Here is a 144,179-nt window from a genome sequence, read left to right as displayed (position 1 = left end):
AAGGACTGTAAAGGACTCAGCTTGATGTTGAAGACTTTGAAGGTGGAAGAAAGGCCATGAACCAAGAAATGTGGGTGGCCTCCAGCTGGCAAAGAAACAGACTACCCTCTAGAGCCTCCAGAAAGGAACACAGCCCTGATGACACCTTATATTAGCCCGGTTAGAAACGTGTCAGCCTTCTGACCTCCAAACTGTACATAATACATTTGTACTGTTTAAGGTACTACATTTGTGGTGATACGTGACAACAGCAATAGGAAACGAGCACAGGGAGACAGGGCTTCCTCACTGAACCTGAATGATGACTGGTGGTGTTGTTACTTAAGGCAGAGGAAAGAAAAAGAAGTTTACTTATTTGTTATTGAAGGTGAGTATTTGAGAAAAAATAATGAGTTTAAATCTGAAATTCTCAAGTGTGAGACACCAATAAGGACATCTAGAAGGAACTATTTAGGATATAGTTGGAAGAAATGTCAGGAAAAAAAGGACACTAGATTGGGAAGTTTTGCACTATTTTTAACCAATTTGCATGTGGTGGTGGAAGCCGTGAGTAAGGATGAGACTGCCAGGGAGTGTGTGCAGTAGCATGAGAAGTAAGAATTCCTGGGACTGAGACCTTGCCAATATTCATGGTAAAGAGAAGTTGGGGCAACGGTGACCTGCAGAGGAAACTCACCTATATCTGTCAAGATACCTCTAACTCCACATCAGATCTCACTCTTGAATCCAGACCCCCATTTACAACAGCTGAGGGACAACTTCCCCACATATGGATGTCACATATGCAATTTCTTATGGACTGAATGTCTGTCTTCCCCTCAAATGTATATGTTGAAACCTTAACTTCCAATGTCGTGGTATTTGGAGATGGGATCTTTGGGAGGTACTTAGGGTTAAATGAGGGTGATGCCCTCGTGATGAGATTAATGCCCTTGTAAAAAGGAGACACCAGAGAGCTTGGTGTCTCTCTTTTTCTCCACATGTACTCAATGAGGGAAGGCCACGTGAGGATACACAGTGAAGGCAGCCATCAAAAAGCAAAGAAAAAAGCCCTCATCAGACACTGATCAGGACTTCTGGCCTTCAGAACTGTAAGAAAATAAATCTCTGTTGTTAAGCCGCAAACTCTATGGTATTTTGTTATAACAGCCTAAGCTGACTAACACACCCATCAAATGTACTGTGTCCAATTAGAGCAAATATCAGCCAGGCATACCTAAGTATGTCACCTTAGCTCCTGTCCCTGCTATGCTCCACATGTCACAGGCATTTGGCTTTATTTGTTAATTAGGACATGAGTTTCCCCATTTGTAAAGGGGACAGAGATCTCAAAGACAGACCTTGGTTGAGAAGCCGACCATGGAGTATGCCTATCCTACAGCAGAGCAGTCACGGATAGGCCTCCTCTCAGCTGAATCTGCAGGAAAGATCACTTGAAAGCAGCTCTAATGAGAGGCACACTTCTCCATGCAGACTCATAGTCTGAAATCTAAAAGTCATGATGCAGAACATCTGTTTTCTTCTACTAGGATACTGGGTGTCTGGATAGCACACAGAACTTCTTCAGCGCTCTCATTCTTCTGCAACCAAATCCATTAACTTTCATTTTTAAATCTCATCTATCGATGGATACTAACAGAAACAGAACTGAGACAGTTAAACATCCCATTGACAGAAAGAGGTGCTTTGTTTTTTTAAGGGGCAGCACCTAAGAGTGGAGAAACTATTAGAGAAAGAAAATGTTTGTATCCTGGTTTTTCTGCTAACTGGCAATGTTACCTTGAGCAAAATACTTAACTTTCTTCAAGTTCCTAACTTCTCTAATATGTATAGTGATGAGAATGCCATCAGATAGTTTACATAAAAGTAACTTGGAAAAGAAAAAGCATAAGCTAGTATTACCAAAAGCAGAATAGATAAATGCTTTGACAAATTCACTGTTTCACTCCAAAAATGTAATCACCACCTGATAATAATGCTGCTTTCAGATTCAGAAACTAGACAAGAGCTGCCTGTGTTCCCACTCTAGTATGATGCAGTTATTTTCCAGTTGTGCCAAATAAGTGCTTTGCCCTAGCATTGCAGACTTTTCAGTCAGTGAAAGTTTTGGTTATTATTTTCTCTAAAAATAAGAAAATAAAAACTTTGAAAAGTTTACTGAATTAGGTAACAACTTCTGCCAGATTTTATTTCTATTATTGTTTAGCTATCAAAACACAAGCTTTAAGAAATCTGGACACTTTATGAGCCAAGCCACTAAGTATAAACATTGACTGTTCGTGTGTATAGGTACCAACATACACATGAATCTGAAAGTTTACTTTGAATTGATTCTGAAGCACTTTTTGAAGTTCAATAAATGCCTTAGAAATCATTTGGAAGTTCACAAATGGTAATAGTATTTAGCTCATTTCAATAGAAATTGTCTCATTAACATGCCAGCTGCTAAAAATGTATGAGCCCAGCCACGTCCTTTGCCTGCCTCAAGGAAAGAAACCCTACTTGCACAGTTTTGCTTCAAAAAACAATCCTTGTTTAAATTGTTAACAGTTGCTCCAGTGGTGGCCCATGGCAAGAAATTTATCCTTCTCTCCCTCCCTCCTATATGAGCATCTCCATACCCTTCAGCTAGCTTTTATATATTGTCAATGCAAAACACATTTTCTGACTGCATGTTAAACGATTCAACCAGCTTTAGCAATAGATACCCTCCTCGGTGTAGTGCTATAGTTTTAAACCTAAACCTCAGAACACAGAAGACCTAAGTCTTCTGTGAAATGATCTCAAAAGCCTTAAAAGTGATGATCAATATGAGTGATAAGGTCAGAATATTCAGTAAAAGGATCACCCAGCATTAACTAAGCAACTCTTTTAGATTATATACTCTATAAATATTTAATTAAGTTAAATGGAAATTTTTCAAATAATTTTCTTTTCACAGTTAAAAGGTTTCCTTTAAGGTAGATGCCTTAAGGGACAGGCTTTATTTCTGTATTTGATGACTTAGAACACTGGGATGTTTTGAAAAATATCATATAGAAGCTGCCTTGAATTAAAGCAATTTCAACAATGTAGTTTATACCAGAATTATAATTAATAATAAATATTTCCAAAAATTGTGATCAAATGGAATATTGAGATCTGCATTATTATAACCTAAGTGTATTAAATTTTAAGTTTTTAGAACTGCTCATTCAGTGCCAACATTGTTTATTCTGAGTCATTCTCTAAACTCATATTATAAAAATATAAAATCTCAATTACAGAGAACACAACATGAAAGAAAGAATATTTTAATTACACTTAAAAATTAAAGTGCCAAGAAAGTTCTTCCCATTTCCTAGTTTTCTAAATAATAAATGCCACTGGTTAACATTTCAAAATACTGCATAAAACTGCTTTTGCTTTTTCTTGGAAAAACCGACTGTGAGTACATCTGAAACCTTCTTGACAAGTTCTCTGAAAGCAATTAGTGGCTTTCTTTTCTTAGTTATAATGTGAGGTTTCACAGAAAGTTTTCAAGTCTCCTGCTCCTGTCTTTTTTCTAATGCTTCAAATCCAAATGGCAAGTAGCCAGATTGCACAGAGCTATTGAATGCAGAGAACAGGAATCTCTTTACATCTACAAACCAGCCCTGCCACTTCTGCTCCAGGCACCAAGGAATAAAAAGAGAGAGAAACAGGAAATGTAGAAGAACGTGACCTTAGGTTAAGCTAAGACTCCTTGAGTACTGCACCAAAAGCAAGATCTATCCAAAAAAAAAAAAAAAAAAAAAGGATAAATTGGACTTCATCAAAATAAAAAACCCCTCTTTTTTTAAAAAAAAGTGCCATTAAGAGAGTGAAATGCCACAGATTAGGAAGACAAGATTTGCAAATCATATATTTGATAAAGAATGAACTTAAAGGATACATAAAGAAATCTTAAAACTCAATAAGAAAGAAATTTTAATTGGCAAAATATTTGAACAGACACCTCCCCCAAAGAATTCATGCTGACTGCAAATAAACAGATGAAAAGATGTTCAACATCATTAGTCATTAAGGAAATGAAAATTAAAACTGCACTGAGGTACCATGACACACCTATTAAGATGAATAAAATTTTAAAATTTACCATATCCAATGTCTATAAGAATGTGGAAGAACTAAAACCTCATACACTGCTGATGGAAATGTAAAACACTGCAACCGCTTTGGAAAACAGGTGGACAGTTTCTTAAATAAATAAGATTCAGCCATTTTACTCCTAGATATTTACCCAAGAGAAATAAAAGAAACTCTCCACGCAAAGTATTATACTTGAATGCTCATAGCAGCTTTATTTGTAATAGTCAAAAAAATTGAAAAAATCTAAAACTGTCAACATGTGAATGAATAAACAAATGGTACTTTATCCATGTAACAGGCTACTGCTCTACAATACAAAAGAATGAACTATTGGCACAATAATATAGATGAATCTCAAAATAAGTGTAATAAGTGAAAGAAACTAGACAAAAAAGAAGACATATTATATGATCCTATTTATATAAAATTCTAGAAAATGCAAAGTAATCTATAGTAACAAAAACCAGACGAGTGGTTGCCTGGAAAAGGGGAAAGAGTGAGGAAGATGGGGTGTAACGGGAAGAAAGGATTACAACAAGGCATAAGAAAACTCTTGGGAGTAATGAATATGTTAATTATCTTGTGATATTTCATGGATATATACATAACCTTTAAATATATGCAGTATAATGTATGTCACTTACATTTCAATAAAGTTGTACTTTAAAAAAGAAAGAAAAGGAAAGAAAGAAAGGGAAAGGAACACTCTCTCCAAAGACACTGTTAGGGTACCATGTAAGAAGAAATAAACCAAGCTGCCTACTCTTGGCACACACTGAATTTCCTTTTCCTTCTCATATTATCTGTAAATTTATGAACTATCAATGAAACTATGTAGTCTTCATTAATAATATACATGCAAAAGGCAGCAAAACAATTAGCCACTCTTCTCCCTACTTGCCCAGAGAATAACAAGGTCTAATGAGAAGCAAAGCATACAGATTTGATTTCCAATGTTTCCCTTCTCTGGGAGCATGGGCAGGTAAAACATGCTTAGACCTTGGAAAACGCTTGCTTAGTAGGCTTGACTAGGGAACAGATGCATGATTTTTTTTTTTTTTTTTTTTGCCACCAACTTCTACACCAGTTATCTGTTGCCTTGAAGCCTGGATGGCCATGTCCGTGAAGCAGATGGATCAGTTCTATCCTATTTCCAGTTAGATTTGATACTCACTGATAAAATAAACATTTCCTCCTTGCCGAGCATTCTTGTTCACATGTGTTCATTTGGCATTTTACCTGCTTACAAGATGTTCTAACAACATTGGTGCCAAGTCATAACAGTTCCACTCCAGGAGCCTAGGAGTCTTCAAGATATTATTTGTCTACCCCTGATCCCTCCCCAATGATGAAGATGATGATAAAGCTTTAGACTCCCTATAATAAATTTTTGATATTTTTCAGATAAGTTCAGTTTATTTTAATGAAGATATCAGTTTTGACACCTTCAGTGTACAGTGAAGACCAGCTCATTCCCATTTTTGTTTCTCCCCTACCGAAGGTGCCAATGGCTTTAATTAAAAGGAAGGGGCTGCTTGCCAACTGGAGCTGCCTCATGTGCTCTGTGAAGCTGCCCACCATAGCTGGTGGGCCAAAGACCCAGGCTCTATCCTGGAGTGTGACTTTTGGCTCCTGCCAGAATTCACACCACCTGAAAAGCAGCAGAAGAGAGCCAAGATGTCTGTAGCATGTGGAGCTATGTTCTTGGCACAAGTGCAGTTCAGTTTATATCAGTTAATGTTGTCTATATAGAGTATTTCTGCACATACAAATAGGCAGTTCATACAACCTTGTTAGACAAAATAATAGTTTGTACTGAAAATTGACCCAGAGCTGAATTCTGCCAGTTATCCCATGATTAATTCACTGTACTGGCATAGAAAACACAGCCTTAGCTGTACCATTGGCTTCAGGTTGAGAATCAGCCTACCAGGAGCTCTACCAGCATGGTCCATCTATTTAATAGAAAGTGAATCTGGAGGTTCTGAATATCTGTCAGACATTCCTAACATACATTAAATGGGAATAAAGTACAGTACAAGCAATGATTCTTCCTATCCCCTGCAGAGCTGTGGGTGCTTTTTTGTCATCCTTAAAAGGTTTAGGATATGTAACCAACCCACGCTCCCTGAATCCTTGGGGTTTCCAGTGTACAAACACACTCCAAGGACCACAGTGCCAACAATGGCCAAATTCCCTGGGATTCCTACCAGCCAAAGGATTTGAAAACAACCAGTTTGTCTTTAGAAATATCATGAGTATAGTGCTACTCAAAAAATGAGCTTTGGTTTCCTATATTTCTTCCCTTTCTAATACTGGTAGTATGAGCTTGCTAAATGTTTCTCCTCAGCCTGAAGGTAAAAGGATTCTTAGAATCTTCCCAGACCAATTTAATATGTCTCCAACCGAAATTTTAGAAACAAAGTCGTATTTTAATATTTAAAAAAACTACCCAGTTCATATTTACTTGAATTACTGCTGATTTTAAACTAAATTGAAATATTGGATATTTGGTTACTCTTTGTCTCCTATGATTCTTCTTAATTACATATTTGCCAAGATGAAAGTTCTCAAGTTTTTTTTTTTTTAATATTTGGTGCACTTACTGAGAAAATACCAATTACTATGCTATTACTATGAGGTGCAAGATTAAAACTCTGATTTTCTTCCACTTGTTAAGGAATTGGAAATTTTCTTTGTTGACAAAAGCAATTTTTGAAAGTGAAAACCAAGCAAGAGTTGATGCATTTTACAGAGTATGTGTCGTCTCCAAGCAGCTGGCATAAGAGTAGTAAAGTCGTATAGTTACAGTTGTGTTCCTTCTTATTCAGGCATTTCCTAATATATCAAAACAGCTGTTTACATAGTGAAAAGGTTCACACTGGCAGAATCTAAGAGTTCATTCTGACTGTACTTGGAAAGAAGTGGGTGCTGATATAGGCTAGTAGTTGGAGTGTGCAACACAGGTGCCCCTGCTATTCAGTTATCAAGTATTTTTAACCTCATCCCAGATTATAAACTGTAATTGGTAATAAATTAGTAGTACTTTTTTCTTCCCCCATCGTACCATGTTATACACGGCCACCTTAGAGGATACTTGTCATGGGCTAGATTGTGAAGGGGAGAAAAAGACAAAATCCTCCCCTGAAAACAGGAAACAGGAACATGACAAGGACATAAGTTGATTCACTGTGGCATTATTACTTCGCCCCGTTTCTTAATTTTTTGTCTCTTTTACCTTTGAGACCTTGAGGCTTTCGTTGCATTTCTTCATCACAATATAAGAAAGTCGGCCGGGCGCGGTGGCTCACGCCTGTAATCCCAGCACTTTGGGAGGCCGAGGCGGGCGGATCACAAGGTCAGGAGATCGAGACCACGGTGAAACCCCGTCTCTACTAAAAATACAAAAAATTAGCCGGGCGCGGTTGTGGGCGCCTGTAGTCCCAGCCACTCGGGAGGCTGAGGCAGGAGAATGGCGTGAACCCAGGAGGCGGAGCTTGCAGTGAGCCGAGATCGCGCCACTGCACTCCAGCCTGGGCAACAGAGCGAGACTCCGTCTCAAAAAAAAAAAAAAAAAAAAGTCACAATTGAGGCTGGTAATAATAACAGTTACCATGAGCTGAACACCAGCTGTGTCAGGTCCTGCATTAGCATTTTGCCCATAAATCCATACAATCCATCATCTTCACAACAATCCTCCAAGATAAGTATTATTACCCCTATTTTATGCACAAGGAACCTGATGTTCAGAGAGGACAAATTATTTACCAACAGACATACATAACTAAGTGGCAGAGTGGAGCTTCAAACACAGGACACTCTTCCTCCAAAGCCAGTGTTGGTTCTATTGCACATTATGGTGTTCCTTCTAGAAAAGTTATAAGGGCTATTGAACTTTCCTTGAGAGTCAGCATGTTCACTCTATTTCTGCCACAGCTTGCTTTATGAAGCAACCAGCCATTCCCCACCGTTGAGGGTGAATCCTAATTATTTTCACATGGTTATGTTTGCCAGTATAGCAATAATACCCCCAAGCATGGCTAATCAAGATGTGGCTTGTTTCTTACCAGGAAAAAATGGCTCTGGAATTCAGGATCTAGTGAATTCTTATAAGTTGGACTTTCTTATACAGAAACAAGGCATAGTCACTCTTGACAGTTTCCAGTTCTCTGCCTCCTACCAGTTCCTCAATGGGATTGATCCAGATGTTTGCCTTATGCAATAACAACTTCCTGGTGACCCCTTCCTCATGGGACAGCTAGGTACAACCTACTTGACTGTCCCCACAGATCTCCCACTCTGTTCAGATATGTCACAGTGACCACTTCTCAGTCATAGCAGGACGTACTGGAACTCATGCCTGCTTGCTTTAAACCCACCAATTAGAACTTCCCCTGGGAAACTTGTATGGGTAACACCCTGAATCCCAATAAAGGCTTTGGCCCTTTGGTCCCTCCTCTCTCTCTTGCTCTCCACCTGCTAGTTGAGCATGTGTGTCCCAGACCCCACTGGTCCTACAAGACGTATTGCCCTCTTCTCTCTAAAATCGGTAAGTAGAAAAATCTCTTCTGTTATTTTATATGTTTGTTGTGCCACCACCTCTGTCTCACTTGACTAACACATCTGAACCTAACTCTCCTTCTGATCATTGCTGTTCTGGAAGGTGGCTGTCTTGGTAGGGATAAACTGGGCACATATCAGACAAGAACCACAGTGCATCCGATGGCATAAACAAGTTTTCTAGGAGAGGGACGCCTGGTCACAGGTCAGATACTTAGGTGTTAGGCCATCTGCCAGGATAAAGAAGAATCCTGTGAAAGCCACATTGTAAAAAATCAACTATGATCACCCCTGGAACCCCATCAGGGCAAGGATAGAGCTTATAGCCACTCTCTAGAGAAGACCTCAAGACTGAATTAAAAGTAAATACAAGAGAGAATATAGTCTGGAACAGGCCAGACACAGTTGGAAGAGAAAGACGGATGAAGATAAACGGGCCAATTTTTAAAGTTACTATTACAATGATGGAGACATTTCTCAGGCAATCCTAGAGTTTGTTTTGCTTAAATAAAGTGATGATATAAATTTTTTAGTAAGTCAGGAAAAAAACCCTCTGGATTTAGGGCAGGGAGATAGATTCAGGACAGGGATACTTCAGCAAAAACTGTTGTAGCTGAATTCTCTGTTCTCTATCAATTCTATCTATTGTCTTCAGACTAATTTATAGCTAATATAGTAATACAATTTTTGTCATACTCAAAAGTGTTATTACTAGAAGAAAACAATGTATTTCTGACTGTTGTGATAAAAGGGTTTTATTTTCACACCAGTGAACTCAGTCATGTGGCTTCTGAGGAGGAAACACCAGAGTTCACTTCCTCCCCTCCTCAAAAGAAAAAAATAATGGGTTCAAAAATTTGGAATCAAAGGCAAGAAATCTCAGAGAAAATAAAACATGTGCAATAAAACATTGTGCATGAAGAACCCTAATACAGTTTTGTGTATTTTAAGACAGGACCTATAAACTTGCTTTAAATCTTGTTCTTCATGTGCTTAAACTATTTCCCACGAAGTTCAGAAGCAAGCTTCAACTCCTTTTCCTCTTTTTCATGTGCTTGCCAAACCCTCAAACACACCACATCAGACACGCAGACAGGTGGACGTGATTCCCTGAACACAGTAATTGATAGAGTTTAACAAGGAAGTCTTCCTTTCCTCTTAAAGTGTACAAGTATGTGTTACTAAAAGGAACCATGGCTCTCAGGCAAGATAAGACACAGATGGTAAATATTGGAAGATGAAGAAATGGAAGAAATAGGTCCAATGCAACATAATACAATAGCTATGAGTACCAAGCCCTTGTGCTGTCTGAGGTTGTACAAGGGAATCTCTGTGACCTCCCTAACTTAGGATCCCAACAGCCTTTCAATCTTGGCATATGTGGAGACATCTGAGACCACATTATGTCCTGGTATGGTTCCCACAATTATCCACACTCCCTTTACAGGCTCCTTCTTGTATCCTTCTTGTTTCCATTAGCTCCTTCTAAAGCAGTATTACCCCCACTAGAGGGCAGGAAATGGCATGAAGAACCAGTAGAACTCTATTAATGGAGGTCAAAGTTTTGATAGTGAAGAATGAGAATTAGAAAACAATCTCTTGTGTCCACAGGTTCTGTGGCCCTAATTAATACATATAATGGAGAAATGGATCCCACTTGAGTCCCAGAGCTATTAAAAATCATTCTAAATTATAACTTTTTGACCCAAACTTTTCCAAGCAGTTATTTTATTTGGTAAATCTATTCTTTCTCCAGAACTCTAAGCAATACCTTTGAGTAGGCTGTCTTATGCACATATGCAAGACCACTCATGTTTGTGATAAAATGTTGCTTTTATTTATTATAACATCCATCCATTCCAGGAAAAGAAAAAAAGCAAGGTAGAAGTTGGAATTTACAAATGATGTTGTGCTTTTCTTTTCATGGGACAAGTTCTAAGATTTTAAAAGAGTGAACAAGGTTTTGCTGCAAGTAATGCATTTATCCAATCTCACCACAAAATGAGAGAACATGGTGTTCAGGTATGATAGGATTGAAAAAAAAGAAAGAAGCTATAATTGCACGTTTTAGAATTGACTCCAGCCTAAAGTATTTGTGAAGCCTTGATCATTTAAAAACAAATGGTGTCCTTGATTCAGGGCTTGATTTTTTAAAAATCTATACTACGTGAGCCCTTGGAGTATATAGATTAGTTGCCCTTTCCTTATAATATGAAACTACTGTTTCTATTCTATTCTATTCTATTCTATTCTATTCTATTCTATTCTATTCTATTCTATTCTAATTTCTCAGAGGTTAACAACCACACTGTCAAGTGTGGTTGCCTCCCCACCTACTCCTGTACAGGGTTAAGTACCTACTGATTTCTGACTGGGGTTTGGGTTTTTTTAAAGATCAAATGTATTTTATCTGAGAGGTCAGAGTGTGGCAATACAGCTACAGCCTGGGCATTCCCAGCAGGTGGAAGGTAACATCAACACATTTTGTCTACAGAGCCAAGCATGAAGAAAAACTACAATTAGCTTTTGCTGCTTTTCTGCAGAATCTGCATTTGCATTTTAAATTACATTTTGGTGTATTCATTTTCATCTTTCTTTTGGCTTTTAAAGCTTGAACAGAGACTCCTGACAAAAACACTGCCTAAGATTGGCATTTATTAGGGGGAAAAAAACACATCCACATGATTTTTTTTCTAAAATCTTCCTTTGAGATTAGTTATTTCAGAAAGTCACGTTGACAGGCAGATGGAGAGAGAGATGCAAGATGGTTTCAGAGATTCTAGGAATCTCAACGCCTGGATTTTCATTTTAACATTTCAATTTCTTACTAGTCAGTAAGTTTCTCTGGCTGACTATATTAAAATGTGTACTACTGTAATATATATTAAACTTGCTCTCCTGGTACATGCTGACAATTACACAGTTTATCACACCAATAAGTTTTTTGAAACAGAATCAAAATTTTTTGTCTCTTAAATCCTTGTAGAGATGCTCTTTCTACAAATATGTTAGGCTCTCTCTGTTATCTCTCCTCTTGAGTAGCCTAAATATTATCGATTGGTGATAGCCTTCTCCCTAAGTGGTCACTGGGTGTTAAAATATAAAGTGAAATAAAAATTCACATAAATCAGATTGTGAGTTTATTCTTCCTTCTTTGAAAGGGGCCAGTGACTCCGATATTAAATGATTAACACACTTGACATTCTCTTGGAATCTTAATCCCATGACTTTATGGATGGCTAAACCCCAAAACACCGTACTTTTAATTTTGTTATTAAAGGACAGATGTTAAAAGAAAAAAACTAAAGATTGAGTCATGTAACAAAGGAGAATAGAAAAATAGTACAACCAAACTGTCAGTCTTCTAAAGGAGATATTAACATTAAAATGTACTGTTATGATTGACTCAAGTGGACTTAAAGTTTGATACTGTTGGATATTTCTAATTCTCTACATCTTATTGGTATACCTTATTAGTACATGTCTGAGCAGATACTAGTCAATATTTCTCCAGCTCTCAATGGTTTTTTGCAATAGTTTCTTGTGGTGCAATAATAATAAAACTTGTTTAGGATTGAAGCACTTTTACATGCATGCATTTAAAAATATTGAATATAAATAGCACTGAATATAATTAGCATTTGTAAAAAACACAGATAAGACCCTTGTCTCAAAAAGTTTACTTTCCATTTGCCAAAAGGTTGGTAGGAAATAAATGAACAAAATCATTTCAGGGAATTATAAGTGCTATGAAAAATAAAGTACAATGAGGAAGTAGAACGACTTGGGGATGGTGAAGCTAATTCAGACTGAGTGATCAGAAAGGTCCATTGATATTGTAACACTTCAGCTCTATGACAAGGACACAAGTATGAAAAGGTCTGGGGTCAGAATTTGGGTAGAGACTGTGACATGTGTCAAGGTGTTGGCACAGGAACAAGCTTGGCATGTTCAGAGAAGCCACAGCAGCTCAGGGGCAGCAAGCAAAAGGGAAAATAGAAGGGGATGAACTCCAAGATAGGGGAAAGAATTACACTTTTATGGCATGAGAGGCTATGGGGCTATCCATTTCCATGACATATATCCAAACTTAGTGGCTTAAAACAAACATCTTCTTTTGCTCACAATTTAGAGTTCAGCGATATGGGAAAGTTCGTCTGGACATTTATCTCTGATGCAGGTAGTATGACTGGGGCAGCTGAAGCTGCAAAACTAGGTGATTTCATTCAATGTCTGTTCCCTTGGTGCTCTTTCTTCACATGGCATCTCCTATTCTAGGCATTTTCTACATGGCGTGCTCTTCTCACAAGCTGGTATCATGGCCGTCTTGTGGCTGTCTCTAACTACCGTTAGACTTATGTGACAACTGGTTTCCCCTAGAGCAGGCTTTGACCCAAGCTCCAAGCATTCTTATGACCTCTCCTAGAAGTCTCAGAACATCACTCCTGCCACTTTGTCCTTTTTGGTTAATCATACAAGGCATTAAGGCCAGCCCAGATTCAAAGGGAAGAAAGTCAGACATTTCTCTTTTCTATGTGAATGTCAAAGAATGTATGGCCATCTTGAAGCTGCCTCAGACGCCATGGTAGGTAATCTGCATTTTATTCTAAGTGTTATGGGAAGTGGCTGGAGACTTTTCAACATGGAAATTACATGATTTTATTTTTGTTTTTAAAAGTCCATTTTGGCTGCTAGATAGAGAATAAATTGAATGAGGACAAGAGAAGAAGCAGGGTAACCAGTTAGAGGTGATTATAGTTTTGTGGATGGCCTACAATGGAATCATAGCAGTGGAGAAGGAGAAAGTAAATATGGGCTACATCTTAATGGACCTGTAGTTGGTTAGGTTTGGGGGAGAAGAAAAAAACCAGGATGACTCCAAAGGTTTTAATGAGGACTTGGAAGGATTGTGGTACTATTTACTGAGACAGGAAAAAAGGGGTAAAGTTATTTACATGTCTCATATAATTGTCCCAGCTGCTCTCTAACGAGGAGGTTCAGTTAGTTATGTGGTAGGCCTTATTATCCTCAATCTTTCCTCAGGTGAGAACAGTGGGGTTCTTAAAGAACAGAAGGAAAAGAGGGAAGGGAGAGGAAAGGAGAGGGGCAGGAGCGGGAGAGGGAATAAAGAAAGTCTTTCCTAAAACACTTAACTAGATAATGGGAGTACTGGTCTATAATAAGTTCTGTTATCTAGCCAACACATCTTTCCATTATACAACATAGTTAACTGCCAATCATTAGTATAACAAGCTGAGTTTTAAATCATCTATTCTTATTATAAACCTACTCAAAGAATGTTTCCCTCTGGGTAAAATAGGAACAATGAAGATGAACACAAGGTAAAGATATGTTCTTAGTCATTACAGAACTTAAACAGTAGAATGACTAAACCTTTTCAAGGTTCCCAACATTTAGATCTAATTGATTTGGGTTTTATGTCTGATAAACATCACCTTCTAAAGATGAAATTTTAAATTGAGAAAAGTGAACAGAGGGGGTTGGAAGTTCTAGTTCTTATTTTTTCTGCCTTTGGCTTAATTAAGTTTATCAAATTTTCTTAAACTCTGTGCTTTAATTTTTCTCATCAAAACATTACTTTTATTAACCATATTCTCAATTCCTTCAATTGTCTGTGAGTCAGCCCTCATAAGGACAGTTGCACTTGTCTCCCACCCATTCTCATGCCTGTTGTCACTCCTTTCACACCCATTAACTCATCTTACATATATAATAAGGAAAATGCTGGGGAGAAAGTTTTTATAGACCTCAAGAAAACAACTTATCATTGTTATGACAAATTCTTCAAAAACATTAATTTTAAATTTTAATTTTATTCCAATATTAGCTTATTACTAAATCTTTTTAAATCCAAGATAACCCAGTATAACTCTTTGACCGTAGGTAGAGTCCTTTTACCACCACTGTTGTGAACCACATTATTCAGTATGCAGCACTTTGAATTTTGCCAAAGTAATCATGATGTATGAAAACTCGCAACATGGTAAAAACAACAAATATTCTATGAAAATCTTAGTCACCAAGACTGTCCGGGACCTTTATTGCAATAACATAAGTAGTAGTCAAATTTTCATAACCACTGATAATTATTTTTATCTCTCATATACTTGCTTGATATTGAATTGTTTGCCACTGGGGGTGCTTTCCATCTGGTGAGGGCCTGAGATGTTGTGCTAATCACACACACACACACACACACACACACACACCCACCCCTACATCTAAACACCTTTCTTCCACTTTTAGCAATGCCCCTGTACCCATGTGTTAATATTGATTGGGCCTGTTTCCATTCCGGGGGAGTATGGAAGTCAAGGAGTGTTACTGAATAATCATTTGGTAATGTATTTCAAATTGTATTTTCCTCAGCAGAAATAAGTCAGAACTGATGGTTACCTTTTTACCAGTAGTCTTCTATTGGATCTCAAATTTGTGCTATATGTAGATAAGGATGAAGGTAGCTCTAAACAGAGAAAACCAAACCATTTCTCTCCTACTTGTTTTGGGAACTAATTTAACTAACTTGGAAATGCTTAAAGGCAGGTCTGCTGAATGTCTAAATACACTTTCTAAAACTACAAGGTTTAATTACAGTTTCTGAGAAATTATAGCAAAAGATCTTTGGATTTCAGTGTAACCAAAATTTCATCAGACATTCCACCATTGTCATTATTCTCAAAATTCAAATGAAATAACCAATGTTGTAAAATGTAAAATTCCAAATGTATTTTCTTTCCCCTCAAAACCCATGTTTCTCTTTCAGACATCACAAATTCTTTTAAAGACATGACCATTCTCATTTCCTGCCAGGTTTGGACCCTCAATTCCTTCACTTGAATGTGAGTCAGCCTCACGAGGACAGTTACATTTGCCCCCCGCCCATTCTCATGCCTATGACCACTCCTTTCTCACCCGTTAACTCATCTCACACAGCCTCTCTGCATAGTACAATTCTGAAATAAAATTTGATTGTGTTACAGTATCTAAATATTCTTTCAGTTTTTACTTATTAATTATCAAACAGTTAAAAGTCCCTAATCTGCCTTTCCAGACCAGGGCCACCTCTGGGGTATATGCAGTCCTGGGTGGCAAATCTTTTTATGCAGAGTCCCTGTCTATACAATTATTTTGATCAAAAATGTATTCAGAATCCGTAGTCCCATGTGAGGTAGAGTAATGCATTGATGGAGATTTAAAACAATGGGCAGAGGAGAGGGACTTACATATTTGTTTATCACTGATTTGGGGCAGGTGAAGATTCTTCATAGGGTCCTGGCACTATCTCTTCCTGTTCAGGTCTGAAAAACATCTTGTCATGTTCGTTTAATGGTGACAGCTCCTCATTTTGTGCTAGCAGAGTTAATTCTCCACTTCTTATTTTTACTTTTGACATTCCAGAAATTGCTGCCAGTTTCTGACCTAATTAGAGTTCAAAAATACTCAGTTTTTCTTATTTTTTCCACTGACAGAAGAAAGTAGCAACGCTGTTATGACTCACAATACCAAGGCTCTTTGGAGTCTGTATTGATACAATTTAATTCTTCCTGCCTCTGCAGTTTCCTAAATTTATTATTTATAAAATGATGATTACAACATCACTTACAATGCTTCCTCAACCATCAAGCCACCTATGAACACTTGTTCCCAATGAGTCTTCCCAAGGTTGTTAATGTGCCTCATGATGATGACCACAATGCAAGTCTTACCCAGAATTTGCAGGAAAATGTTAATAACAATTTCTTTTCTGGCCATGTTAAATTTACTGTTCAGGCTTTTATTGCATAAATGTGCATAATACATCTTTTATCCATAGCTCTTCTTAAATTATTGATATCAGTCCATTCCTGGCATGTGCTGTTTTTCAGTGTTGACCCTATCCCTGTCTCCCATACACCACTACTATGGGGAAAACAGGAGAGGGGCCTATAGAAAAAAATAAAAAATAAAACAAAACTGTGCTATTTATGTAAGAAATATCCATCCCTCATTCAGCATGGTGTATGACCAGCTGAAAGAACATTACGTTACTGCATCAATTGGAGGCAAGAGAGGCCATGATTCAGAAGGGCTCAACAGCCTTTACTAAGGCATACATTCTGATAAATGCAACTTTAGATCTCAGTCCTGCATTTAGGATGAATTCATCCCTGAATAAAACACCTTGGTGAATGCACGTGGAGTATTTAAACAAACATAAAAGAGGGGGATGGAATTCAATCCTTCATTCTTAATTGTATAAGTTCCTCAAAAGCCATCTAGTGTTGTCTTTTCAAAGACACATCTACTAATACGTTGTAGTAATGAATTGTAGTAAAACCATTTTTTAATCTATCTGGATTGCTTATAATCTGACTCCTGTACCCTTGTTTTTCCCATGACTACACTGATCTTCACTTGAATGAAAACCAAACAGTGATCTGGTTTCACCTTCTGGATTAACTGACTCATTAATGATTATGACAGCAGCTGCTGATGTTCTGGGTCAGGCTGACCTGTTTAACTATGTGTAAATCTATTACGATGTTGTTATCTTTCAGGATAGCATGGAACATGGTTACAAAAGGTGTCTGGAAAAATGTCAGATGGAGTCTGAGTTTTCAAGGAAGCTGGTTGTTTTCCCTCAGTTTCTAACACCCATTCTGAACTATGAGAGCAGGAATACTGTATATTTAAATGCATCTGTTGTACAACTGCTGAGTTCAGAGTACTCTAGCAAGGGGTGGGTAATCACACAGATGGTGTGCTTCACGACCAAAACCGCTTGCTGTAGATGCCACATTCAGAGAGAACATGTAAATACTTGGCACAGTTGTGAGAGTTTTCAGAGGTGTTATATTCATTTAGAGAGTTACAGCTTTGATGGTGACAGCTTCTCATTTTGGGCTAGCAGGATTAATTCTTCCTTTCTTATTTTTACTCTTGACATTCCAGAAATTGCCACAATTTCCTGATCTAACTTGAGTTCAAAGAGTTGTGTTTTTCTTATTTCCCCCTTATTTAAAGAGGATTACTGTATCAACAAGAATGGTGACGCAGAAGGACTGGGTGACCAGGAGTATACTGGCCACATGCCACAGTGGAGTTTTCAGGCCTACATTGTGTGCCTTCCCACATTCCAATAAATACCACCAACAGCCAATGGTATTGTTTTTTATTGCCTTTTACCCCAAACTTACTATAAAAAAGGAGCATTAAGTTTTTAAATGTCTGTTTCCTCTGAGCATTCACTTGCCCACCCACCTATTTATTGAATAGAGTAACAATTGAAAGCTTGCTCAGTATAAAATATAATTGGTCTCCAGATCTTTCTCCAGGATCTGAACTTTCAAGCAAAAGCTGTGTCAAAGCAAAAAAGCTGGGGAAGGGGCATGATTGAGAAAGTCTAGAAGAGACAAGGGATGACGTATACCTGAAGGAGGGGAGAAGATAAAGGACAGCACAAAGTGCCACTGGAGTCCAAGAGAAGTGACTGACAATTGAGATATGGTGTGGCAAAATATAGGTCAGGTTCAGGACACTATTCTCAGAAAGTTCATTTCTGAGCATGCAATTTATGTGGCTTATGGTCTTTCCTACAGATATGGGTGTGGCTGCCTAAAGGAGCAACACAGGGTTGGACACCAGACAAAGATTAAAATGATGCAGTAGCCCTCCTAGATAAACCCAGAGTCTAGGAAAGAATATATACCAATAAACACATATCATCAAATACTACCAAATAAGAAAATAAAGAGAATTAGAAACAATAGTGTAGTCGAAATGTAGAGGAGTGAGTTAATAATTCATTGAGTTGATAACTTCAGGTTTTATGAAGGAAATCACATTTATATTGGGTCTTATGGGATGAGATGTATGTCAGTCCAAGGAAAGAGGAGGAAGAGAAAAGAGCACAAAGTTTCCAATGTTCATTCCTCTTAATTCTACAGCACATAGAATAGTGGCTGGCACCAACAACATTTATTGAATGAATGAAGATGATGGTTTGATGAAACTTAGCAACAGAAGGCTCAAACTTCAAGAACAAACTTGAAGTTTGCAACATCATACCACAGACTGCATTCAAATGAAAAAAAAATTGTAGACAGACAGTACATAGGCCAAGTGTGGTGGCTCACACCTATAATCACAGCACTTTGGAAGGCCAAGGCAGGAGGATCACTTGAGCCCAGGAGTTTAAGACTAGCTTGAGCAACATGGCGAGACCCTGTCTCTACTAAAAATACAAAAATTAGCCAGGTGTGGTGGTGGGTGCATGTAGTCTTAGCTACTTGGGAGACTTAGGTGGAATAATGGCTTGAGTTCAGGAGGTCAAGGCTTTGGTGAGCTGTGTTCACAGCACTGTGCTCCAGACTGAGTGACAAAGCAAGAACTTGTTGAAAGAAAGAAAAAAGGAGGGAAGGAGAGAAGAGGAAGGGAGGGAGGGAGGATCAGTCCATTTTCATGCTGCTGGTGAAGACATGTCCAAGATTGGGCAATTTACAAAAAAAGAGGTTTAGTTGGACTTACAGTTCCATGTAGCTGGGGAAGCCTCACAATCATGGCAGAAGGCAAGGAGGAGCAAAGGCATGTCTTAAATGGATGGCAGCAGGCAAAAAGAGAGATAACTTGTGCAGGGGAACTCTTTAAAATAATCAGATCTCATGAAACTCATTCACTATCACAAGAACAGTGCAGGAAAGACCCACCCCCATAATGCAATCACCTCCCACTGGGTTCCTCCCATGACTGTGAGGATTATAGGAGTTACAATTCAAGATGAGATTTGGGTGGGGACACAGCCAAAGCATATCAGAAGGGAAGGAGGGAGGAAGGGAGGAAAAAGAAAGGAAGGCAGGCAAGCAGGCACAGTACACAATTAATGAACAAAAAACAACATGGGAAAAAAACTAAAAAGAAATGAGCTTAGCCAAAGGAAAAACTAGGTTAGGGAAATAGTATAAGTCAGAAAAGAAACTTGCATTAAAAATAAAATTAGTTTGATTTTTTTAGTATGATTTTAAATTTTTTCATTTATATATTTTCTATAGAAAAGTTAGAAAAACAAAGCAGAACAAAAAAACACACTAATTCCAACAGCTAGTGTCAATTACCCAGACACAACCACTACTACTTTTGTTCTTAAGACATTTATGATATTTAAAAGAAAAATAGGCTAATATTTGTCTGTAATGTACTTTTCTCTCCTTAGTAGTATATTGTGAAGAAAGATTACTAAGAAAGTGAAAGGAATTAGAAACAATTCTCATTTGATTTAGTACAATTTTCTGAATTATCTAAGATGATGGGAAATTTCTAGAAGTAAGTAATTTCTAGTTAACTTTTCCTGAAATATTTTTAAAGACACATTCATTATTCAACTAACAGTGACTTAAATCAATAATAATAATTATTATAAAAGTAGTAAACTCTTAAAATGAGAAGGCTAGAGGGTGGCAGCAGCACCCATGTAGTAGCTCCCTGGAGTCATCAGAGGCCCAGGCTCTTTTTCTTTGTCCTCATTCTCCATCTATAACATGTTGGCTTGTTCCCTCAAGGCCCCAGGATGTCTGTCCCAATTCATCTTCATGTTTAAACTTGTGGCAACAAAATATAAGGGAAGTGTGACATTAACTTTTCTGTTCCTTTGATCAGACAAGCGAAAGGCTTCCCAAGAGTCCCTCCTGACTCTACCCAGCAGGTAAACCTACTTCTAATTGTTCAGAACTAGGTCACATGACCACTTTCAACTGCAAAAGAGGCAGGGAAATTGAGAACACAATTATCAAGACTTACTGTTATCAACTATGAGCCATTGCTGAACCTGTAGTGTCACCAAACAAAAATTGGGTTCTGTTAACAAGGAAGGAGAGGAAAATGGACATTAGATAACCCACTTGCCTGACAGACATAGTAATAAGAACTATGGCAGTTACTGAAACCCACCTAACAACCTCACAAGTATATGTCAAATACCTCCTATTCTGGAGGGAAGGCTCCTGCTCCACCTCCTCTAGAAATAATTTGCCTAATTACCAAAATGCACACAGCTCTTCTTGCTCCCTGACACCTTATTTCACTGACCTCACAGACGTGGACAGGCAGTAATGCACAAGCTTCACTCTCAGTTGTACCATCAATATTTATGGTCCCGTATTTTTCTTCAGGCTTCTTCTATCCTTCACAGCAGGCAGCCTGTGGGCCAAATATGGTCTGGTACTAATTTTTTGTGAAGTTTTATCATAATAGACATACTAATTCATTTAGATAATCTTTGCAGCTGCTTCATACTTGTTGGGACAGAGACCATGTGACCTCCAAAGTCAAAAGTATTTTGGGTCTGGCCCTTTAGAGAGAAAAGTTTGTCAACTATCTACATGTACTTCAATTTTCTGATGGTAAGGTCCCACCCTGCATTTCTCTCGTATCTACATGAGCATATCCCTGGGGAGATAGGAAGCACTCAACAAATAGCTTCTCACCGATGGAAATGGAAGGATTGATAGGCTAAGAAACTCTGGCATAGTAAGTTATACATAGCTGGTGCTTCATGAAAGTTTGTTGAATGAATTCAGGAATTAACTAAGTAATTGGCTAAGTAAGGCAAAATGCTCCAGTACTTAGAGTGTGGGTTGTGGATCCAAACTTCCAATATTCAAATGCTGTGTGTCCTAGGCAATAAACCTAACCTCTCTGCGCCTCAGATTTCTCCTGAATAAAACAATAAAACACACACACACACACACACACACACACAAGATTTAACAGACTCTGGACTATTTAGAACAATGTCTGGCACAGAATAAACACTCAAAAAATACTAGCTATGAAGAATATTATGGAGAACAGTTATTTTTATATAGGGTATTATTTTTATTTTTCCTTTCTTTGTGGCACAGTTTGAAACCATTCTGTAAAAAGGTATGGACGGGATCAAGAGCAATTTCTACCTTTTCCTGGTGACACTAAATCAAGTTTGAACCAAAAGAAGGTTTAAGGTAGATGTCGCAGGACATCCAAGGACATAATTGCTAGTAACAGGGTCAGAGAATAAACTAGCACACACTGAGGAGGGGAACCAAAAAGTCACAAGCATGTCAACACAACACGACTGAACTCTGCTTCTGCTGATGAGAAGTGTCAGTGCCACAGACGTGAGGTGAATGGCAGGGGAGCTCTTTCATTGAACTGTCAACTAATGAAGTGGTGAGAAATTAGCAGGCCCTGTAATTTACACACTAATTCTCCCTAATGCCACCTGGGGGCTTCCTGCAGGCAGAGGAGCAGAGGAGTGGAAAATGGTGTCGTCCAGCCAGCAGCAAGCCTGCGCTGCTATTCTATCTTTGCCAAGTAACACAGCAGACCAGCTTGTTTCCATTCACCATTCAGGGAACAGTTGGCAGACTTCCCCCAGAATGTGGGCAAGCCTCAGCTATAAGAGCAAAATGAAGACAAAGAAGAGAATTTTAAGTCTTATACCTTTTTGCATTTTTTGTATGCTCTCTAGAAGTTGACTCAGCGGGCAACCCTCTACCTTTTCATCAACCTGACAAGCGTAAGTCATATACAACTGGTTGCTGTAACCAATGCTCCCCTTGAAACAAAACTCAGAAATAAAATGGGTGATACATTACTATCACTGTACTTTCATCATTATTTAAAGGAGTTTTAAAAAGAAAAAAAGCTTTAACAAATGTGGCTGTGACCACCAACCTCCTCCCTGGACTCTCGTTACAAACATAGCAACAGTTCTCACCCCAAAATCACACACTAAGGGAAAACAGGAAAGGACCCTCATGTGCTGGCATCTTTCAGGCAAGAGGCCAAGTCCACACTGAGGAAACAGTATATGAGTGGATATAGAACTGCTTCCCATATTATAAACATTTCCTTGGACATCCTCTGGACTGCCAAATGAATAATGCTGCATTTTAGTTATCCCTGGCAAGCTAGGACTGATTTTAAGACCATTAGGAAAGGGGAGACTGTTATAGTCTTCTTGGTTTCTCTAGGGTCACAGTGTAATTGTGTGGTGGGAGAAAGGGGGCCCTAGGGATGGTGTGACAGTCACTTCTCATTACCTCCCACTTGGTTCATTACGTCTGTAGACAGCGATTGCCCATGTGTGGGTCCTTCCATTACACAGAAGGATGTAATGTGCTGTAGAACTCGCACGGCTTTCAGAAAAGGAAAAATATGTTTATTCCAGGCACACACCTATCTTGTTTCCACAGGCCATGCCACAGCAATGGAAAGTGACATAAGGAATAGATTAATGGTAATCAGTACAGAAAAACCAGGCCCCACGTGTGCTTATACCTGGTGGGATATTTATATGTGTATATCACTAACATATAGCACTTTACACAAAAGGCAGAACCCTTACTTACAAATCTACCAAATTTTACTTTAGCAAGCAGATTCACTCACTTAAGTGCACCATATACAGGCTTCTTTGTGTCATCTCTCTGGACTGGCATTTACTTTATTCTCATTCACAATCTCTGTGTGTGTGTGTGTGTGTGCACGTGTGTGTGTCTCTCACACACAAATACCTTTCTCGTTTGCAAGGATAAGTCCTAGACACCATGAAACATAGAAATACTATTTCATATTTTTTCTTAGGTGTAAAAAGCTGCAACTAGATTATAAACTAAGGGTAGTTGACAAGAGAGAAAACAAATATAGACAATTATAGAATGTTAGAATCAGGAATAAATATTGGAGATTATGTATAACAGAAGTGCTCAGACTTTTTCTTTAAAGAAAAAAAAAAAAAAAAACCTCAAAAAAACCCCAAAAGCTAATGAGTTACCTAAAAAGAGATGTTCATGATGGAATAAATCTGTGACACTACATACTTTAGCCTGCTCTTGGGAACACATGATGATGTCAGCGTATTAAAGGTTCTGTGAACTCCTGTTACTTAAAAACCCATTTAATTCAGTATTACCTTATTTCATTATTTTAACGAACACTATTTTTCTAACTGCAATCTTATCAACATCATGTGGAACAATTATACTACAGCAGGGGAATCTTGTTCTGTTATAGTCTCATCACTTTTGGCAGATTTTTATGTACTGATAATTCTCTAATTTTAGCATGCATTTGAGTCACTTGGAGATCTAATCCTTAACAATCACTCAGTAAACTGGATAGGGGTGGGGAATTGGAATACAGTACTTAGCAAGTGTTCCTAATTCAGGGGCCTCATAAGTCTACTTTGAGAAACACCAATCCACACGTGTGCTCACTGTCTGAATTCATCAAGAATTGAACCACACATTCTTACCAAGAGAACTTCACAGTTAACAGGTTGAAAGTCCGTAGCTTTGAGTCTGGAGGTTGACAAAGTTTGTCTGGAATTACAAGGGCTTTTGAATATGAAAATGAGTGTACACCTCTATAGATTTACCAAAACTAATGGTCCCTTTAACCTTTACACCCATCTTTAAGAGTGTGCATCTCTTTCACCATGAGACACGTCCACTCACTTGCTTCACTAATCCAGCTTTGTTCATTTATTCATACAATTATTTGCAAAGCATCCTCTATGTGTCAGACACTGGCTGAAACACTGGGAATAACTGAACAGAAGTGACAAATCCTTGCCCTTGTTAGAAGGAGAGAGACAACAAAATATAAACATAATAATAGTAAATGGTATGGTAATTTAGAGTTAGAAAGTGGTGTTATGAAAAGATGGAGCAGGTTAAGCAGGATCACCATGTGAATGGGCGGGGGGTGTAACAGAGCTGCAATTTTTGTAAAGGACAGTGGAACTATTACTCAATGAAAGGTGACATATGAACAAAATTTAAAGAAAATAAGGGAGGAAGCCTGTTAGGTATGTAGAGTAAGAGTCCAGGCTTAAAGAACAGCCAGTGCAAAGGGAGCTGCCTCCTGTGGATAAGGAACCACCGGAGGGTGAGTGGGGGTGAGAATTGGGAAGCGAGAGGAGGCAGCCAGGACCAGATCTGTCAGGGCTTTGACTTTTACCTCGAGAGAAATGAGAAGCTACTGCAGCATTCTGAGTAGAGAAATGAGGTGATCCGACAACTTTTTTTTTTCTTTTTTCTTTTTTTTTGAGACAAAGTCTCTCTCTGTTGCCCAGGCTGGAGTGCAGCGGCCTGATTTCGGCTCACTGCGACCTCCGCCTCCCGAGTTCACGCCATTCTCCTGCCTCAGCCTCTGGAGTAGCTGGGACTACAGGCGCCCGCCACCAACCTCGGCTAATTTTTCGTATTTTTAGTAGAGATGGGGTTTCACCGTGTTAGCCAGGATGGTCTCGATCTCCTGACCTCATGATCCGCCCACCTCAGTCACCCAAAGTGCTGGGATTACAGGTGTGAGCCACCAAGCCCTGCCGACAACATTTTTAAAGGATCTGAATTTATTCAGAATTTCTTAAACGTTGATTGGGTTTCTAGTCTTATGCCAGCCACTGGGCTTGGGGCCAGGTATACAAAGATGAACTCTACAGCGTCCTTGCCCTCAGAGCGCTCAGAGTCCCTAGGCCTCTGCTACAGGTCATTGCAGGTCAAAATGTGAACATTTAAAAATCCACTGTCAGGCCTGGCGCGGTCGCTCAAGCCTGTAATCCCAGCACTTTGGGAGGCCGAGACGGGCGGATCACGAGGTCAAGAGATCGAGACCATCCTGGCTAACACGGTGAAACCCCGTCTCTACTAAAAAATACAAAAACTAGCCGGGTGAGGTGGCGGGCGCCTGTAGTCCCAGCTACTCGGGAGGCTGAGGCAGGAGAATGGCGTAAACCCGGGAGGCGGAGCTTGCAGTGAGCCGAGATCCGGCCACTGCACTCCAGCCTGGGCGACAGAGCGAGACTCCGTCGCAAAAAAAAAAAAAAAATCCATTGTCCTTGCCACTTACATAACCAGACCTCAGATAACTGCCCAGTGTTTACTTCAGATACTCAGCATCTACACATCTCCCTGTCCTGGGACTCCAGCAGGAAGTCCTCAGGTCAGATCAGTAAGGATGTTCAGGTGCTCAGCTCTGCCCTAAACATACCATGTGGCCCTTGATGAGACATTAGTTCCTTATTTTTCTTGGCTTTTCTGTCTGTTTACACAATTTTCCGCCAAAGTATGTTTTTTAGGTCTGATGAGATAACCAGCACTGAGAACTTGAGGGTGTAATGGAAAACTGACAATTTTAATTTTCCCTCAAATTATCATACTCTAAAATAAATAGAGTTGAGTAACTTCTCCAGTTATTCTTTCTGGCAGCACTGCTTCAGCTGAAGACAGTCTACAAGTTGGCAGGCCAGAAGTGATGAGAAAATGATCTTAGTTCTTAGAGATAAAACCTGCTAGTTATCAACAACTGAAATGCTGAGAGAGGGTCTTCTGGGGAAAAGCCATTTGCAGCAATAATCTCCTTTTAGAATTTTAACACGCTTGCCTCCTGCTAAATCCTTTGTGTTGAGGAAGGATGTGAAAAGTCACATTTACTTTCAGCCCCAAATGCAATTCTAAATGATCACATTTGGCTTGCTCACCTCACCTGTCAGTCATCAATATTTAAGAGATGAAACCTCTGTTCTGAAGAAATGGAAAATAAAATGACAGAGCCTATGGAATGTTGTTCAGTAATCCAGAATTACTATCAGGGCTGTGTTTGCCTTCAGTGTGCATATGTAGCCTTTATGAAGAGCAACACTATTTTTTATCAAATGTTTATGATGTAACCTCACAGAAATCAGGGAAATTGGGGAATTTGGCAGGCAACTGGGAACAGAGAAATGCAATACAATGCTATTTCAGCCTGAGGTCTACTTCGGAGCTAAGCTACTCCAGATGTTTTTCTTTTGTCTTCATTTAATGGGTCTTCTAAATACGATGACTTAGTATCAGCCAAGGCAGCAAAATTTACAACGTACTAATTAATAGCAAGATGCTTAGCTAAGCGATTCTGTCTCTGAGTATGTAATTATATTTTTAGGGCTTTAATTTTTTTTCTCTTACCTTCCTTCTGCCAGATTTTACCAGAGGAATAAGGGAGTATTAGGAACATAAAAAAAATCTCATGTGGCTGAAGCATGATTAATTTTACTTAAGCAATAAGAAATAAGCTACACTACTTATCCTTAGCCATAGTTATAGTAGTTACATCAGTTGTGAACTCCAGGGAGCAAGAATAGCAACTCACAAAGGATAACTACAGGTGATAGCTCTCTCTATATAGCTTATTCTCACCATTATCGCCATTATTTACCAACTTATCTTTTAAAATTAGAGGCAAAATTAGTTCTTTTTGCCTGTTCAGACTCCTGAACTTCAAATTATAAGTAAAACATGTTGCTGCACCTGCCCTGCCAATCCCCAGCCCTGCATCGATCCAACTGTTAACTTTCTCAACTCCTGCTTCCAGGCAGCTGAGCATGGGCAGAGAAAAATCACATAACTCCATTTACTGGCACTCTGACAAATCTATGTTCTCCAGCATCAGCTGGGCCCTCTGTGCTACTGGCGGTCCTTTTATTTCTCCCCAGTCAGCTCAGTTTCAGATTTCCCTTACAGCTGTTCCAAACTATTAACATGCTCTACAATCCCCTCATTCTAAGCAGATGACCTTGCTCATATATCACAGACAAAATAGAGCTCCTCTTCTTCCCCTCCGTCAGCAAACTGACCCATGAGGACACCTAGCTTCTCCCTCCCTTTCTCCTAAGTCAAAGAAGAGTAATCTCTTCAAATCCCTGAAGTTAGAGAATATTGGACACCATCTCCTCAGGCATCTTCAGGGACCTCATTACATCAGGCATGTCCCCTCACACTTTGGTGTCTTTAATCTATCACTCTCTGAACTCTGCCTTCTACATTTCAGTCTACACATTGGCTCAGCTTTTTCCTTGTCACCATGTGTGAGCATGCATGTGTGCAAACGCACACACACAAACACACAGAGAAGCACAATTCTTTAATCATTTCAGCCTCTCACTCATGCTGCAAATTGTCTTGTATAGCAATTATCTGTTTACATGGCAGTTTTCAACTGGTCCAGTGGTTTTTAATCGTTGTCGTGTCACAGATCCCTTGAAAATCTGATTAAAGAAATGGATCTTCTCCCCAGAGACAAGCGCTACCGACACAGACACACACATACACACATACACACACACACACACACAAATGTACACACAATTCCAGGTTGCTCACGGACCCCCTCTAGGAGATGCTACTGTCACTCATTCATATTTCCAGTTCTACTCCTCTTCCGGGCACACTGGAGAATTACACTTCCTTGCTGACTGGAGATAAGTCACCGCTTTGGCCAATGAAGTGTGAGTGGAAGTTTTCAGAACCTTTAAGAGCCTGTACGCAATTTGCCACGCTTTCTCTTTTTGCTTTGTCACCAAAACTGCTGTGTTCCAGATAGTGACTACTCTGTCTGCGTGGGTCCTGGAGAGAGGAGGATGCAGAGCACAGCACTTAGCCACCCTGCAATGGACACATAGAGTGAGTGAGAAATGAACCTAGTGGTTTAGAGCATCTGGGATTGGGGGATGGTCGATTACTGTTGCTGGACCTAGGCTGTCCTGCTGCATAGCAGAGCACTCTCCACCTGATAGAAAATAATCTATGTCGGAAAGATCCTATTCAGGGGAGTTTAAGCTTTCCCCCGACCTTTTCTTAATGAAGATCCTTTCACCTCATATTGCTATATTTCGTTCTCTTTACCTAGAAGAATCTTTCCCTGGTTCTTCCCAGGACTCATCCTTCAAATCTCAGCTCATGTGTTACCTTCTCACACTGGTCCTTCTTGACCTCTTTCCTACCCTTATCCCAGCCCCAGTCACTATGATTCACTCCAACCATTTTGTTTTTTCACAAACTGCATCACAGTCTGTAACAACTTATTTATTTTCTCTTACTCTTCAGTTCTGAATTCACAATACGGAATTTTTGCTATCAAAAATGACTCATAAATAATGTCATGCTACTTTCATTTATGAACTTAAGAAAAGGAAATGCATTCAAAACATGGAACTTTTTCATTTAATATGATAAAAATAGACCATGAATGTTCTATAGCAAGTCACATATTTTACATTTTTAAAAACTACGTTAGTAAAAATCTCTAGCTAAAAATATTGGACAGATGTCCAAATGTTTGGATGTGCATCAAGAGCAAACCACTGAACCTTGGTATTTACCCAGTTACCATTAAGAGGTCAACTTGACATTTTGGTTTCTTTTCAGATAGTTGTGGCCAACAGCTCTTACAACCTTTGATCCCAACCCAGTTAAATTGTAGTTTTTGTTACTCATTGATATACAGTTTTTGTTTTCTGTGTTTTTTAAAATTTTACTCAGTATATGCACCAAATGGTTTTCCTTTACCATGACAGCCAGGATTAATCGTGATGTTTCCGAAACTATTAAGAGGCTAACCCTTTGTTCTGCATCCAGGGATATAGGTAATAATATCTTGTCACAGAGTAAATAATCAATTCATACTTGTTAAATTAATGAATGAAATCAGTATTATAAAATTACCAAATAGCTCTTTCATTTGACTTTAATATATATAACTAATGACAATAAAAGATAGTAACTGTTCTAATTTTAAAAACCAAAGTTTTAGCCTTATTAGTTTTACCTGTCTACAAACATGTTTATTGCCTAAGAATTTCAGATATGTAGAACTTAAAATCAGCATGTAAGTTTTCTATTTTCATTGCCTTTGTGTTAAACCATACTGACATTTGAGAAGAAATTCAGAAGCTATGATACTGTTCTTCCAGAGTATAACAGATTTGGAAAATATTCTCTAGAAATCTATCTCTTCAAATGTTACATTACAAAAGCAGAAAGCTTTAGGGCTCTCTTAATTAGTTATTAGAATAGGATAGAAAGTCTTGATGAGAACAACCAAACAAAATGTTTTAAAACTTCTATAGAAATAAGCTTGATTTGGAAACAAAATTAAGTTTATTTATTTATTTTTTTTCTTAAGCTTTATTGTTTTCTTTAAATTTTCTGTGTGGTAGTGTGTATTGCCAAATAGTGTCTCTTAAAACGTTACCTTATCTCTTACATTAAATGTGTAAGTGGCAGGTAATAGGTACATTTTTCAACCTATCTTTTACAAAAATTCTCATATGCAATTCAAAAATAACATGAAATTTCAGGATGGAGTTAGGTGTTTTTTCTCTCTTTTTAGATTGTCTTCTTTCAATTAACTAATTTTTAAAAAGTGATTATCTATGATCTGCTACCCTGTTTTAAGAGAATATGAGTAATTAGATGGTACTTAATATCTATAACATTGGACATGAAGATGTGTGTGCACACACGTGTGTATGTGTAGGGTAGAGGGCTTTTAAAAATAATTTTGCATACAATGAAGGGCATCTCTCAATTCCTCATCACTGCAAAACAACCTTCAAATAAAAATTACAAATGATTCTTTTCTGCTCCAGAAAATTTCAACCAAACACATAACTTTCACAGAAATAGTTGCTATAGAAATGCAAAGGGGACAAATAACACTGAATTATGCTATCAAAAAATTGCAACTAAAGTCGGGCAGTATCAAGGTTTATGTTTAATAATGCTGACTGTATGTATTCTTGACTTTGTGTATACTCTAAATTGAATGTTCTGAGTCCCAAATTGGAAGGTACTTCACTACCAAAAATAAGATATCTAAATGAAAATATGTTAGCATGCATTCCAGATTAGGAAATCAGTACATGCCAAGAAAGGTTCATTTGTACAAAAAAGGTAAAATTTAATAAGTAATGGATTCGAATAATGCCAATTACTTTTCTTCATTTCATACAAAATTTCATTTTTAATAATATACCAAGGTAATGAATGCTGTTTATGACTTATTAAATGTACATAGTACTGCAGCTTATTAATACCCTGTGAACTGTAAAAAGCCAAATATATTTACAGTAGTATTGGTCACAAAAATAGTGGGGAAACTTTACAATTGTGAGAATGTGCAAATGTTCTCACTAAGGCAGTATTGACCCAGACAACCACTGAGTATGTGTCCCCTCAAATGCCTCAAAATTCTGGAAGGCTCATTGTGAAACATGTCAGTGCACAATATTTCAAAATTTCAGCACATACAAAATGTCACTGTATCAAGTGAAGAAAAGTTACATTTCCTGTACAAAATTTGTAGACACCTTGGCTCACAAGAATAAATGCTGCTTCAGGTTTTGACATGTCTTTCATTTAATTTGCTAATGTACTTATTTTGAAATACTGTTCTATGATAGCATTTAGGGTAACATAAACCTTTATGTTTATTAATGAAAAGAAGATCATAGGATAAATCTCCTAAAAATGTTTGCCTCTGTTTTTAGCTTGTTTGGAGATTATACTTTAAATACTGAATTGCCACCAAATCCTCTGGTAAATGTGAAGGTAGTGCTCAAACTCTTGCAGTCTTTGATCTTGTCAATTAGTTTTATATGAGAGAAAAAGTTGTATCAGTCAACTGCAACCTTACAATTTTAGGAAGAAGTGATTTTAGAAGATTCAGACATCCTATGTTCTAAAACCAAAATAGCCCCATTGTTAAAAATAAGACGCAGATATAGATCAGATAGTTGTGGCCAACAGCTCTTACCACCTTTGTCCCTAAGCCAGTGTAAATAGTCATAAGTAGTTGATTTTTATATTCGTGCTATGAATATAAAATTTATACCCACAATATAACATTTAACCTATTCATGTTAAAAAACTTAACTCCTGGTTACCAATATTATCAATAGAATCTGCTCAAGAGAATAAAAAGAGGGAGGAGAGAGAGAAAAAGAAAGAATCCTCTCAGAAATACGATAGAACATTAGTCACCTCTCTACACCTTCCTCTCTGAAAATATCAATCCTATGATTTCAATAGCCTTCTATTTTACCTGGCTTTAGCAAGATTATAATCAAAATTTTATCTGAATCCACCTATTACCTAAGTGAGGTTTTCAGATTCAGTTTGGAAGAATGGAAGAGCATGGGTTATGGTGTTGAACAGGCAAAAATTCAAAGCAAAGCTCCAACATGTGCTGTCAATCTTGGTCAAGATGTAACCCTTCTGTTTTTTCATTTATAAAATCAAAAGACACTTATCACATAATAATCCGAATTTTGTATCAATGCTCCATTGAAATTATCTTCATGAAGATCACCCATAGTCTTTTAATTCTAAAATTTCATAAATATTTAGCTCTGATTATATTTTACCTCTTTGAAATATGATTCTTTATCATTTCACAATTCTTAAAAGTGTTCTTTTAAAGTGTTTAAAGTGTTTTTAAAGTGTGCTTTAATTCTAATTTGGTTTCTGTGACCTATCCTTTTCTGCCTTTTTTTTTTTTTCCCGTTCTGAGGGTTTATTTTCACTTTTTTGCAGACTCTGCTCTCTCTGCTGTTCATCAAACAACCTCTGTGCTCTTCTCCCTCTGAATTGTCTTCCCAAAATATTTTATCCACTATTCCTCCTGCCTCATGGCTTCAACCATCACCTATAAGCTGATGATTGCCCTATATGTGCCTGCTTTCCACATCTCTGTCCCAAGCTCTTGCCTATTGGACAAATTCACTGGGTTGTTCTGAGTGCCATCCAAAACTCCACCCACTTCAACCCAAGATAGAAAGCTGGAACACATCCCAGACTCCTTACCCTACCTCATTCTGCTCTCATATCCCACTAGTGATAGCTTATTGATTCTACCTCTAAAATATGTATTTCTTCTTATTTCTGCCACTGCCATAGTTCAGTTCCTCTGAGCTTATCAATGGAATAGCTTCCGTATTATTCAGAGTCATCTCAGTGTTGTAATAAAGAATGTTTGTGGCAAATGCTGGAATCAAAATCTCAATGGTTTAGCACAATAAACATACATTCCTTGTTCGTGTCACAATCCAGCACAGGTTGGTTGGACAGGATCTGCTTCATTCAGGTGACCAGGCTTCTTCCATCTCGTGGTTACACCACCTCCTATTAGCTTAGAATTCCCCCCAGACACTTGTATCTGGCAGGCAGCTGAGCAGAGGGAGAGTGGAGTTTGGTTATGGGCTTGCTCTATATACAGTGGTGGCGCAGGGACAGCATAACTGCAATTAAAACTCCATTCAGAAAAAAGGAATCAGGGGATGTACATGTTCACTAGGACACTATAATTCTACAATCCTGTTTGGCAGGCTTCGTGATATCCCCTAGCCTGGGGAGATGATAAATTTGTAGATTAAACTTTAATTCTGCTCTCTGGAAATAAGTCTTTTGTCTTTTTCTTGCTTGACCCTCAAGCTTTTCCCTTTAGAAGTTCTTATTGTTTATTTATTCCTTTTGGACACAGCTGAAATGAGTGTAGCCAAAGCAAAAAGGTGATTTTATAGGTCAAACAGTCAAAGTTGTTTTAATCAGCTATTTTGGATTTCTTGACAATACAAGTTCTTTGAAATCTTAGTAGGCTTCTGTTGTATTTGCTTCCTCGTACAACTCTCAGGTCTTTTCTCTTTTCTCTCCCTCTCTCCAGGTCTCTTTGTCTATTAATCAGATCTGTAGCTAAGTCATATTGTTCAGCTAAAAAGTCTTTCTGGGCCTTGTGGTTCTGTGTGGGATCTAGAAGCAGATGGATTTCCACCATTGTTCACTCAAGTCTGGATATTTTCTATTGTTTTCCATCTGGCTTGGAAACTAGCCATTTCTTTCTGAGTTCATCTCTTTCTTGAAACACCTTACCAAAGGAGGCCAATAAGAGCTATGACACAGTAACACTGTGGTTCTTTTAAAACAAACCCCCGCAAGCAGCAGTTTTCAAAGTGTAATCTGCACAATTCTGGAAATCCCGAAGACACTTTTAGTGGATCCATGAGGTCAAAATTATTTTCATAATAATATTAAGATGTACTTGTTTTTTCCACTGTATTGACATTTGCACCAACGGTGCCAAAGCAATGGTGAGTAAAACTGTTGGTGCTTGTATTAGTCTGTTATCATGTTGCTAATAAAGACATACCCAAGACCAGGTAATTTATAAAGAACTGAAGTTTAATAGACTCACAGTTCCACATGACTGGGGAGGCCTCACAATCATGGCAGAAAGCAAGGAGGAGCAAGTCACATCTTACACGGATGGCAACAGACAAGAAAAAGAGCTTCTCTTTATAAAACCGTCAGACCTCATAAGACTTATTCACTGTCATGAGAAACATTCACCCCCATCATTCAATTACCTCTCACTAGGTCCCTTCCATGACATGTGGGCATTGTGGGAGCTACAATTCAAGATGAGATTTGAGTGGGGACACAGCCAAATGATATCGGTTCTTTAGCATAAATCAAGGCAAAATTACCATATTGTATCATATCATTTTATTATGTCATTGCATCACTTTCATCACCAGGATCTCACAGGTTTAAAAACTCTTGCTTAAGAATACCCTGATGAAACAGGTAAAAATTATGCATTTTATTAAAGCTCAACACTTGAGTTATAAATCTTTTAAGTATTCTGTGGGACCACAAGGATAGAACACAAAGCACTTCTGCTGCATACCCAAGTACAATGGTTGTCTTGAGGAAAAGCAATGTGTGATTGTTTGAGTTGCAAACTGAACTTGTCTCTTTTTTGTGGAATACCATTTTTGCTTGAAAGAACAAGTGATAAACAAAATATGGTTATTCATACTTGGATATTTGGCAGTCATTTTCTTGAAAATAAGTGAAGTGAGCCTGTCACTTGAAGGCAAACAACCTGACAGTATTTGGTGCCAATGATAAAATCTGAGCTTTCAAGTGAAAATTAGAATTTTGGAAAACTTGTATCCACTACTATGAGCTTGACAGCTTCTGAATACTTAAAGAATTTTTATGAGATCCATGGTGATATTAACAAATGTTATTTTTAAAAATATTACATAATGAAATGTGCCTATTACATAACTCAGTGAAATAATATTTTCCAAATAATCAATACAAGATATTATAAAATCATGCATAGGTAAAGGATCCATTTAAAGTGGATTTAATGTACTAGAGTGTGAAAAGTTTATTGATATGGTTTCAGTTCCACACTGCAATATACTTTTATAAAATTATCATTTTTGAGTCATGATATAATACAAAAGAATGTCAACAATTATCTGAAAAGACTATTAAAATATTCCTTCAAAAGAAGGAGTATTGTTCTTCCAACAAGAAATACCTACACATCTATATGGGACTAGATTTTCTTCACTTATTTCAACTAAGACAACATATCACAACAGAATGGATGAAGAAGCAAATAAGAATCTAAATGTCCTCTATTAAGCTAGACAATATAGAGTTTTGCAAAGATGTAAAACAATGCTGTTCTTTTTACTATTTATTTTGCAAATACAATTATCCTAAAAATATGTTATTTGCAGAGAAAATAAAATTTTTATACACTTTTGGTGGGAATGTAAACTAGTACAACCACTATGAAGAAGAGTATGGAGGTTCCTCCAAAAACTAAAATAGAACTACCATATGATCCAGCAATCCCACTACTGGGCATTTATCCAAAGGAAAGGAAGTCAGTGTATCAAAAAGACATCTGTACCTCCATGTTTGTTACAACACTATTTACAAGAGCCAAGATACAGAATCAGCCTAGGTGTCCAACAACAGATGAATGGATAAAGAAAATGTGGTATATATATGTATGTGTATATACATGTATATACACAAACAATGGAATACTATTCAGCCATGAAAGAGAATGAAATCCTGTCACTCTCAGCAACATCGGTGGAACTGGAAGTCATGTTAAGCAAAATAAACCACTTTCTGGTGCTGACCAGAAAGTTGAACACTACATGTTCTCACTTATATGTTGAAAGTAAAAAATAAGTTGATCTCATAGAAGTAAAATGGAAAACAGAGTATACTATTAGCTGGAAGAGGAGGGGGAGAGGGGATAAAGACAGATTCATTAAAAGATATAAAATTATAGCTAGATAGGATAAGTCGGTTCTTTGTGTTCTATACCACTGTAGAATGACTATAGTTAACAATAATACATAGTTTCAAATAACTAAGAGGAGGATATTGAATGTTTCCAACACAAATAAATGATAAACGTTTGAGATGATGGATACGCTAATTACCCTGATCTGATCACTTTACATGTAGCAAAACCTCACTATGTATACCACAAATATATCCATTATATGACAATTTTAATTTTCTTTAATGTTATTTATGTTAACATGATACTTACTATTTTCAATTCATTATTTTTTAAATGTTTATTTCAATTTTAAATGGTAATTTTTGCTAGATATAACCTATAAACAACAGATTTTTATGGTCCTCAAGAGTTTGTAAAAGGGTAAAACAGCCCTGAGAATAAAAAGTTTGAGAATTACTGTCCTAGAGATGGATCAGCAAAATATGGCCTGCATATAAAAAACAGCCCATTGCCTGTTTTATAAATAAAGTTTTTTTAGAACACAGCCACAACCATTTGCTTACCTGTTGTCATGGTTGCTCTCATGTTGTAATAGCAGAGTTGAATAATTGCAAGAGAGATAGAATTACTCCCAAGGCCAACTCCTAAAATACTTACTATCTGGCCTTTTACAGAAAGAGTTTGTTGATCCTTGCCCTAGAGCTTTGGTTCTCAATCCTAGCTGTGAAATAATACTAATGTCCCCTTCCCCTCAGCACATACACAGAAACCATTTAGTTAAATCAGAATCTCTGGGAGTGGTCTTTGAGTAGGAATAAGTTTTTTAAATTCCTCAGGTGATTTTCAAATGCAGCCAAGGTTAAGAATCATTGTGTTAAACTGTAGAGATCCTTAGGCATAATGCCTGCCTTCCAAGTTATTCCAGACAGCAACTTACCAAAAAATGTTCCCCTTTATAACACACTTTATTTCCAGCCCCTAATAGAAGGATCCTGCCCATGGGCCAAACACTAAGCCAATGCCACCTGCACTGATTTGTATTTTTGTTACATCATCAACACCCTATCACTACATTCAAATTCCAAGGTCAGGTTAGAGTGTTTGCTCTGGCAAAGACTTTGCAAATTTCAGTGGCTTAACACAAGAAAAGCTTTATTTCTCATGCAAATCAGGTGCAATGTGCTTGGTAGGGATCTCTGCTCCTCTTAGGGTTCTTGCTGCTTCTGGCTAGAGACCCTGCCATCCCTCAGTGCCTCCAAGTACTGTGCCAAATCCCTCTACATTCAACCAGCAGAAGACAGAAAATAAAAAGCATGGAGGATTGCATGAGAAGTGTTTCAGGAGCCTGGATAAGGCACACATTAAATCCTATTGCAGAGCTTTGTCATATTAGTCACAACAATACAAAAAAAGGGACCTGGATTATTCAGGTAGCCTCAATCTAATCACATGAGTCTTTAAAATCAAATAACATTTCTGGTCTGTGGTTAGAGACATGTGAAGATGGAAGACTGGTCAGAGAGATGCAATGTGGCTGGAGAAAGATGGAGGAAGAGAGCCATGAGCCAAGAAAAATGGGCAGCCTCTAGAGGCTGGGAAAGGCAAAGAAAGGGATTTTGTCGCCTCCAGCCTCCAGAAAGGAATACAGTACTGCCCATACCTTGACTTCAGTACAGTGAGACCTGTGCTGGATGTCAGACCTAAAGAACTATAAGATAAATTGGTGTTTTAAGTCACTAACTTTGTGGCAATTTGTTAAAGTAGTCATTGAAACCATACACGTCTCTCTTCCATGTTTGTCCTGCTGTCAGTGACAGTCCTAAAAGTCAAATGTTAATGGGTTATTCCTTTCCTCAAATTCCTTCAACTGCTCCTAACTCATTCACTTAATAAAAACACCCTAAGCAACTACAGTGTGCCAGACACTCTCCCAGCCCTCTGGATTGCCACTTGAGTGAGGCAGGCATGGTTGCTGCTGTACTAGAGCTTAGCAGATAGCAACTACAAGACACAACTTAAAACTCTTTCACATGCCTTCAGTGCCTGCATGAGCTAACTCCAAACCACCTGCATAACATCATCTCTTGGCTCTTCTGTCAGAAAAAAAAAAAAGAAAAGAAAAGAAAAGAAAAAGCCATAAGACTTCTAACATAACGAACTCATTAAACTTCTAAGATTCCACAGTATTCCATGGCACTTTTTAGGACATTCCTGGCCACAGTATGAAACTTTGTTCTGCCCTCTCAACTCCTTGTCTACGTGGAAAACAGTGACTTCTCTCTTAAGAGTTATCTCAAACATCACTCCAGAGAAATAAGTCCACTACTAGATTCCCGCCTGTATTTCTCATTGCAGAGTTTATACATCCAATTTTGTATTTATTTCACTGAATTACAATTGTCCCTTTCCCCACCTTCATTATGGCTTTTAACAGATTTAGAGAGAAGTTCCTAGTAAATTTACTTTTAAATAAAGGTTGAGAGTTCTCATTCATTCATTCATTCATTCATTCTCTCAAAATAAGTTCATTAAAACACATAATTTGCCAAAACTTAATCTGCAGGAAGATAGATCGTATCATTTTAAAAAATCCCAAAATAGGAAAGCATGAATAACACCCCTTTCATCCAATAGAGTTTCCAACATGTATTTACCCATCCATTTCAAAGATCATGCTTTCTAGATAAACAAAATGGTGAGGAACTCTGAGAAGGCTACGTAATAATCATCACACTCAATATGGCTATAAAACTAGGATTCTGCATGTTCCTCATTTACCAAACCCCTGAAATTTACAAAAACCATGTGAAGGTGTATAGTAACTGTAATTTCAACATAGACCTACAACAAATACTCCACCAGTGGATTAAGTTTATATGGATTACATCATTTAGATAGGCAAATTCCATATGCCTATAAGAACTGGCAGAAAAAGCAGCCTTTTTGTGAGCATTTGAAGTGTAAGACATGAAAATTATATTGTGAAACTATTTTGTTGTCATTTACTATTAACTTTTTCTTGAAAAATAAGATCCTGGTCTGTCTCAAACAGTGACACATTTTCACGGAACAATCACTCTATGCAAAATTCACATCCTAGTTAGTTAAGTGGACAAGAATCATCCCCATAAATTATTAAATTCCCTCACATCTGGATACTTTATGTTAACCACAGTGAACATTAATATATTTTATTCAGTAATATATCTGTTATATATGAATGGTGATATGCTAAATAATTTACTGTTTATAGAGAACACTTTGATAAATTATTACTGTCACTATTGCAGAAATTAAACCATTCTTTAGAGCCCAATTTTAATACATTTTCAAGCATTTCTTGAACAGTAATTATTTTGTATCTATTGTGTTTAAGGTGCAGAAAGAGATTATTTTGGAAAAAAAAAGTATCACTTGTAAAATAATTACCAGTTGGTAGGTAGAGAAAAAATAATTTTGACCAGAATAAAATTTATTCTGACCACAGGCACAAATTTTTTAACATACAAATCCCAGCTGTCAATACATGAAGTTTCCCTGAACCTTTTCACTTCTCTTTTGGTAAGAACTCTCATCCAGCATCTAGCGGGATTCCTACCGGCCCTGTGGTTTAGTTTTCCTACACAGTGAATATTAATAGTAATTAGTTATTGTCCTCATCATCCCTTCCCAACATGCTATTAGTTTTCCAGTGGGCATTGATTCTGTAATATGGAGTCTAACCTTCTAACGACTATGGCACAGAATAACCAGGGAATTATCCCCTAGGAAAACATTGACCTCTAAGTCAATGATCATTAAAAACAACCAATACATTGTGAAGCTTGACAAATCACAATGGGAATAGGGACCCAACAAATTGCAATCATGAAGTCACAATTATCCAGCAATTAGGTTTACAGCTGTATCCACCCTTTAAATAATCAAGTCTACAAATGTGCCCACACTTCTTTCTGCAGAACTTAATCTGGAAGGTTTCTAAAGCTTTCTTTTTTATGCAGGTTCCTGTAAGCAACTGCATCTGAGTGAAGTAATAATGACAAACCTTATGAAGCAGAAAGAACAGTAATTCATTTACTTAACATAAGCCTAATTTTTAAAAGGGGAGAATCATTGCCACGCTCTATTTCCAAATGGAATACGCTCTGAGTCATCATAAAAATTTGGCTGCCAGAAGAGTATCTAGTTTAGTAAATAATGAAGGTGAATGCCCAATGTTTTTGGAATGATTTCAGCAACAGGTAACAAACAGGAAGCCTGACTACAGTGGCTTAAAAAAAAATGAGAAGTATTTTTCTCCCATAATGAGAAATCCAGAGTTTAGCAGTTCTGGGCTGGTTCAGCAGATCAATGATGCCAAAGACTCTGAGATCACTTTACTTTGTCCTCATAATTACAAAAAAGCTGTTGTGGCTTCTACAATTATATCGCCTTTCCAACAAGAAGAAAGAGGATGTAGCAAGGAGAATGGGTGGTACCAATATTTGAAAGTAAAAGTTTTATTAGGAAGCTCCCAGAAAACTTCTGTGTATGTTTCTTTGGCTATAATTTTGCCCCAGAGCCAGTCCTTGCAGAAAGGTGGCTGGAGAGAAAAGAGGTGTAGAGAGAAAACAAAAAGCAGCTTTTGACATTCAGAAACTGCAGCTATATAGCTAGGCCTTGATGTGAAAAGCTAGCTGTGTTCATAAATAGGCCTTGATGATATCCTGTTGAACATAAACAAGCTTCAAAATCACCAACATCAGTGACCATGATGAACTGAACAAAAAAGGACCACTCTATAACCTTGTCTAAGCACATAAACGAGGTCACTGTGCAAACCAGAAAAATACCAAGCACCTTCATAGCCTGGCTAATATGAGTAGCTGCTGCTTCTTTCCCAGTTTAATCTTTAGCCTCACTTTATTTTTCCCATCTTATGGATAAGATTTTTAAAATAAGCAATCATATATATACCTCCAATTCCTGATAGCATCCAATTCAGAGCAAAGCCACTTTCTTAAGCCCTCCCCGAAAATCACCTGAGACCAGATCCTGTAATAAGCCTTCCAAACACCCTCTTACTGAAATGTCCCACGTTTCCCATGGTGTGTGGTCTCCTTTCTTTCATCTATTAATAAGTAAGACTTGCTTGATTACAGGTCTGTCCCTGGAGGGCTTTAGCTGGATAACATTAACAACAGATGGGATCAACCAAACAACAGTATTTGTCACACCTTGGTTTCATTCTAGTCTATTTATAATTAAAATGATGTGCCTTAATATGGCATGCTTCAAAATCCTTAGCTAGAAAAGCAGCCATGGTATACTGAACAGAGCATATGATGAACAATCGGGATGAAGACTCTAGTCCACTCTGCCCAATTAACTAGTTAAGTGACCCTGGGTGAGTCATTTAAAAGGAGAGGAACCGACCTCACAATGATCCAACGAACCAACTAACACTCATATGTCTGAGAAATGGCGTAAAACTAAAAGCTCCAAGAAATTAAGTACATTTTCCTTCTATTTACATTTTTAAGTGACAGAACCAGGATTTGAACCTGGGTGGAGTATAAAAGCTTTCCATTGTACCACATTGCCTCACCGGGCCCCAGCTTCCTCTATGAACTGACTAGGTTGGTGAACCAGAACTGTAATGGCCCTTTTCATTCACCAAAGATTCTGCATGACAATTAATAATATTTATATTTATTCTTTTTTAGTCCCACCAAGTCTGTAGATGAAAGGTGCAAGACTAATTCGAGGTAATATGCACTTATGGAGTTCTGATTTTTAGCAAGCCCTTTTCTACACAGCATAAATCATAGATTTAACCTATCATTTGAACCTCCAAGTCAAATCGATTTTCAGTTCCTTGTAATTTAAAATATGACTAATTTACTTAAGGAATTGTGTGAGATGCTATACCAAGGACTGAAGAAGTAAAGCCTTAACTTAAGTAGGGAAAGCAAGTGACATATTCTTTATCTATATTCAATGCTAAATTTTAATACTTTTGCACACATTTGGGATCCTTTTCAAATAATAGACAAATACATACAAGAAATGAATTTATCCAATCACACAAATAATAAGGACAAATATAAAATTGTATCCATTCTACTAACAATTTAGTAAATATTTTTTAAAGAAATAAGCAGTGTAGAGGATTTGTGGAAATACGCACTGAAGGATCAGAGAAAGAAATGTTATCCTTTAACTTTCTTTTGGAAGGCAGTATAGAACATGTATGAAACGCTAGGATTTTTGCATATCATATTCGACCCACAAATTCATCCTATACAAAATCATAGCTGTGTAGAGAGTGAGCCACAAAATTGTTTGTAGAAATATTCATAGTGGATGAAAATTAGTAAAAAGCTAAATGGTTAGACATTTATTTTTACCAGAGTAAAATTTATTTACTACTAATAATTATTTATTATTCTAAGAAGAATGGTTTAATAAACTATGGTTTATTTATACAACGAAAATCTCTACAAGTATTAAAAAAAATGAAATGAAAAGGCATTAAACAACATAGTCAAATGTTCAAAATACATTACTAGGTTAAAAAATGTAAATTAAAAATATGTGATTGTTTTGTTGTTTTATACATGTGTGTATATGGGAGTAAATGAATTTTTAAGAAGAGAAATATACTGAGTAGTTATCTTTGACTGGTGGGACCATAAGTGGTTTCATTTTCTTCTTTTTATTTATCTACATTTTCCAAATTCTCTACATTTATAATAATAAAAAATATACTAAGCGAAATTTTAAAACAAATGCTAATATATGTCAGTCAATAAAAAATACACTGTTCAGTATTTCAATACTAAATTCACTTGTCCTTTAAAATAAACAAACGACCCTGGATAAAAGACAAACATTCTCTATGAAGTAAACCTAGCTCACAGATGCTATACCAAGGGCCATCTTTGTTCTGTCAACCATGAATGTCCTTTTCTTTAGGGGTTTGTTTTTCAAATAATTGTTTTAATTATCTTCTCTACTTTATAATTTGGAAATCTAGCTTAAAAGGAATAGTGTATGTATAAACAAATTCTAAGAAACAAAATGATCAAAATAAGTATAGTTTATGTTATAAAAATTTTTCTTGTGGTATTACCCACATGAACTCTGAGTGTTGTAAAGGCGGTTTGTTTACTTAACATGTTGTATATGGGAGTATACAACATGTTAAGTATATGGGAGTATACAACATGTTAAGTATATGGGAGTATACAACATGTTAAGTATATGGGAGTATACAACATGTTAAGTATATGGGAGTATACAACATGTTAAGTAGTGTAGTGTTATTTTTTGTAAGCAAATGCAATGTTGCCAATCAACAATTGTGCAAATGATCTTTGGAAAAAGATGGTGTCACAGGAGGAGGTTGTTTTCGGGTCTTTTGTTTTCTTTAGGCATTTTTCTCTTAAACATAGGAAGGATTTTCAAAAATCACCATCAGAAAAAACCTGTGCCTTATGTAACTGCCACATTAATGATAGAAATTTAAACGCCACTGAAAAGAGAAGTCGAATAATTTACCAGCACAGAAAACATTACAATAGCTACCTTGTATTGGTTGCCTACTGTTACTTATGTTCCTTAATGTTTATTACTTTATTTAAACCCCACAGGCATCCTGCAAAGCAAATATGATTACCACCATTTTGTAGATGAAGAAAACGAAGCTCAGGAAGTTTAAATAATTTGAAAACTTTGAAAGTTTAAATAACTTGAATAAAATAGCCATAAAAATAAGCAGGATTTGAACACAGGTCTCAGACTCCAGTCCTATGTTCTGTTCATTTTGTATACTATGGGACTGAATTCTAGATGTGTCTGTTTTTCTCATTTGTTCCATATTGAGCACCTTAGAAAATGTGTCTTCTCACATCTATAATATGAACTAATGTGAAGTTATTCAAATGCATGATTCTGAAAACCTTGAATGATTTAGGAAACAATGCACAATATAGTTTTGTATGTGACCAATGAGTATCACCATGTCACTGGTATCTTCTTCTTCCACAACTTGAGAGGTAGTGTTACTCTGCAGAAAAATTTCAAGTACAATTTCAAGTTTTCCAGTATTTTTTTTAATTCTTTGCCCCAGTATATCCAATTACTCCATAGTGTTTCTTCTGTACAAAGGATCAACACTGTTTGATTTCATATTGCTAATAGATCCAAAACTAAATGTCCCCTCTTAGCCTGGAGGTCTACATGACTGCTCTCAATTCTGGTTGTTCCAGATCCTCCTTCTGTGTTGCTGTTTTGTGTTCAATGCTGAAGACTTGGTGTCCATGCCTGACATAACCTGAAGGTGCCTCTCGAATGCATCACATTTGGCTTTTCCTTATGTCCTTACTCACTATCATGGCTACCACTAGAGCCAGGGCAACCCACAGAGATGGACTTGAAGTGAGAAATCCACTCTGACCTTTGCCAGAACATCCAGCTCAGATTTTGGCCTAAGTAAGGAGTTCTTAACTGTGTCAAATCTGGCTTGAACTCCCAAAGTTGCATCTCTTTGCATTCACAGATACGTCCACTTCTATTAGGCAAACACGTTACCAAAAGAATACAGTTTAGTCAGACTCCAAGTAAAGCTGTTTGTAGAACCAGAAGGAAATTTTCCTTGATGCATTTATCCATTCACTGGATGCACTTAGTCACATCCTCTTAATGTATTCTTTATCATATCAGCATTTTTTTGCACTTTATTGACATCTTGACTAGGTCAACATTACCCAATCTATCCTGTAGGTTTTAACAACTTTTAAGCTAAAAAGAAAAAAATCTTAAAGTCGGGGTTTCTTTCTTAAAAGTCTTTCTTGTATGGTATCTCCAATGCAACATCCATGTAAACAGGCTGCCCACTTTCCTCTGCCAAAAATCTAAGCTCCATGTACCAAAGATATGCTAGGAGGTGTCATTTGGTTGCCTCTGTCTTGGATCCCTGAGCCCAGGCAACTTGCATAATAATATCCTGTTCCAAAGTTATATTGTCTTAGTCAGTTTGATCTGCTTTTTAAACAAAAATACATTACACTGGGTGGGAACCCACAAAACCCAGTTCCATGCCCATAAACATAAGTTACTCTATAGCTTTCCTTGAGGGAAAAGATAACAATCTTAATAAGTACTGCTATAATAAATTATATTATGTAGATATTAACTTATATATAATCTATTTTAAGAATAAAATAGAATAAACTATTGGTTTAAAGGTGAGTATCCAATCTTTTGGCTTCCCTGAACTGTATTGTAAGAATAAGAATTATCGTGAGCCACACACAAAATACACTAGCATTAGCGATAACTGATGAGCTAAAAAAAAAAAAAAAAAAAAATCTCATAATGTTTTAAGAAAATTTACGAATTTATGTTGGGGAACATTCAAAGCTGTCCTGGGTCACGCATGTGGTCTGTGGGCTGAAGGTTGGATAAGCTTAGTTTAAAAAAGGAAGTACATTAAAACTTTCAGGCTAAAAATATATCATACAGAAAATTTTATTTGTGCTAGAAGAGATCAGAAGTTACAAGAGCATATGGAAAAAACGATAGGCAGGAACTGCTCAAAACAAAGACTGCATGAGGACCTACTGACCCTGATACTGTTACACATTTTCTCATCTTCTACAGGAAAGATTTAGGCAGAAAGACTGTAAATATTATATTTCCGTTTGATTAAAAAACTGGTCCTGCTTAAAGTATTTCTGAAGATTTCCTCCTGAAAAAAATCAATAATAACAACAACAATAATAACAACAACCTCTCTCTTCTTTTCTTTGGTCAATCTGGAGATACATTTCATTTATATTTGTGCCAAAGAAAGGTTCTTTTTCCTTTGTCTTTTGTTTTAATTAGGGGAAAAACGTTCTTATGAACTTTACATTATATCATCTTATCTCGGTTGGCCAGAATCCCAGTGAAACTTGTATAGGTTTTAAATTTCTTTACTTTTACTCCCTGTAGAGAAGCCATATTTTGCTACATTCAAAAAAATGTATTGCCAAAGACTGATGACTCCTTACATGGGAAATTTAAATGCACACAGTGTCTGCACTTTTAGACTGTTTCAAATAGTATATTTAATTTTACATTGACTTCTCTAAAATCATCTAATGATTTATTTTAACCTCTTTATGCAGAAGACATTCTGATAACAAAATGTGTAAATTATTCAAGAGAAGGAAAACATGTTACTATCATTAAAAATATCTTATTTCTAAACAAAGCATGATTAAAATTTAGTCCTTACTTCTTTACTTATATTTTAATTGTTTTTTAAAAAAACCTTTTGTTTATAAACTAACACACTGTAGGAAAGTAGGGAAAAATAGCCTAACCCTTATTATTACAACGAATATTTTTTAAGACCTGTAAACTGCTAGTCATTCCTGAATCCCAGTGGCGGGGAGTGGGGGTGGTGGTAGAGAAACTTAAAAACAACAAAACAAACACATCAGCCACACTAAAATAAGAATTGCTTGAAGGACCTTCATTTCTTTTTTAAATTTAAGCTTTTCTACTCCACCTATTCCCATTGTGGTGATAGAAATAATAAAGCTTTAAAGTCAAAAATTAATATATTACAACAGATTTGAGAGCAAAACACTGGAACTAGTCAGACAACTTTCTGTAATCGAAACCCACAACAAAGAGAAATTAAACTTCCTATAATTTTATAAATTACAGAAGGAATACCTGTAATTACCCTCATAAATGATGACCAAAATATTTGCCCGTAAGGAATTGGAATACATTTGAAGGGAGGCTGCCTTGTTTGCCATGCTGAAAAAAGAAGGCATGTTGACACACAGGAAAATAGTAGTGCATTTTGGATAGCACGGAGAAAAAGCATTTTAAAGAAACCTGATAAACAGGACACGGATGTTTTCTATGAGGAGATTCAACAAGCCCAACTAAACAAGAAGCTACCTGTGACAAGCAAAACTACCCCTCCACACACACACACACACACACACACACACACACACCCTCCACCTTTTCAACCAGCTCCTCAAGCGCACTAGCTAGCAGATAATCACCTAGAGCAAACCAGGTGTGACGTGTATTTTCGTGTAGATCAAAATCGAACCATCCCACCCGCCTCCTACCCCCAGTAGAAGACAGTTCTACAGGCTCTAGAAACCACAGAATGCCAGCATCTAGACAACTGGCAGAGTTTCCAAATGTTAATCCCATCATAAAAGATGAACATCATTTCAGTCCAGCTAAATTAGACATATAAGATGATGGAAATGGCATGCATTACTCCTGTAACCAGTCATCCAAAATAAATGGGCTCGTTTATATAGAGCTTTGCTATTTAAGAGATATTTGAAGGCAGGCAAGCTTAAAGTATAAGTGAGAACATGTCATGTCAAGCAACTTAGAGAATCTCATAACTAATGTTATTTTTACCCTGAGTGTACAGTTCGCATTCATTATTCCAGGTAGAAGCTTCATCAGCATCCCCTAGCACATTATGAATTACTAATCCAAGACTCTCCCATCTATAAGCAATGTGTTTCTCCTTTTGCTGTAGATGATATATGGACTCCAGAGAGCAAAGTTTCTCTGTAACACATCATTCCTAAAATGTTCTTCCCACCTCCATCCCCAGTAGTAAGTAGATTCTTTGCAGAGTTTTCATTTACCTACTTGAATACAAAGGTGATTTAAAAATCTTTATGTTTATTATACAATCGTAATGGATCAACCCCCTTCATAAAGAATCCAGTGCTCTTCAAAACAGAAGTAACTTACTTGGTGCAGCTACAAATATCTTAGTATCTTTTTAAGGGAAAGTATAATCAAATAGAACTATTCTCAGAGTAGGCCCATTAAACCAGTCACAAGATAAAGAACACAGGTAAATACTGTTCTTAATTGCCCGGACTACATTCTGTAACTCAACTGATTACTTTCTAAAACTATATAGGTCCTTAAAATAGCGTATCGTTTTATTTTATCACCTAGTACTTAAAAGCAGTGTTAGAAAGTGCATTGAGTAAGAAGTGAGCAATTCAAATTCTACAGCTATGAGCCTCTCCATCTTTATTTTTTTCTTTTGTCAAATATTGTATGATTCTAGAAGCTAAAACAGTTCCTACAAATGCCTACCCAGAAAGGAGAAGCAAGCAAAGGAAAGAAGGGAGGGAGGAAGGAAGCATGGAGGGAGGGAGAAAGACACCATCTACTGGATCCTGCTATGTAATACTTGAAGGTTCTCACTGTGGTTTTAGTCTGTCTTTGAATCTCTAACAACGCAACAGCCACCATTAGTCACAAAAACACATCTGTGTTTAAAAAACTATCCACAAAAAAATTGAAATGAGTGATCTATATATCACAGAAACAAAAGGAGATATATAATCCTTTTTCTATACTATTATATATAATAGAGAAAAGCCCCAACATAAGAAATTAGATGTGTGTATATATATACATATACATACATATATATATATATATCCTTTTTCTATACTATTATATATAATAGAGAAAAGCCTCAACATAAGAAATTAGTTTATTATACACAAAACTTAGATATCCAGGCCAGGCATGGTAGCTCATGTCTAAAATCCCAGTACTTTAGGAGGCCAAGGCTGGATGATCACTTGAGGCCAGGAGTTCAAGACCATCCTGGGTAACATAGTAAGATCTTATCTCTACAAAAAAAAAAAAAAATTACCTGGGCATGCTGGCACGCACCTGTCGTCCTAGTTACTCAGGAAGCTTAGGCAGGAAAACCACTTGAGCATAGGAGTTTGAGGCTGCAGCAAGCTATGTTCATGCCACTGTACTTCTGCCTAGGTGACAGAGTGAGACTCTGTGGAAAGAAAAGAAAGGAAAGAGAAAGAGAAAGAGAGAAAGAGAAAGAAAGAAAGAGAAAGGAAAGAGAAAGGGAAGGAAGAGAGAGAGAGAAAGAAAAGCAAAAAATAAAGTTAGATATGCAGAGATTTTGAGATGGCCGACAGAATTCATCTGGATCCACAAACCTTATAGCTAGATCCTTATATGATTGCTCTAAAAATGTACATTCTGGACCTAGCACATTAACTGGCACCCCCGCCCAACAATTCTTAATTTCTAGTAGATGTGGCAGAACAATGCTACACGCAATGGTGGTATCACCCATATGAGAATAACAACATAGGAATTCTAATAAAATACTTGTAGATAGTCTTTGAGGTCAGTTAAAAATCACCAGATATTTTTGATAGCAATATCTCTAGTACTTGTACCTCTGTTGTACCTCTGTTTATCTGTCACTACCTCAAGTCTTAGTTCCTATTGATTAAATCTATTTTAGCAACAGTTACAAAACTTTGCTTCTAGATGTGAAATGGCCAGAGGGACTCTACTTCCTGGTTAACATGTCTTAATGAATCACCACATTTTCATGTTTTCCCACAAGAAAGGAACATGGTATAATAGAAATAGGTTAAGATGTAATAATCTCCCCCTTTCCTGAAGATGCCTCTGATCTCTCTGTATATACCTCAGGATTCTTTCATTTGCATATAAGGAAACTACTATGACCTATAGCTTTTACAAACTGATGCCAATAGTGGTCACATTTCTTACAAAGATCTAGAATTTATTACAAAGTAATTAAAATCAACAACAAGAAAACAAACTTCCAAAAGGTCAAAAACTTTAACCAATCTACATAATCACTAAAATTTAGCAAAAAGTGTTAGAAGCAAAGACATAAAAGCAATCCTGTGATGAATTTCCATACACACAAAATATTCACTAAGTAGGAAAATACCTGGTTAAATTGTTAAATAAATTGTCTTTGTAGCACTTTCCTTAAAGGGATTTTTCTTTTCCAAAATAGTATAAATCATTATATTTTAGACCTCCTACTGTCTACTTTATTGGTCTAAATATTATTGATACTTTAATGATAAGTTAAATACATTTTAACAGAAAGATGATTAAATGAACACTTGAAGTATTAACATAATTACACCGAATCAGGCAAATTCTGTGTATGAGATCAGATGTCATTCCAAAAGCATCTCATTGCTATTTTTGTGTCACATTTAGACATGAGACACTGAGTATATACTTGTCAGCTGAGTATTCACAAATCCTATTAAGTACACGGATTGGGGGACTTGGCACTGCCAGGTTGCAGAGGGTAGTTCCATCTCCTTGCATCAAATTTGGATGAAATTCTGAAACCATATAGGCTGCTCCAGGATGCTTCTGGCTTCTGGTGGATAAATAGGTCCATCATTTCTGGTTATTTTGCTAAATAAGTTGTAAAAAGTCTCCCTATGTAAGGTCTATTTGACAAATATTTTTTCTAGTACATAAAACTAGAATATGATTGAAAATTTTTATAAACATAACTCAACCTAAAACTCTTGAAATATCTTATGGTTTATGACAACACACACATTCAATTACTGGAGACACATACTAAATACTACATATTTATTGATAAAGCTGAAACTCCTAAACCTACCAAAAAGGCCTTCAACACAGCCACCAGTTCCATTTTCTTCCTCCACAGTGGAAGACTAAAAACTGCCGACCAATGACTAATCTCCCCTGTTTCTGCAGTCAGAACTTGTCAGTATACAATAGCAATGTGCTCATCTCTAGGAGGTAATGAACAACCACTCTAAGGTGATAACCACAATGTTCTTTCCCTTTGCCATACAATCATTTTTTTCACTCCCCTTTGCAACTAGGAGGGATATTTTCTAATAAATGAGACCTGTGGAGCTGGAATATCCCCTTCCCTCTTCCTTCTTCCTGCATGGATATGATGCCTGGTGTTGTGGTAGCCATATTAAAAACCATGAGGCCTTCAGCCAAAGGGGAAAAAGTCAGCAAATGAAGGAAGGAGAATGCAAGATAGAAAGAGCCTATATCCTTGACAGCATCATGAACAATGGGAGCAATACCAGCAATTTTCTATATTCTTACTTCTTGTTCTGTGGGAAAAAATAATTACCTATTTATTAAAGCCACTGTTGGATTGTGGCTGGCAAGCTGGCTGAATAGGAACCGCTCCAGTCTGCAGCTCCCAGCGAGATCAACGCAGAAGGCGGGTGATTTCTGCATTTCCAACTGAGGTGCACGACTCATCTCACTGGAACTGGTTAGACAGTGGGTGCAGCCCATGGAGGGTGAACTGAAGCAGGGTGGGACGTCACCTCACACGGGAAGCACAAGGGGTCAGGGAACTCCCTCCCCTACCCAAGGGAAGCCCTGAGGGACGGTGCCGTGAGGAACAGTGCACCCTGGCCAAGATAACATGCTTTTCCCATGGTCGTCACAACCTGCAGACCGGCAGATTCTCTCCTGTACCTACATCACCCAGGGCCCTGGGTTTCAAGCACAAAACTGGGCACTTATTTGGGCAGACACCGAGCTGGCTGCAGGAGATTTTTTCATACTCCAGTGACGCCTGGAATGCCAGCATGACAGAAAAATGTACACCCCTGGAAAGGGGGCTGAAGCCAGGGAGTCAAGTGGTAGCTTGGAGGATCCCACCCCAAGGGAGCCTGACAAGCTAAGATCCACTGTCTTGAAATTCTCACTGCCAGCACAGCAGTCTGAAGTCAATCTGCGATGCTCGAGCTTGGTGGGAGAAGGGGCGTCTGCCATTACTGAGGTTTGAGTAGGTTGTTTTTCCCCTCACAGTGTAAACAAAGCGGCCAGGAAATTTGAACTGGGTGGAGTCCACCACAGCTTGGATAAGCCACTGTAGCCGACTGCCTCTCTAGATTCCTCTTCTCTGGGCAGGGCATCTCTGAAAGAAAGGCAGCAGCCCTAGTCAGGGTTATAGATCAAACTCCCATCTCCCTGGGAAAGAGCACCTGGGGGAAGGGGTGGCTTTGGGTGCAGGTTCAGTAGACTTAAACGTTCCTGCCTGATGGCTCTGAAAAGAGCAGCAGATCTCCCAGCGTAGCCCTCAAGATCTGCAAAGGGACAGACTGCCTCCTCAAGTGGGTCCCTGAACCCTGTGCCTCCTGACTGGGAGAAGCCACCCAGCAGGGGTCAGCAGATACCTCATATAGAAAACCTCTAGCTAGTATCTGGCAGACACCCCTCTAAGATGAAGCTTCCAGAGGAAGAAACAGCAGCAATCTTTGCTGTTCTGCAGCCTCTGCTGGTGATACCTATGCAAACAGGGTCTGGAGTGGACCTCTAGCAAACTGCAGCAGACCTGCAGCAGAGTGGTCTGTTAGAAGGAAAACTAACAGAAAGGAATAGGGTCAACATCAACAAAAAGGACGTCCACACAGGAACCCCATCTGAAGGTCACCAACATCAAAGACCAAAGGTAGATAAATTCAGGAAAATGAGAAAAAAACAGCACAAAAAAAGGCTGAAAATTCCAAAAACCAAAAATGCCTCTTCTCCTCCAAAGGATCATAACTCCTTGCCAGAGAGGGAACAAAACTGGATGGGGAATGAATTTGACCAATTGATGGAAGTAGGCTTTGGAAGGTGGGTAATAACAAACTCCACCAAGCTAAAGGAGCATGTTCTAACCCAATTCAAGGAAGCTAAGAACCTTGAAAAAAGGTTAGAGGAATTGCTAACTAGAATAACTGGTTTAAAGAAGAACATAAATGACCTGATGGAGCTGAAGAACAGAGCATGAGAACTTTGTGAAGCATACACAAATATCAATAGCCAAATTGATCAAGCAGAAGATAGGATATCAGAAATTGAAGATCAACTTAATAAAATAAAGCATGAAGACAAGATTAGAGAAAAAAGAATGAAAAGGAACGAACAAAGCCTCCAAGAAAATATGGGACTATGTGAAAAGACCAAACCTGTGTTTGCCTGGTGTACCTGAAAGTGACAAGGAGAATAAAACCAAGCTGGAAAATACACTTCAGGATATTATCTAGGAGAACTTCCCTAAACTAGCAAGGCAGGCCAACATTCAAATTCAGGAAATACAGAGACCACCACAAAGATTCTCCTCAAGAAGAGCAACCCCAAGACACATAATCATCAGATTCACCAAGATTGAAATGAAGGGAAAAATGTTAAGGGCAGCCAGGGAGAAAGGTCTGGCTACCCACAAAGGGAAGCCCATCAGACTAACAGCGAATCTCTCTGCAGAAACCCTACAAGCCAGAAGTAAGTAGGGGCCAATATTCAACATTCTTAAAGAAAAGAATTTTCAACCCAGAATTTCATATCCAACCAAACTAAGCTTCATAAGTGAAGGAGAAATAAAATTCTTTACAGTTAAGCAAATGCTGAGAGATTTTGTCACCACCAGGCCTGCCTTACAGGAGCTCCTGAAGAAAGGACTAAACATAGAAAGGAACAACCAGTACCAGCCACTGCAAAAACATAAATTGTGAAGACCACTGACACTGTGAAGAAACTGCATCAACTAATGGACAAAATAGCCAGCTAGCATCATAATGATAGGATCCAATTCACACATAACAATATTTACCTTAAATGTAAACGAGCTAAATGCCCCAAGACACAGACTGGCAAATTGGATAGAGTCAAGAACCATCAGCGTGCTGTATTCAGGAGACCCATCGCACATGCAAAGACATGTAGGCTCAAAATAAAGGAATGGAGGATTATTTAACAAATAAATGGAAAGAAAAAAAAAGCAGGGGTTGCAATCCTAGTCTCTGATAAAACAGACTTTAAACCAACAAAGATCACAAATGACAAAGAAAGGAGCACCCAGACTCATATAATAAGATCTTAGAGACCTACAGAGAGACTTGGACTCCAACACAATAATAATAAGAAACTTTAACACCCCACTGTCAATATTAGACAGATTAACGAGACAGAAAAGTAAAAAGGATATTGAGGACTTGAACTCAGCTCTAGACCAAGTGGACCTAATAGACATCCACAGAACTCTCCACCCCAAATCAAAAGAATATACATTCTTCTCAGGACCACATCACACTTATTCTAAAATTGACCACATAACTGGAAGTAAAACACTCCTCAGCAAATGCAAAAGAATGGAAATCATAACAAACTGTCTCTCAGACCACAGTGAAATCAAATTAGAACTCAGGATTAAGAAACTCACTCAAAACCACATGACTACATGGAAGCTGAACAACCTGTTCCTGAATGACTACTGAGTAAATAACAAAATTAAGTCCGAAATAATTAAGCTCTTTGAAATCAATGAGAACAAAGACAACATACCAGAATCTCTGGGACACAGTTAAAGCAGTGTTTAGCAGGAAATGAATAGCACTAAATGCTCATAGGAGAAAACAAGAAAGACCTAAAATTGACACCCTAACATCACAATAAAAAGAACTAGAGAAGCAAGAGCAAGCAAATTAAAAAGCTAGCAGAAGACAAGAAATAACTAAGATTAGAGCACAACTGGATGAAATAGACACACAAAAAGCCCTTCAAAAAAATCAACGAATACAGGAGCTGGTTTTTTCAAAAGATCAACAAAATAGATAGATCACTAGCCAGACTAGTAAAGAAGAAAGGAGAGAAGAATCAAATAGACACAATAAAAAATGATAAAGGGGATATCACCACTGATCCCACAAAAATGCAAACTACCATCAGAGAATACTATAAACACCTCCACGCCAATAAATAAGAAATGGATAAATTCCTGGACACGTGCACCTTCCCAAGACTTAACCAGGAAGAAGTCCAATGCCTGAATAGGCCAATAACAAGTTCTGAAATGGAGGCAGTAATTAATAGCCTACCAGCCAAAAAAAGCCCAGGACCCGATGGATTCACACCCAAATTCTACCAGAGGTACAAAGAAGAGCTGGTACCATTATTTCTGAAACTATTCCAATCAACAGAAAAAAAAAGGAACTCCTCCTTAACTCATTTTATGATGCCAGCATCATCCTGATACCAAAATGTGGCAGAGACACAACAAAAAAAGAAAATTTCAGGCCAATATTCCTGATGAACATCAATGTAAAAATCCTCAATAAAACACTGGCAAACTGAATCCAGCAGCACATCACAAAGCTTATCCATCACAATCAAGTCAGCTTCATCCCTGGGATGCAAGGCTGGTTCAACATAGGCAAATCAATAAACATAATCCATCGCATAAACAACCAATGACAAAAACCATATGATTATCTCGATAGATGCAGAAAAGGCCTTCGATAAAATTCAACACTGCTTCATGCTAAAAACTCTCAATAAACTAGGTATTGACAGAACATACATCAAAATAATAAGAGCTATTTATTACTAACCCACAGCCAATATCATACTGAATGGGCGAAAACTGGAAGCATTCCCTTTGAAAACTGGCACAAGACAAGGATGACCTCTCTCACCACTCCTATTCAACATAGTATTGGAAGTTCTGACCAGGCAATCAGGACAGAGAAAGAAATAAAGTGTATTCAAATAGGAAGAAAGGAAGTCAAATTGTCTCTGTTCACAGATGACATGATTGTACCTTTAGAAAACCCCATCATCTCAGCCCAAAATCTCCTTAAGCTGATAAGCAACTTCAGCAAAGTTTCAGGACACAAAATCAATGTGAAAAAATTATAAGCATTCCTTTACACCAATAATAACAAAAACAGAGCCAAATTATGAGTGAATTCCCATTCACAATTGCTACAAAGAGAATAAAACACCTAGGAATACAACTTACAAGGGATGTGAAGGACATCTTCAAGGAGAACTACAAACCACTCCTCAAGAAAATAAGAGAGGACACAAACAAATAGAAAAACATTCCATGCTCATGGATAAGAAAAATCAACATTGTGTAAATGGCCATACTCCCCAAAGTAATTCATAGATTCTATGCTATCCCTATCAACCTACAATTGACTTTCTTCACAGAATTAGAAATCACTACTTTAAATTTCATATGGAATAAAAAAGATCCTGTATAGCCAAGACAATGCTAAGCAAAAAGAAGAAAGCTGGAGGCATCATGCTACCTGACTTCAAACTATATTACAAAGCTACAGTAACCCAAACGGCATGGTACTGGTACCAAAACAGATATATAGACCAATAGGACAGAATAGAGGCCTCAGAAATAATGCCACACATCTACAACCATCTGATCTTCAACATTCCTGACAAAAACAAGCAATGGGGAAAGGATTTCCTATTTAATAAATGGTGTTGGGAAAACTGGCTAGCCATATGCAGAAAACTGAAAAATGGATTAAAGACTTAAACATAAGACCTAAAACCATAAAAACCCTAGAAGAATACCTAGGCAATACCATTCAGGACATACGCATGGGCAAAAACTTCATGACTAAAACACCAAAAGCAATGGCAACAAAAGTCAAAAGTGACAAATGGAATCTAATTAAACTAAAGAGCTTCTGCACAGCAAAAGAAACTACCATCAGAGTGAACAGGCAACCTACAGAATGGGAGAAAATTTTTGCAATCTATCCATCTGACAAAGGGCTAACATCCAGAATCTACAAAGAATTTAAACAAATTCACAAGAAATAAACAACCCCATCAAAAAGTGGGTGAAGGATATGAACAGACACTTCTCAAAAGAAGACATTTATGTGGCCAACAAACATACGAAGAAAAGCTCATCATCACTGGTCATTAGAGAAATACAAATTAAAACCACAATGAGACACCATCTTACACCAGTGACAATGGCAAAAAGTAAGGAAACAACAGATGCTATAGAGGCTGTAGAGAAACAGGAATGCTTTTACACTATTGGTGGGAGTGTAAATTAGTTCAACCATTATGGAAGACAGTGTGGCGACTCCTCAAGGATCTAGAACCAGAAATACCATTTGACCCAGCAATCCCATTACTGGGTATATACCCAAAGGATTATAAATCATTCTACTATAAAGACACATGCACATGTATGTTTATTGCAGCACTAAGATTTGGAACCAATCCAAATGCCCATCAATGATAGACTGGATAAAGAAAATGTGGCACATATACACCATGGAATACTATGAGGCTACAAAAAATGATGAGTTCATGTCCTTTGCAGGGACATGGATGAAACTGGAAGTCATCACTCTCAGGAAATTAATACAAGAACAGAAAACCAAACATGGCAGGTTCTCACTCATAAGTGGCAGTTGAACAATGAGCACACATGGACCCAGGGAGGGTAATATCACAAACCGGGGCCTGTTAGGCGGTAGGGGGTTAGGGGGAGGGATAGCATTAGGAGAAATACCTAAAGTAAATGATGGGTTGATGGATGCGCAAACCACCAAGGCACATGTATACCTATGTAACAAACCTGCACATTCTACACATGTATCCCAGAACTTAAAATAAAATTTTTAAAAAGTTGATTGCATTAGATAAATAATTTTAAATGAAAATGCCACTGTTAGTCATGTTCTTTATTACCTGCAGCCAATACAGCCTATTTAATAACTTCTGTTTCATGCCTGCAATGCATTCCCATTGGACGTTCATCATTGCCCCAAACATCATACACTTTCCTATCTTCATATCTTTTTTCTACCTAGCTTTGCATGTAGTAAGTATTTATTACACTTTTTAAAAGGAAAGATATGAACTGGTTGATAAAATATTAAGTTTAAATAAGTAGTCCATAATCAGATAAATCAGTCAAAAATTAATCACTTTCTACCTATATGTAAGGCACAATGCTACAGTTGATTTAAATGTTGAGTTTTTAGTTAATCATTCTATATGTTCCCAAATGACAATTTCTTGTGCTTTGCTTCTACACATAAAGACTTCAATACTAGTTTGATATACAAGATGATTGTCTAGAGGACAGGAACCAGCTCCCCTGCTGTGTTTTATAAAATGCTTGCTTATTGTTGATGCTCAACCAATATTAAATTATAATAATACTGCTGTGGGTATCATTTAGGTTCCCTGACATTGTTACAACTTTCTATGCTGTTTTTGAAGGGTATGAGATCCTATAATAAAATTGTTTTATGGAAGTGGATGCACATTACATACAGTTTGTCAGTCAGCTTACCCAGGTCTCTTTAGGAATGTGTTCTGCTCAAATAAAGATGTGTTTTAAAATTCTATGTTGGTATGATTCAATTGCAGGAGAGTAAGACTCATAATTTACTACAATAAATTACTTCTCAAAAACACTTATTATCAGACTGCAATGATTCTCAATCCTTAAAAAAAAAAATCATTCTTTCCTACAAGTAAACCAAAGGAGGGCAAAATGATTTTTTAAATATAAAACTAAATTTCAATCATAGCTCTACCTAAAAGTATTCTTGGGAGATTTTGTTTTAATCATTTTTTAAACTATTGCACTTAGAAGAAGCATGTAATAAAAAGAATTTCAAACTCATTCACATAGCTATTACTTTAAAGGGTATCATCAAAAGTTCTGAGATGGTCCAGCTGGCATTTGTCAAACCTCAAAGCTTCCAAGGAAGTCTTTATGCTTCATGGAATTTTGCTTGAAATTGCTTTAGCACATCAATTTAAGGAATTATTAAGGGAATTAAAGCACAGGGATTCTCTATTCAACTGTTTGTTCATCCACACTATTTCAGAAGCTCTACAAATACTTTTTCTTTGGTTGCTTAACTCTATCTTTGTAATCAACCCTTCAGCTGAAGTCAAAGGGGAATTATCTGTATTGAAGAACTCTAAAAAATGTTTGGAGAAATTCTTTGTGATGGAATAACCTTCACTTAAATGCACCTTTATTTTACTTTTTGACATTTATCCCAGAGAAATGAAAATATATTGTTATACATGAGCCTGTATACTAATGATTATAGCAGCTTTATGAGTAATAGCCAACACATGGAAGCAACCCAGATGTCTTGCAGCAGGTAAATAAACAAACTGCAGTATATCTATGCCATAGAATACTACTCAACAATAAAAAGAACAAAATACTGGTACACTCAACAACCTAGATGACTCTCCAAGGAATCATACTGAATTATAAAAGCCATTTCCCAAAGGATACAAACTGTGTGATTCTATTTATATAACAATACTTTTGTAATGACAAAATTATGAAACTGTAGAACAGATAAGTGGCTTCCAGAGGTTTAGAACGGCATAAGGACAGAAGGGAAGTGGATATGGCTTTAAAAGGGCAACATAAAGAATCTTGTGATTAGGAAATTGTTTGTATCTTAACTGTATCAATGTCAATATCCTGGTTGTGATATGGTACTATCATTTTGTAAGATTTTACCATTGGGGAAAAATTAGGTAAAAGGATCGTTCTATATTATTTCTTATAACTGCATACAAGTCTACAATTACCTGAAAATCAAAAACCTACTGCCCAGCATTGATTTCCTCTTTTTATAACAACACCCTAACATTTCTTGCAACCACTTTTCCTTATTTTCAGTCCGTGTGGTTCAGATGTTCAAAGTCAACCTTGGACTTAGTAGGTGGACCTGTAATTCAGACCCGATCAATGAGCATAGTCTATCTTTTGGACCATAGTGATTGGTTCATGAATAGTCATATGATTCAAGTTGGTGTAGTATACTCAGACCTACTGGTTTTACTAAACTATAAGAAAGGAGAAGCTCTTTTGGCTGAAGTTGCTCAGTATTGTTAAGTAAAAGCTCCAACAACAGGCCCACCACATCAAATGTGCCAGTCAGAGAATGTGGTACAAAGGAAAGCAAAACCAAAAGATTCAAAGACTTTAGTCTTAATGACAAAGTTTGTGACCCTGGATTCAACTGTGTCTGAAGGTAGTTCATTCCCTAGACTTTTCAGTTATATGAACTAAAAGTGCCTTCTTTATGAGTTAAAAAAAAAAAAAAAAAAAGTTTAATTTTAAAAGACCTTTAGTGAAGATTAGAATCACATTCAGTATCTAACACAAGTATTTCTGTAAATGATATAGCAAAGTATGAAATGCTTTTCACCATAACAAAACTATATCATTATTCCACTATCAAGAATTCTGATTTATATTTTATCTCTTAAGTGCAATATTAGTTCTCCTCTTCAGATCTTGGTGTCTCATTAATTACCTTGAACAAAGTGCTTTTGGTGTATGCTGTATATTTGCTGTACATTTTTTATTGAGATGTAAACTCATTGATTTGTAAGAGATTTTTGTTTATTAAGAATAATAGGTCTCTTTCTATCACATACATGAAAAATGCTTTTTCCTACTGGCCGTTTGTCTTTCAATCTCACTTGGACTGTTTATCCAATATAGATGTAAATTTTTTAAATTTATTTTACTTTATTTATTTATTTATTTATTTATTTTTGAGACGGAGTCTTACTCTGTCACCAGGCTGGAGGACAGTGGCACAATCTCAGCTCACTACAACCTCCACCTCCCACGTTCAAGCGATTCCCCTGCCTCAGACTCCAGAGTAGCTGGGACTACAGGCATGCACCACCACGCCCAGCTAATTTTTTGTATTTTAGTAGAGACAGGGTTTCACCATGCTGGCCAGGATGGTCTTGAGCTCCTGATCTCATAAATAGATGTAATTTTTATAGTTACATTTGTCAATCTTGCGTTTTATTGTCTCAGTTTTTTTGTGTTATGCTAACAAAGGCCTTCCCACCCTAATATTACATTGAAAATCTAATTATATTTTCTTTTGTTAGTTTTACAGGCTTTTAAAACAAGTATAAATAATGTAAAGAACACTGTAGGAATGATGTGTTTCCCCAAATTATTACATATTGGATAAGGATTTATGCATTAATGCTTTTTTCCTTACTGATTCAAAATGCTAACTTTATTCTATACTAAATATTCCTATACATAGTTGGATATGAGGTTGGATGTTTTGTTTCTCAACCATCTATTTCTTAGCCAATTCTACATTGTTTAACTTCAGTGTTTTTATGGTACATCTTAACACCTGACAAGGCAAGGCTCATTTTTCATATTTTTGTTTTTCAGAATTCTTCTAGCTGTTCTTGCATGTTTATTATTCAAAGTAAAATTTTAAAACATTTTATCAAGTTCCTCACCACCTTCCCCTCACAACTGAGAATTTTGATTGACATTACAATGCAAATAGAATAAATTCAAACAGAATTGACCTCTTTTAAAAAATAAAGACTACTTTTTCTAAATTATGTCTCCCCATTTAATCAAATGTTTTATAATGTTCTCAAATCTTTTATTATCAAATAAAATGTTATAATTTTACATATCTTGTTAACTTTACATTTCTTGTTAAGACTATTTCTAGACATTAAATGTTGCTTAGTTGTAAATATAAATGGGATAATTTCCCTTTGTATTTTCTATTCAAGAACGTGTTAGAAATCTACTGATTTTATTTATTTTACAACCGTCTACCTTAATGAATACCCTCATTTTCTTAAGTCTGCAAGATCTATTTTATAAAATATATATTTTCTTTGTTCTTTTTCTTTTTTTAAAAATTATTATTATACTTTAAGTTCTAGGGTACATGTGCATAACATGCAGGTTTGTTACATATGTATACTTGTGCCATGTTGGTGTGCTACACCCATCAACTCGTCAGCACCCATCAACTCGTCATTTACATCAGGTATAACTCCTAATGCAATCCCTCCCCCCTCCCCCCTCCCCATGATAGGCCCTGGTGTATGATGTTCCCCTTCCCGAGTCCAAGTGATCTCAATGATCAGTTCCCACCTGAGTGAGAACATGCGGTGTTTGGTTTTCTGTTCTTGTGATAGTTTGCTGAGAATGATGGTTTCCAGCTGCATCCATTTCCCTACAAAGAACACAAACTCATCCTTTTTTATGGCTGCATAGTATTCCATGGTGTATATGTGCCACATTTTCTTAATCCAGTCTGTCACTGATGGACATTTGGGTTGATTCCAAGTCTTTGCTATTGTGAATAGTGCCGCAATGAACATACGTGTGCATGTGTCTTTATAGCAGCATGATTTATAATCCTCTGGGTATATACCCAGTAATGGGATGGCTGGGTCATATGGTACTTCTAGTTCTAGATCCTTGAGGAATCGCCATACTGTTTTCCATAATGGTTGAACTAGTTTACAATCTCACCAACAGTGTAAAAGTGTTCCTATTTCTCCACATCCTCTCCAGCACCTGTTGTTTCCTGACTTTTTAATGACTGCCATTCTAACTGGTGTGAGATGGTATCTCATTGTGGTTTTGATTTGCATTTCTCTGATGGCCAGTGATGATGAGCATTTTTTCATGTGTCTGTTGGCTGTATGAATGTCTTCTTTTGAGAAATGTCTGTCCATATCCTTTGCCCACTTTTTGATGGGGTTGTTTGTTTTTTTCCTGTAAATTTGTTTGAGTTCTTTGTAGGTTCTGGATATTAGCCCTTTGTCAGATGAGTAGATTGCAAAAATTTTCTCCAATTCTGTAGCTTGCCTGTTCACTCTGATGGTAGTTTCTTTTGCTGTGCAGAAGCTCTTTAGTTTAATTAGATCCCATTTGTCAATTTTGGCTTTTGTTGCCATTGCTTTTGGTGTTTTAGACATGAAGTCCTTGCCCATGCCTATGTCCTGAATGGTATTACCTAGGTTTTCTTCTAGGGTTTTTATGGTATTAGGTCTAACATTTAAGTCTCTAATCCATCTTGAATTAATTTTCATATAAGGAGTAAGGAAAGGATCCAGTTTCAGCTTTCTACTTATGGCTAGCCAATTTTCCCAGCACCATTTATTAAATAGAGAATCCTTTCCCCATTTCTTGTTTCAGGTTTGTCAAAGATCAGATGGCTATAGATGTGTGGTATTATTTCTGAGGACTCTGTTCTGTTCTATTGGTCTATATCTCTGTTTTGGTACCAGTACCATGCTGTTTTGGTTACTGTAGCCTTGTAGTATAGTTTGAAGTCAGGTAGCATGATGCCTCCAGCTTTGTTCTTTTGACTTAGGATTGTCTTGGCAATGCGGGCTCTTTTTTGGTTCCATATGAAATTTAAAGCAGTTTTTTCCAATTCTGCGAAGAAATTCATTGATAGCTTGATGGGGATGGCATTGAATCTATAAATACCTTGGGCAGTATGGCCATTTTCATGATATTGATTCTTCCTATCCATGAGCATGGTATATTCTTCCATTTGTTTGTGTCCTCTTTTATTTCACTGAGCAGTGGTTTGTAGTTCTCCATGAAGAGGTCCTTTACATCCCTTGTAAGTTGGATTCCTAGGTATTTTATTCTCTTTGAAGCAATTGTGAATGGAAGTTAATTCATGATTTGACTCTCTGTCTGTCTGTTACTGGTGTATAAGAATGCTTGTGATTTTTGCACATTAATTTTGTATCCTGAGACTTTGCTGAAGTTTCTTATCAACTTAAGGAGATTTTGGGCTGAGACAATGGGGTTTTCTAAATATACAATCATGTCACCTGCAAACAGGGACAATTGGACTTCTTCTTTTCCTTACTGAATACCCTTGATTTCTTTCTCTTGCCTGTTTGCCCTAGCCAGAACTTCTAACACTATGTTGAATAGGAGTGGTGAGAGAGGGCATCCCTGTCTTGTGCCATTTTTCAAACGGAATGCTTCCAGTTTTTGCCCATTCAATATGATATCAGCTGTGGGTTTGTCATAAATAGCTCTTATGATTTTGAGATACGTTCCATCAATACCGAATTTATTGAGCGTTTTTAGCATGAAGGGCTGTTGAATTTTGTCAAAGGCCTTTTCTGCATCTATTGAGATAATCATGTGGTTTTTGTCTTTGGTTCTGTTTATATGCTGGATTAAGTTTATTGATTTTCATATGTTGAACCAGCCTTGCATCCCAGGGATGAAGCCCACTTCATCATGGTGGATAAGCTTTTTGATGTGCTGCTGGATCCGGTTTGCCAGTATTTTATTGAGGATTTTTGCATCGATATTCATCAGGGATATTGGTCTAAAATTCTCTTTTCTTCTTGTGTCTCTGCCAGGCTTTGGTATCAGGATGATGTTGGCCTCATAAAATGAGTTAGGGAGGATTCCCTCTTTTTCTATTGATTGGAATAGTTTCAGAAGGAATGGTACCAGCTCCTCCTTGTACCTCTGGTAGAATTCAGCTGTGAATCCATCTGGTCCTGGACTTTTTTTGGTTGGTAGGCTGTTAATTATTGCCTCAATTTCAGAGCCTGCTATTGGTCTATTCAGGGATTCAGCTTCTTCCTGGTTTAGTCTTGGAAGAGTGTAAGTGTCCAGGAAATTATCCATTTCTTCTAGATTTTCTAGTTTATTTGCGTAGAGGTCCTTATAGTATTCTCTGATGGTAGTTTGTATTTCTGTGGGGTCGGTGGTGATATCCCCTTTATCATTTTTTATTGCGTCTATTTGATTCTTCTCTCTTTTCTTCTTTATTAGTCTTGCTAGCAGTCTATCAAGTTTGTTGATTTTTTCAAAAAACCAACTCCTGGATTCAGTGATTTCTTGGAGGGTTTTTTGTGTCTCTATCTCCTTCAGTTCTGCTCTGATCTTAATTATTTCTTGCCTTCTGCTAGCTTTTGAATGTATTTGCTCTTGCTTCTCTAGTTCTTTTAATTATGATGTTAGGGTGTCAATTTTAGATCTTTCCTGCTTTCTCTTGTGGGCATTTAGTGCTATAAATTTCCCTGTACACACTGCTTTAAATGTGTCCCAGAGATTCTGGTATGTTGTATCTTTGTTCTCATTGGTTTCAAAGAACATCTTTATTTCTGCCTTCATTTCGTTATGTACCCAGTAGTCATTCAGGAGCAGGTTATTCAGTTTCCATGTAGTTGAGCGGTTGTGATTGAGTTTCTTAGTCCTGAGTTCTAGTTTGATTGCACTGTGGTCTGAGAGACAGTTTGTTATAATTTCCATTCTTATACATTTGCTGAGGAGTGCTTTACTTCCAATTATGTGGTCAATTTTGGAATAAGTGTGATGTGGTGCTGAGAAGAATGTATATTCTGTTGATTTGGGGTGGAGAGTTCTGTAGATGTCTATTAGGTCTGCTTGCTGCAGAGATGAGTTCAATTCCTGGATATCCTTGTTAACTTTCTGTCTCGTAGATCTGTCTAATGTTGACAGTGGGATGTTGAAGTCTCCCATTATTATTGTATGGGAGTCTAAGTCTCTTTGTAAGTCTCTAAGGACTTGCTTTATGAATCTGGGTGCTCCTGTATTGGGTGCATATATATTTAGGATAGTTAGCTCTTCCTGTTGAATTGATCCTTTTACCATTATATAATGGCCTTCTTTGTCTCTTTTGATCTTTGATGGTTTAAAGTCTGTTTTATCAGAGACTAGTATTGCAACCCTTGCTTTTTTGTTGTTGTTGTTGTTCTCCATTTGCTTGGTAGATCTTCCTCCATCCCTTTATTTTGAGTCTATGTATGTCTCTGCATGTGAGATGGGTCGCCTGAATACAGCAAACTGATGGGTCTTGACTCTTTATCCAGTTTGCCAGTCTGTGTCTTTTAATTGGAGCATTTAGTCCATTTACATTTAAGGTTAAGATTGTTATGTGTGAACTTGATCCTGCCATTATGATATTAACTGGTTATTTTGCTCGTTAGTTGATGCAGTTTCTTCCTAGCCTCGATGGTCTTTACATTTTGGCATGTTTTTGCAATGGCTGATACTGGTTGTTCCTTTCCATGTTTAGTGCTTCCTTCAGGGTCTCTTGTAAGACAGGCCTGGTGGTGACAAAATCTCTAAGCATTTGCTTATCTGTAAAGGATTTTATTTCTCCTTCACTTATGAAACTTAGTTTGGCTGGATATGAAATTCTGGGTTTAAAATTCTTTTCTTTAAGAATGTTGAATATTGGGCCCCACTCTCTTCTGGCTTGTAGAGTTTCTGCCCAGAGATCTGCTGTTAGTCTGATGGGCTTCCCTTTGTGGATAACCCGACCTTTCTCTCTGGCTGCCCTTAAGATTTTTTCCTTCATTTCAACTTTGGTGAATCTGGCAATTATGTGTCTTGGAGTTGCTCTTCTCAAGGAGTATCTTTGTGGTGTTCTCTGTATTTCCTGAATTTGAATGTTGGCCTGCCCTACTAGGTTGGAGAAGTTCTCCTGGATCATATCCTGAAGAGTGTTTTCCAACTTGGTTCCATTTTCCCCCTCATTTTCAGGCACCCCAATCAGACGTAGATTTGGTCTTTTTACATAATCCCATACTTCTTGCAGGCTTTGTTCATTTCTTTTTCTTCTTTTTTCTTTAGATTTCTCTTCTCGCTTCATTTCATTCATTTGATCCTCAATCACTGATACTCTTTCTTCCAGTTGATCGAGTCGGTTACTGAAGCTTGTGCATTTGTCACGTATTTCTCGTGTCATGGTTTTCATCTCTGTCAATTCGTTTATGGCCTTCTCTGCATTAATTATTCTGGTTATCAATTCTTCCACTCTTTTTTCAAGATTTTTAGTTTCTTTGAGCTGGGTACGTAATTCCTCCTTTAGCTCTGAGAAGTTTGATGGACTGAAGCCTTCTTCTCTCATCTCGTCAAAGTCATTCTCTGTCCCACTTTGATCCGTTGCTGGCGATGAGCTGCATTCCTTTGCAGGGGGAGATGAACTCTTATTTTTTGAATTTCCAGCTTTTCTGCCCTGCTTTTTCCCCATCTTTGTGGTTTTATCTTCCTCTGGTCTTTGATGATGGTGACCAAAACTGATGGGGTTTTGGTGTGGGTGTCCTTCCTGTTTGTTAGTTTTCCTTCTAACAGTCAGGACCCTCAGCTGTAGGTCTGTTGGAGATTGCTTGAGGTCCACTCCAGACCCTGTTTGCCTGGGTATCAGCAGCAGAGGCTCAGTTGAAAATGCAGAAATCACCCGTCTTCTGTGTTGCTCGCACTGGGAGCTGGAGACTGGAGGTGTTCCTATTCGGCCATCTTGCTCCACCCCTCGTTAGCCTTCTAAAATATATATTTTCAAAGAAAACTAGTTGATTTAAAATATTTCAGGAAACAACTAAGTGACTGTATAATTTAAAATGGAAAAAGTGACTGCTGGTTTAAAATATAAATTTAAAATTTAGACACACACACACCCCAACACAAATATATCACAAGAATCCTTGGATTGGGACATGTTTTAAAATTTGAATATTAGCAAAAGCAAGGAATTCAGTAGCTCTGTAAACCACTCACTGTTTCCAGAGCTCTTCCACTGGAGCACCATTTTGTTTCCTTACAAAGAGAATGGACTTCCCTTAGAGTGTCTGCTCCAAGCAATCAAGCTTTTTTAATGATTCTCCAAAAAAAAAAAAAGTTCCATTTAAAAATCAGAAAAGAAAAAATATCTCATCTGATGCCTCTATTACATTTTCTTTTACCAGATTCACAGCATATGATTAACAATGCACATAAACTTGGCTCTGTGATTTTGTGTTTAGATAATGATTGAAATCCATTAAACTATCCTTTTATGGTTGATGTTCTGTCAGCTGAACATCCAGCAGATTCTTTTTATAGAAATATGATTTGATCTGCAATGTCCTGGAACATGTTTTTCCAGCTATTTGGCTTCAAGTTTATGGTAATTACCAGGCATTATCTCACAATTTCTATTGCTTCCAGGAACATTAAAATCCCACCACCCCTAGAAGCTTTTCTTGAGGATGAAACATTGGAAATCCTATCCCATTCCCTGCAGGTTCTACTCAAGTGATAGGGTTTGTTTTTGTTTTCTTTTAACTCTTTCTTGTATTAAGCCTTTTTTTTTCATAGTTCTTGTTGCCCCAAACCACTTAAAGTTTCCTCAGGAGGAATAAGGAGGAATTAATATTTTGGGGTTCTAGGTACCAGCCCGGGCTGATTGCTTTGTACACATTTTCTCATGGCAAATATTAGTTATTATTGACATTTTATCTCCTGAGATACCTACTTCAGTGCCCAATAAATAAGAGATACTTGTTAGTTACATAACAGTCATCAGAGTATTTTTTGCTTAAATAATTTCCATCTAAGTGAAACAATAGTTCTTTTATTTTTCCTTTAGTTGCCAATGTAACAATAAAAGTTCATTGTGAATCAAGATATGTAAGGAATTTGGTGGCATTTGTTTTTAGAATTACAAAACTTCAGTCGGTTTTTATTAGTGCTGTATTTTCTCAATGAAACACCCTGAACTATAGTAGAGCCTTGCTGAAGATATAGAAGATTCATTTGTCCCTTCATAGCAGTTCTTTTGACCAATAGTTTCTGTTTAACATTAGTCACTCATTCTACTTATTTTCTCACTGATTCTGCTAATGAGTCATAGATTATTTTGCATCTAAATCTCAGAAGTGTAGATCAAAGTCCTTCATGTGTACATGAAATGAAACTAATAACAGCAACCATTTATTGAGTGATTGTTATGTGTCAGGAACTGAGTGTCCTACTTGTGTAATTGCATTTAATTATCATAACTACCCATTAGGTTGATGCTACTATCATCATCATTTTAAGGATGAGTAAACTCAGTCTTACAGAAGTAAAGTCAGACAATGCAAAGCCTAAACTTTTACCCATTTACATACACAATGAAACAACATAAGAATTGCAAGAGTGATTATCTACCTTCCTAGTGAACTTTATAAGAAATCTGCGATACCTATGAGGCAGCCATTATGATAGAAACAGAACTGGGAGAGTGGAAATGAGCTCTCTCTGGAAATACTTTCATAAACATCTCCTGAAACCCCATCACCAGCTTGGCAAATCATTGTTGTCTCCATCTTACATAGGGAATGGCTCAAAGTCACATAGCTAGGAAGTGGCAAAGACAGATCCACACTCAGGTCTTATAGATTCCAGACCAAAACCCATCCATACCCCGCCCCCACCACCATTTAACCCAGTTTCACAGGCATGGTGGCAGCGATGGCAAAACTTGTCCTTCACAGTGTCACATCCATGACTTCCTAAAGGCTCACATTACCCTCAGTACAGACAGCATGGATGGCTCCAACATGTGTCAACCAAAGTAACTACTGATCTCTATCGTGATGTAAAATAAAACATCTCTTATTAGTGCATTTTCTTTTGTGCCCTGTTTTTCATCCTGGATACCAACAAAAGGCCATCAAACCAGTTAAAATGTTTAAAATTCTATATATAACTTTTAGTACTTTTGATGCTCTATATACTTACAAGCACATTTTATAAAATTAGCTGCTTGAATATCATGTAGATATATAGATATTATTTCAACTTAATTATTCTGTACAATATACCACTCACCAGGGCCAATTGTTTAAAGTGCCCCAAAGGCTTTCCAAACTCTCCTACATGCTCTACAAAGCATAGTTGTTCTGAGCCCCATCTGCACGGCAGAGACAGCTGTGTTCCTCAAATATTCTATGTGCTCCTCTCTATGCCCCAACCTCTCATGGAGTTAGATTCGGGACATGTGACCAGTCTGGATCATTCAACTATGTATGTGTTAAATCATTAAACCTCACAATAAGATAGGTATGCTGTGATTTCTTGGATTCTATATTCATCTATGTGGCATCCATTCAAAACAGGGCCAACTTTATTAAACTATATTTTCTTAATTTCTGTATTTCTTGATGCTGTAGAATCTGGTAGCCTTACAGACTCAGAAAGAGACTATCTTTCCTAGAGCTAGCTAATTCTGAGAGTCGGCAAAGGTCTTAGCGGAGAGCACAGCTCTCACGTACAAACCAACCAATCCTGAATCTACAGCCCCAACCTCCTTATCTAACTCTCACACACCAAACCAATATTTCCCTTGCCCTAAATCATCCCAGTTACCAGGCAACTAGAGATCACCCTTATAACCCAGAGCCCTGTGGAATTATTCAAACTGGCCAATCCTAAACTGTTTACTCTGCTCTGCCTTCCTTTTGGCACAGAACTCTCAAGAAAGGCTCTGGCCTAGACTTTCCCCTGTTCCTGTCTTCTGCCTCTTGACTGACACGGGTGCTTTCCCCCTGTGGTCCTGCACAGTGTGTGGTGACTACCTCATTGGGCCCTGTTAGTAGAATAAATTCCTTTCTAAGCCTTTATCTTATTTTCTCTTGCGGCTGCACTAACTTTACCATACCCCAGTCAAAATATACATACTTAGAAGAGTAGGTACTATTTTTAACCTCATTTTAGAGATTCTAACCCTGGCAAGCCAGCTCGAGATAGTAATAAAAACAGGGCTTTGTCTTCTCCATCCTCCACACACCTGGAAGAGCACTTAGCTTTATGGTTTTTCTTTGCATTTAATTGATGCACTGCAAGATTACTTCTGTAGTTTTTCAGTGTTGTCAAAAAGCAATAGCCATAGATCTTGGTAATTGAATTGGTGACCTGCTCTGCTTTGCTAGCACGAATCCTAATTCTAGATTTTACCTTATTTCTAGCCTTTAGATTTCTAGACACCTTTCTATTTCATTGTTTTCCTGGTCTTCTAGTCACCAACATCCTTTATTATTCTTGCCCAGCTCTGACACAATTCTAATCCTATTGTTTCTGATATGTATAGAAGGAGAAGGAGGGAGATTATTTATAAAGTACATTCACAAAGACAGGTAAAGTGACATTTTGGAAGATGAGAGCTGTCCTTTTTCTCTAGGCTACACCATATTTACACAACCTCTACATCAAGGCATCAGTATTTCTGCCATCATCATCAAAACTCCCAGGATTTCTTCTACATGCAAGAAAGCTAATCTAGCACAATCTGATATAAAACCAAATATGATAGTCCAACACTTTTGTAAAAAAGAAACTAGGGCAACAGTGATTGGCAGTGTATTAGGTTACTTCCCCCAGAGAAACAAATCTCACTATGATCTGAAGATTTCTAAACAGCCCTTCGAGCTTCATGAGCAAACCTTATACTAACTCATTCTTACAAGGACCTTTTAGAAGACCAAAACACTTCTATAGAATCCTTAAACAAGAATTAATATGTTTTCCCTAGATTAAGACCCAAGAGTCAGAAAAAAAATTCTGGCTAACTGATGCATAATTGTTTATGGACACCAGTTTGCCTTGAGTATATTCAGCTTTAATGTTAATAAGAAAAAGTGTATTTCTAATAAATATTTGCTGCCACAAGCAGAAAGATAAGAAAGTCTGTTAGCGAAAAGTGTCAATGTCATAGTATCATGTTTCCAAGAAGGGGCTTCTAGAATAACACTTCCTCTAGTGTCCTCACATATCTTCTGTGTTTTCTAAATGAGGAGGAGAGACACAGATAATTGGGGAGATTAAAACAAGAAACTGCAAGTGTGGTTCAGCTCCTCTATAGTCACTCAAATCTGTAAAGAATAGGGGTCTTTTATGAGGTCAACAGGCTCTGGTGACAAATATTTTGAGGCCCCCAAGAAAGGGTAAACTAACAATATCTTTACAGAGGTCTGTATTCAGATCCATACCTCTTCCAGACCACAAATCCCAATTGTTTGTAGTAAATTACCCTCTTCTCTCATTGACACTGGCCTTCTCTTCTAGATCCTAAACTTCATGTAGTAAATATACGTGGGTCAAGGCTCAAACTTCCTTCTTGGAGCACCTTATCCCTCTGTCTCCTCTACTAGGGTTCAGCAGAGATGAGGCAGCAACGATCTAAGTTGGCCTTCTTTACATTGTTCTGACGGATTATCCCAAAGCATAAGCTTAGGGGAAAACAGAAACAATTCAATTTTCCACTACTTAGGAAGCATCTAAGCTCACACACAAATCCAATGTTTATAGCTGATCATTTAATCCTGACCTATATCTGACTCTGACAATTTCTCAACCAGTTCCAAATTCAGAGAGGATTTATGGGGTCAGAGTAATGATCCTACACCTCTTCAAACTTCAACAGTCATGTCAAAAGTAATCTAGAAAGCTATGTATGTAGTTTTTAACACCTACCTAACAAGGCAGATGCTAAAGAAAAAAACCAAATTCATCAAACCCAAGTTTCCTTACATCTTCCTACATCCAAAGTCTATTTCCTAATAATATTAGGTAGAGTTATATGCCTTAATGCTGAATTTTCATAGTTGAGCCCACAGAATACTAGAACTGAAAATAACTTTATGGAAGACTGAATAGGTCACAAAGCTAGCTATTGACAGAGCTAAAACTGAAACTCTAGTCTTCACATTCCTGACTGTATTCTCTTTCCATTATAGGAGACTCCCTCCTAATGCTTTTTGGTGAGCTAATTCTCTGTGTGTCTTCATTCCTTTTTAACATTCAAAAGGGATGTTTTGTGGTAAAAATAAATAGTTTGATAACTATAAAGAATTAGAATTTGAAGGAAATTTAGAGAAAACCTATCAGCCCTTCTTTCATTTTATTGATGAGGCTGTGGAGGGTCATAGATAACTCAGCTAGACTGTAATACTTCTGGATCTTAGCTCATCGCACTTTCCTTCACAAAAGAAAAAAAATGCCCATTCTAATCATTGCAAGCCAAAATTAATGTTGTATTTCTTTCTGATTGACAAGTTTCAGAGAAAATGGTAGATATTTAACCTCCTAAATAAAAGCATAAGCAATAGATTTCTGTAAGTATCATGCAACTCTCTACAGAGACCATTTTATTGATTGATTTAAATTAGCTTCTTCCTAAAACTTACCATCTACCTTTTTGGTGATATAATTGCCCACTCTCACATAGACAACATTTAAAACACCAACCCAATTTCTTAGGTGGAAAACAATTCAATGACGAATGCTGATGAAAACCATTAGTTGTACAAAACCATACTAAGTTGTTTCAGTAACAAGACAGGGACTATTTAGTGAAGCATGTCTCAACAATAAATAACAACAATAAAGAGAAATTTACTGCTTTGTGCTATATTGGACATTCATCATACACCCCAGAGCATCGGAAATTAAAATGGAAAATACCTGTTAATGTGAAAGTAAAAAGATAGAAAATATTTAAACGAGGTCAAACTACATTTTGGGTATAATTTTTAAAAATAGGCTTATTTCTAATACATATATGTAAACTGAATAAGTGCTACATTTATTATACATTCATTTGGCATTTCTGCTGAATAATAATATGAACACTGAGACTCCTACGTAGTCGTAATGCTTTAGAAAGGATTTACTCCACAGACCATGATTTATTATTTTCACAGAAAATGCTGGGATATATGAAGTACTGACCTCCCTAAGAACTGAAACAATGTGTATGTTCCAGGCTTGAGGGCTCTGAAACTGTCTGAATGTTTGTCTCCCCACAAAATTTGTATGGCGAAATCCTAATCCCTAAGGTGATGACATTAGGAGGTGGGACCTTTGGGAGCTAATTAGATCATGAGGGCAAAGTCCTCATGAATGGGATGAATACCCTTTCTAAATGTCAATTTTATCATATAATATATATTTTAAAAATAGTATGTACCATTATTTTCTCAAAGTTATGATGATGAGTTAATTCATTTGCATCATTTGTGTGGTGCCTGGCACATAACTTTTCAATAAATAATAATAATCTAAGCTAGCTCAGAAAGCTAGCTAGCCCCTTTTCCACCATGGGAGGATACAGTGAGACTGTGCCTTCCGTGAACCTACAAATTGGAACTCACCAGACACCAATTTACCAATACTTTGATCTTGCACTTCCCAGCCTCAGGACATGAGAAATAAGATTCCGTTATTTATAATCTACACAATTTATGACATTTTTGTTACAGCAGCTCTAATAGACTAAGGCTCCATCTTTAGAAGAAAACACTGTAAGAACTCATGATTTACAGTGAGACTGACACAGAGGAACACGGGTCAATTTCTAAGAGATGAATCCCAGATGGGACCAATCATTAATGCTCCTTCTTCCCCTCTAAAGTATAAGCCACTCACCTAGACAGAAAGCTCCTTGTGAGCAAGGATAGCATAGAGCTAGCCATTGTGCACCCAGCACAACCTGGACAAAGCTGTTTCTTTATATCTGCACCCTCTCTCCCTGCCCTCTGATCTCGTTTTTCTCTGATCAGCTTTCTGCTGACTCCCTTTTTCTACTTCTTCTATCTTCCGGCTCTTCCAAATTTTCTCTTAAAATAAACTCTGGAAAGCAAGGGGCTGTGTCTTTTTATTCTTTGTGTTTACCCATAGTGTTCAACACTAAAAAAGTTCTCAAATATTTGCTGAATTACTTATTGAATATATTCTCCTGACCTGCAAAGTAACATGCAATAGGCCCCTTGAACTGTGGTTAATGATATCTAAGACTTTGGTGTTAGGCAGAACTGGGCGTGAATCCTGGCCCTACGGCTTGTTTATTTATTTGTCTTTTTTGTTGACAATTTTATTTCTGATATTTATTGCAGTGCCTGACACATAGTTTTTCAATGTATTTAGTTAAGAAGTGAATAAATGATTTCACTTTGCACAATTAATAAACAATAGGAGTTCATGTCTTCTAGCGCAGCTGTTTCTGGCACATTCCTCACTGCCACCTGAGATGTGTGATACTACACTTTTGGAATCTTTGTAGTATGTCCTAGAAATTCATTTCCAAGCCCCAAACAACCCATTCTCAAGACATTAGGACATCTGATGCTTCCACTCATCCCATGTATACAACCTGACTATGAACTACATTGGCCCTATGGCTTATTAAATGTGTGATCCAGCTAAGTTGCCTAACTTTCTATAGAGATATAGGGTGTCAATTTAGCTAAATTGAAACTATGTTTCCAAGAATTCTTCCCCTGGTATGGTCTAGATTAATGTCAGTTAAGGGGAAACTTTTACAAGATTTGGAATGCAGAATCAAAGTGGTAGTCATTTTTATGCTGTAAACTTTGACTCAGGGCAAATACTGTTGCAGCCCATGAACGCTGTTACTGACCTGCTGGTTCATCTTTTGGTGCAGGACAGCGGCCAGGTCTCTAAGTCATCAGGCTCCTACTTCAGCAAGACAAACCTGAGTTAGGTGCAAGTGCAGCTATGTAGTGAAGGATGCCTGCTTCTACTGCAGATTACCTGCATCAATGAGGTTTGAGGCAGACAGATATTGATTCCAGTCTGTCCCCGTGGTCTCCAGTATGTCCTCAAAGTCAAGTCTGTCCTTGCTAATCCCCACTTTATGTCCATACTTCCTATCTTACTGCCTTCTCTGCTGACAGCAGGCCCAACATCACAAACAAAAGCAAGAGTCTTAAATGGACTGTTTTACTGGCTCCTATAAATGGGTAAGGTCTAACCCCTGTAATAAGTCCATGAGTCCCTATCACTCTGATTCTCCTTCTCTGATCTAATCTAAATGATACCCTTTCCAAATGTCAATTTTATCATATAATATATATTTTTAAAATAGTACATACCATTATTTTCTCAAATTTATGATAATGAGTTATTTCATGTGTATCATTTGTGTGGTGCCTGGCACATAACTTTTCAATAAATAATAATTTATTACATTAAAACTTATTTTATTAAAAAAATAAAAACTGTCTCCTGGGGTCAATCAATTCATCTGATGTATGTATACATAATAGGAACTGCCCATATATTCATCATTCATTAAGAGTTTACCTCATCATTTCTATTTTGTTATCCAAAGTGCATAATGGGAAGATTGTTTATTTGATTTATAACCTGTTCACTATTCAAAGAAAACCTGGATTTAGCTTTCCTATGTATGTTGTATAAGTATTTGCTTTGTTTTGTGTGTGTGTGTGTTTGAGGGGTACAGAGCTAAAATTAAACAATATCTAAAGAACTATATGTTCCAATGAAAATTAGTATAAATTCCATACCCAAAATTCTCTAAGAATAATCTCCTGCAAATGCTACCATATTGAATATTTTCTGCTACTTGCAGCATTCCAGTTGGACTGATACGATAGCTATCAATCCAAACGTTTAATAAAAATAGTATAAGAGGAGTAGAAGCAACAAGGATAATTAATATCTTGATGCTCCCAACAGGATAAAGTTTTTAAATAAGGGATGTACCTTCCTAAAGAAACACAATGCTTTAGACAACTAGATGGGCCTAAAATAAAGAGAGTATATTTTGGCTAAGCTGTATCTTTTGTGAACTCAGTACACAAATACAGCATGATAATAGCTGATGAATACTGTTTGTGGGATATAAAAAGTATAAAAGACTTGTAGTCTCCAGAGACCACAATCATGTCTTCTCTTGTCCTTTGCTGCAAGATGGTAGGCACAATATGAATATTTATTTACAATGTTAATAAGAATTCGAGGAGTAAACATGAACATCCATGCATAAGATTTATAAAGCTGCCTAAATGGCCCTTTTGTTATAATGCTGGAAAATGGTTGGCATATTTAATCCTCCTTTATAAAACTGCTATTTTTAAGACATATTCAAGTGTCTGTCTATTTCCACCTAGGACTTAGATTAGTTGTCTTTAGAATTACCATGGAGTTTTGGTTGTATTATTATTTAAGAGATTATAGTCTTGAAGTCATACTTAATTGAAATATGCACTATACCCTTAGTTTGATAGAACCTTCAAATATTTTCATTTATAAAATTGATCATGTTACAACAGTCAAACGTGAAAATACATCAAAAATGACATAATAGAATTTAATAGAAAAAGGGATTTAATATTTTATTTATTCTTTTTTCCAAGAATTCCACAAACTTATAAATACTGCCTAACTTTCATAAATATTTTATACTTTCAGATGTCACATTTTAAGATAAAACCCCAATGAAACCTATTATTTTGTTACCAATTTAGTAGAATTATTAGCCGTGACCTACATGGTAAAAAATTACATTTGGACACAGAGAAACTCTGGTGCATACCTGTTTCATCTCCTCTGAGGCTATATATTCTCCTTAATATGATGCATTCTGTCTTATCATGATCCATGATATTGATCCCCCATATAAGGTAAAGTCCCAAGTTCTTTACCTTATTGAGTACATGTCTATTTGTCTATTGTTTGATGACCATATTTGTTTACTGGTTACCAGAAGCATGAAAATATCTTCAAGTGCTCAAAATCTCAGTCTCATTGGTAACTAATAGGTTCCAAAACATGAAATCAGAAGGCACAGAATTTAGAAAGGTGAAGAATGTATAATCAAAGATTGTGTCTTTCCCAACAAGACACAAAATTAGCGTTCCCTGCCTAACATCATCTTCCCCTCTCCAACTTTTCTCAATTAGCAGACTTAAGCTTGTCTGTCAGAGTAGAAAAATGAGGCCACAGCCATCCATTTTTTTCTGTTTTCTTTATTTATCTTTCTAGCATCTCCCTGAGCATTCTGTCCTCCAGTATATTTGGGGGGGCAGTTTAACACTTATGCTCCAGTTTTAGGTCAAACTTGGTAACTTCTTTCCATCAAGTCTCCTCAAGATAGCTTCTATTCTGAGAATTGCCTTCCTCATTATATAGACTTCTTTCAAAGCCAATCAGAAATTTCATGTGTAAAAATTAAACTAAGGAAATGCTTCAACACTTCAAAAGAAATACTTGGTTAACACTTGTTCTAAAAATAACAAAAGAAATCCAATTTGGATAGTCACTTCTTTATAAAGTTTGTTGGTTTGCTATCTGTCCAGCAGATATGCATGGCTGTAAATGGTCAGAATTTTATGAGTGTCTTTTGAATCAGCCTGTTCTTTAATCACTCGCAAATGTGCTAAGAGGCTGGTGTCATTCTACAGGTAGCCAGTGACATAAAGTCATGGATTTAAAGAAAGAATACAAAGATCCTGCTTGTACTTCATTACTAGTCTTTCTCTGATTCTAAAAAGAGACTATTAAAAAAGTTTATTCTCACAAATGCCTTGGGACATGAAAACATTTGAAAGAACTTCAAATCTCATAGTATGATGAATATGTACTAAAAACTCACAACAGAAGAAAATAAGTTTGTTATCAACTTCTTTTGTTTTCAACTTCTTACTGAAAGTATGGCCTAGATAGTTTCCTAAATAATGCACAACTGAAAGTCTTCTTTAGCCTGAACTCTTAGATAATTTAGGAGACACAAATGGGACAAGGAATAAGAAAGAGGTTTGATGATTCTGACTGGCTATATGTTTTGTGCAATACCATTGCATATTTACAATAAGTAACCACTAGCTACGTCAGCCTGATAGCCGCTTATCGTACTGCTTCACAAAGGTTCCACTGCTCCACAAAGGTTTGGTACGTATTGGGAAAAAAAAATGGATATTATTTAGAAAGTTACAGATAGCACAGTAAGATTTTATAGGGCATAAATACAGAAACTTTTTTTTTTTTTTTTTTTTGAGATGGAGTCTTGCTCTGTCACCCAGGCTGGAGTTCAGTGGCATGTTCTCAGCTGACTGCAACCTCCACCTCCCGGGTTCAAGTGATTCTCCTGCCTCAGCCTCCCTAGCAGCTGGGACTACAGGTGCATGCCATCATGCCTAGCTATTTTTTGTATTTTTAGTAGAGACAGGTTTCACCATGTTGGCCAGGCTTGTCTCGAACTCCTGACCTTGTGATCCACCTGGCTCAGCCTCCCAAAGTGTTGGGATTACAAGCGTGAGTCACGGTGCCCAGCTCAGAAACCATTTTTTTAAACTATTATTCCTTCAAAACACTCTCTATATCCTTACTTTCATAGAATCTAAGGTCTGTTTATCCAAACCTCTAAATCTAATCTTTTCTGTAACATCATTTGCAATTAGTCTGGTGTCTATTTAAACACTTTTAGAGAAAAAGTTGTCTGCAATGATCCTATCCATTCATCTTATGACAACAATTAATAAATCATTTTTTTAACACAATCACTTTATTTATTTATTTATTCATTAATTCATTCATTTATTTTTGAGACGGAATCTTACTCTGTTCCCCAGGCTGGAATATAGCAGTACAATCTCGGCTCACTGCAACCTCTACCTCCCGAGTTCAAGCGATCCTCCCACCTCAGCCTCCTAAGTAGCTGGGAGTACAGGCACATGCCACCATGCCCGACTAATTTTTGTATTTTTAGTAGAGACAGTGTTTCAACATGTTGGTCAGGCTGATCTCGAACTCCTAACATCAGGTGATCCAACCGCCTCAGCCTCCCAAAGTTCTAGGATTACAGGCATGAGCCACTGTGTCCGGCCTAATAAATCCTTTTTCAGAAAACTTACATGTGGGCATCTTATGGATGGTGTGAAGATGAGGATAGAATTTTGCTTCCTAGAAGTATATTTTCTCTATGTTATTATATGTAAGCAAAAATACACTCACCATTTTTCTTCCCTTTGGAACTATGCAAGCACTATAAGCCCCAACATTTAGTTAACTGAAGATAAGTAACATGTCCTCAACTCAGTATACCTCAGATTAAATATGGCCAGTTCTTCTTACTGCCCTTCATACTAACTTCTACTCACCTATTGTCTTAGTCTGTTTGTGTTTCTATGACAAAATACTTGAGACTGGTCAGTATTTTCTACAGTTCTTGAAGCTGGAAAGTCCAAAATTATGGTGTTGGCATTTGGTGTCTGGTGAGGTCCTTCTTGCCATGTCCTCACCTAAGGCAAAAGAGCAAAAAGGGAGGGTAGCAGTTCCCTGGCACCTCTTTTATAAAGGCACTCATCCCATCCCTAAGGGCTCCACCACGGCAAGGAAGTTTCAACATACAAATCTTGGGAGATGCTCTCAGACCACAGCATCTGCCTCATCACCTTTCCCTTTCCCTTTCTCATCAATATTCACTTCCACCTCTTCAGAAAATCTCTCTTGTTTACTAATGACACTAGGCAGGTTACTTAACCACTCCAATCATCGGTCTTTTCAGTTACAAAATGGGGATAATGCTACTTAACTCAGAATTGAAGATTAAAACTCAGTGACCAGTCTATACCACTCAATAAATGGTGGTTATTACATAAATCCAGCACATAAAATATGCAATGTATTTTAAATCCAATCATATTTTTTAAAATGTCTCTCATAGGCCACTAGCTACCATTTTGGAGTTAAGATTACTATTAGAGGAAGAGCTAGAAAACTGAGAAAGAGTTGACTCATTACTAATTTATCTTAAAGAGAAAATGAGTATCTGTGTGTTTGAAACAATATCTCTAAATGATAAAAATTAGGAAAATATCAATTTTATCCATTTGTAAACGCTTTAAGGGGATGATTCTTAGAAGAAATCAGAATGATTGATACCATGGTCTGTTTCTACCCATATTTCTGACATCAAATGCATAGTTTTTTCTTTTCCCCATACCAACAACTAATTCTCTAACTCTCCAGACACCAACTGGGTATCCAATGATTCCATTTAATTTTAACACTAACTAACCAGAGTTAATACAGACCCTACGCAGTCCTACAAGACTACCCTCACCTCAGATACCAATGCAAGTCCTGAGCCTCCTATAGTTCTGTCCAATTGACTATAAATCAAGAGTTTCCATGACCCCCTCCTCAGGTTCAATAATTTACTAGAACAACTCTAACCCAGAAGCTCTCTAAATGCCATTGTTTAGGAGTTTCATGGAAATACCCCTATGACTGACTAAGTTATTAGCCATTTGTGATTAATTCAATCTCCAGTCTCTCTCTTCTTTCCAGAGGTCAGGGGCTGGGCTCAAAATTCCAACCCTTTAACCATATGATTGTTTCCTCTGGCAACCAGCCCCAATCCTGAAGCTATCTAGGGACTCACCACAGGTTGTCTCATTAGCATAAACTCAGGTATGTGACAGGAGCTTATTATGAATAACCAAAGAAACTACTCTTACTCCCATCACTAGGGAAATTCCAAGACTTTCAGAAGTTCTATGCCAGAAACGAAGGATAAAACCAAAATATATATTTCTTAATATATCAAAATATCACAGTTGAATCAAGTTCCACACACTATTCTAATCTTCTTTGACAAGGTGAAAAATTAGATAAAATTAATGATGAACACACCTTTAATTCTTATCACAGAGCATACTTATCCACAAAAGGTAAAATCTACCTATCAAACAACAATTATGGGGATAGAAACTTCACTAGAAACTACATCCAGAGGGTGGTTGATACTTAACCAGGAGACACGTAACCATGTTCTATACATTCTAGTCATGTAGGAGTTAGAATTGGTTCCAGTGCAATTTTACGATTTTATTCATGTGTCTTGCATGTGCATTTTTGGAATCATATCTGATTGCATATTCCCTTCTGCACACTCGCACCTTATACATTAGAATGAAGAATTTGGTAAAAAGCAAGGATGCATTTTATTTATACCGAGGGGTCTCAAGTTAAAAATATATGATACCTTTCCAAATTGAAAGGAAAAAAAAAAACAACAATGCTTGTTTTTCCAGTCATCAAAACTTCAGGCTACATGTATTTCAAGAGCACCATAAGTGCAATTGAAGGTATGAAATATCAAATTCCTTTATGTGTTTTCCCCACATTGGCATTAATAAGTAAATCAAAAGTCAAAATTTCCATTCCTAAAACTAAAGGAATCTTCTTGTCTGCCAAGGTTTTACTTTGTAATTATCTATTCACAAACAGATCTGCTGTCGCTAAGATGGCAAGTTATTCCTATGGGTCAGAATTATTCTTGCCTTCCAAGATGCTGGTTTTGAGGGCGCAGTGCAAATACAGAACTGCATTAGCAAAGCTCTTGATCTTATAGAAGGGACTTCATACAAAAGAAAATCAAATACTCATTATTGTCAAATCTGCAAGAAATATGTTCACCAAAACAAACAGCAAAAAGATAATACATAATTAACATTAAATTAGAAACATTAACCCAAAAACTCTTCCCCATGTTCCACATTCATATAGAAAAAAATCTTCATTGCTCCTGTGAGTGAAAGTAAATAGGAGGACAGTCATGGACTCAATATAAACAGAAGCATTCATGAATGAAACAAAATGTGTTAAAAAGCTGAGTAATATGCCAACAGCAAAGAATACGTAAATGTGTAGAATTATCAATCATTCAAGCTGTTCAAAAATGGAAAGTTCTACCTAAAGTAGTGCATATCTATCACTACATGAGCTCAAGTAGTTCTCCTAATGGATGTGGGAAAGGGAATCCCTACACTTGAAAATTTGATGAGGGGATTAAAAGGCCCTTCCGATACTGAAGAGGTGATCCTACTAGAACCTAAATTACTACTCCAAACCTAACCACTGCTTTTTCAAATCATGAATGGATATATTTTGTGGCTTATTCTAATCGTGTGCTAAATAAATTCCATAGGTCATTTCTAATAATAGCTTGAAAGCATATTTTTTGTTAAGCCATTTAAAAATCATTTTAAAATGGAAAAATAGTACTTCTTTAAAATCCCGTAGAGTATAAGAAAAGATATATAACCTTTGTAGAGAGGGAGGCCAGCTCTTATTAGCTACATGACCTTGGGAAGGAAGCTTAACCTCTCTGTGTCTCAGTTTCGTCATCTGAAAAACAAGAGTCACAATTCTGTGGATTTGTTGGAAGGCTACACAGATGAATAATGCCAAACTCCCAGTGCTCAGTGGCCGCCCAATAAGTAGCATCCACTCTTTTACTGCTGTCCTCATAAAGAGAAAATAAAACAAAATCCTATGACGTTAATTTGTTTTCATATTGAGCAAGCACTAAATACCTTAAAAAGAATTATAACTCTGAATTTGTGACAAGTCTTTTTCTCCTGAAGTATTCTTTTTTCAGATTTACTTTTTAGTTGAAAAATAAATGTTGTATACATTTATCATGCATGATATGATACCTTGAAATATGTATATTTCATATTTCATTTTGGAAAGGCCAAATTGAGCTAATAAATATATACATCACATCACATACTTATTTGTGGTGAGAACACTTAAAATTTATCCCCTTAGCAATTTTCAAGAATATAACACATTTGTATTAATTATAGTCACCATGTTGTACAATAGATCTCTTGAATTTACTCCTGAAATTTTGTTTCCTTTTGCCAATATCTCCCCAACCCCATTCCCTGCCCCCAGCCTGGTAACTACCATCCTACTCTTTATTGCTATGAATTCAATGTTTTTAGATTTCACATATAACTGAGACCATACAGTATTTGTCTCCCTGTGCCTTGCTTATTTCACTTAACATAGTGTCCTCTAGGTTCATCCACTTGTTGCAAATAAAATTTAAAATTTTGACAAAAATTTTCTAAGGCTATTAGTCATTTATCAGATGAATTTTGACAAAATTTTGACAAAAATTTTCTTAAGGCTGAATACTATTCCATTGTGTAAATATACCACATTATCTTAATTCATTCATCTATTGACGAACACTTAGGGCTGCTTCCATATATTGGCTATTGTGAACAATGCTGCAGTGAACATGGGAGCGCAGGTATCTCTTCTGCATACTGATTTTATTTCCTTTGGATATATACCCAGTAGTAGGATTATTGGATCATATGGTAATTCTATTTTATTTTACTGTTTTTACTTGTGTGAATATATAGGGGTACGTTAGAAGTTTGTTACGTGGATAAAATGCATAGTGATCAAGTCAGGGTATTTAAGGTATGCATCACCCAAGTACAATATATTTTTGTTAAGTATAGTCATCCTACCGTGCCATCAAACACTACATTTATTCCTTCTCTTACTATATGTTTGTACACTTTAACTCATTTCTCCTCATCCTTACACCTGCCCCTTTCCATATCTCCCAGTCTCTGTTATCTGTCTTTCCACTCTCTACATCCATGTGATCAGATATTTTAGGTCCCACAAAAATACGAGAAATGCATTGTTTTTCTTTTTGTGCCTGGCTTATATCACTTAACATAATAATCTCCAGTTCTATCCATGTTGCCTCAAATGACATGATTTTATTTATTCTTTTTATGGCTGAAAAGTATGCCATTTTATATATATATATATATATATACCACATTTTCTGTATCCATTCATCCACTAATGGACATTTAGGTTGGTTTCATCTCTTTGCTATTGTGAATATTGCTGCAAGAAACATTCAGTGCAGATATCTCTTTTATGTACTGATTTGTTTTTCTTTAGGTAGATACTCAATAGTGGAATTGCTGGATTGCCCAGTAGTTCTACTTTTAGTTTTGGGGAAATCTGCACACTGTTTTTCATTGTGACTGTACTAATTTACATTCTTACAGTGTATAAGAGTTACTTTTCTTTGCAACTTTGTGAACATGTGTTATATTTTGACTTTTACATGATAGCCATTCTGATTGGCATAAGATAATATCTCATTGTGGATTTGATTTGCATTTCTCTGATGATTCGTGATGTTCAGCATGTTTTCATAAGCCTATTGACTATTTGTGTGTCTTATTTTAAGAAATCTGTATTCATGACTTCTGCCTTTTTAATGGGAGTATTTGTTTTAAATCCTATTGAGTTGTTTGAGCTCTTTCTACATTCTGGGTATTAGTCATCTATCAGATGAATAGTTTGGAAATATTCTCTCCCATTCAACAGGTTGGCTCTTCACTCTGCTGATTGTTTTCCTTTGCGAGGCAGAGGACTTTAATGTCCATTTGTCTATTTTCAGTGGTGTTATCTGTGCTTTTGAGGACTTAGTCTTAAATTTTTGCCTAGACCAATGTACAGGAGTGTTTTCCCCAGGTTATCTTCTAGTATTTTTATAGTTTGGGGTCTTATGTGTAAGTATTTAATCCATTTTGATTTGTACTTTTGTATACAGTGAGAGACAGGTGTACGGTTTCATCTTTTGGCATGTAAGTATTAAATTTTCCCAACACAATTTATTGAAGAGGGTACTTTTCCCCAACATAAGTTCTTGTTGGCTTTGTCAAAGATCAATTGGCTGTAAATATGTGGGTTTATTTCTGCATTTTCTATTCTGTTCCATTGGTCTATATGTCTTTTTATACCAGTAGCATATTATTTTTGGTTACTATAGTCTTGCAACATATTTTGAAGTCAGGTAATTTGATACCTTCAACTTCATTCTTATTGCTTAGGATTGCTTTGACTATGTGTGCTTTATTGTGGTTTCATAAGAATTTTAGAATTGTTTTTTCAATGTTGTGAAGAATAACATTGCAGTTTGATTGGAATAGCTTTGAATCTATAGATTGCTTTTGGCAATATGGTTATTTTAACAATATTGATTCCTCAGATCCACAAACATAAGATGTTTTCCCATTTGTTGATGTATATTTCAACTTCTTCTAATAGTGATTTTTGTAGTTTTTTTTTTTTTTTTTTTTTTTTTTGTAGAAAGCTTTCACTTCCTTGGTTGAAGTTATACTATTTTATTTTTTGTAGCTATCTTAAATGCAATTGCTTTCTTGATATCTTTCTCAACTAGATCACCACTTGTGCACAGAAATTCTACTGCTTTTTATACATTGATTTTGTATCTTGCAAGCTCTCTAAACTCATTTATTAAATATGAAAGTTTTTTGGTGGAATCTTTAGATTTTTCTAGATATATGATCATATTATCAGCAAAGAAGGACAATTTGACTTTCTCTTTTTGCATTTTGATACCTTTTATTTCCTTTCCTTAACTGATTGCTCAGGCTAGAACTTCCAGTACTATGTCGAATAGGAGTGGTAAAAGTGGGCATCCTTATCTTGTTCCAATTCTAAGAGAAAAGGCTTTCACCATTTTCCCATTCAGTATAATGTTAGTGGAAGATGTGTAGTATGTGGCCTTTTTTATTTTGAGTAATGTTCCTTCCAGTTTGTTGAGAGGTTTTACATGAAATGGTGTTAAATTTTATCAAATGCCCTGCCTCTGTTGAGATGATCATGCAGTACTTGTTTCATTCTGTTGTATCACAATTTTTGATTTGCATCTGTGGAACCATCCTTGCATCTCTGGTATAAATTCCACTTAACCATGGCATATTATCTTTTTTATATGCTGTTGGATTTTGTTTGCTAGCATTTTGATGAAGATTTTTGCATCTAGATTCATTAGGAATATTGGTCGGCAGTGGGCTTTTTTTGTTTTTTGGGATTTTTGTTTTTTTTCTGTGTGTCTTCATCTGGCTTTGGTATCAGATAATGCTGGTCTCATAGAATGAGTTATAAAGAATTCCTTCATCTTCCATATTTTTGGAATAATTTCAGGATTGGTATTAGTTACTCTGTGTAAATTTGCTAGAATTTAGCTGTGACTTCATCTGGTCCTGGGCTTTTCTTTGTTGGGAGACTTTTTATTACTGATTTAATATCACTACTCATTATTGGTCTGTTCAGGTTTTCTATTTCTTTCTAATTCAGTCTTAGTAGATTCTATGTTTCCAGGAATTTATCTATTTCCTCTAGGTTTTCCAGTTTGTTAGCACATAATTGTTCATAATTATGTTTTTTTTAATTTCTATAGTATTGGTTGTAATGTCTCCTTTTTCTTCTCTGATTTAATTTTTTGGGTCTCCTCTCTTCTTGGTTAGTCTAGGTAGTTGTTTATCAATTTTGTTTATCTTTTTAAAGAACCAACTTTTTTTTTTTAAAGCAAAACAAGTTTATTTGGCTTAAAGTTTGCTTTTAAGTTTATTATTATTATTATTATTATACTTTAAGTTCTAAGGTACATGTGCATAACGTGCAGGTTTGTTACATATGTATACTTGTGCCATGTTGGTGTGCTGCACCCATCAACTCGTCAGCACCCATCAACTCATCATTTACATCAGGTATAACTCCCAATGCAATCCCTCCCCCCTTCCCCCTCCCCATGATAGGCCCCGGTGTGTGATGTTCCCCTTCTGGAGTCCAAGTGATCTCATTGAAGAACCAACTTTTTATTTTGTTGATCCTTTGTATTTTTTTAGTGTATTTCATTTAGAACTCCTCTGATTTTTATTATTTCTTCTGCTAATTTGGAGTTTGATTTGTTCTTGATTTTCTAGTATCTTGAAGTGCATTGTTAGATTATTAATTTGTAGTCTTTTTTAATGTAAGCCTTTACTGCTATAAATTTCCCTCTTAGCACTGTTTTTGCTGTATCCCATGGGTTTTGATATGTTGTGTTTCCACTTTCATTTGTTGCAAGAAACTTTATTTCCATCTTAATTTCTTCATTGACCCATGTTCACTTAGAAGCATGTTAGTTAATTTCCATGTATTTGTATAATTTCCAAAGTTCCTCTTGGTATGGATTTCTAGTTTTCTTCCACTGTAGTCTGAAAAAATACTTGATATAATTTACATTTTTGTATGTGTGGAGACTTGTTTTATAGTCTTATATATGATCTATCCTGAAAAATGGTCCATGTGCTGATGTGGAGAATGTATTTCTATAGTTGTTGGATAGAATATTTGTTATACATTAGATCCATTGGCTTTGAAGTTCAATTTAAATCCAGTGTTTCTTAATTTCCTGTTTCAATGATCTGTCTAGCGCTGACAGAGGGGTGTTGAAGTCTCCTACTATTGTATTACAATCTAACTCTCTTTAAATCTAGTAATATTTGCCTTATGAATCTGGTTATTCAGGGTGGGGTGCATATATATTTAGGATTATACCCTCTTGCTGAATTGATCCCTTTATTATATAATGATCTTCTTTATCTTTTATTGTTCTTGACTTAAAGTATGTTTTATCTGGTGTAACTATAGCTGCTCCTGCTCACTTCCATTTACAAGAAATACCTTTTCCCGTCCGTTTACTTGCCAAATACATATGCCTTTACTGGTGAATTTTTTGCAAACAGCATAAAATTGGATTTTTTTTGTCCGTTCAGCCATTCTATATCTTAAGTGGATCATTTATGTTCAAGGTTATAATTGGCATATGAGGCTTTGTTCATGTCTTACTGTTAATGGTTTTCTGGTTGTTTTATATATTCTTTGTTCCTTTCTTTTTCTCTTATTGTTACTGTCATTTGATGGAATTCTGCAGAGGTACCATTTGAGTGCTTTCTCTTCCTCCTCTATGTAATTGCTTTACTACTGAGTTTTACACTTCTGTGGGTTTTCATCTCTTTGGTAAATTTCTCATTCATATCCTGATTTTTTTTCCCTGGTTGTTTTTTGTATTGTTTTTCAGAATTCTTTTGTATCTCACTAGCTTCTTTAAAATCAATCATTTGTATTCTTTGTCTTGATTTCCAAAACTACTTTTTGATTAAGATCTATTGCTAAGTAATTATTTTCCTTTGGGGACATCATATTTTCTTGCTTTTTTATGTTTTCTGTGTCCTTAACATTGATTTCTGCACATCTAGTGTAACTGTTACTTTTTCCTATTTTTCAATATCCTTTTATAGGGGAGGACTTTATTTCTAAAGATGTAGTATGGTGTTGATTGGCTAGGATACTCAGGTTTTGATTTTGGTGCATTCAGTAGTCTCTATATGATTTCTTTAGCTGGAAACAGCATTATTGATATACGTGATTTCCTTGGTAGGTTAGGTATGGTTATTATTGGAGGCTGTGGTGAAGTTGTACTGAGAACTAGGATGCCGGGTAACTCAGTCCTCAGCCCTGACTGGTGGTAGCAATAGGCTGAGCATGCCTATCTTTGTGCCCCAGGGCAGCACAAGCTGGAACCTATGCTGGTGGTTACTGGCAAGCTGATTCTTGGACCCCTAGTGGCTTGCTCAGATACTGGAAATGGCAGCAGTGGATGGGGTGGGTAGGTGGGTTCTTATGCCCGGGAGGCTGGCATGGCATGGGCAATGACAGTTGCAGTGGTGAGACAATTCTCTAGGTCCCAAGTGGTATGTGTTGACACTGGTGGTGGCTGTGATGGACTGGGTGGGCCAGTCTCCAAGCCCACAGGTAGCACTTGCAGGTAAGTGCCAGCTGAGATGTTAGCAGCCAGGAGGTTAGGCCCAAACTCAGGATATCAGCAGGAGTGCTCAGGTGACTGTCATGGTGAATTGATTTGAAGATCTATGTGCTCCGTCTTTGAGGGGGAGCAAAGCTGGGCCAAGCGGTCTTGTGCTTAAGCTCTCCAACTGTGAGAACAGCTACCAGCTGCAGCTGGTGAAGACATGGCAACCCTCAGGTCCCAGGCAGAGAGCTTGCGTGAGGGGCCATAGCAGCCGTGCTGATGTCTTATCTTTGGAGAGTGTGAAGCCATCCTTAATGCCCACAGACTGGGCTGGCAAGTAGGGAATGCACATTCCTTTCACACCCCAGACCTAGCAGGGATTGTCCCCCATGCCTTGGTGGCTGCAGTTGGCACATGTAGATTGCACCCACCCAGCTTGTGACCAAGTTCTAGCAGCAGCTTGCACCTCACTTGCATCTCCATCTCAGATCCCAGCATCACTTGCTTCCTAAAATTGGCCACTGCAGCTCATGCCTCACTTGCTTCTTAGCCCTGGCTGACTGCAGGAGTGCGCTCAGCTTGCTCCACTGTCCTAGCAGTGGCAGCCCAAGTTTCCATAATTCCTCAGTCCTGGTACCACTGAGCTCCAGGACAGCATGCAGTTTGCTAGGTTTGGAAATGGAATCTTAACTGTAGCAGCTTGGGTCTCAGAAAGGGTATGGGACCAGTGTGAGCCCCCTCCCTGAAGCAGTTCTGTCCCATCATCTTCCAGAAGCTCCGTATGTTAGTCTCAGGATTTGGGTGGGTCAAGGGGTTCTCCTATGGCCAGAATTGCCGGATTCCATGGTAGGGATGTAGGCCACTGAAAATCTCTCTCTCACCCATTCACCAGGTTGCAAAGTCACTTCTGGCTCCCAGCCAATTCCAGCCAGGCAGGCTGCCACTTTTCCTTCCTCTTTCCTGCTTTTCATGTTTCCTGTCCTTTCCCTGTTGCATTCCAGCATTCTCTCTTGGATAGTATACTCAAATTATGACTGTCTGTGCATTATTCTGGTTCTTCTAAGTGGAGGAGGCAGGCATGAAATCCTTCTAGTCAGCCATTTTAAACCTCCTCCTCTATTTTTAAACTTTGAGGAACCTCCATACTGTTTTCCATAATGGCTATACTAATTTACATTCCCACCAACAATGTACAAAGTTTCCTATCTCTCCATATCTTCACCAACAACTATCTTTTGTCTTTTTGGTAACAGCCATTCTAGCAGATGTGAGGTGATAGCTTATTGTGGTTTTAATTTGCATTTCCCTGATGATTAGTGATACTGAATATTTTTCATATACCTTTTGGCCATCTGTATGTCTTCTCTTGAGAAGTGTCTAGTCAGGTCCTCTACTTATTAATTAGGTAATTTGTTTTTATGCAATGTTTTTATGCTTTTTGATTTGAGTTCCTTACATATTCTGGATATTAATCCCTTATAAAATGTATTACTTGCAAATATGTTCTCCTATTTCATTTTCTCTTCCCTCTGTTGTTTCCTTAGCTATGCAGAAGCTTTTTAGTTTGGTATAATCCCATTTGTCTATTATTGCTTTCCTTGCCTATGCTTTTGGGTCATATTTAAGAAATCATTACCCAGGCCAATGTCACAGAGTTTTCCCCTATATGTTCTGCTAGTATTATTACATGTTCAAATCTTACATCTAAATCTTTAATCCATTTTGAGTTGATTTTTGTATATAGTGAGATAAGGGACCATTTTTATTCTGCATATAGCTATACAGTTTTATCAACACTATCTACTGAAGAGACTGTCCTTTTCCCACTGCGTTTTCTTGGCATCTTTGTCAAAAATCAAATGGCCATATATATGTGGATTTATTTCTGGGCTCTCTACTCTGTTCCATTGGTTCACGTGTCTGTTTTTATGCCAGTACCATGCTGTTTCAATTACTATACTATTTTGAAGGCAAGTAGTACAATGCCTCCAGCTTTGTTCTTTTTGCTGCCAAAGTGTTTTTCATTAAAAATTTTCCTTGCAAGTGGAAAACATGATATAGGAAGAGAAAACACTTCTACAGCCAGAATGTTAGACAGTGTTACTTATTCTTGAAATTAATTCTTTTGAGCCATGTTCCTCAGAAAATGATATGTGGTCTTAACATGAACACAGGAATAGCCTCATGGTAAAGAAGTCTGCTATGAATGATTGTTTTAGAGCTCTTGAAACTTCCAGGTTCCTGGAGACAAGGGCTTATCATAAAATAGCTCATTTCAAGGCTGAAAATAAGAGAAATATTTAGTAGTAATATATTGTAATCTCATAGTCTGTTTCTTACCTGTCAGATGCACAAGTAGAATGACCATCCAGAGTATCTTTTAGTTGAATGTTAATCTTCCTCTAAAAAAGAAAATAGAGTGACTATCTTTTCCCATCATACACACATGAGTATTGCATATAATCAAATTGCTTTTCCACTCTCTGGAAAACACAGTACCCATGTAAAGAATATCAACACTGGAAACAAAACAGTTGGACTTACAATATTGTGAACTCTCTAAAACCAGAAGCATTCAGCAGGAGCTGGAGTTTCAAGTGCTAAAATGGAAATATAAAATCTTCCTGAGACAGGATACATTGCCAGATTTCTTCAAATCTCAGCTTGAAATTTTTAATTATTATGTTTAGATTTTCTCAAAGCCATTCTGTGAATTATGATTATTTGATAACTGAAGGTTGATGTCCTTGCTTAGGTACACAGCAGCCCCACCTTTATTTTTTTAACAAGTCTCCTCTCTTTCTTCTAGTCCCAACTCCTCAAGACACTGACTACTACTTACTCAAACCAGGGGCTGATAAAACTAGTTAACTTTCCCCTCAATACCCAGCATGCTGTAAGCAATTGGATAAAATCTAATTACCTGCCTTATAAGTGAAACTTTTAAATCTATTTATGTACTTCCTCCCAGTGTATCAGGCAGTGGATCCATAGAAGGTTAAAGAAATACTAGGAAACACTAATAAAACTTAAGAAGAAAGCATTCTTTGCTTTCATTGAGCTGAGAGGAAACTAGACGTCTTCTAGTCCCACCCCTCCATGCTAGTAATAAGGAAACTAAGTTGCACAACACCACACAGCTTGTTCAAGGCAGAGCTGAAACAAGAACCTGACGTCCAACCCCAAGTTCAGTTTTCACTAACACATGCACCTTGACTTCGCTTGAATTTCCTCCTTTTGATTGATAAAGAGTGAAAGTACTGGTGGCCTAATTTTATAAGAAACCACTGGAAATTCTTGAGAAAACTGGTTTACTGGTTCACAATTGACAGATTTAATTTAGGGAGGAGAAGAAAAGATGCTTCAAAGGCACGGCAATTACTGGACTAACACATGGCTGTGCACATTCATGGGGACATAGGAGTGCAGGAGATCAGTGAGGGAGAAAGTACAGGAATAAAATAATAAACAGCCTCTGCTAAACCATGGGAAAAACCCATATTTACAGAGTGGGAGGAGGGTGAATAACATTAATTGCCACTCTGGGCTTCTTCCCCAAAGTACTCTAGGACTGGTTTTTCAAGTGTAAAGAAAGAGACTAGACAAGCTAAAACCGCCTGTGGCATATTTTCTTGTTATATAGATATAAACAAACACGTGATTTGTGCCTTGGCCTCACACCCTGCTCACTGCAGACTAGTTCCTGTTCCCTGGTCTCTATTCAAAGAATACAGAACATGCAGGATGTCAGTAGAAGAGGAAACTCTGTACACTTTTGGTGGGAATGTAAATTAGTATAGCCATTATGGAAAACAGTATGGAGTTCCTCAAAGTTAAAAGTACAAGTTTACCTACATAACAAACCTGCACATGTACCCCTGAACTTAAACTAAATGTTAAAAAAAAAAAATAGGCCATGTGAGGTTGCTCACACCTGTAATCCCAGTATTTTGGAGGCCGAGGCAGGTGGATCACCTGAGGTCATGAGTTTGAGACCAGCCTGGGCAACATGGCAAAACCTCGTCTCTACTAAAAATACAAAAATTAGCTAGGCGTGGTGGTAGGTGCCTATAATCCCAAGTAGTCAGAAGGCTGGGGCAGGAGAATCACTTGAACCCAGGGGGCAGAGTTTGCAGTGAGTCAAGATCCCGCCACTGCACTCCAGCCTGGGCAAAAGAGCGAAACTCCATCTCAAAAAAAAAAATTAAAAATTGAAAATATGTACCCATTTGTGAAGTTTTAAAAATCAAATATATATTTTAAAAGAGTTTAAACATGTTTTCAGGTTTTTTAAAGCTTTATTCTGATTAATTCACACTGAATAGAAAACGAATAAGCTTCCAAGAGAAGAGGCCCCCTTAAATTCATTTTTTTCATCAAGAAGAATAACTGTGCTTTTGTCCAATTGCCCTGAATAATATCTGATATTAATCTGAAATATTTTCTCAGCTGTGAATTTGGATAGGTAGATATAATCCATTAAAATTATCATATGTACAGATAAAGTTATGATATTGGAAAATCAATGAACCTAGTCATTCTCCTGCCTTCCCTAAACAACTTACCTGAGTTAAAATCATTCTTTCCACCCCCTTAAACTCAGTACATGTAAAATATTTAACACTTTTTTTTTGTTCTGCTGGACAATGATTACATTTACATACGGAATAGTATGTAATAAGATGAGGAAACTTAAGTCCAAGAAAAGGTCAATAATATAATATTATGGAACTTGTTCTATAGAATAAATTAGGTCAACTTATTAAATTATAAATTAAATGGAAGAGACAACCCACTAAGAAATTAACATGTAGGAAAGTGTTATAAATCCTAGAATATCAGAAATAAGTTTTCTCAAAAATCAAAAATTTTATATCATGAATTTGGGAGTTCTGCATCCTTATAAACATACCCTGTGTCCCAAGCCTCTCCCTCACTAGTATTTACAGAACAAGTTGTGTGTACCTTTCACATAAGAGCCTCTCAAGTATTTGAAAATGGTGACTGGATGCTCCAGTTAGTTCACTCTTTTGCAGGCCAATGCCTCATTCGTTTAACTATTCCTCACGCAGATCTCCTTACCCTCCTGGTTTCTCCCCACTGAATTCCTGAGATGTCTATGTCTTTTTCTAAACTCATGCTCTGCAGAAGTAAAAATGATACTTTAAATGAAGTTCAACCAAAACTAAGGAAAAAAAAACTATAGCCCGCTTCATTTTTGTATTACATCTTTATTGATGCTAATTTTCTATTGTGTTTTTTCAAATCCAAGTCCTATTCTTAACTGATTGCTGATGTTCTCTATTAATAACCTCAAGACCTTCTCACAGGTGCTACAGCTAAGCCAATGGCCCAGCCCTATGCTTACACATTGATTTTGTTTGTTTTTACATGATGTTAGTTCCCTTCAACTCATTGTCAGAGTGGCTTAGATATGGCGAAAGAAAAGCCCATAGAACCAAATCCTACGCAAAATTCACTGAAGAAAATATAATACAGTTTTCAAGCACTTAAACTTTAATGTTCATCCTTCAAGAAGCTTTCAGAAAGTTTATATGATTATTTAAATATCAAAGGGATATTTACAAAATGACTCTTTTGTCTTCACAGAAAATGTCTAAAATCATCATGGGATATCACTGAAAAGGTTTCAAAACAAAGCCATGATCTCTAGAAATGTGTCCTTGATGGGTGGGTCTTCATTTGATGCGCGGTGAGTAACTGGTGTTTTTATCATGCCAAAAATTCAGGATCCATGGGTACCTTTTTCTACTTTTCATCAGGAGGCAAAATTCATACTGCATTTTACATGTAGAAAGGAGTTTGGCCAGATGAATAGAATGGAAGTTTTTCTAAGCAGGACCAAGCTTTCATGATCTCAGACAGCATCTCAAATGGTTTGAATGACTAGGCAGAACCAGCCTGTGAAATCGTGAGGGAACAGCGTTGCTTAACCAACAATCCAAGTAGACAGACAGGCCAAAAGTAAAGTGTGGTAAGAAAAAGGGGGAGAGCAATTTCAGGTGAGAAAAATAATAGCTGCAAAATGATAAAGTTACAGAGTGAAGAGATTTAGGAAGAGATGGTAGTAGAAAGAATAGATGATGATTTACAAAAGGGGTGGGGTAAATCATAGAAAATTGCTAGAGAAGAATAGAATAATAAAGGTTATAGTACCTAAGAATGTCTGTTTCCTAGGTGAAGAGTATGTACTATTGACTTAATATGAAATTAAGAAATATTTTACTTTCAGAAATTGAGGCTAAGTGAGCCAAGGAAAAGGTCATCCATCAAGAACAAAGCAGGATTTCTCAACCGTGGCAGGACATTAGGATCATCTGTAGAACTTTAAAAGATTGTTTAATTTTTTTCATTTGGTTTCCTTTATAGTTGATTTTGTTTAACTTTGCCAGTGAAACTTTAAAAAAAAAATGCTTTTTTTTTTTTAGTTAAAAGCTTAACTCAGAGTCATTACTAGACCTGTGGAAAATCACTGCTAGTTTTAGCAAATTTTTCTGGAGGGTTTGAACTTCAAGACGTCTTTTTTTTTTTGGCAACCTTCTTATAATTTTCATTTTGAAATTTTTATGTCATTGCACAGCAAAATGTTGCTTCAGTATTTCTATCCTGAATCAACACTAATTACCAATTCAAATGCTCTCCCTCATTGAGAAAGACATACTAATTTCAAGATCTACATGGCTAAACAGTGTTTCAAGTTCAAGTTTCCCACCACTATCAACAGACTGTAGAAAATAGAAAAATACTGAAAGAAAATTAATGGTTTCCAGGAAAAGCATGACATTCAGAAAAAAATAAGATGCTTTGCATGCAAATATTCTTGCTAAAAAATATAATTTTTCAGAAAAATTATACCTTTGCCACCACATATCTGATGATGTAGAATTCATAGTAAGCATTAAAAAGACACTAAAATGTAAATATCAAGGATTTCCATTTGCAATCCTAAGGTACAGGTAAAATTGTTTCTAGAATACTCCCATTCTCAAAAGAAAGGACCCAAACAGCCAGATATTTTCTTATATCAAACATTTTTAAATTTTTTCTTTTTATACTTGTGAAACATACCCTTCATGCATAAAACTGAAGAAATTCCTGATTAGTTGATTCTGAATGTTAACCTATAGATTAAAATAAATACATTTCAGCATTGTAGTACAGTGAGAAGGGGAACAGGTATAGAGTTTGAATATAAAAATAGAACACAAAATTCAGCCTAATGAATAAATGTGAAACAGGTCATTGTTTTCTGAATCACTAAATTTTGTCATCATTTACAAGCTAAACAGGCCATCCTTTACTTGATACTATGTAGATTGTGTATCCCCAGTGACTTTTAAATAAAGAGCAAGTTAGATTCATTTGGTTGAGCATCTTCTTGTCCTCACTGAGCATGAACTCCCTCTGCTCATGGGCACCTCATTATCATACAGCTCAACTTTTGTTCCTGTTTCTCTTTTTGCCCTGATTATTTTCCTACTTCACTAAACCTAACTATCTTTCTTTTAAGTATCACGTCTTCCATGCAGCTCTTCCAAACTGCCAAACTCTCTTTTCCTCTCTCTTGATCTTAGTAGAATCACAAAGCCACACCCAATGGGAAAGGAAAGTGGAAAAGCAGCTCTACTGGTGGGTTAGATATGTTTGTTGTTTTATGTTCATCCTGGCAATCACACCTGATGACAACACGAACATTATCTGGTGCCTGTCTCTTGCAGAGAAAATAAAGAGAACTATTGCCTATGTGCTGACTATCTACAGATACTTCCCACATGTCATAAGTAATGCACACAAGACCTGTTGGCTAGGGGCCATCCCTTAGAGGATGTCTTTATGTTGTATCTTACTAAGTCCCCCATTACAAATCAGAAGGAGCATCAAGATGTCTCAATCTCCTGCAGAAAAGAAAGGGTCAACATACCCTAAAATCATTGTCATTGGCAAACTTTCTCAAAATTCAATTAGTCACCATAAGATCATACCACATCACAAACCGGTTATGTGAGAAGGCATATTATGGCATAGGCATGTCCAGACAGCATGATACTTAGAATCAGACTTTCCCAGGCACCCTACAGAGATTTGTTTTTCTATGTCAAAAATGAATAAAACACATCTGCTTTAAAATTCTTCCAGACTAAAATACTATTAGTGTAGCATCTATCAAATCTGAGAAAAATAACAGATACCAGATAGTTGATAGACATATTAACCATTTATGCTCTAGGAATCTATTTATTCATGTTCCTGACTCTTACATTCTAGAAAGCAGTATACTCAGTCCTTATAGTCTCTAATATTAAATTTACATTTTATTGTTTGGTCCTCAACTTCTCAAAACACACTCCCAAGAAATCACTTTTGAAGTCGACTACCACAATTGCTGTAAATTAGTAAGCTGGTTTACTCACTGCTCCAACAACAACTGTGAGGTAAGTTTGGAGCTGAATAAAAGAAACTATCACAACACTCATTTTTGCAGACCTTTTTTCTTCGATCCTGATTATCTGTTTACATTTAGCTCAGTTGTTTAAAGTTACTTGTAATTATAAGTTTCCTTATTGCCTATGATAGTCATTATATATGTAAATTTAATAAATGCTCAGCACTACTATGTTTATGTAACTGAAGTAATTATTTGTTTATTCTCTGCAACTCCATAAAAGGAAACATTCTAACATGCAAATCTTACTATATCACTCCCTGGCTAAAAATCGTCCCATGACTGCAACTAGATCCAGAATTAAGTACAAGTTTCTAAGTGTACTTGGCCACTGCATTTATAAAAGTACGCAGAGCTCCTGTCTTTCTTTCCTGCTCTCTCAAGAAAGTTCTACCTCTAGACCTATTCTGGATCTTTTAGGATGTAGTTATTAGAAGGTTAGACAAATAAATGACCAGAGAATGAGAAAGACTTGGAGACATTAAGTAAACTTAATAAAGAGATAGATAAGTGAAAAGGAAAGAGAGGGAGAAGGGAAAAGATGAGAGCTGGATGTCAAGAAAATACTGAAGGATTAAGAGTTTACAGAGGTAGTTTTTGGGTGTTAGAAAATAGGAGGAATAGAAAACAGAAATTGGATAGAGGAAAGTGATGATTTTTATATTTTTTGAAAAGTACAGTTAAGATTAGAGTTGCTTGATGATTTTTTGATTACTCAGACTCGGCTTTTTTAGAGGCCCCCCTCCATAAAGAAACTGGGCTACACGGGACTGTGGGATCTATTAGGATTAGAGAAGTAAAATGCCCTGATCTTTTTCTCATTTGGCCACCAGGAATGCACTAATCTTTTTTTCAGTGTTAGCCCACCACACTCACTCTGGCTCCAATACTTGCCGACAGTTTGCAGAGGCCACCATGTTTATTCTCATATGCAGGTCACTGCATTTGTCAAATATTGCTCTGTCTACCTAGAGCACTCACAGTCACTTCCTCTTTTAACACTAAAGTCTACAGTTTCTTCCACAATCAGCTTAGTTATTCTACAGGAAGATTTACTCCTACCTCTCTTACATTCTCAGTTAAGATCTAATAGATACAAATACAGGGAACAGAGAAAGTACATGTCAGCTTTATCAGTCTGCTTACTTCAGACCCTTTCATTACCCTGAGCTTCATGAAAGCAAGATGGTAAAGAGCAATAAAACAAACAAACAACAACAACAACAAACCAACCAACAGAAAATGATTCATAAAGAAGCTAGTTTCTGGTTTATAGTAAAATCACTGGGATTTGTATTACCAACAAGTCTTTGAAAATGGTAGGGTGTCTATAAAATCGTCAAGAAACCAATCTTCTTAAAAGTAAACTCCCAAAACAAAAATGCAAGGAAAACAAAGCTTTGATTACACAAATATCTGAAATTTCGTTACCTGAAATTGATTATAAACAGACCTCCAGAAATGATGGTGGTATGGTAGCAGATATCCAAAATCCTTGCTAGAAACTTCCTAAGATTTCCTAAGCCAAATCCCAGAGGAAAAATAAGAATAGAGAAAATTATGCAAAGTTCACATTGGTTGAAGTCCAGTGGTAAATAATGTATCTATTCTAGTTAAGCAGAAACTTATTTTACAGTCATTAGGAAGCTGAATAAACAAATGCCAAACTGAGTTTTCAGATATAACTGAAAATCACACTAAGCTATGAATAAAATCGCTGCTCTATAATCAAAAAACCTACCTGCAAAACTTGACAGCCACCACCCCATGATCAGGACACAACCACCAAATTGGGTATGCAGGATAGCATTTGCCAGCAGAACCAGAAGAATGGCCTGAACCTCACTTCTTTCTTCCAAACCTTATGTAAGTGCATTTGTATAGTGAACGTGAATCACATTTAGTCCCCTATCTTAGAGATTCAAGGAATTAATGTTCTGTTTTCCAGCTCTTCTACACAGAAAGACACACAAGAAAGACACACAAGAAAGACAGAAAGAAAGAAAGACAGAAAGAAAGACAGAAAGAAAGACAAAAAGACAGAAAGAAAGAAAGAAAGAAAGAAAGAAAGAAAGAAAGAAAGAAAGAAAGAAAGAAAGAAAGAAAGAAAGAAAGAAAGAAAGAAAGAAAGAAAGAAAGAAAGAAAGAAAGAAAGAAAGAAAGAAAGAAAGAAAGGAAGGAAGGAAGGAAGGAAGGAAGGAAGGAAGGAAGGAAGGAAGGAAGGAAGGAAGGAAAGGAAGGAAGGAAAAGAAAAAAGGAAAGAAAGAAAAAAAAGAAAAGAAAAGAAAGAAAGAAAGAAAGAAAGAAAGAAAGAAAGAAAGAAAGAAAGGAAAGGAAAGGAAAGGAAAGGAAAGGAAAGGAAAAGGAAAGGGAAGGAAGGAAGGAAGGAAGGAAGAAGGAAGGAAAGACAAAGGGAAGAAGAAAAAGAAAGAAAAAGAAAGAAAGACAAAAGAAAGAAAGAAAGAAAGAAAGAAAGAAAGAAAGAAAGAAAGAAAGAAAGACAGACAGACAGACAGACAGACATCAGTCCACCAGATAATTCACACCATGTGGATGCCTCCTCGACAAGGCATAGTAAAAGCCTGAGGAGATTTTCACTTAGGAATAACGCAAATGAGATTAGTTTGGAGGAACTAATCAGGAACATACCCATGATACTCCTTCCCCCAAAGTAGTAAAGGAATATGGGAAAGAAAAACAACAAAACACACACATACCTCTAAAGTAGAGGGAACAGGGGTAGAGATGAGGTTTGCACCACTCAACGTGGTATTCTATCACCAGAATATACAAGGGCTATGCTACGTTATTAAGAATCCTGGCCACACCAAATGGAAAATCTACAATAAAATGTTTTCTGATCTGGCTTATAATTTATGTGGCAAACTGGTCCCTACTGGAAGTACACTCTCCTAGAATATAAAAGCATTCGACACTCCTACTAACATTGTAGGACTGGCCCTGGTGACATTATATACCCAGACTATAATAAATATGAGTGCTAATACGTATTAGCGTAGCACATAACACTAAAATTGGAATGATACAGAGATTAGAATGGCTCTTCTGCAAGGATGACACACAAATTTGTGAAGTGTCCTCTGAGGAGGGTAGGAGAGACAGTCTTGAGTCCCTGAGGCCATACATGTCCCATTTCCTGTCACCAGTTGTTTGGTATGGAGAGATAATCCTTGTACTTTGAGGAGGGAGAGTGCAGCAACAGGGTGACTTTATATTTAACTCAATGCTGCGCTATCACAGTGGAGAGTAAAGTGGTGCTGGGCTTAGCCAGTGCCTGCACATGGAGATAGCATGTGCACCAGACCCAGTCAGAGGGGAATTGTCTATACTAACAGTCAAAACTTGAGTTACTTGGCAAGTCTCACCACTGTGGGCCAAAGTGTTCCAGGATTTTAGATAAACTGGCAAGGCAGTCTAAGGCCCAAGGACTGCAATTCCTAGGCAACTCCTGGTGCTAGGTTGGGCTCAGAGCTATTGTATTAGCATGGCACATGACTTGGGGAGACACCAGCCAGGACAGCTAAGGAGTGCTTGCACCACCCTTCCCTCAGCCCCAAACAGTGCAGCTTGTGGGAATGAAAGTAACACCTTCCTTCTGCTTAATGTAAGAGTAAAGAGTAAAAAGGACTTTGTTTTGCATCTTGTACACCAGCTCAGCCACAGTAGGATAGGGCACTGGGCAGAGTGTTGAGACCCTACTCCAGGGCCTAGCTCCAAGACAACATTTCTAGACACACCCTGGGCCAGAAGGAAACCCACTGCCTTGAAGGCAAGGACCCAGTCCTGGAAGGTTTCATCACCTGCAAACTAATGTGCCTTTGGGCCCTGAATAACCAGCAGCAATACCCAGGTAGTATGCCATGGTACTTGGGCTCTTAGATATGCTGAATTCAGGTGTGCCCACGTACATTATCAGGTGTGGTGGCAACAGTGAGACACTCCTTCTGCTTGAGAAAAGCAGAGGAAAACGTAAAGAGAACTTTTTCTTACATCTTAGGTACTAGCTTGACCACAGTGGGGTAGAGCACCAAGCAGACTCTTGGGGTCCCCTATTCCAGGCCTTGGCTCTTGGATAGCATTTCTGGATATCCTCAGAGGGGAGGAAGATAGGAAGAAAAAAAAGAAGGAAGAGAAGATCACAAAACAACAAGAAAACAAATGACAAAATGGCAAGAGTAAGTTCTTAATAACTTGAATGTAAATGAACTAAACCCTCCAATAAAAAGATATAGAGTGACTAAATGGATAAAAAGATGAGACTGAATGATCTGTTGCCTACAAGAATCACACCTTCACTTACACACACATAGACTGAAAATAAAAGGATGGAAAAATAGTATTTCATGTCAGTGGAAACCAAAAAAGAGCAGAAGTCACTATACATAAATCAGACAAAATAGAATTCAAGACAAAATCTGTAAGAAGAGACAAAGAAGGTCACTATATAATGATAAAGGGGTCAGTTGAGCAAGAGGATGTAAGAATTATAAATATATGTGCAGCCAACAGTGGAACACTCAGATATATAAAGCAAATATTATTAGCACTAAAGAGAGAAAGAGATCCTAATATGATAGTAGCTAGAGACTTCAACACCAAACTTTCAGCATTGGTCTGAAATTTCAGAGAGAAAATCAACAAAGAAACATCAGAATTATCTGTATTACAGATCAAATGGACCTAATAGAGATTTACAGAACATTTCATCCAACGACTGCAGAATCCACATTTTTTTTCTCAGCACATGGACCATTCTCAAAGATAGACCATATATTAGGTCATGAAACAAGTCTTAAAAGCATTTAAAAAAAAAAAGAAAAAACCCTGATATAACATCAGCATCTTCTTTGACCACAATGGGAAAAAAAACAGAAGTTAATAACATGAGGAATTTTGGAAACTCTAGAAACACATGGGAATTGAACACTACACTCTTGAATAAGCAGTGGGTCAATGGAGAAATTAAGAAGAAAATTTATAAATTTTTTGAAACAAATAATAATGGAAACACAACATACCAAAACCTATAGGATATTGCAAAAGCAATACTAAGAGGGAAGTTTATAGCTACTACATTAAAAGCAAAGAAAAACTTCAAATAACAACCTAACAATACATCTTAAAGACCTTGAAAAGCAAAAGCAAACTAAACCCAAAATTAGTAAAAGAAAATAACAAGGATCAATGTCCTTTGCAGGGACATGGATGAAGCTGGAAGTCATTATCCTCAGCAAACTAACCATAGGAACAGAAAACCAAACACCGCACATTGTAACTTACAAGCAGGAGCTGAACAATGAAAACACATGGACACAGGGAGGGGAACAATATACACTGGGGCCTGTGACAGAGAGGTGTGGGTCCGGGGAAGGAGAACATCAGGATAAATAGCTAATGCATACGAGGCTTAACACCTACATGATGGGTTGATAGGTGCAGCAAACCATGATGGCACATGTTTACCTATGTAAAAAACCTGCATGTCCTGCACTTGTATCCTGGAACTTAAAATTAAAATTAAATTAAACTAAAAAAGAAGAAGTGTAAATGGTTTTCAGGGTCTGGAGTGGTAGGTAGAAAGGAGGAGTGACTACTAATGGGTATGGAGTTTCTTTTCAGGGTGATGACAATGACTTTGAACTAGATAGTAGTGATGGTTGTACAACATTGTGAATATGCTAAAAATCACTGAATTATACAATTGAAAAGGGTGAATTTTATAATACATTATCGTAATAAAATTGTTATAAAAATGAAAATAATAAAGATCAGAGCAGAAATAAATAAAATTGAAATGAAGAAAATACAAAAGATCAATGAGACACAAGTTTTTTAAAAAATAAAATTGACAAACCTTTAGCCAGACTAAGAAAAAAACAGATAATCAAAGTGAACAAAAATCAGAGATGAAAAAGGAGACATTTCAGTCAATACCATAGAAATTACAAGGATCATTAGTGGCTACCATGAATAACTATATGCCAATAAATTGGAAAATCTAGAAGAAATAGATAAATTCCTTGACACATACAACCTACCAAGATTAAACCATGAAGAAATTTTTTTTAAAAAAACAGAATGAACCAATAACAAGTAATGAGATTGAAGCCATAATAATAAATCTCCTTTTAAAATTTTTAAAATTATTAACATTGGGAGGCCAAGGTGGGCAGATCATGAGGTCAAGAGATTGAGACCATCCTGGCTAACATGGTGAAACCCTGTCTCTACTAAAAATACAAAAAATTAGCCGGGCGTGGTGGCAGGAGCCTGTAGTCCCAGCTACTCAGGAGGCTGAGGCAGGAGAATGGCGTGAACCTGGGAGGTGTAGCTTGCAGTGAGCCAAGATGGCACCACTGCACACCAGCCTGGACAACAAAACCAGACTCCATTTCAAAAAAAAAAAAAATTAAACAAAAAAAAAAGACTTAAAAAAAAAAATCTCTTAGCAAAGAAAAGCCCAGGTCCCAATGCCTTCACTGCTGAATTCTACCAAACATTTAAAGAAAAATTAATACCAATCCTACTCAAACTCTCCCAAAAAGTAGGTGAGAAGGGAATACTTTCAAACTTATTCTACAAGGCCAGTATTACCCTGATGCAAAACCAGACAAATACACATTGGAAAAAAATAAAAAAATAAAACTACAGGCCAATATCCCTGATGAAAATAGATGCAAAAATCCTCAACAAAATATTTGCAACAATACAATGAAAAGATCATTCATTACAACCAAGTGGGATTTATCCCAGAGATGCAAGGATGGTTCCACATACATAAATAAATCATCATGATACATCATATCAACAGAATAAAAAAACAAAAACCATATGAGCATTTTAATTAATGCTGAAAAGGCTTTGATAAAATTCAACATCCCTTCATGCTAAAAAAAAAAAACCTCAAAAAACTGGGTATAGAAGGAAAGTAACTCAACATAATAAAAACCATATATAACAGACCTATAAATAGTATCACACTGAATGGAAAAAAAATAGAAAGCCTTTTCTCTAAGATCTGGAACATGACAAGTATGCTCACTTTCATCACTATTATTCAACATAGCACTGGAAGTCCTAGCTAGAGTAACCAGACAAGAGAAAGAAATAAAGTGCATCCAGGTTGGAAAGAAAGAAGTCAAATCATCATTGTTTGCAGATGATACAATCTTATATTTGGGAAAACATAAAGACCGCACCAAAAAAAAAAAAAAAAAACTATTATAACTATTAAATTCAATAAAGTTGCAAAATATGAAATCAACATACAAATATCAGTAGCAATTCTATATGCCAGCAATGAACAATCTAAAAAAGAAATCATAAAGGTAATCCCATTTACAATAGGCACAAATAAAATTAAATACCTAGAAATTAACCAAATATAATCACAATTATAGAACATGAAAGAAATCAAAGAGAACACAACAAAATGGAAAAGTATTCCGTGTTCATGGATCAGAACAATCAATACTGTCAAAATGTCCTAACAATCCAAAGAATTCTACAGATTCAATGCAATCCCTATCAAAATACCAGCGACATTATTCACAAAAATAGAAAAAAAAAATCCTAAAGTTTATATGGAACCAGAACACCCAGAAAAACCACAGCTATCCTAAGCAAAAAGAACAAAACTGGAGGAATCACATTACCTGGTTTAAATTATACAGCCGGGCGCGGTGGCTCAAGCCTGTAATCCCAGCACTTTGGGAGGCCGAGATGGGTGGATCACGAGGTCAGGAGATCGAGACCATCCTGGCTAACATGGTGAAACCCCATCTCTACTAAAAAAAAATACAAAAAACTAGCCGGGCGAGGTGGCGGGCGCCTGTAGTCCCAGCTACTCGGGAGGCTGAGGCAGGAGAATGGTGTAAACCCGGGAGGCGGAGCTTTCAGTGAGCTGAGATCCGGCCACTGCACTCCAGCCTGAGCAACAGAGCGAGACTCCATCTCAAAAAAAAAAAATTAAAAAATAAATAAATAAATAAATAAATAAATTATACTACAGAGCTCTTGTAACCAAAATGGCATGGTACTGGCATAAAAACAGTCACATAGAACAATGGAACAGAACAGAGAACCCCAAAACAAATCCACACACCTAAAGTGAACTCATTTTGGACAAAGGTGCCAAGAATGTACACCGGGAAAAAGACAGTCTCTTCAATAAATGATGCTGGAAAAACTGGTTATCCATACACATGAGAATGAAACTAGACCCCTGTCTCTTGCCATATGCAAAAATCAAATCAAAATGGATGAGACACTTGAATCTAAGACCTCCAACTATGAAACTACTACAGGAAAACGTTTGGGAAGCTCTCTAGGACATGGCTCTGGGCAAAAATTTAAGTATACACCACAAGCACAGGTAATCAAAGCAAAAATGGACCAATGGGATCACATCAAGTTAAAAATATTCTGCACGGTGAAGGATACAATCAAAGTGAAGAGACAACTCACAGAATGGGAGAAAATATTTACAAACTATGCACCTGACAAGGGATTAATAACAAGGAGCTCAAACAACTCCATAGAAAAAATCTAATTTTCTAACTTGATTAAAAATGGGCAAGTCTAACCTAATTAAAAATCTAACCTGATTAACTTGACTAAAATCTAACATGATTAATCTAGCCTGATCAAAAATGGGCAAAAGATTTGAATAGACATGTCTCAAAAGAAGACATACAAATGGCAAACAGGCATATGAAAAAGTGCTCAACATGGATAATCATTGAGAAATGCAAATCAAAACTACAATGAGCTATCATCTCACCCCAGTTAAAATGGCTTTTATCCAAAAGACAGGCAATAACTCTGGCAAAGATGTGAAGAAAAGGGAACTCTCATATACTGTTGATGAGAATGTAAATTAGTATAACCACTGTGAAATACAATTTGAAGGTTTCTCAAAAAACTAAAAATAGAACTATGATTCAGCAATCCCACTGCTAGGTTTATACCTTAAAGAAAGGAAAGCAGTATATCAAAGAGAAATCTCCATCCCCATGCTTGTTGCAGCACTGTTCATAATAGCTAAGATTTGAAAGCAACTTAACTGTCTATCAACAGATGAATGGATAAAGAAAATGTGGTACTTATATACAATGGAGTACTATTCAGTCATAAAAAAGAATGAGATCATGCCATTTGCAACAACATGGATGGAACTGGAGATCATTATGTTATGTAAAATAAGCCACACACAGAAAGATAAACACTTCATGTTCTCACTCATTTGTGAGATCTGAAAATCAAAGCATTTGAATTCATGGAAATAGAAAGTAAAAGGATGGTTACCAGGAGATGGGAAGAGTAGAGAGGTGGGGGGTAGGAAGGTGGGGACAGTTAATGGGTACAAAAATAAGAGTTAAAAGAATGAACAAGACCAAGTATTTGATCGCTTAACATGGTGACTATAGTCAATAATGAATAAATTGTACAGTTTAAATGATAATAAGAATACAATTGGATGGTTTGTAACACAAAGGATAAATGCTTGAGAGGATAGATACCCTATTTTCTATGATGTGATTATTATGCATTGCATGCCTGCATCAAAATATCTTATGTACCCCATAAATATATACACACAATATGTAACCACAAAAATTAAAAACTGAAAAAAGAAAGAAATATGGTTCTAAGAAAGTAATTTCAAAACCCAAACAAACTGTTGAGACCAAGTTCTCTAGTGGGTATATTTATCTTCCTCCCTACTCCCCCTGAGGCTGGTATATGACTGGCAATTTAACTGAATGACTGGCACTTTAACTGAATTTATTCAGCTAAACATCTTAAGATCTAAAAGAAGAGTCCAACAATAGCCATGCAAGTACTTTCTACTTAGAGGAAATGGAAGGCAAGTACAGATCTATTCTAGTCGGTAATGAACATATAAGGAGAAGCCTACAAACTAGCACAGGGAACTCAACTATCATCTGTATCACCCACAGGGAAATTAAAACAAATTAATGAGACAAGAGATAATGACAATATACAAGATCAGAGATGAAAAGAGCACTAATAACAAAAAAGAAAACAAATAAAGCAATCGTAGCATTTTCAATGGCACCAGAAACAGCAAAGATGAAATTCCATTACAGAAAACCAACTGCAGATCATCTTTCAGAACTAGATAGAACAAGGGTGAATAAAGTAGATAAAACATTTGAGAAACACAAACAGCTAGAAGACAGAATTTTTTAATGTTCCCAACACAAAATAAGAGGTGATGGATACACTAATTACCCTGAATTAATCATTACACATCGTATACATGTATTGAAATATCACTTTATATCCATCCAAGAATGTCATGCCCACCATCATGTAAACATAATAAACTATATATCCATCCAAGAATGTCATGCCCACCATCATGTAAACATAATGTAATTAACTATATATCCATCCAAGAATGTCATGCCCACCATCATGTAAACATAATATAATTAACTATAAAGTTATTTTAAAGTTCTGTAAAACATTTGTATGTTCATTTACTCTCTCTCTCTCTATATATATATACACACACACACATATATATATATATAAAATATATATATACTAGATCCTGAACAAAACTCAGGATATAACAACAAAAATAAAAGAGCTGAGCAACAGTGGGAAGGAAAGTATAGAAGTCATGGTGACTGCTAAATATGTAATATGTGCATAATATGTACAATTATGTATCAATTAAAAATAAATTTAAGGGCCAAGCACAGTGGCTAACGCCTACAATCCCCGCACTTTGGGAGGTTGAGGGGGGCGGATCACAAGGTCAGGAGTTAGAGACCAGCCTGACCAAGAGACCAGCATCTCCAGTATGGTGAAGCCCCATCTCTACTAAACATACAAAAATTAGCCGGTTGTGGTGGTGGGTGCCTGTAATCCCAGCTACTTGGGAGGCTGAGGCAGGAGAATTGCTTGAACCCAGGAGGTGGAGGTTGCAGTGAGCCCAGATTGCGCCATTACACTCCAGCCTGGGTGAGAGAGTGAGACTCTGACTCAAAAAAATAAAAAAACAAAAATAAAAACATTTGAATTATAGATGAATAACTGGCACTTATCTATACTGATTATAGATCAAAAACTGGTATTCATTTAATCAATGTTTTTGAATATATATGGCTTAAAACAAAATATAGAATGTACAAAGATATTAAAAGAAAATTGCCTTAAACTGAGAAAAGATTTAAGCAGATAAAAAAAAAGCTCATGATATACTAAGAAAAATAAGGAAAAGTAGCCAACATTGTTACATCATGGTAAAATATGGGGGTGGGGGGAGACAAAGAAGAAAAATGAAGCTAGTCTTGAGCTTCTCAATGAATATGTTAGATGACAGAAAATAATGAGACAATTTTTATTGAAATCTTAGAGAAAATGTGAACCAAGATGTCCATACTGAAAGAAGTAACTCATATGTAAGGGCTAACCAGTCTCAGATATATGTCCTCAAATTCTTGCATACCACTCTTGCAACCATCCTGAAAAAAGTACTTGAAATATTTCAAACAACCAACAATGCAAAATATAGTGCTGAAAAGAAGGCAAGTCGTGATATAAAAGACTATCAGGTGGTAAGTCACACAATACTTGTCCAAAACTAGCTGTGAAAACAAGAGCTTTAATATAGTTTCACACAAGGACTGGAGTATGTGATTGTCAGTTTGGTTCAGTGGACTAGTACAACAGTTTCTGTAAAGACAAAGCTAATTTCCAGCCATCCTTGTATGTAATTGGTCAGATTTAGGTTACATGGTGATCTCTAACTACAGGGCAAGCTAGGAAAGTATTTGTCACTCTTAAGCTCTATGATGGACAGATGATCCCTGAGAGCAGGAAAGAGGGGAAGTAAATGATTATTAAGTAGTCAATCAAGAATATCATGCCCACCATCGTGTAAATATATAACTAACTATAAAGTTATTGTAAAGTTCTGCAAAATATTTGTGTTAGTTTTTAAAAGAAAAAGATATACTATCTTTAAGAAATATATACTATATGCTGACAAAACTCAGGATACACCAACAAAAATAAAAGAGCTGGGCAGGGTTGGGAAGGAGAGTATAGAGGTCATGGTGACTGCTGAAACTCTTATGAATAAAATAGTCGTCCTCTTGAGTTCTCTTTTCCTTGCTGATAAGGAAAGCTAGATAGACCTAAACACTAATCCTCATATTTGGGAATGGTTCACCTACAGGAACGGCTATCCATCTAGATAACATCCAAGAACCACCCTGAGAGTTCAGAGTGTCCCTGACTCCCACCCTCACTCTTCTTCAGGCTGCACCAAAACCAAATTATCACTTCTTTAAGTAATTCGGACATTGAGCTTACATTGTTTGTCAGTGTTATTCACAAACACTACCAGCAAGGGAGGAAGTGAAGTCTAGGGCTTATCCACCCTTTGCTAACTCCAAGGAGAGAAAGTATCAGGAAGAACAGCAGACCAAGAACAAGGCCAATCCAGCAGAACTCCCATGTGGAGAGAAAGTATTGTTTGATTTAAAGAAAAAAAAAGAAAAAACCTAATAGTAGTACAAAAAAGCCTGATTTGCAGGTTCTGACTGAACCAGAGGAAGAAGGAAGCTACCTGAATTAGAAAGAATGTTGCAGTTCCAATTACAGAGCCTATCCCATGGGAAGACAAAAAGGCAGCTGGTTGAACTGACACAGAACAGCCCCAGGAAAGTAAAGGAGGAAGTATTCCATTCCAGCCAAGCTGGCGCTGGTCTCCTCACCTACTGAAAACTCTTCTCTGGTACTTCCTCCCCACTCCCGCCCTCTGCCTACCTCTGTTTTCAAGTGTGAAAACTTACAGATCCTATTGGAGACTCTTAAACTCATGTTCCTAACTCAACTCTCTGAGTCCTTCATCCTGCCCTTACCGCTCCATTTCCACAAGGGCTCCTTTCTACTGTGGAACATCAGTTCTCTCCTCTAAACCTCCATTAAGATAAGGAGTTGAGAAAAGGAAGGGAATAAGAGTAAGATTTTAGTGGAGTCATGAAGAGAGCCCATGAATTTTATCCATTATTTTTTAGTCTTTGCCCAATATAAGAGATTTTATCTTATTTTTTGAAGGGAAAAAGACTTCATACCACCTTTTAATCTAAACTCCCAACATATTTTCTTCCATGACTCATTCTCCCTTAAAACCAATACACCAATCTGGTAACATCTGGGACACAAGGGCACCTGCCTGAGCTTTAGCAGAGCCCGGAGATAGAAGACGGAACAGAGCATGAAGAATTAGGGTCCCTTTCTAGAGCTTTTGAGAGAGATTGATGGACCAAGACAGACATCAAAAGAGGGCTTCAGTCAAAAGGACTAAGCTGGAAGACAAAATATCCAATGTCTGGAGATGTTTTCCAGGGTAGAAAGTGAGAAGGAGTCTAACAATACTCACTTTGGGGCCCTAGGGCATCAAGATAGGGATGTAAAATCTTTGGGAATTGTTGTGGAAAGAGATCCCAGTAGCTGCTCCCTCCAGAGAGATCCCACTCCAGCTCATTGTGGACACTGAGGAGACATCAAAGGAGCCACAGAGGACTGGGGGCATCTGCATCCCAGAGACCATGTTGTAAGCCCCTCTTTGCTTGTCTCTTAGCCCAGAAGGATAGCAGCTGCAATAAGGTGCTCTCTCTGCTTTACAGTGTGTTTGCCCATAGGCAAAAGGGGTTGGGGCCTCCTGCAACTTCTGCTCTGCCTCCAGGAAGTAGGAACCTTGGAGGTGAGCTGATAGCATCCCTCTAGAACTAAGCTGCCTCTGCACAAAGCAGTCCCCAGTGACTGAAGTCCCTGCCTTACAGCCTGAGCATAGAGAAGCCCCGTCATATCTCTCACCTGCAAGCACTACTGTTGCCAGTCAATGAAGTCCCAACCTTCTGTATCTCCTGCTGCAGCTGGACAAGCTCCTTGTCATGGTCATGGTCCTTGATGCTGATGCTGGTTCTGTTGCCTGGCCTAGGACAGGCCAGTGGGAGTTCATGTGAGGATGTAGAGTTCATGTGAGGAGGGTTTCAATCCTCTAGCTCCCAGGGCTGTGTGTTTCATAAGAAAAGCACTGGTCCCAGCTCTTACCCACACAGGGAACCATCCGAGTCTCTGAGTACTCATATTTCCTTCTTGAGGCAACTCTAGTGCTTCCACAAGGCACCACAGTCCACAGATTTGGCCCCCTGGGTTCTCTGGTTGGTAAAAGAGGAGGGAAAATTGAGCCTGCTCTCAATAAAGAAAAGTCATCAAGCCTGCAGTTTTGGAGGACCGAAGTAGACAACCTTTAGAATGTAGATTGTTACCTAGCTGTCTTGTGCTAAGCAGGGTAAGTTTCTGGAGAAAAGAAAACATCACCAGCTACTCTCATGAACAGTTGAAAAAGACCTGTTTGTGTGGCAGGAGCCTGGCCTGAGGTTTAATCCTGTTTCTACCACATAAAAATTCACAGTAGGTCTGATGAGAGGCAGCTCAAGAGTTCAGCTACATCCCTGTTTAGCTGTTTCGCATAGTCAACAACTTCTTGAGTTCCTCATTTTCCTTGGAAACTGCTGCTATCTGCTTCTCAAAGTTTCTCACCACTATCTAGAACAACTCACTTCTTTTCTACCAAATGGAGCAGACAGGTGAGAGAAGAGAATAGTTACAAAACTAACCCAAGCATGCTAGCTCTGTTTTTCCATGCTTTTACTCTCTGGCCTCCCTCCTACCTACACACAGGCATCCCCATATTACTTGCTTTGAGCTTTGCCAATTTTACCTGTGGGCTGGCTCCTATCTAACACTTCAGGTCATTGAGAATGTCAGCCTGTGGGTGGGAAAAGAGGAGAGGGAGGATGAATAGTGATGAAGACTATTCCGGAAGACAAAATATCCGATGTCTGGAGATGTTTTCCAGGGTAGAAAGTGAGAAGGAGTCTAACAATACTCACTTTGGGGCCCTAGGACATCAAGATAGGGATGTAAAATCTTTGGGAAGAATTGTGGAAAGAGAATCCCAGTAGCTGCTCCCTCCAGAGAGATCCCACTCCAGCTCAGTGTGGACACTGAGGAGACATCAAAAGAGCCACAGAGGAGCTGGGGGCATCTGGAAACGCCTCCCTCAACCCTCCTGATACTCACTTCCCAGGCAACTCCTGCATCATCTGCTATCTCCCGCATTTGCTGCCCCCACTCCTGGAGCTTCTGCAGCTCCCTGTCCTTCCTCTTAAGCTCATAGTCACACTGCACCTTCTGGCTGATTAACTAGTCTTGCAAACACTCACCTGGTAGAGTAGAGGGGGCCATTAAACAGGAAAGGCACATGCAGGACCCACAGAGGCACCAGCAAGGAGAAATAAATCAGACCCTATGCATGAAAAAAAAAGAACAAGATCTTCCACAAACAAGTGAAGCAGTCGCAGCCATGGGAGGCATGACATCCATCCCTGCCCCTTAAAGCCAAGGCCTGCTACTCTAACTCTTGCCAAGCTGGGCCCGGGCCACACCACAGCTGGTTGGTCTGTTCCTGGCCTGTACAGCAGCAATCATTGCTCACATGTTTGCATCTGGGCCTAGAGTAGGGCAGGAAAGGGAAGCCATTCTCCCAAGATAGTGGTTCTTAAACATTATTGGGCATCAGTATCACCTGGAAGGCTTGTTAAATCACACATTGCAGAGCTCACAGAGTTTCTGATTCAGCAGGTCTGAAGAAGGCCCTGGAATCTCCAATGCTACCAAGTACCCAGGTGATGTTGATGTGCTGATGCAGAGACCACAATTTGAGAACTGCTGCTCTAAGCCTTACCGTGGCTACTTTTAGCCTTCCCATCCTCACTCTTCTAGAGTCTGAGCAGCCTTTAATGGCAGGAAATGACTCTGGGCACCTACCTTCTTTACATGCCCATTTTATCTTATCCTAAACCTTCAGGGAGTGATAAGACAGATGCCCATCACCCTCAGAGACCCCTCTGTAGAATGGTTAAGAATGCATTGGATCTGTAACAGAGAGCTGGGTTCAAGTCTTGACTCTTCTACTTACAGGTTAGCACCACAGCAAGTTACTAACTGCGGAACCTCTGCTGCCTCATCCATGAAATGGGTATAAAGTCCTGCCTCCTAGGTAATACATGCCAATTGCTTTATCTCGTGCCAAGCACCAGTGTATGCCTAAACATTGTGAGTTTATTGTTAGAAAAATCTTTTCAGGCAGATTTATTTGCCTCAGTCTTCTCTTTATTTAATCTATCCAACAGTCCCATCATGTGTGACTCAGCCCTCAAGCCCTATCTTTAATACTTGTTGACTCTTTCTGCTTTCAGTGCTCAAATTACAGTCTCTCTCCTAAACTATTGCAAGTCTCCTAAATTCTTTTTTAAATCCCTCTTTGCCAAATTCACTTTCCACTGTAGCATCCCAGGCCTCTTGCTAAATCACAGCTAGCATTATGACACAACTCTGCACTGAAAACCTTCAAGGACTTCCCAATATGGTCAGTCTTTCCTCACTATGAGCAAATGAGTGGGGAAGCACTGGTTAGAGGGAGTGTCTCTCTGCCCTCTCCAGCAAGATCTGCTGATATCCTATTTTCTTTTAGGAGCAGATGTTAAAAGGCCCTTTCCTCCTTCTGATGCCCTAATATGCATTTTCTCCCCTTCCCTAAATTTTCATAGTACTTTGTATTCTATCAGTATTATAATAGTGTTCCTTAAATTATAGAGCTGCATGTCACTCTTTAGCCTGGGAGGTCTCTAAAGCCAGGAACCTCTTTATATCCCCTAGAACTCAAACACCATGTTATTAATTCACTTATTTAATAAACAGTGATTCTAAAACTACTTCAGAAAGTATTTTGACATATTTGAGATTCACAGTGTTTTCTCCTCATCGTAAAAACCATCCTCCAGCTTGTTTTTTAAGCTCCCTTGTTTTCATTTGGTGCTTTTCATGTTCTGCAGTCACCTTCTAGAAGTCTGAACAAAAACACAAAGAATGGGCATTTTGGTTCCTGTGCAACTCTCAAAATAGAGTTCGTTTTACCAGCCCTGGACCAGAGGGGAGCCCACCTCCCTGAAAGATGAGTCTCAGGCCTGGCAACATTCACCACAAACTGACGAAAGAGCCTTTGGGCCTTGAGTGAATATCAGTGGTAGCCTGGCAGTATGTTCCATGAACCTGTGGCCACAGGGTAAGGCCCTTCTGCCTGTGAAAAGGGGAGGAAAGAATGGGAAGGACTGTCTTGTGGTTTGAGGGCCAGCTCAACCACAGTAGAATAGAACACTGGGCAGATTTCTAAGGTTTTTTACTCCAGTCTCTGGCTCCCACATGGCATCTCTGGATCTACCTGGACTCTGGGGGAACTCACCGCCCTGAAGGGAAGGGCACAAGCCTGACTAGCTTTGTGATTATAGTGACTAGACTGACTAGACTTGCTGATTATAGAGCTCTAGGGCCTTGAGTGAACATAGGCAGTAGCCAGGGAGTGGTTACAGTGCGCCTTGGGTGAGTCGAGTCCCTGCACAGTCCCAGTGGTGGTGGCCATAGGGGTACTTGTATCACCCCACCTGCAGCTCCAAATGGCTCAGTGCAGAGAGACTCCATTTGGGATAAAATAAGGGAAAAGAGCAAGAGTCTCTCCCTGGTACTCAGATAATTCTTCCAGATCCCTTATTCAAGACGATCAAGGCAGTACCTCTATGAGTCTGCAGGAACTACAGTGTTACTGGGCTTGAGGTACCCACTAATGCAAATCTGGCTTAGATCACAATACTCAAGACCTTTTAAATACCTGGAAATCCTTCCCAAGGTGGACAAGTGCAACCAAGCCCAGACTGTGAAGACTACAATAAATACCTTACTCTCCAATGCCCAGACACAGAAGAACATTCCCAAGTATCAAGACTACCCAAGAAAACATGACCTCACCAAATGAACCAAATAAAGCACTAGGGAGCAATGCTGGAGAAACAACGATATGTGACCTTCAAACAATGCAAAACAGAGATAGGTGACCTTCAGAGAATTCAAAATAGCTATCTTGAGGAAACTCAAAGAAATCCAAGATAACACAGAGAGGGGATTTAGAATTATATCAGATAAATTTAATGAAGAGATTGAAATAATTTAAAATAATCAAGCAGAAAATCTGGAGCTGAAAAATGCAAGTGGCACACTGGAGAACACATCAGAGTCTTTTAATAGCAGAACTGATAAACCGGAGAAAAGCAGAGAGCTTGAAAACAGGCTATTTGAAAATACACAGTCGGGGAGACAAGCCAAACAAATAAAAAAAAATGATGCATACCTACAGGATACAGAAAATAGCCTCAAAAGGACAAAATTTAAGAGTTATTGGCTTTAGAGAGGAGTTAGAGAAAGAGATAGGTATGGAATATTTATTCAAAAGTATAATAACAGAGAACCTCCCAAACCTAAAGATACCAATATCCAAGTACAAGAAGATCATAGAACACCAAGCAGATTTAACCCAAAGAAGATTCATTCAAGGCATTTAATAATGAAACTCTCAAAGGTCAAGGATAAAGAAATAATCCTAACAGAAGCAAGATAAAATAAACAAATAATATAAAATGTAGCTCCAATACATCAGACATCAGACTTTTCCATGGAAATCTCACAGGCTAGCAGAAAGTGGTGTGACATATTTAAAATTATGAAGAAAAAAATATTTTACCATAGAATAGTATCTATGGTGAAAATATCCTTTAAACATGAAGAATAAATAAAATCTTGGCCAGACAAACAAAAGTTGAGGGATTTCATGACCACCAGGCCTGTCCTACACAAAATGCTAAAGGGAGTTTTTCAATCAGAAATAAAAGGATATTAATGAGCAATAGGAAATCTACTGAAGGTACAACACTCACTGGTAATGGTAAATGCACAGAAAAATACAGAATATTATAACACTGTAACTGTGGTGTGTGAAGTACATTTATCTTAAGTAGAAAGACTAAATGATGAGTCAAATAAAATAACTACAACAACTCTAAAGGACATAGATAGTATACAAAAATTAAACAGAAACAAGAAAAAGTTTAAAAGTGGAAGGATGAAGTTAAAGCATAGAGTTATTAGTTGTCCTTTTGCTTGTTATTTCATTTATGCAAGCAGTTTTGGGTTGTGAGATAGTATTTGCAAGTCTCATGGTGACCTCAAATCAAAAAACATACCACATATATTCACAAAAATTAAAGAGCAAGAAATTAAATCATACCACCAAAGAAAATCACCTTGACTAAAAGGAAGACAGGAGAGAAGAAAAAAAGGAAGAGAAGAACAAAAAACAAACAGGAAACAAATGACAAATTGGCAAAAGTAGGTCAGTCCTTATTTGTCAATTATAACAATGAATGTAAATTAACTAAACTCTCCAATCAAAAGACACCAAATGGTTGAATAGAGAGAAAAATAAGAGCCATTGATCTGTTGCCTACAAGTATCACACCTTCAGCTATAAAGACACACATAAGCTGAAAATAAAGCAATTGAAAAAGCTACTCCATGACAATGGAAACCAAAAAAATCAGGAATTGCTATACTTATATCAGAAAAAAAAATAGATTTCAAGACAAAACTATAAGAAGGGAACAAGCAGTCCTTTGTATAAAGGGTTCAATCCAGCAAGAGAATATTGTAACTATATTGTAATATATAACTGTAAATATATACGCACCCAACACTGTAGCACCCAGATATACAAAGTATATTAAACTAGTAAGAGAGATAGATCCCAATACAATAATAGCTGGAGACTTCAATACCACTCTTTGAGCATTCAACAGATCTTCCACACGAAAATCAACAAAGAAACATTGGACTGAATCTGCACTATAGATCAAATGGACCTAATAGTGATTTACAGAACAGTTCATCCAATGGCTGCAGAATACACATTCTTTTCCTCAGCACATGGACCATTCTCAAGGACAAGTCATATGTTAGGTCACAAAACAACTCTTAAAACATTCAAAAAAATGAAATTATATTAAGCATCTTCTCTGACCACAATGGAATAAAACTAGAAGTCACTAACAAGAAGAATTTGGGAAACTATAAAAACACATGGAAATTAAATAATATGCTCCTGAATAACCCAGGGGGTCAATGAAGGAAATTGAAAAATGTACTTAAACAAATGACAACAGAAACACAACATACCAAAACATATGGGATACAAGAAAAGCAGTACTAAGTAGGAAGTTCATAATTATAATCACCTAGATGAAAAACAAAGAAAAATTTGAAATACAAAACCTAACAGTGTGTCTTAAATAACTAGAAACGCAAGAGCAAACCAACCCAAAATTAGTACCAAAGAAGTAATAAATATCAGAACAGAAATAAAATTGAAATGAAGAAAACAATACAAAGGATCAAGAAAACAAAAAGTTGGTTTTTCAAAAGTTAAACAAAATTGACAAACCTTCAGCCAGACTAAGCAAAAAAAGAGAAAATACCCAAATAAAAATAAGAGATGAAAAAGTCAACATTGCAACTGATACAACAGTAAGTCAAAGGATCATTACTGGCTACTATGAGCAACTGTATGTGAAACTGGAAAATCTAAAAGAAATGGATAAATTCCTAAACACATACAACCTATGAAGATTAAACCATGAGGAAATCCAAAGCTGGAATGAACCAATAATGAGTAATGAGATTGAAGCCATACTAAAAATTCTCCCAGCAAAGAAAAGCCTGGAACCCCAATGGCTTCACTGCCAACCATTTAAAGAATGAATACCAATCCTACTCAAACTATTCTGAAAAATAGAGAAACAAAGAACACTTCCAAACTCATTCTATAAGGCCAGCATTACCCTGATTGATACCAAAATCAAAGAAAGACATATCAAAAAAAGAAAACCACAGGCCAATATCCCCAATGAACACTGATGTAGAAATATTCAACAAAATACTAGTAAACCAAATTCAACAATACATTAAAAAGACCATGCATCATGATGAAGTGATATTTATCCCAGGGATGCAAGGATGGTTTAACATAGGCAAATCAATCAATGTGATAGATCATATCAACAGAACGAAAGACAAAAAATAAATAATGTTTGAATTGATGTTGTAAAAGCATTTGATAAAATTCAACATCCCTTCATGATAAAAACTCTAAACAAACTGGGTATAAAAGGAACACACCTCAACATAATAAAAGCTATATGTGACAGACTCCACAGCTAATATCATACAAAATGGGGGAAAACCGTAAACTTTTCCTCAAAGATGTAGAACATGACAAGGATGCTCACTCTCACCACTATTATTCAACATAGTACTAGAAGTCCTAGCTGGAGCAATCAGAGAAATAAATAAAGGGTCTCCAAATTGGAAAGGAAGAAATCAAATTATCCATCTTTGTGGATATGATCTTATATTTGGAAAAACCTAAAGACTTCACAAGAGAATTATTAGAATTCATAACCAAACTCAATAAGGTAGCAGGAGAAAAAAATCAACATACAAAAATTAGTAGCATTTCTATATATGCCAGCAGCAAGCAGTTTGAAAAAGTAATCAAGAAGGTAATCCCATTTATGTCAGTCACAAATAAAATTAAATACCTAGGAATTAACCCAATAAATAAAAGATCTCCACAGTGAAAACTATAAAGCATTGATGCAAGAAATTGAAGAGAACACACACAAAAAAAGAGATATTTCATGTTCATGGACTGGAAAAATCAATGTTGTAAAAATGTCCATACTACCCAAAGCAATCTATAGATTCAATGCAATCCTTATCAAAATACCAATGACATTCTTCACAGAAATAGAAAAAACAATCCTAAAGTTTATATAGAACCACAAAAGACACAGTATAGCCACAGCTATCCTAAGCAAAAAGAACAAAATTAAGCAAATTTACAAGGAAAAGACAACCCCATTAAAAAGTGGGCAAAGGACATTAACAGACACTTCCCAAAAGAAGACATTCATGCAGCCAATAAACATAAAAAGAAGCTTAATGTCACTGATCCTTAGAGTAATGAAAGTTAAAATCAGAATGAGATAGCATGTTAAGTCAGTCAGAATGGCAATTATTAAAAAGTCAAGAAACAACAGATGCTGGCAGGGTTGTGGAGAAAAGGGAACACTTTTACACTGTGGATGGCAATGTAAATCAGCTCAACTATTGTGGAAGAGAGTGTGGTGATTCCTTAGAGATCTAGAAGCAGAAATATCATTTGACCCAGCAATCCCATTACTGGGTATATACCCAAAGGAATAGAAATCATTCTATTATAAAGATACATGCACATGTATGTTCATTGCAGCACTATTCACAATAGCAAAGACATGGAAACAACCCAAATGCCCATCAAAGATAGACTGGATAAAGAAAATGTGGCATATATATACCATGAAATACTATGCAGTCATAAAAAGGAATGAGATCATGTCCTTTGCAGGGACATGGATGGAGCTGGAAGCTGTTATCCTCAGCAAACTAACACAGGAACAGAAAAACAAACACTGCATATTCTCCCTTATAAGTGGAAGCTGAACAGTGAGAATATATGGACACATAGTTGGGGGGAACAAAACTCACTGGGACCTATGTAGGGGACCAGCGGGGAGGAAGAGCATCAGGAAAAATAGCTAATGGATGCTTGGCTTAATACCTAGGTGATGGGTTGATTTGTGCAGCAAATCACATGGCACACGTTTACCGGTGTAAAAAACCTTCACATCCTGCACATGTACCCGAGAACTTAAAAGTTGAAGGAAAAAAAAGAGAATACAACAGAAAAAAAAAAAATGCTGTCAAGGATATGAAGAAAACGGAACCCTCATACAGAGTTGGTGTGAATGTAAATTGGTGCCACCACTATGTAGAATAATTTGGAAGTTCCTCAAAACACTAAAAATTAAGCTATCATATGATCCAGCTATCCCACTGATAGGTATTCTATTAGTCTATTCTCACACTGCTACAAAGAACTTCCTGAGACTGGGTAATTTATAAAGGAAAGAGGTTTAATTAACTCACAGATCCATATGGCTGGGGAGACCTCAGGAAATTTACAATCATCATTGAAAATGAAGGGGAAGCAGGAACCTTCTTCAAAAGGTGGCAGGAGAGAGAATGTATGCAGAAGGAACTACCAGTTATAAAACCATCACATCTCATGAGAACTGCTCAGAGTAGCATTTTACATTTCTATAATATATGCTATCTTTCTATATGATGCTACAAGTCACAGATCACTTCTTTTTTTTTTTTATTTTTTATTTTTTTTTTTAATTTATTTATTATTATTATACTTTAAGTTGTAGGGTACATGTGCATAACATGCAGGTTTGTTACATATGTATACTTGTGCCATGTTGCTGTGCTGCACCCATCAACTCGTCATTTACATCAGGTATAACTCCCAATGCAATCCCTCCCCGCTCCCCCCTCCCCATGATAGGCCCCCGTGTGTGATGTTCCCCTTCCTGAGTCCGAGTGATCTCATTGTTCAGTTCCCACCTATGAGTGAGAACATGCGGTGTTTGGTTTTCTGTTCTTGTGATAGTTTGCTAAGAATGATGGATTCCAGCTGCATCCAAGTCCCTACAAAGGACTCAAACTCATCCTTTTTTATGGCTGCATAGTATTCCATGGTGTATATGTGCCACATTTTCTTAATCCAATCTGTCACTGATGGACATTTGGGTTGATTCCAAGTCTTTGCTATTGTGAATAGTGCTGCAATAAACATACGTGTGCATGTGTCTTTATAGCAGCATAATTTATAATCCTTTGGGTATATACCCAGTAATGGGATGGCTGGGTCATATGGTACATCTAGTTCTAGATCCTTGAGGAATCGCCATACTGTTTTCCATAATGGTTGAACTAGCTTACAATCCCACCAACAGTGTAAAAGTGTTCCTATTTCTCCACATCCTCTCCAGCACCTGTTGTTTCCTGACTTTTTAATGATTGCCATTCTAACTGGTGTGATATGATATCTCATTGTGGTTTTGATTTGCATTTCTCTGATGGCCAGTGATGATGAGCATTTTTTCATGTGTCTGTTGGCTGTATGAATGTCTTCTATTGAGAAATGTCTGTTCATGTCCTTTGCCCACTTTTTGATGGGGTTGTTTGTTTTTTTCTTGTAAATTTGTTTGAGTTCTTTGTAGGTTCTGGATATTAGCCCTTTGTCAGATGAGTAGATTGCAAAAATTTTCTCCCATTCTGTAGGTTGCCTGTTCACTCTGATGGTAGTGTCTTTTGCTGTGCAGAAGCTCTTTAGTTTAATGAGATCCCATTTGTCAATTTTGGCTTTTGCTGCCGTTGCTTTTGGTGTTTTAGACATGAAATCTTTGCCCATGCCTATGTCCTGAATGGTACTACCTAGGTTTTCCTCTAGGATTTTTATGGTATTAGGTCTAACATTTAAGTCTCTAATCCATCTTGAATTAATTTTCGTATAAGGAGTAAGGAAAGGATCCAGTTTCAGCTTTCTACTTATGGCTAGCCAATTTTCCCAGCACCATTTATTAAATAGGGAATCCTTTCCCCATTTCTTGTTTCTCTCAGGTTTGTCAAAGATCAAATGGCTGTAGATGTGTGGTATTATTTCTGAGGACTCTGTTCTGTTCCATTGGTCTATATCTCTGTTTTGGTACCAGTACCATGCTGTTTTGGTTACTGTAGCCTTGTAGTATAGTTTGAAGTCAGGTAGCGTGATGCCTCCAGCTTTGTTCTTTTGACTTAGGATTGTCTTGGAGACGCGGGCTCTTTTTTGGTTCCATATGAACTTTAAAGCAGTTTTTTCCAATTCTGTGAAGAAACTCATTGGTAGCTTGATGGGGATGGCATTGAATCTATAAATTACCTTGGGCAGTATGGCCATTTTCACTATATTGATTCTTCCTATCCATGAGCATGGTATGTTCTTCCATTTGTTTGTGTCCTCTTTGATTTCACTGAGCAGTGGTTTGTAGTTCTCCTTGAAGAGGTCCTTTACATCCCTTGTAAGTTGGATTCCTAGGTATTTGATTCTCTTTGAAGCAATTGTGAATGGAAGTTCATTCCTGATTTGGCTCTCTGTTTGTCTGTTACTGGTGTATAAGAATGCTTGTGATTTTTGCACATTAATTTTGTATCCTGAGACTTTTTTAACATCGCAATTAAAAGAACTAGAGAAGCAAGAGCAAACACATTCGAAAGCTAGCAGAAGGCAAGAAATAACTAAGATCAGAGCAGAACTGAAGGAGATAGAGACACAAAAAACCCTCCAAAAAATCAATGAATCCAGGAGTTGGTTTTTTGAAAAGATCAACAAAATTGACAGACCACTAGCCAGACTAATAAAGAAGAAAAGAGAGAAGAATCAAATCGACGCAATTAAAAATGATAAAGGGGATATCACCACCGACCCCACAGAAATACAAACTACCATCAGAGAATACTATAAACACCTCTACGCAAATAAACTGGAAAATCTAGAAGAAATGGATAATTTCCTGGACACTTACACTCTTCCAAGACTAAACCAGGAAGAAGTTGAATCCCTGAATAGACCAATAGCAGGCTCTGAAATTGAGGCAACAATTAATAGCCTACCAACCAAAAAAAGTCCAGGACCAGATGGATTCACAGCTGAATTCTACCAGAGGTACAAGGAGGAGTTGGTACCATTCCTTCTGAAACTATTCCAATCAATAGAAAAAGAGGGAATCCTCCCTAACTCATTTTATGAGGCCAATATCATCCTGATACCAAAGCCTGGCAAGGACACAACAAAAAAAGAGAATTTTAGACCAATATCCCTGATGAACATCGATGCAAAAATCCTCAATAAAATACTGGCAAACCGGATTCAGCAACACATCAAAAAGCTTATCCACCATGACCAAGTGGGCTTCATCCCTGGGATGCAAGGCTGGTTCAACATTCGCAAATCAATAAACATAATCCAGCATATAAACAGAACCAAAGACAAGAACCACATGATTATCTCAATAGATGCAGAAAAGGCTTTTGACAAAATTCAACAGCCCTTCATGCTAAAAACGCTCAATAAATTCGGTATTGATGGAACGTACCTCAAAATAATAAGAGCTATTTATGACAAACCCACAGCCAATATCATACTGAATGGGCAAAAACTGGAAAAATTCCCTTTGAAAACTGGCACAAGACAGGGATGCCCTCTCTCACCACTCCTATTCAACATAGTGTTGGAAGTTCTGGCTAGGGCAATCAGGCAAGAGAAAGAAATCAAGGGTATTCAGTTAGGAAAAGAAGAAGTCAAATTGTCCCTGTTTGCAGATGACATGATTGTATATTTAGAAAACCCCATTGTCTCAGCCCAAAATCTCCTTAAGCTGATAAGCACAGATCACTTCTTCCAAAAGTTTGCTCACATTAGAACCATCTTGAGAGCTTTTGAACCTCCCCATCACTATCACTGATACCAAGTTCCAGTTGCCCCCCACATTAATTAAATCAGGATATGTGTAGAATTAGGCATTCAGGCAAGTGTAGTTTACAGAGATTCCCAGGTGATTCCAACACACAAGCAGGTTTCAGAACTAGTGGATAGATTGTAATCATTTCCCACCTCCATGCAGTGAAGAAAATCGCTGCCCTTCTCTCTCTAAATCTCTGCAACGCTTCTTCTGCTTTCATGCTGCACTATGATTCCAGAGGGGTTCAAAGTGGAGTCAGTACCCCAGAGCAATCCTCTTCCAATCAAGTGCAGAAAGCCTAGGAAGAAGGGGCTTCATTATTAAAGAAGGGAATTCACGGGGCCACCTAATGCCCCATCAGAGATAAGATCACTAAGTCTCATAAATATAGCACCACTGCCGTCCCAACCCCAATGCATCTGTCTCACCTCAAAGGGACAAAACTCTCTGTTTTTTGGATTCAGGGCAAAGCATCTCAGTGGGATCAACTGGACCTAATGGAGAACCAGAAATGGTTGAGCAGGAAAATGTAAATGTCCAGAAGTGGGAATTAAAATAGAGAAAAGCCAGGGAAAGGAATGCTGTGAGGGGATAGGTTATCACAGAGGTAAAGCAATTATTCCCACAAAGCAGAAAATCCATGGGCCTGGACAAACTCAGAGTCAAGAAAATGTAAACTGAGTAATGGAAAAGCCCCAGTTACTACCTGGGATCAGAAACCTTTCTTTCCTCATGAGGTTCCATGGTGCCCAGTAAAGCTAGGAAAGTGTTTGGAGAAGCAAGATTTCCCCCAGCTTTCTGCAAACCAGCCTTAAATCCAAAAAGGAGTGGAGCCTACCCCAGCATTGGTTACTTCAACCTCAATTACATCTCCTGCCTGTCTCCCCTAATAATAAAGTTAAAAAAAAAAAACAAACTAGAAAATACTTAAGAGATCAAATAGTAAAATTTTCTTGTTCTACTCATAAAAGGAGAAACCCTTTTCACACAGTAAATGGCAAAGTCAGAAACAAATCCAAGTATTTTAATTACAAATTAAATTTTGTGCTGTGCCATGTGTCCTCACTTTCTAATTCATCTTTCACCATCTCTAATCTACTCATTTCCCAGCCAGCCAAGTCAGAGAATGAATTGTTACCTAGTTTAGCCAGTCTCAGAGAGCCTCTTTTCCTAAAACAACTCTTTTTAGAGGCCACCTTGCTTTCTCATTGGATGGTCTCTAAAGAGAGAAAGAAGAAAGAAAAAGAAAAACTGTGAAGAAATGATGTAAGATGAAAGTGACAAGAGTGGCTGTTCAATATCATTTCACCTTATGAATTCCGAAGATTTTCAACGTGAAAACCAGGCTCCCAAAGCTATCGTAGTTGTTCACTATTTCTTAACCTTGGTTACTTGTTAGAAATGCTTGGGAAAGTTTTAAAATTCCCCATGCCCAGACCAATTAAATCAGAATCTCTGAATAGGAAACCCAGACAGCAGAATTTTTAAGGCTTCCCAGGTGATTCCAATGTGTAGAATCACTGCTCTAACAAGACAAAGTTAGCTCCTCCCTCAGACTCTAAGGCTGATCAGCTGGGGTATAAGCTTTTCTGAATAGGGAACAGCTAAGTATGAGCAAGGGCATTTCTTTGGGGGCAGCAGGGTACAAAGTAAGGTTAAGCAGCCACCCAGCAGGGAATAAAGTTACACTTTAATTTCAAAATAAAGCTTCTTATTTTATTGAGTCAAGCTTCATTTTATCTTCTAGCTTTTTTTCTCTTTTTCTGTTCCATAAAATTATAGTGATAAAACAGTAATGTTAATGGGATCAATACCGTTTATTACTAAAGGTGGATATTATACCTTTTCTTGACAGTCCTCAATGAACAACCACAGCTAAAATAAACAGTGCATGTCCTACTACCTGTCTGCTAAGCTGGCTGTTGGTTCTTCATTTCCACCCCCCAAGACCAACACTTCCACCTATCAGGCTTATCTAAGGAGTCACCTGCATGCATGAAATCTGTGAAGGCTTTATAAGCGAAGTGTTCATCCGGTTAGCATTTATCTAATACCACCTCAAACAAGCACAGCTTGGATGTTATTAGTTGACTAGGACTTGGATAGTGGAAAATAATTAAGAGGTAATTAACAGGTCGGAGAAAACACGGAGGCAGAAAACCATATGTATATTTGGAAGTCCATAGTATCACACTGGAACCCCTTAAATTCATGGCTGAGCATTTCTCTCTGATTCCAGGTAAGTACACTGGACTATATTTCAGATGTGTCTTTATAAATGAGTTGGGAGAGGCAGTGTGGTCTCATGAAAGACAACAGGATTTGAACGAAGATTCAAATACGACCTCTGACAGTAACTAGTCCTATGTCCGTGGGGGAAGCTTTTTAATCTCCCTTAGCTTCAGCTTGCTCAACTGTAAAACAGGGATAATAGTATCTACCTTATCGGGTTGTTTTAAAGATTAGCATTCTTGTATGCAAGTACCTAATATGGTGAATGAAAATAATGGGTGCTTAATAAATAATTGACAAGATGAATAATAATAATAGCATTTGTATTCACAGCAGCAGTTGTTTTTGGAGCAGTTAGACAGAAATAGCTTACATCCCAAACTTAAAACTTCCACTTTATTCAGTTTTTAGTTATTGTTTTTGAAAGCTTGACATGAGCAATATTCATAGATATGCAACTGAAGTTACTATAAAGTCCTTTTAATTTTTAGTTTTAAGATACTGAAACAATATGAGAAGCCTTAAATCAGTGAGACCAATTTAATCAAATGGTCTGATTTTTACAGCAATGGGAAAAAAGATTCTATAATGAATATGGTATGCAGAATTGGAGAAATGAGTATAAAATGAACAAATTTGATACTGAGAGATTTCTTGCTAAATATGTAGAGAAATAACTCACTTCTGCAGAGTATTTAGTAGCAAAATAATCCAACACAACCTAGCAAAAGGTGTACAGAAACTTCTTTCTGCTGGTTGTGTTTCAGACAAGTTACCAACAAATGAATAAAGTGTTTTATTGATGAAAGAAAGAATCAAGTAGCTGTATGGCCTTAGGATGTTTCTTAACTTCTCTGAGCATCCAGTTCCTCATCAGTAAGGTTAGAATAATAGTTATGATAGTTTGTTGTTATGTGTGTGGAACTAATAAGTTGGTAGTGCATGTAAAGCACTCACTATAGTGCCTATTACTTTCAGTTATTGGCTATCATTTTTATCTATGTTGCTAGGATTAAAACAATTTAATAGAAAGATTTAAAAGTATATCAGAGAACAATGATATGCTGATTTTCAATACCAGATTCTTCCACAAGATTAAAGGTTTAGGTATGGTACAAGCTCTTGGGGTCCTTGCTTATTTCATTTGTCAGGTAGGAACTACTAAACTTACAAAAGCACTAACAGGAGTTCTGTGTTTTAATCAAGCAGATTAGTTATGCTAAGAGATAACACTTCTGTTAACCCCTTCTATGACTTTTCCTACAAAGTTTGCATCAGAAAGTTTTCTTTTAAAAGTTTTTAATTTCTAACAATGAGAGATCCTTTATAGTCATAACTAGCCTTGTCATAACTGAACAATACTTGAGGAATAAGCACAAAGTTAAGGTGAAGAAGCAAACAAGAATCTGCTAGCATGGAATCTGCCTATCAGGGCATTCATCCTTAAGCAATGATCCCAGTGGACCTTGCAAAAGACATGGCAAGTCTTTCTACTTTATTTGTTTATTATCAAATATTCCTTAAGCACTTAGGGTTGGCCAACTTGCTATGACAAGCAGTCCCCAAATTTCACTGGTTTCACACTACAAGATTTAGTTCTTATATGGAAAATCCAATCAGATATTCCTAATCAGCAGCTTTTGTCCAACTGATGACTAAATTTGAGATACTTCCATTAGCAACTCCACTGTGTCCTAGGATCTCTTCAGAGCCCTCTACTAGATGCTCCGCACTCACCCAGACAACAGGCAAAACAAACATTATTTCAGAAAATTAAGTGCCCAATATTTAACCCCCTTATGGCAAAATACACAACCACTTCTGCCCACAGTGCATTGGCAAGAAGCAGTTATGTAGTCCCACCAAGATGCAAGAAAAGCTGGGAAAAGTAATCAGGTAACCACTTTCCAGAAAGAACGCTACACTATGGAAGAGAAGTGTGATTCTATGTCTCTCTGCTAGCTATGCCTGCCATAAGCACCTGGGTAATGGAGGTAGATTAAGTTTTAAAATAGAAATAAAAAGTCCCCTCTTTATGGTGTCTACAGACTAGATCATTCTTACTCTAATAAAGAACCCCCTCCTAATGGCTCCATGTGCTGAATTTCCTTTTATCATCTTGACATTAGCCTCATCCCTATCTATGCTGTAGAACTACATTTTCCAGAATTCCTTTCCAATATCATTTAAGGTTAGATTCTGCCAATGAGGCATTCACAAATAGAAGAAGCCATTTTTCTCAGCAGCAGCTGTTTGCAGGCAGATGAGATCATTGTTGGCAGCGCTCCTTGGCTTTCAATGCTTCTCCCAGGAATCACCTGCTATAAGCAGTCAGCTGAGATCATCAGCAGAAGCTTCCAGTGGCTCCAGGCTTCCCCCTGAGAATTACCGACTTCAGTGTTCCATGGAACAAAGATCACTGGTAGTGGCTTGCCTGCAATCTTGCACTTTAAAATGTGCTGAAAATTAATCTGCCGGACCTTGCTCACACAGCCCTTCCAATGTTCTGAACTAACTTCTTCCCACCATTTTTGTCAGAAAATGACAAAACCTGAACACATTCAGTATGAAAAAATTAAACAAACTTATTCTGTAATTCAAAAAAAAATATTTTCTGGTACCTGATATATGCCAGGTTCTATGCTAGATGCTGGCAATACAGTAGCAGCCAAAGAGATAAACTTCTGCCTTTACTGTGCCTATTTATAAACTACTCAGTGAGAAGTACATTATAAAACATAATAAATCAATAAGTGCATACTCTGACAAGAGCTTTGAAGCAAAATTGTAGGATGCTATGAGAGAGAAGTTCTCATAGCATAGTCACAGTGATGACTTTTTTCAAATAGAGTAAAATAGGAGTTGGAATGCATAGACTCCCACTATCACGATCAAGTTAGAAAAGAAGAAAATCAACAGTAATTCAATTCTACATTACTAGTCAAAAGAAATTTGGCAAAATCCTTGGAAATAAATGGTCTTAATGTCTCTGATTGTAGTGACGTGACAGCACGTCACAATGTAATATTACATGTGATGGCGCATCCTATGTAATAGGACAAAAAATTAATATGGCTCAAAGATTTCAGTCATCAGGAAAATGGAAAAATAGGTGGCTAGGAGTACAGTTTTTATATACTGAAATATTAGAATTTCCACATAAAATACATTGGAGAGGAAGGACCAAGTAACGCAGAGTAGGTAACTACTCTGAGTAATTCTGGTCAAGAAAAGATAGCATTCATATTGTTCATATACATTAATTCCATTTATCAGTCAATAGCTAAAATGCTTATTCATTTTATGTTTTATAAACTAATCTAGATTGGAGAAGATAATATTTATTATTGGAGTGTGAGCATAGTTAATATTCTATTAGTAACTTGGAAAGACAAAAAATAATAATCAGCAACTTTCAGGCTATATCCAAATAACAACTAGAACATATAAAATGTTTATTAAAATCTATGTGGCTTTTTAATTTATATCTCTGTAGCCTTCAGAGCTGAGCCTCTTAATTCACCAGTTCCTAATCTCTGAATATAATCAAGCAGATATCGACTGGGTGCGGTGGCTCACGCCTGTAATCCCAGCACTTTCGGAGGCCGAGCCGGGTGGATGAGGAGGTCAGGAGATCTAGACTATCCTGGCTAACATGGTGAAACCCGGTCTCTACTAAAAATACAAAAAATTAGCTGGGTGTGATGGCGGCGCCTGTAGCCCCAGCTACTACAGAGGCTGAGGCAGGAGAATGGCGTGAACCCGGGAGGCGGAGCTTGCAGTGAGCCGAGAGATGGCGCCATTGCACTCCAGCCTGGACAACAGAGCGAGACTCCATCTCAAAAAAAAAAAAAATCAGATATCTTGTTAATGTTTGACCAGAGTACTAAGCTTAGCATCTGGCCAATCTAACTGCTTGTCCTATATTGTCATTGCCCGGTACCCGACACTAAACTTGTTCTTTATAGTCAAGCTTCCATCGTACATTTATTCACGCAATAAATGTTTATTGAACATTTTGTGTATGTTAAGCCCTGGAGGGTATAACTGAGGAAGATACATACGGTCCCTATCCTGAAAGAGTTTGCTTGTGGTTTGGGGTGGAGGGAGGATGGGAGAATGTCAAGGGGGAAGTGAGAAGTACATGAGAGGAACTAATCCCATGGGAGGAACTAATACAAAGCCTATAAATCCAAACTCAGCACATTTAAAAGGGTTTCCCAGAAGACATGCCTTCTAACCAAGACCTAAGGATGCTAAAGAAGTTATCGTGGCGGAGAAGAGAAGTGAAATAATCCAGCAGGAAGAACAGTATTGAGAAACCATAGGTAAGAGGGACCACAACAGATGTCCTATTGAAGCAACTAAAAAACGTTCCATGTGGATGGACTATAAAGTTCAATGTTGAGCAATGTAATGGATGAGGACAGGTAATTAAGTAGTAGTAGATTTTACAGGACCTGATAGAGAATATTAGGGAGTTTGAAATTTAAAAGCAATTTGAAGCCATTAAAAGTTATAAATTAGAACAGAATCAAATTTGTATTTGGGAAATTTCAATCTGGGTGCCAAATGGAGAATGAAAAGGAAGGGGAGACTGGAGGAGAAGCCATATAAAAGATTATTGCCATAATTCAAGCAAGAAATTGTCATAGTTTAATCTATGACAATGAGTCCTTCTCTGGATTTACTGACTACTGTTACATTTCATTTATTTTTATTTTTATTTATTTGAGATGGGAGTCTCACTCTGTTGCCCAATCTGGAGTATAGTGGTGTAATCACAGTTCACAGTAGCCTCGACCTCCAGGCTCAGCCTGTTGCATTTCATTTGGAACTGGGCTTCTGACTTGCCCCTTAAAGTACTTTCTGTATGTTAACATCTTACTCCAATTTAGTTTCAACAGCCGAATTTCTCCTATATGATACCAAATGTACCTTAATTTATTGCCAGGTTGTCCCTCTGCTATGTACATCAACCATATGTTTCCTAACCATGCCATACTATACTCAGCTACTGGGGCAAGTATTTCTTGCTTACCAGACCTTTTACTAAACAACTCCTATGTAATTATTTCCTATTTTCTGATAGCAGGAACTCTCAATTTACTGACATTCCTATGTGAAACTGTCTGCTTTCCAAGTTTTTACCATGTTTTCCTCTTCTCCCCATAACTAAGCTCCAATTAGAACAATAGCAATAGCATGGATAGCATGGACTCTAAAATACATGAATATATGTCCTAGAATTTTCAACTACCCCAACTTTATAGTTCTCTTTTTAATTTCCACTTTTATTTTAGATACAAGGGGTACATGTGTAGGTTTGTTCCATGGGTATATTGCACCAGGGTAGTGAGCACAGTATCCAATAGGTAGTTTTTCAACCCATACCCCTCTTCCTTCCCTTCCTCCTTAGTATTCTGCAGCATCTATTGTTCTCATTTTTATGGTCATGTGTGCTCAATTATTAGCTCCCACTTATAAGTTAGAATATGTGGTAGTTTTCTCTTCTGGAATTCGTTCACTTAGGATAATGGTCTCTGCCTCCATCCGTGTTGTCACAAAGGACGTGGTTTTATTTATGTAGCTGCATAGTATTCCATGGTATATATGTGCCACATTTTCTTTATCCAATCCACCACTGATGGACCCCTAGGTTGGTTCTGTGTCTTTGCTATTGTGAATAGTACAGTGATGAACATAAGAGAACATATGTCTTTTTGGTATAATGATCTATTTTCCAGTGGGTATGTATATCCAGTAATGGGACTGCTGAACCAAATGGTTGCTCTGTTTTAAGGTCTTTGAGAAATTGCCAAACTGCTTTCCATGATGGCTGAACTAATTTACATTCTAACCAATAGTATATAAGTGCTCATTTTTCTCTGCAGCCTCACAAACATCTGTTGTTTTTTCTCTTTTTTGTAGTAGCTATTCTGACTGGTGTGAGATAATACGTCATTGTGGTTTTGATTTGCCCTTCTCTGATTAGTAATGCTGAGCCTTTTTGCATAGTTTTTGGTCACTTGTATGTTTTCTTTTGAGAAGTGCCTGTTCATGTCCTTTGCCCATTTTTTTTTTCACATTATAAACCAGCCAGTTTATTATTTTCTAGTAAGATGCAGAACTTTTACCATGTAGACTAAAATACCTATGTCAGCAGGAACCGTATATTTTCTTCCTAGAGGTAGTTACATGGAAAACTAGGTTATTTAGTGAGTGTAAAATCCAAACAAGAGGAGACTAATCTTAAGACCTAAACATATCCGTGAAGGCTTGGAGCATACTTTCCCACCACTGGAACACTTCAGCCTCCAGAAATCTTGTTGACTCTTCCCTCCCTGTCTTGGTCTAGCTGAGCACTGCCACTGGTCAGTCACCTCCTGCAATCATACAGTCAGGCCAGCTTAGCCTAAGAGCTGTATCTCTGCTTACTGGTTTATGTTGTTACCGCCACTGTTACTAACAGTTAAGGTTCTGAAAGGGGCATGTCAATTGCTCCCATGTACCCACTACGAGACATAATAATCCTGTTAGGTTGTTCTCTCAAACCCACTCCACTCAAGTTTTTCAGGCAATATGCTCTGTAAGGTTCTTTCCAACTCCATTAGCACATACATAGTTTACCTATAAATTTACCTAATATAACGTACTTTCTACTGAGGATTGAGGTTTTAAAGGTTTTTTTTTTTTTTCCTACCTTCTTGATCAGTGATTCCCAACCACATAGGAGTTAATGAAATGAATTCTGTATCACCACTGCAACCAATACAGAGATACCAAGTGATACGTATTTTTCAAATTAATATTTTTAATTTATTTTTTATTTCAATAGGTTTTTGGGGAACAGGTGGTATTTTGTTACATGAATAAGTTCTTTAGTGATAATTTCTGAGATTTTGGTGCACCCATCACCAAAGTAGTGTACACTGTACCCAGTGTGTAGTCTTTTATCCCTCACCCACCTCCCACCCTTTCCCCTAAGTCCCCAAAGTCCATTGTATCATTCTTAGGCCTTTGCGTCCCCACAGCTTAGCTCCCAATTATGAGTGACAATATATGATGTTTGGGTTTCCATTCCTGAGCTCCTTCACTTAGAACAGTAGTCTCCAATTCCATCCAGGTTGCTGTGAATGCCATTGTTTCATTCCTTTTTATGGCTGAGTAGCATTCCATAGTGTATATATGCCACATTCTCTTTATCCACTCATTGATGGATGGGCATTTGGGCTGATTCCATATTTTTGCAATTGCAAATTGTGCTGGTATAAATATGCATGTGCAAGTATCTATTTCACATAATGACTTCTTTTCCTCTGGATAGATACCTAGTAGTGGGATTGCTGGACCAAAAGGTAGATCAACTTTTAGTTCTTTAAGGAATCTCCATACTGTTTTCCACAATGGTTGTACCAGTTTACATTCCCACCAGCAGGGTAAAAGTGTTCACTTTCACCACATCCATGCCAACATCTATTATTTTTAGATTTTTTGATTATGGCCATTCTTGCAGGAGTGAGGTGGTATAAAATTGTGGTTTTGATTTGCATTTTCCTATTCATTAGAAATTTTGAGGATTTTTTCCATACGCTTGTTGGCCATTTGTATATCTTTTTTGAGAATTGTCTATTCATATCCTTAGCCCACTTCTTGATGGGATTGGTGTTTTTTGTTTTTTGTTTTTTGTTTTTTGTTTTTTTTTTCTTACTGATTTGTTTGAGTTCTTTGTAGATTCTGGATGTTAGTCCTGTGTCAGATGTACAGATTGTGAAGATTTTCTCCCATTTTGTGGGTTGTCTGTTTACTCTGCTGATTATTTTGCTGTGCAGAAGCTTTTTAGTTTAATTAAGTTGCACCTATTTATCTTTGTTCTTGTTGCATTTGCTTTTGGGTTCTTGGTCATGAAATCTTTGCTTTAGATTCCATATTTTTGAAATTGCAAATCTAAGCCAATGTCTAGAAGGGTTTTTCTGATGTTATCTTCTATAATTTTTATGATTTCAGGTCTTAGATTTAAGTTCTGACCCATCTTGAGTTGATTTTTGCATAAAGTGAGAGATGAGGATCCACTTTCATTCTTCTACCTGTGGCTTGCCAGTTATTCCAGCACCATTTGTTTAATAGGGTATCCTTTTCCCACCTTATGTTTTTGTTTGTTTTGTCAAAGATCAGTTGGCCTTAAGTATTTGGCTTTATTTCTGGGCACTCTATTCTGTTCCATAGGTCTATGTGCCTATTTTTTATACAAGTACAATGCTGTTTTGATGACTATGGCCTCATAGTATAGTTTGTAGTCAGGTAATGTGATGCCTCCAGATTTGTTCTTTTTGCTTAGTCTTGCTTTGGCTATGTGGACTCTTTTTTGGTTTCATATGTATTTTCAGGGTTTTCTTTTTTCTAGTTTTGTGAAGAATGATGGTGGTATTTTGATGGGAATTGCATTGAATTTGTAGGTTGCATTTGGCAGTATGGTTATTTTCACAATATTGATTCTACCCATCCATGAGCATGGGATTTGTTTCCATTTGTTTGTGTCATCTATGATTTCTTTCAGCAGTGTTTGGTAGTTTTCCTTGTTAGAGGTCTTTCATCTTCTTGGTTAGGCGTATTTGTAAGTTACTTTTTTTGTGTGCATCTATGGTAAAAGGTGTTGGATTCTTTATTTGATTCTCAGCTTGGTTGCTGTTGGTCTATAGCAGAGCTACTGATTTGTGTACATTAATTTTGTATCCTGAAATTTTGCTGAATTCATTTACCAGTTCTAGGAGCTTTTTGATGAGTATTGAGGATTTTCTAGTTATACAATCATATGATCAGCAAACAGTGACAATGTGACTTCCTCTTTACCAATTAGGATGCCTTTGATTTCTTTCTCTTGTCTGATTGCTCTGGCTGGGACTCAGATTCATGTTATTTTGTTCTCTATGTAAAAATGTAAAAAACCAAATTATGCAGTCCTCAACTTCGTAGTCAATAATAGTAAGGGTCAAGTTGTCAAAAAAATGTCTTTCAACAGTAGAAAAGTTTGCTTTCTTGTTTTAATTTTACTTTAAGTCCTGGAATACATGTGCAGAACATGCTGGTTTGTTACATAGGTATACATGTGCCATGGTGGTTTGCTGCACCTACCACCCTATCATCTAGGTTTTAAGTCCTGCATGCATTAGGTATTTGTCCTAATGCTCTCCCTCTCCAAAGTTTGCTTTCAAATAAAAATAAAAGTTAAAAAGACACAGGTATTGCAAACATCATGTAATAATGATAAAATTACAGAAAAAAAAAAATTCAGACTGACTCATGGCATTCACATCACACCAGAATTTTGATTTTCTGTTTTTGTAATAAAACAGTAAATTGTATCCCAAAAAGTAGGTTAGGTCCGTACTGGCTAAAAACTTCAGTCCCAGACTCAATGAATGAGGACGAACTATATAGTGCAGGCTTAACAGACATTCCATATACATAAACCATTTTTAACACCCCTCACTAGGGTTTTGAGGGAAGGAGGGATGAAATGTGGACATGTGAACTCACAAAGGCAGAATATTCTTTCAATTATAAAAAGTCATACATGTGACACTTTACTACATCTTGGACAATAGCTAAGATTTTATCTGTGGGAATCCACCTTTGAAAATCACAATGAAAATCAACAGGAAACGATTTAACATAAAATATTCAAATTTCTCAGTATAGGACTTTCACAGAAAACAAAGAAAGGGACAACAATGAAAATGAGTTTTCTTAAAAAATAACATTTCCTTTATTTTGTGCCTGCTACTCAAACCTCAAAAACAAATCTGTACAAAACTAGGAACACAGAAAAGGACCAGAGAGGATGTGATATTGTAAAGTCTTATGACTGAACTTCCACCCTCATCAAGACCTTCACTACAGAGCTGAGGGTTTCCAGATCGACTGGACAAAGTGAGTGGTCTCTGGTCATCACCCCTGCTTCACCAAAGATGGCCCAGGTCACTCACTGTGAAACTTGGCAGAATAGAGCTGGACAGAGATTGAGCTTCCCCAGTAGCTGCCCCACTTCTTCTTAGTTTTCTCATGCCAGAAGTATTTGCCTTTGGTGAACTTCAAAACCTGATTGGCTCGCTCGCTCCAGTCTCAAGCTGCACCTTGCTTCTTTGCCCATTTTTTATTATTACTATTTTTTTGCTTGTTGATTTGTTTTATTTACTTTTATTCTGGATATTAGAACTTTGTCAGATGTATAGTTCGCAAATATTTTCTCTCATTCTGTAGGTTGTCTGTTTACGCTGTTGATAGTTTCTTTTGCTATGCAGAAGCTCTTTAGTTTAATTAGGTCCCACTTACCAATTTTTGTTTTTGTTGCAATTGCTTTTGGGGGCTTAGCCAAAAATTCTTTGCCAAGGCTGATGTTGAGAAGAGTGTTTTCTAGGTTTTCCCCTAGGATGTTTAGAGTTTGAGGTCCTACATTTAAATCTTTAATACATCTTGAGTTTATTTTTGTATAGGGTGAAAGGTAAGGGTCCAGTTTCATTCTTCTGCACATGGTTAGCCAATGATCCCAACACCATTTATTGAATAGGGAGTCCTTTCTCCATCTCTTAATTTTTTCTCAGCTTTGAGGAAGACCAGATGGTTGTAGATGCATGGCTTTATTTCTGAGTTTTCTATTCTGTTCCATCAGTCTCCGTGTCAGTTTCTGTAACAGTATCATGCTGTTTTGGTTATCACAGCCTTGTAGTATATGGCTTAAATTTGGGTACTGTGATGCCTCTGGCTTAGTTCTTTTAGCTTAGGATTGCTTAGGCTATTCAGTCTCTTTTCTGATTTATATGAATTTTGCAATAGATTTTTCTAATTCTGTGAAAAATGACATTGGTAGTTTGATAGGAATAGTATAGAATCTATAAATTGCTCTGGGCAGTATGGCCATTTTAATGATACTGATTCTTCCTATGCACAAGCGTGGAATGTTTCTCCATTTATTTATGTCATCTCTGATTTCTTTCAGCAGTGTTTTGTAGTTCTCCTTTTAGAGATCTTTTATCTTCTTGTTTAACTGTATTCCTAGGTATTTCATTTTTGTGGCTATTTTAAATGGCATTGTGTTCTTGACTTGATTCTCAGCCTGGACATTATTGGTGTATAGAAATGCTACTGCTTTTTGTACATTGATTTTTGTATCCGGAAACCTTGCTAAAATTGTTTATCAGTTCTAGTAGCATTTTGGCAGAGTCTAGGATTTTGTAAATATAGACTCCTCAGCAAAGAGGAAGAGTTTGACTTCTTCTTTTCCTATTTGTATGCCTTTTATTTCTTTCTCTTGCCTGATTGCTCTGGCTGGGACTTCAAGTACTGTGTTGAGTAAGCATGGTGAGAGTTGGCATCCTTGCCTTGTTCCAGTTCTCAAGAGGATTGCTACTGGCTTTTGCCCATTCAGTATAATGTTGGCTGTGGGTTTGTCATAGATGGCTCTTATTATTTTGAGGTATGTTCCTTCGATGTCTAGTCCGTTGAGGGTTTTTATCATGAAGGAATGTTGGATTTTATTGAAAGCTTTTTCTGCATCTATTGAGATGATCATATGGTTTTGAGCCAGCCTTGCATCCCAGGAAAAAAGCCTACTTGATGTTGGTGGATTAACTTTTGATATGTGGTTGGATTCAGTTTGCTGATATTTTGTTGAGGGTTTTTATGTCTAGGTTCATTAGGGATATTGGCCTGAAGTTTTATTTTCTTGTGGTGTCTCTGCCAGATTTTGGTATTAGGCTGATGCTGGCTTCATAGAATGAGTTAAGGAGGGGTCCCTCCTCCTCTATTTTTTGGGAATAGTTTCAGTAGGATTGGTACCAGTTTCTCTTTAAATGTCTGGTAGAATTCAGCTGTGAATCTATCTGATACAGGGTGCTTTTCTGGTTGGTAGGTTTTTTTATTATTATTATTACTGATTCCATTTCAGACCTTAATACTCTGACCTTATCGTTCCTAGCAAAGGTTTGGCTTCATAGAAATGTGTTCAGCCTGTATTTAATAGCTATTTTAACCTAGATAGGCAAATTCATCTTTTAAATAGTATTATGAGAGCAATTATAAGGCTACAGGTGCATTGCCTCATTCGGTAGTAGTCATTAAAGGTCAATCCTATGGTAGAATTTTACTAACCTCTAGGAAGGATTAAAAAATGTTATATGGCATGTAATTCTTTCTTCCAAAAAGTTAACAAGCTATTTGGGCAGCCAAAGAATATATATACTGAGCAGAAAGCTAATAATATATTTAATTATCTCAAGATGATAGATACTGATTTAATTTAAATTCTTTCTCTGTGCCAGTTTCTGTGCCAAATGCATGATGTGTCCTATATTTTTTAATTATAATAATCCTGCAGAGCATGTGTTATTATTCTAATTTTTAAAATGAGGAAATAAGACTCAGGGAAGTTAGGTGACCTGCCCAAGATCGTGTAGACGGTAAGTGGCAAAAGCAGATTCAAACACAAGTCTGTTCTTCCACAGAAGATTTCCTTTTTACTCCTTGCTATAGGTGTTGTCTCTTGTTACCCACCAATCACTTTTATTTCGTAGCCTAAAACCCACTATGTTCACTCAAAATAAGTTCTGAGAAAGAACATGGTGGTATGAACAAAGACAAGGATAGCAGAGTGCTTTCAACTTTCATGGTAACTCCGATTAACTTATTATAGCCAACTAAACACTGTCTTATGAGGAATTATATGACTTGAAACAACTATAAATGTATTCCAATGCTGCATTTAGACTTAGTGGGAAAGAACGAGAACTCAACTTAGTTATTGGAAATATTTAAATACGTTTAGAATAACTTGGGTATGTGGTTCTACTGCTTAACTAAATTTTATAAAATTTAACAGATCAAGAAAATTCAATGAAAATTAGAATTCACATTGAAATATATTCAACATATACAACACTCACTTGATTTTGAAGATTAGCACGTATGAAAAATAATATATCTCATTAATAATTATGTTGATTACATGTTGAATATCTTGGACATTGAGTTAAGTCAAATATATTATTCAGATTAATTTCAACTGTTTCTTTTTACACTTTATTAATGCAATTGTTAGAAAATTTTATATTGAGTCTACATTTCGATTCCTTTGAATCTACATTTAGATTAAGTCTACATTTCCATTCCTTTAGCCATCAGACTAAACACTACAGAAGATCACAGGGACGGGGGAATCGAGGGTAGGAGTGAAGTCACTGTTGATATCATTGAACATCCATATGCTTATTCTTGTAGGTCAGTGTTTATTAGTCTTTTTATCATCACCCATAAAGTGCCTTTTTAGGCATTTTTTTCTCTAATCACTCTCGCCGTGAAATTTTAACACCAAACATACATTGTATATCTACTTGGGCACTTATTCTAATGTCTAAGATGTTTTTACACATCTGAGTATTGAACAGCTTGCCCTTTGGGGGTGATATCGTTACCACTGGGAATTCATGTTTTGGGTGAATTGGGAAGGGTTAATTGACGAGACCCAGTGAGGTAAAGAATGTACCTTCAGACACTGTAAGGCAATGGAAAATAAAGCGTTATGAATTAAGATGAAAAGAAGTAAGTTGAAGAATAAAGATGTACAGGTACCGTAATGAGAATTTGATTTAGGGTATGAATCTATGATTAGCACCTACAATTATCCAACATATTTTGTCCATACGTTTGGACTATGCATTTTTCTAGACAGATGTTGGGGCAGCACCTAATTTGCATTAATGTCAGTTATAGAATGACTACATATCGTAAATGCAAGAGATGTTTTACATATCACTATTCTCTCATAGCAATATGTGCTAATGCTATATTTGAGATAGAATAAGGAAGTGAACAAAGAAAGCCTCAATCCTTATGGATCCCTCTGTGATTTTTACCTTCCTCTTCTTTCCACTACTCATGTACCTATATTAAAAGGTAACAGGATAATTGACCCTAAAGAAAAATGTATAGGAAGAAAAAGGTCAATAAGCATTTTCTTTAAGTGGGCATTTATGTAAACACAGTGTATTTCCAGTAATCCATTTCATAATATAATTTAATATAATCTATTTTATGGGACAAAAATGCAACCCCTTAGATATTGTCAGGTAGTAACTTTCTTAAAATATGTAGAGTATAAGTTTGTGACTTGAAATATGTTATGAGATAATGATGTAATGATAAGAAAGGAAAATCTACATTGAGTCTTGGAGATAAGGAGGGATGATAATTAACTTCCAGGTTTTTGCTATTACTGTCCAAGGGAACAGGTACTCCAACCAGCAGACAAAATAATCAAGTTTTCTTGACAGATCTATCCTTCTAGTGTAGATGAGTATTACAACTTTATAACAATTAACTGGCATCATCTAAACTTATTTTATTCTGACTCAAGCAAATTTCTGATTTAAGTTTAGCTTCACAAATAGGCCCTTCTAACGTGCAAGACTCACTAGCTGACCAGCTGTTTTTAGTTTTCCTACTAGTTGGTCGTGATTATTTTTCACTGAAGACTTATTAGCTGGCATACTAGATTTTAAATAAGTTCACTGCGTGCACTTATAGTATGTTATAAATCTAAACCTATAAATTCCTGTCACTCTCCACCTGCTTCTCTATTTCCAATCTACATGAATACCCTCACTATCCTCCCATATAACCTAAACCCAAACTGGGAAGTTATCTGAAAATTCTTGCTCTCCTTGGTCCTTCCATTACACCAATCATTATAGCCTGCCAGTTCTTCTATGTAACATTTTCTTCGTCACCATTGCTAGTATCTTAGTCCCTCATAAATTCTCCCCAACTTCTAAAAAATATTCTCCGCCACTCATTGTTCTTTCAAATCAATTATTGCCTTAAACAGGACTGTTTCTGTCACGACTGATATAGCTAAAATTGCTAAACCAAAAAAGGAAATTTATTGGCTCAAAGAAAACTAAGGATGGTAAGTGCTGTTCTAGCCTTAGGTGCAACTAGATCTACAGATTCAAAGCCACTATTATGTTTCTCTTTCCATTCCTCACTTCTGGTTTTGTCAGTGTATTGGCCCTATTCTCAAAGAATTTCTTTTTTTTTTTTTCTTTTTGAGCTGGAGTTTCGCTCTGTCACCCAGGCTGGAGTGCAATGGCATGATCTCGGCTCACTGCAACCTATGCCTCCTGGGTTCAAGCAATTCTCCTGCCTCACCCTCCCAACTACCTGGGATCACAGGCATGTGCTACCATACCTAGCTAATTTTCTTGTATTTTTAGTAGAGACAGGGTTTCACCTTGTTGGTCAGGCTGGTCTCAAACTCCTGACCTCAAGTGATTCACCCGCCTCGGCCTCCCAAAGTGCTGGAATTACAGGCGTGAGCCACCATGCCTGGCCTCTCACAGAATTTCTATATGCAATACTGGATGTGATAGATAAAGAGATACACTGAGAACATTCCTTTTCTAGAAAATACTTACTGCCCAGGAGAGGGGAATTCAACCACCCAATAGCCTCCAGCTGTGAGCTGCTTTAGAGGGTGGCTCAGCTGCAGGGACTCCGCGCCGCACCCCCACCACCACTCGAGGTCACACTTTTCCCAGAGTAGCATGCATACAGTGACCAACTGCAGTGGCCCAGCCACTTTAGGTACATGCAGGACACTCATGGACACTGTTCACTCCAGAACTCCCTGCTAGGTTGCTTGAGGCTTTGTTAGACCTGTATCACAATTCAGCTTCCCGCTCTGCCCAATCACGCATATTTATTCATTTTATAGGGGTTGATCCCTAATAAGTATCCTATACCCCAAATTCCAACTCATTGTCTGCTTCCAGGAAACCCAGTGAGTTATATGTCCAAAGTGGCTAGGGCTTCTCAGAACCCCAGCTCCACAATCCCAGAATCAGTGGTCAGCCTTCCTCTGCTAGCTCTAAAACATGGATTCTGATTGACCCTATTTGGCTCACGTTTAATTCCCCGAACTAATTACTATGGCCATGGAGTCAGGGGTTGTGTTTGATAGCCCCACCAGGACCACATGGAGTGAAGGAAAAAAGTTCTCCAAAGGAGAGAAAAGATGGTCCCCTACAATATTCCATGCAGCCAACTGAGGGCTCTTTCTAAAATATAAATCTGAATATGTATGTTTGCTTAAACATCAACTTTCCCCATTGCCTGTGACAGAATTTTACCGTAAAACATTTGGCATGACATAAAACATTTTAAAAGGCACAGATTCAGCACAACATCCCTCATTTTTGTGGGATGTATTAGGAAGGCTTTTTACCTCAAATGAGGAATTGGTTTTTGCCTAAAAAGATATCTAGAGGAATGCAGCTGTTGCCTTTGGGTCTCCTGCCTCAGTGTTGTAGAGCCAGTGAACATTTTAGTATTTGTCATGGCTTTTGATTCATAGTTGCAACATTGCTACCAGGGCTCTAGCCATCATGACCTCATTCGAGGTAGGACCAAGCAGGCAGGTAGGGGGCGTACCAAAGCTTTTCCAAAACCACCCTCACCAGCTTTCCACTAACAGGTTAAGAACCAGAAATGAGTCCCATGAAAATTGCTAGCTGCAAGAGAATTGAGAAAGTAAGACTGTCATAGGAGTCATCAAGGGAGAAGTGGTTGGAATTTAATCTAGATGGACAACATGATGATATGAGGGTAATAAGGACAATGAAAAGAATTGTAGAATTGTAGTTTCTAGGAGGCTAAGGATTCTCTGGAGTCATAGTATCAGATGTAGGAAAGCAGAATGATAGGAGTTGGTGAGCAGAGAGTGGAAAGCTTAAAATTGTGACTGACTGGAGTTAGTGGAAGTCATTGATAATAACAGGGTATAGGATAGAAACATAAATTTCAAGGGCTAAGTGGAGGGGTGAATAGAGTCAAAAATCAATGGAGGAGAGGATGACAAGAAACAGACAAGGACATATGCCTGTCTTAACAGTTTTTACAAGTGCCTATCACAGAGTAGACACTGGACATGTGAAAGATAAACTGAATTATTTCCAAGGCAATATTTACCTACAATCTTGATGTCTCTCCTGACAACTAGGCCCTCTTGTCAAATAGCTTTCTCCTCTCCAATGTCCTGTAGGTGCCTAATCTCAACATGCTCAAGGTCGAATCACAATCCCTCAGTTTTGAGCACCTCTTCAGGGTCTAGGGTCAAAATTTTTTAGACAAATGCATGGATGGGTAAAATAGCAATACAAAATGTGTCACTAAAACAAGAGATACAATTTATTGATAATACACTATAGGCCAGTACTGTGAGAATGTACCATGTGCTTGCATGGATTATCTCTTTTACTAATCAGAACGTATGAAGTAAGTACTGTTACTATGCCCAGTTTAGGTATCAGAAAATTAAAGCTTACAGAAATTAAGTCATTTACCCAAGGATCACAGCTACTAAGTGAAGAACCCAGGATATTAATTGTGTCTGTCTGGCTCCATACTCTTCATGATTGTGGAGCTAACAAATTAGTTGCCTTTTTCAAAGTTTGGGGGCTAGGTGCGGTGGCTCACACCTGTAATCCCCACACTTTGGGAGGCTGAAGCGGGCAGATCACTTGAGCCCAAGAGTTCAACACCAGCCTGGGCAACGGAGCAAAAACCCCATCTCTATAAAAAATACAAAAATTAGCTGGGCATGATGGCAAGCTTGTAGTCCCAGCTACTTGGGAGGTTGAGGTGGGAGCGTTGCTTGAGTGCAGGAGAGCAAGACTGCAGTGAGTCGAGATCGTGCCACTACACTCCAGCCTGGGTGACAGAGAGATACCCTATCTCGAAAAAAAAAAAAGTTTCAAAATATTCCTAAAATATGCATTCTTATTTTCTTGCAAATTATTAGACCTTCTTTAATAAGCAATTTTAATTAATCAAGGGGTAGAGTAATAGAGGGCAGTTCAATATTTCTCATTTCCTGCAGCCTCCGTTCTCTGCTGTGACTGAAGGGCCTTTACCACAGGCCTTTACTGGTAAACTCATAATAGTTATGTACATTAATCATATGAATTATCTATTTTGAGACAGATTTTAAATAATTGGACAATTTTAAAATCTGGTCCACAGATCAAGCAAATAGTGTTAGTAGTGTTTTATGTAGTAAACACTTTTTTCAAGACAAGTTTATTCCATATTAAATGTGTTTTACTCTAAGGTTGAAGCAACTGTGACAGGGTGCACAAAAGGTTTCTTAAATATTCTACAAATGAAAACACTTCTTTTGTTCCTATATGAAACACATGGAGAATAGTTTGTTTTCCTGGCAGTTGGGAATGAAGGGTAGAAGGTGCTGAATTTCTTGGCAGCATTCCTCATAAACAATCCATGGTCCCTGAACTGCTTTCTAAAGAAATGGGTATGCTGAGCTGTGTAGTGCTAGACTGTACAGACTTTTGTTTGTTTTGCAAAAAAAAAAAAAAGATGAGAAACAAGGAACTTGGGCAGAGGATTGAGAACTTTAAAAACAAAGATCGTATTTTTCTATATGATGTATTACATAAATTCCCTGTGCAGAAAAGAGTCAACATAGCAGGCCTGACTTCCAACCTTTATTTATTTATTTATTTTTGAGACGGAGTCTCGCTCTGTCGCCCAGGTTGGAGTGCAGTGGCCGGATCTCAGCTCACTGCAAGCTCCACCTCCCAGGTTTACGCCATTCTCCTGCCTCAGCCTCCTGAATAGCTGGGACTACAGGCGCCCGCCACCTCGCCCGGCTAGTTTTTTGTATTTTTAGTAGAGACGGGGTTTCACCGTGTTAGCCAGGATGGTCTCGATCTCCTGACCTCGTGATCCGCCCGTCTCGGCCTCCCAAAGTGCTGGGATTACAGGCTTGAGCCACCGCGCCCGGCCAACTTCCAACCTTTAAAAGCACTGCTTACAAGATTG

The 144,179-nt window shown here is 37.3% G+C and overlaps 1 long non-coding RNA gene and 1 other non-coding gene across 2 annotated transcripts; both read left to right on the top strand.

Moving 5' to 3' along the window:
• The first annotated feature begins 27,182 nt into the window (after positions 1-27,182).
• Positions 27,183-114,002, top strand: LOC126955194 (uncharacterized). The gene is made up of 3 exons (XR_007725831.1): positions 27,183-28,151; positions 93,741-93,843; positions 109,193-114,002. It is a non-coding gene; the product is annotated as an uncharacterized LOC126955194 (long non-coding RNA).
• On the top strand, positions 99,593-99,703 carry LOC126955828 (U6 spliceosomal RNA). The gene has a single exon (XR_007726117.1). It is a non-coding gene; the product is annotated as a U6 spliceosomal RNA (small nuclear RNA).
• Positions 114,003-144,179: the final 30,177 nt, after the last annotated feature.

Source organism: Macaca thibetana, chromosome 5 (genome assembly GCF_024542745.1).
Source record: "Macaca thibetana thibetana isolate TM-01 chromosome 5, ASM2454274v1, whole genome shotgun sequence".
Taxonomy (NCBI): domain Eukaryota; kingdom Metazoa; phylum Chordata; class Mammalia; order Primates; family Cercopithecidae; genus Macaca; species Macaca thibetana.
The sequence above is the reverse complement of the archived record's forward strand: the minus strand, read 5'-3'. Positions and strand labels throughout refer to the sequence as shown.